Source organism: Microtus pennsylvanicus, chromosome 12 (assembly GCF_037038515.1).
Source record: "Microtus pennsylvanicus isolate mMicPen1 chromosome 12, mMicPen1.hap1, whole genome shotgun sequence".
Lineage (NCBI taxonomy): Eukaryota > Metazoa > Chordata > Mammalia > Rodentia > Cricetidae > Microtus > Microtus pennsylvanicus.
This window is the reverse complement of record NC_134590.1, coordinates 28,799,538-28,942,427: the sequence shown is the minus strand read 5'-3', so window position 1 is coordinate 28,942,427 and position 142,890 is coordinate 28,799,538. Positions and strand designations below refer to the sequence as shown.

Below are 142,890 nucleotides of genomic sequence, written 5' to 3'. Positions count from 1 at the left end.
GCCATGGTAAATAGAGTGGTGGAAGTCAGTGAAGACCTTGGTATGAAAGCAAACATGGAGAAGACTCAGTACAACACATAGAAGGGCGCACAAGGATTTTAACATTGTAATAAAGAATCAGAGCCTCAAGTAAACAGTCAACTTTGTCTCTCCGGGAGGAAACCTCAGTTCAAAGGAGGGATCTATTTCAGACATCAAGAGGTGGATAGGGACAGCGAGGGCTGCATTCCAGGCACTAGGAAAGGTTTGGTCAACAAGAGACATAAAGACAACAAAATTACAAGTACATGAGACACTTGTCTTGAGCTGCCTTCTTTACAACTCCGAAACCTGGACAATGAAACACTCCTCAGAACAGCTGCTGAATGTGTCTGAGGTGGCATGTCTCAGGAGGATTTAGACATCACATGAAGAGACTGTGCAAAGATGACATGAAGAAACATCTCCGTCTACAGAAGGAAGTAAACTACAGGATATGGCAAGGGGGCTCGAGATACTTTGGCCATGGCATGAGAATGAATAACGGCAGATACCCGAAGATAGCATTGCTTTGAGGAGCGCAGGGGATAAGGCGAAGAGGAAGGCCCAAAAAGCGCTGGATAGACAGCATAAAGGAAGACTGTGGAACCTTAGATATGACAATAACACTAGCATCTAGGACTGGCCAGGATAGAAACAACTGGAGAACCTCTATAAATGGGCTGTTCATGTATGCTTAAGCATTGCTGGGGCATAGATGATGATGATGATGATGATAGGTATCTCTTAGTTCTATCTTCTTTAAAGCAAAGACTGAACCAGACATAACACTTATCAAATGCAGACTGCTGGGTGCCAGGGCATGCTTGCCGGCTCATTTCTCCTTTCTCCTTTCTCTGTTTGTAGGCAGCATAGCCTCCTTTGAGGCTCCGAATGCCCAGCTTCGATTGGTGGTCCTTGCTCTTGGCGTGTCTTCTTCGCTGATAGTGCAAGCTGTGAGCTGGTGGACAGGAAGTGGATTGCAAAGGTATGACTCACGTCTTAGGTACCCGTAGATAAGCAGGTATGACCAGTTCCCGGAGCGAAGTTCTGACCATTAGTTTCAGGGCAGTTTTCCCTTCCACAGGGCCTTGTAAAAGTCCGCCTTTCTTTACAGAAAGTAAAGTGCAAATACTTGCTATTAATCTTATTTTGTTAAGATTATTCTTGGTACTAGAGACCGAGTGTGTGTGTGTGTATGTGTGTGTACACATGCATGTGTGGAATCCAGAGGACAGCTTTCAGTAGTTGGTTCTCCCCTTTCGCCATGTAGGTCCCAGAGAATTGAACTCAGGTAGCCAGGTTTGGCAGCAAGTGCCTTAATTTGCTAAGGCATCTCACTGGTCTCCTGGGCAACAGAAATTGGACGTGGTGGTTTTTTTGGGAAGAGAGAGAGAGCGAGTGTAAGTGGAGTTTTTTTTTAATTGGGACTGATAGCTCCTCAATAAACTTAAATATTAATTATAAATGCTCAACCAATAGCTTAGACTTGTTACTAACTAGCTCTTACAACTTAAATTAACCCATATTTCTTATCTATGCTCTACTACATGGTGGTGCCTTCCTCCAGCATGGCAGGCTCATCTTGCTTCTCTCCACGTCTCCTAGTGACTCCCCATGACTCCACTCTTCTTCTTCCCAGCATCCTCTCACTTTAGGTCTCCTGCCTCACCTCTTCCTGCCTAGCTATTGGCCAGTCCGCTCTTAATTATCAATGAGAGTATCACATCTTCACAGTGTACAAAAGGATTATTCCACAATGGGGGAGGAGGGCACAAGGAAGAGAGAGTGAACCTGGGAGGAATGGGAAGCCAGTGTGACCAGCGTGCATGAAATTCCAAAATAATTAATAAAAATATTTTGTTAGAAAAATTAGTGTAAGTTGCTTAGGTACCAGACTCTACAAAGGCTAAGTAAGTCAAAGACATCCCTGAAGATGATCAGAAACAGAATTGCAGAGCCATATTCTGTGAAATAAATCCACAGTGGGCGTAATACACTGAATCCACACTTAAAGTCTTCAGTAAACTACTTTCACTTCCAGGTACCTCAAACTCTGGGGATTCATTCTGGGACACATGCTTCTCGTTGCCCTCCGGATATGGTACACATCACTGAACCCGATTTGGAGTTATCCAATGTCCAACAGAGTGATCCTGACATTGAGCGTCATAGCTATGTTTGACTGCATTGGCACAGGTAAGGGTATAGTCAGTTTATCTGGGGATCTTCTCTTGGGTGGCATCTGGCTCCTCCCTGTAGCACATCTGAAAAGGAATGTTCTCTTCAGTGGTGCTGGGAATCAAACCCAGAACCTCATTCAGGCAAGCACTCTACCGACGGAGCTAAACCCCAGCTCTAAGACAACTTATAAAAATAGCTTTCTGCAGTGTGGCTCCGTGTCGGTTGCCCCTCTTGTTGCGCAGCAATGGACACAGACGATGGGCTGTTATGGCTGTTATGTGGGCAGATTGCCCTGGCTCCTTGGCAATGCATACACGAGTGGCAGTAAGTAATGAGAGAACCATGGGCGGGATGTGCCCGCGTGTCCATCGGAGACTCGAGTGGATCCTGCACTTCAGCTCAGTTTTCTCCTGTCTTCTCCATTTCTCTGCCTGGTCTGGGATGGGAGTCTCCTTTCTCAGCACCCATCCGCTCTGTGCCATTATTTCCAAACCTCAGACCCTTCCGGGATCTGAACACAGCAGGCGTTCTTTGCCTTTCTATTGAAGATGCGTTGGGTCCTAGGGGCTGGAGACACCCCAGCTGACTCCTATAGCCTCAATTTAGTGTGTGAAGCCGGGGCTTTGATGAGCGTCTCGAGTCACACAGCACGCAGGACCAGGCCAGCGTGACACTTCATTAAGGAGGCACACTGCCTTAGCCACTGTCAGTTTCTCTACTGGCTGTGTGATCTTGGACCAGTTAGTTGATCTCTCTGGGCTTGGATTCTAACCTGTGAAATGGGATTTGTAACACTGCAGACCTCAGACACTGGCAAAGATGAACTGAATCATGTAAAGGGCTCATACAGCCGAGGCTCATGGAAACGCAGTCAGGATACTGGGTTCTTAGAGTGTTTGATGAGATACTATTTTTTTTAATTTATTTTTTAAAACAATCTTCTCTCATTTTACATACCAATCCCAGTTCCCACTTTCTCTCTTCCTGCTCTCCCCACCTTCCACCCACCCACCCCCAATCCACTCCTCAGAAAGGGTGAGGCTTTCCATGGGGCGTCAATAAAGTCTGGCACATCACTCTGAGGCAGGATCAAGACCCTCCCCCCCATATCTAGATTGAGCAAGGTATCCCTCCAAAGAGAATGGGCTCCAAAAAGCCAGTTCAAGTACTAGGGATAAATCCTGGTCCCACTGCCAGTGGCCCCACAGACTGCCCCAGCCACACAACTGTCCCCCACATTCAGAAGGCCTAGTTTGGTCCTATGCTGGTTCCCCTGCTGTGAGTTCAGAGTCAGTAAGCTCCCATTAGCTCAGGTCAGCTGTTTCTGTGGGTATCCCCATCATGGTCTTGACCCCTTTGCTCATATCATCACTCCTCCCTCTCTTTGACTGGATCCTGGGAACTCAACCCAGTGCTCAGCTGTGGATCTCTGCATCTGCTTTCATCAGTTGCTGGATAAAGGTTTTATGATGACAGTTAAAGTAGTCATCAATCTGATTACAAGGGAAAGCCAGTTCCCCTGTAATCAGAGAGGCACCCTCTCCACTGTTGCTTAGGGTCTTAACTGGGGCCATCCTTGTGGATTCCTGGGAATTTTCCTAGTGCCAGTTTCTCACTAGCCCCATAATGGTCCATCAGTCAAGATATCTCTTTCTGCCAGCACTCGGGAGGCAGAGGCAGAAGGATCTCTGTGAGTTCGAGGCCAGCCTGGTCTACAAGAGCTAGTTCCAGGACAGGCTCCAAAGCTACTTTCCTTGCTCTCCCTCTCAGCCCTTCCCCCATCTCGGCCATCCCCATTCTGTTCCCTCATGTTTTCCTCCTCCTCCCCTTCTCTCCTCCCTTTCCCCTTCCACCCCCTCTCTGCATGCTCCCAATTTTATCAGAAGATTTTGTTTATTTCCCCTTCCCAGGGGAATCTATATATGTCTCTCTCTGGGGTCATGGGAGACCCTGCTTGATCATGAGGGAGCAGCCTTTGGTGCTAGCATGTTGCGTTCGTGTTGGATAATGCCTATTCTCTTGAGACAACATTCTCTTTTTCCTGCCCATATTTCTCTCACTCCGTTACCTTTGCATGAATTTAGCAGCTTTCTACAAGAAAGTTTTACCTGTGAGTTCTACTTGTTTTCCTCCTGACACCCCATAGCTAGCCAGAAATGGTCCCTCCCATCAGATAGCTCTCGCGCATTCAACTTCTCAGAGATATAATATCCCCTCTAGCAAGAACTCTAGCAAGTTCTTGAAGCCATGAACTATTTCCAGCCACAGAGAGTCTGGTAGAAACAGAAGCTACACACTCTTTACCTTTATTATTTCCCTATTTCCTTTTTTTCCCTTTAAATTCTAGATGGTTACTACAATACCTCTGAGGGGAAGAAGCCCAGCGAAGTCACCAAGGGCGTGGCTTCTCGACATAGCTGGCTGTTGCCAGGTGCTGCCTTTGGGAGCCTCATGTTCCTCACTCACTGGATCTTTGGAGAGGTCTCTATTGTTTCCAGATGGGCAGTGAGTGGTCACCCTCATCCAGGGCCCGATCCTAACCCATTTGGGTGAGTTCAGCTCTGTTAGCTCTGGGGAGGAGCCAGAAGGGTGTCTGCTCTGCACTAGAGAATCATGGGGAAGTTGAGGGGAATTGAGGGCTATATTGAAGTGGCCCCAAATTCCTGTATGGGAAGCATGGGGAATCCCTTGTCTGTGGGCATGGCATCTGCTAGTCATTCTTCTCAGCCCCTGTGATGACAGCATTGCGTGTGTGTTGGTATAGATTTCAGCGTCACTGGGAGAGCCAAGACTCTTCCCTGTGTTCTCCTTTGCAGATGGACAGAATGGTCTAAACTTAAGAGGACTGAGTAAACAATACAGGTGACAGTCTTAAAACAGTGCCTGGTGTGTCGCCAGTGCCAGGTTTGAAGTTAGATTTCCGCTATTTAAGCAATACTATATTGTAGCTCCCATTGCTAATGGATTTCCCACTGATGTTTACTTCAGTTTTTATTACTTTTAAATGTATATGGGTGCTTTACCTACCTGTTCATCTGTGCCATGTGTGGGTGCCCGATGCTGGTAGAGGCCAGAAGAGGATGTCACATCTGCAACGGCCCTTACAGATGTCCGTGAGCCACCATGTGGGTGACAGGAACCAAACCCAGGTCCTCTGCAAGTGTTCTTAACTGCCCAGACATCTTTCCAACCCACTTTAAATTCTTCTCCTGTAAAATTTTTTTTATTTTAATTTTTATGATTTATTTAACTTATTTTATGTGCATTGGTGTGAGGTTGTCAGATCCCCTGGAACAGGAGTTACAGACAGTTGTGAGCTGCCATGTGGGTGCTGGGCATGGAACCTGGGTCCTCTGGAAGAGCAGTCAGTGCTCTTAACCGCTGGAGCCATCTCTCCAGCCCCTAAACTTTTTATAAAAATAACAAAACAACGAAATAGCTTGTGGTAGTTAAAAATAAGTGAGACTGTTAAGCTGTCACTCACTTTAGGAAGACACTAGATAAAAGCAATACTGAGAGAGAATAAAGACAATTCCACAACAAACATTGCCAGTGACTCGTCCTTTGGTCCTTGGCAGACTCATGTGAGATCTCTAGTGGCTGCTATGAGCTGTAACTTAAGAGATGGGAATTCACTGTGTCTACACTGACCATGAGAGACTTCTGGTGTTAGACTGTTTGCTACTTCAATGCTCTATTTTGTTCATTTTATTTTCGGCACTGCACATTAACCCCTCCCGTACGCTAGGCACCGACCCTTCACTGAGCCACCCCATCCGTTCTCCTTGAGTGTTCTGTGCACTGGTTCCCAGCGGCTCTCATTCTCGCCATTGCTTCGTATCCACTGTGTGATATGAATGGATGTAGCTAGGGGTGGAAGATAGCTTTCTGATCTATGCTTGATCGATGTATTGATTTTACCTTTTATTTTCATTTATTTACAGAGGTGTGGTTCTGCTGGGCTTGGCCAGTGGATTGATGCTTTCAGGTTCATCAAGGCTTTGTGACGCTGGGCTAGCCTGGTGGGCAACAGGTATGTAGAACTGGCCTGAAGTCTCATTGTCATTGCCCCTAACAGTGAAGGGTCTGCTGTAGATATCTTGAAGAATGCTTTTGTTCCTTTATTGTCTGTTTTGTTTAATGTCTTTTGGCCTGAATGGCCAGGGGTTCTGGTGATTGGCTGGTTGTCAGGTTGAGTAGGGTTGTCTCAACTGAAGTTTGAGGGGATTTGGGTGCCTTGATCTAGTGTATTGTCCAGTTCTTCTGGCTAGTGTGGTTATTACTTGTGCCTATGGGTCTGCTCTTCCAACTGGTATGGGTCATGCATATGCCTATAGGGTCTGTTGATGTTGCTGGAGAGGGTTGTTCACAGGGAATCTCTTCCTCCAATTGATGCAGATGGTGCCTGTGCCTCGGGGGCCACTGATGCCACAGGGGATCCCCCCTTCCCAAAGAACAAGCATTGACCTGAGATTTGCTGCACTGTCTACCTCTAGGAGTGCTAGTGCCAGGCTGTGGCTGGGAACAAGCCATGTTCAGCTGCTGCACTTTGGTTTGCTTGGGAGTTGAGCACCAACCAGTGGTCTCCTGAGGTTTCCAGCACTCACCCGCTAAGAACTGGTCATGCCATAAGCTTTGCTGTTCTCTTGCCTCTCTCATCCTATTTTTTTCTTTTTTCCTGTCTCTTACAAACAGGAGCAGCTTCAGCCATGGGTCTCCTTTACCTGCATACGTGGGCAGCAGCTGTTTCTGGATGTGTACTGGCCGTCTTCACGGGCTCTGTGTGGCCTCAAGTACTTGGACACCTTGTGAACTCTGGGACAAACCCTGGGGAAACCATGACCACAGGCATGATCACTTATCTTTTAGAAATATTTTTCTGTGCCTGGTGCACAGCTTTCAAGTTTGTTCCTGGAGGTGTCTACGCTAGAGAAAGATCGGATGTGCTTTTGGGTGAGTCCATGTCAACAGATCCTGTTAAAGAAACTGACCCAAGTTCCTGAAGACATTCACTTTCCTATCCCCTGAGCTCTACCTCTGTCAGGACAGGCTGTTCTGGAAGACTCACTGTGAAGTGAAGCAGGATCTCTGAGAATTCCCTATTTCCCGTCTTGGCTGGGACTTTCACCCCCTTAGAGGAACATGGAACCATGACCCCAACTCCTCCCAAATCCTTCTCCACCTCTCTACCCACCCAACTTCACCTTCTTTTTCTTTATTAAGACAAACCAAGTAACAAACAACCCATAAAAAAAATATAGAGTCTGATTCATGTTGGCCCTTACTGTAGCACTGATATACCCGGTGCCACTCTATTGAGGAAAACCGATTTCCCCCTCTTCCAGCAGATATCAATTACAAATAGTTTCTTGATTATGGGTGGAATTTGTGCCCAGTTACCTACATTTTCTCTGCAGGTGCTGGGCTTTGCAAACTTTGTAATTCTTGTGGTTTCTTTCAGGTGGGTCTACTCTCTCGGGCTCTGCTCTGTCCGGTGTCTTTTTCTTACTCCAGCTTGCTCGGGGTGCTGCCTGGTGGAGGACGGGAGAGAAAGTAAGAGCCGTGCTGTCCCTGGCTTTGTTTCTTTGGAGCACTGTGAATGATGGGCTTTGCTAGTTTATTCTCCTTGCTCACAGACCTGTGAAACTGGGCTTTGTCTCAGCTTCGCATGAATGAGAACCTTCTTTAATAAGAAGAGTGACATAGTAACCAGGCAAGGAAAGTTGGCAATGTTGGGCAGCTTTCTACAAAATGTCTTTATTGGTTTTTTGAGAATATCACAATAGATTTTGATCATATTTTTTCCCTTCCCCAACTCTTCCAAGATCTTCCCCTACCTCCCTACCTGATACGTATTTTGAAATCTCTGGTAGTGGTTTTCTCTGCTGATGCAATAAGCTAAATCAAGCTGAACTAAAAGTCTAGGTTTAATGAGTAAAGCTCTCCTGGGTGATCTTGGGATGGAGGGGATAACACAGCTGCTTCCAAGGAGGGGGCTTTAAATATCCTGTAGGTGCAGTCTTTGAGCAAACTCCAGGGGAGAAGCCACCGTCTGACTGTGGGAATTTTGTCTGGCTTGAACCTGTGCCAGGTCTTATGCATGCTCTCATAGTCTTTGTGAGTTCATACATCCAGCAGTCCTGTTGAGTCTAAAAATGAGGTTTCCTTGGAGCCATCCTCACACACTATTTCTGCCCCCTCTTCTGCATAGTCCTGGGCCTTGAGGAAAAGCTGTGTTAACGACATCCCTTACTGAGCACTGTGTAGTCTCTCACGCTCTGTACTTTGTCAAATTGTGGGTCTCTATGTTAATGAACATCTTCTGCAAGAAGATGAGTCTGTGATGAGGGTTGAGTGAGCTACTGCTCTATGGATACATCAGTATGTCACGAGGAGTCATTTTATTGCGATGACCATTTAGCAGAATAATAGCAGTGAGTTTCCCCTAGGGCCCATGATCAGTCTAGTTCCAGGTTCTTGGCCTCAGTAACAGTGTAACACATGAGTTTCATTTCATTGAGTGGGCCTAAATCAGGTTTTTTTTTTTAAAAAAAAAAACAGGACTTGGTTACTCCCATAACATCCATGCCACTATTGAACCAGTGGGCATAGCTTGTAGGCAGGTTGTTGTTGCAGTTCTAAGCTTCTAGTTGAGTACCAGCTAGATTCCTCCATGTTATTCTCTGCAAAAGTAGTAGGTGCTCTTAACCACTGAGCCCTCTTTCCAGCCTCCATCTCACCATTGTTGATAGAAGGCATTATCTTTTACGATACTGGGTATTGAATCCAATGCCTCATGAGTGCTAGGTACGCCTTTGCCACGGAGTTATGCCCCATCCCTCTTTTTTTCTCTTTCTTTTTTTTTCTTTTTCTTATTTATTTATTAAAGATTTCTGCCTCCTCCCCGCCACCGCCTCCTATTTCCCTCCCCCTCCCCCAATCGACTCTCCCCCTCTCATCAGCCCAAAGAGCAACCAGGGTTCCCTGCCCTGTGGGGAGTTCAAGGACCACCCACCTCCATCCAGGTCTAGTAAGATGAGCATCCAAACTGCCTAGGCTCCCACAAAGCCAGTACGTGTAATAGGATCAAAACCCAGTGCCATTGTTCTTGACTTCTCAGCAGTCCTCATTGTCTGCTATGTTCAGTGAGTCCGGTTTTGTCCCATGCTTTTTCAGACCCAGTCCAGCTGGCCTTGGTGAGTTCCCGATAGAACATCCCCATTGTCTCAGTGTGTGGGTGCACCCCTAGTGGTCCTGAGTTCCTTGCTCATGCTCTCTCTCCTTCTGCTCCTGATTTGGACCTTGGGGTTTTTTTTCTCTTTCAACAGGGACCATAATGGTAATTATTGGATTAAATATGCTGTTTGGACCTAAGAAAAACCTTGACTTTCTTCTTCAAACAAAAAATAGTTCTAAAGTACTTTTGAGAAGGAGTGAAAAATACATGAAACTTAGTAAGTATAGTTTTACTTGCCTTTAAAAAAGTTTGATGAATAAAATTTTTTCTTTACTTTTGTTTTCTTTCTTTCTTCTTTTCTTTTTGAGACAGAGGGTCTTCTGTTTATTTGTTTTTTTTTTCATGTCAGGGTTTCTCTCTGTAGCCCTGGCGGTCCTGGAACTCCCTCTGTAGACCAGGTTGACCTCAGATTCACAGAGAACCCGCCTTTGCCTCCCGAGTGCTGGGTTTAAAGGTGTGGGCCACCACTGCCCAGCTTGAGACAGGGTCTTTTTTTTTTTTAAATATTTATTTATTTATTAAGTATACAGTATTCTTTCTGCGTGTATGCCTGCAGGCCAGAAGAGGGCAACAGATCTCATTACAGATGGTTGTGAGCCACCATGTGGTTGCTGGGAATTGAACTCAGGACCTTTGGAAGAGCAGGCAGTGCTCTTAACCTCTGAGCCATCTCTCAGCCCCGAGACAGGGTCTTTTTATGTAGCTCTGGCTATCCTGAAACTCACTCTGCAGACCAGGCTGGCCATGAATTCACAGAGATAATCCTATCTCTGCCTCCCCAGGGTTGGGATTAAAGGCATGTGCCTCCATGCCTGCCTCATGTTGGATCTATTTTCCAACCTGAGATTCAAGAGTACCAAGAAGCCTGCTGAGCCCTTCACTTGGCTACAACAACTCTGTATTTTGCTGCCAGTTGTCTTTGTTTCCTTCCTGCCTTTTGGGTTTGTTGAAACATGTTGAAGAATATTTGTTTAATTATGCAGATATGTGCTGCGTTTAATTTAACTATGTAAAGCTGTATGGCATTTGTTTGTGTTGTGGAATATTTGTTTAATTATGTAAAGGTTTGTTGCTGTTTTACAGGTGTGTGCTTGTCCAAGGCACATATTTGGTTTAGTGAAAATCTGATTGACCAATAGCGAGGGAGGAGGTGGAACTTCCATGCAGGGAGAGTGAGTAGGGGGAGGAATTTAGGCTCAGCGGATAAAGGAGGAGGAGATGGCAGGGAGATGCCATTGACCAGCGAGCCAGACAAGGAGGAAACAGGAAAGTAGGACATACAGAATGAAAAACAGAAAAAGTCTCAAGGCAAAATGTAGAAGAATAGAAACAGGTTAATGTGAGCAGACTTTTCTTTCTTCCTACCAGTTCCCAAATAACTGACAAAGAGACTTACTATTACTTATAAATGCTTAGCCAATAGCTTAGGCTTGTTACAAGCTAGCTCTTACAACTTAAATTGATCCATATTTCTTATCTGTGCTTTGCCATGTGACTTGGTGTCTTTACTCCGTATAGCATGCCCATCTTGCTTCTCTCTGTGTCTGCTCGTGACTCCTGATGCTGCCATTCTTCTTCCCAACTTTCTCAGTTTGGCTCTTCCTAATCTTATCCTGTCAACTATTGGCCAGTCAGCTTCTTTATTAAACCAATCACAGCGGCATATATTCACCCAGTGTAAAGGAATATCCCACAGGTTAAAATTAAGTTAAAAGAACTAGTGGGACAGACCTAAGCTAAGGTTGAGCATTCATAATTAATAAGATGTCTCCGTGTCGTTATTTGGGAGCTGGTTGGCAGCCCAAAGAAAAATTGCAACTACAGAAACACATTTAAGCAAATCCCTGATATTGTGGCATTTCAATCATAAATATCCTATATGGTTTTATTTTACTTCTAATATAGAAAATTTATCAGGTAGAATTTCCAAGATGTTTTTTTTTTCCTGATAGTTGAGACCATGTATTCATTCCATCCTTCTTCTCTTGCTTTGGAAGATTAAACATGTTAACATGAGTGTGTTGGTAAGCTATATCTCACACATGAAATAAGCTTGTCACCTAATGTCTGACTCATTTACAATGAACTGGATCACATATAAATGTTTAGTGAATGTATAATGTGCTGATTAGGTGACAGTTATGTAGGCTATAAAGACACATAAACACTGGTTTGTACTCTTAAGCTTTTAAACATTACCAGAGGAGAAAATATTATTGTAAAAAGAGACAACAATTGAAACTATATATTAAAATATTCCCTCAAAATATTTCTGAATTCTGTGTCCCAAAGAGTCACACGGTTATGTAAAATCTGTCATGTATGTCTCATCATAGTCTGGGAGGATCGTATTAAACTGAGATTTTTCTCAATGTGTTTGGCAGTCACGGCTTCACTGTGCTGCCCCTAGAGCTGGAGTTTGTCCTCCCCCTGCTCGGGAGTCTTTGGTCTTCCACTCTGAAGACTCTGACTTTCTCGGTACCGGGACGTCCTCAACATTGTTTTGCTCAGCTGCTTTCTCACTCTCTTTCCTCCATCTTTTTAGATGTCAATTTGGTTATATTGGCCCTACCATGATTTTTGTTCTTAAGTGCTTTTATTTTTTCCTGCCTCTATCTTATTTTCTTAAAAATTAAAAATGTTTGTTTGTTTGTTTATTCAGTGTGTATGTGGGGGGCAAGGCATGTGTAGGAGGTCAGAGTCTGTTCTCTTGTTCTGTCAGGTCCGCACCAGGGATCAAGCTCTCAGCAGCATTTGCCTCTCCCTGCTGAGCCATCTTGCTGGCCCCGCCTCTGTGTCGCCCTTTGCATTAGTTCTGCTTTAAGCTCTGTCTGCTCTAGTCTGTATCTTGCCCATTGAACTCTTTCTCACTCATTAAATTATATATTTTTATTTCTAGTTTAAACATTATTTTATTTTATGAGTCTGAGTGTTCGTCAGCATGTATGTCTGTGTACCATCTCATGCCTGGGGCACCAGAGGCCAGAAGAGGCTGTCAGCTCCCCTGGAACCAGAATAAAAGTCAGTTGTAAGCTGCTGTGTGCTGTGGATCAAACCTGGGCCCAGTGCTCTTAGCCACCTGTCCGTCACTCCGCCCCTCTATTTTTATATCTAACAATCGGATTTATTTCTTTACAACTTCCCTGATTATTTTGTTGTTAGCCTTCCATTCCCCAGTCAGACTTTTGCTTTCTCTCTTGTTTCTGAACACACTAGGCATGCTCACTCTGTATTTTGATTCTTAAATTTCTGACATCTAAAAGATCTGAAATCTTCATATGTTGGTTCTTCAGGACATCTGTTCCTGATGTTTGTGCCTGCAAAAATGTCTTTTCATGTATATTTTGTAGTTTATTTCTCTTTGTGTTTTTTTCTCTTGTTATGTTCCCAGGGAATAATCTTCAAATGCCTGGTTTTAAAGTATGGATGATGTATACATGTCCCACACATACTCCTTGTCAATAGATACAATTTTGAAAAAACTATTTAAATGTTTTAGTTTCTTTTTAATGATTCTTTTTTCTTTTTGTTTAGTTTTGTGGCTGCTTGTTGGTGTGGGGTTGTTAGGATTAGGACTACGGCACAAAACCTATGAGAGAAAATTAGGCCAAGGGGTAAGTAATTAACATTTGTTAGATAAAGTTTTACTTTATGTGTGTGTATACATATACACAAACAGACATACATACACAGACACACACACATACAGGTGTGCACACACACACAGACACGCACACACATATAATATTGCACAACACTATCTTGTTTTGAACCTTTGTTTGACAGTGTTTTGGTGCCTGGCCTCCCTTTTCTACTCTTTTTTCCTTTTTGTTAAATTTGTCCCCTAGTATATGAAGTGAAATTATTTATCATGTACATATCCACTCCCATTACTTATTTTCGTCTTCTTTTCTTTTAGACACCTTCTGCGTCTATGTTATATAGATATATTTAAATTATGGATGTGAGAGACAGCATTGACATTTGTTGTTCTGAGCCTAGCTTAGTTGGCTTAACAGCATGATCTCTGCTTGCATCCATTTCCATGCAAATGACACCATTGCACTCTTCCCTGTGGCTCAGTAAAACTCCGCTGCTGCGTATTTGTGCGTTTGCACTGTTTTCTCTACTCGCCAATCTATTGACTGGCATCTTGGTTGATTTCAAATGCTGGCTATTGGGAGTACTATAGCAAAGTAATCTCTGTGGTGTGGTACCTTAGACTCCTTAACTTCGGGTAGCTGTCCAGGAGTGGGATAGTCTGATTATATGGTGCTTTTGGTTTAGTTGTTGCTGTGGATGTATTTAATTTTGTGTGTGTATTTTGCTTTCATATATGTATGTGCACCATGTGTGTGCTTGGCGCCCACAGAGGTCAGAAGACGACTTCAGATCCCCTGGAATTGGAGTTGTAGATAGTTGTGAGCCTACATGTGGGGACTGGGAATCAAACCCAGGTCCTCTGTTAGAACAATAAGTGTTCTTAGCTGCTGAGCAGTCCCATGGTTTTGGTGTTTGAGGAGCCTCTACACCGACTTCCAGAGTGGGTGTGAACTACCCAAAGGCTTTGCCATTCTCCACATTTGTTGTCTGTTTTCTGGACACTTGTCATCCTCACAACGTAGCTTTAATTTGTATTTTCCTGCTGGCTAAAGATGTTTAGTGTTTTTTTAAAAAATCATATTTATTAGCCATTTATATTTATTCCTTTGAAGAGAATGATTTAGTTGCTTATTCACCCTGTTACGAATTTCTCTACTGGAGAAATTGGATTTTGGTTGTTTAAATAGTTTTGAGTTCTTTGTGTATTATAGATACTAATTCTCTGTCAGGATGTGTAGCTGACAAAGACCTTTCCCACTGTGTAGGCTGGGCCTTCACTCCACTGTTTCTGTTGCTGTCTGTTTATCACTATTTTGACTTAATGGTAGGCCTGAGTGTGATGACTTTAAGACCCTGGGTCCTGTCCCTTTTAAGCTGATCACATAATGGAATGATTTAGGAAGTTGAATTCTGAGTCAATGCAGACCCAGGTAATAATGGCAACTTACTCATGCGTTTGATATGTAGAGTTACTTTTCCATTCATGATTTAATACTAAATTTTAAAAGAAGAGAGTGTTTTGTGTTTAATGGAGATTGCGGAAGATGTGGATATGAGAGTCTTTGATTCAAGGAAAATCTGAGCAACAAATCTTGATTTCGTAAATTATGTATGTCTTGTATAGTGGCATTCTGTGGATGTTTTATTGTCCTTTGATTTTGTAGTTTTACATGTTTAGATGTTCTCTACTCTTCCAGAAAAAGACAGAAGCAAGGATAAGTCATTGCAATGCTGTGTTTTCCATCTGTTCTGGTAAAAAGAAATTGTATTTCATAGTGCAGCCGGAGTTACAGTTTGAGATAAACTAGAATTCGAGGGCTATTGCTGAATTCTAGTAATCTGTACTACCAGGAAAAACATTTTTATATTAAATATAAAGCTATTTTGAGGAAGGAGACTGTGGTCCATGTTTCTCTGGTTCTCCCTCACCTTTCTTCTCCTCTCCCTTCCCCCCTCCTCTCCCCTCCCCTCCTTCTTCTCTGCCCTCTTCTCCTCTCCCTTCCCCCCTCCTTCTTCCCTTACCTCCTCCTCTCCTCTGCTTTCCTCTCCTCCCTTCCCCTCCCCTCTCCTCTCCTCCCCTCCCCTCCCCTCTTCTCTCCTCTCCTCTCCTCCCCTCTCCTCCCCTCCCTTCTCCTTCCCTCTCCTCCCCTCCCCTCTCCTCCCCTCCCCTCTCCTCCCCTCTCCTCCCCTCTCCTCCCCTCCCCTCTCCTCCCCTCTCCTTTCCCTCACCCTTTCCCTCTCCCCTCCCCTCCTTCTCTCCTCTCCCTTTTTCTCATCTCTAAGCAGTGCTAGAAACCAAACCCAGGCCACACTGGGTAACCATTTCTTATTCAGTAGATAATAATAAACCACCAATACAGGCACCTTCAGATGCTTTTTTTCTTGTTAGTTATTATTATTACAATGTATTCTCCATATGAAGAGGATGCCTGATATCAGCCACAAATTCATTTCAAAGCAGTTATTTGGATTTGATTTACTGCTTGTTCATTCATTCACTTACTCATTTGGCAAGCTTTCATGGACTGCCTCTTGCTGTGCTTGGTGCCAGAGGTACATGGGGAAGCTGGACAAGATCTCAGCTCCTCCCCACTTTGCGTTCTAAATAAGGATGGTGTTCAGGCAAACAAATGAAGAAAGACTCGGGCTGGAGGCCAGGTGGCATTTTAAGAAGCAAGACTGTGTGGTATGGAGAGCTAGAGTCTGGGTGGCTATGGAAACTTCTCTGGCATTTGAGATGAGACTTGAAAGTTGATAAAAAGCCAGTTAGATGTGATTCAGCTATGACTCAGCTGAAGGGAAGGTGTATAAAGGACTGAGGGAAAGCCAGCGTAGCGTGTCTGAGATGTATCAGAGGGGCCTGCAGGCTGAGGTGTTGTGGAGCGGAGGATGACAGTTGGAGAGGCTGGGGACGGCCTCATCACACAGGGTTTCACCAACCACAGTGAGATATCTGTGAAGGATCAAGAAATATAAGATGTGAACATGGTTGTTGTACCAAAAAAAAAATTATAGGCAGCTTTTTCAGCACTCCAAGAAAGAGAATTGTTGAGTGGAGAATTACAGAGAAGGGGAAAGATTGAGAGTGTGTGTGTGCATGCACACGCACACGCACACGCACACACACTCACATTTGATGGCTCTATCTATGTAGCTTGGCCATCCTGGAACTCACAGAGACACTCCTGCCTCTGCCAAGTGCTGGGATTGCAGGTTCTTATCCTGAGGGTGTTGATTACTCTTCTCGTTGCTGGGAGAAAGGATTCGTTTCAGCTCACAGGTTCAGGGCATGTGACTAGGGTTCTCTATGTGGTGGGGGGAGCTTGCCTGGTGACCTGCTACATCTGGGCTCCTCAGGGGACGTAAGGCTGCATGCCCAAAATGTCCCACAACTTGCCCGAACAGCACCACTGGCTGGGGTTCAAGTGTCTAAGCACCTGAGTCTCGTGGGGACACTTGGCATTTAAGCCAAAACATTAAGATGGTTTTTAGTTGTTTGTTTAAAGATTTATCTTATTTTTAATTATGTGATGTGTGTGTCCCTGCATGCAAATATGTGCAGTTGGGTACCAGTGCCTTTTCAGACCAGAGAGAGAATCCCCGGGCAGTTGTGAGCCAAAGGATGTGGGTGGTAGGACTTGAAGTCAGGTCCTCTGCAAAAGCAGTACACATTTTTAACTGCTGAGCCATCTCTCCATCCTAAAGGGTTTTTAAAAAATCAATTTTCTTGCATTTCTTCACATTGTTACTCCATCCTATGATAGAATCCTAGACAATATCATGTGTCTGTGTTTTTAATTCCAGCTAAATCGCTTACAGCTTACTTCAACATTTTTGAAACATAAAGTCATATTTTTGAGATTCATTCACACGGAACTGTGTAGGCCAATTTCTATATGGTTCTCTTGTATGCATATAACTTCATTTGTTTATGATTTTTCCTATGGGGGATTAATTTATCCGGAGTAGGTAGTGTTCTATTTTATGTAACAACACATTTATTCTTTTTCTTGTATAGATAGCTAGATGGCTTCTTTTCTGAACTGCCAAGTTTAAGCTAGAAATTCACAGATTTACTTTGGAAGAACCATAGGATAAATGTTTTATTTTTATGAATTAGATTTGGGGGAAATGCCTGTGGGATTTTCTTTGCTGCAATGTGAACTTTGATCAGGGAGAGGTAGAGAGGGCTGGGACCCCCAAACTTCTGTTGTCCATAGTTATTCAAAGTTATCACTTCCACAATTCCTAAGGCACCAGCAAATGTGGTCTCCGCTGCCATCTGGCCTTTTCGGTTTGGCTATGACAACGAGGGATGGTCGAATCTAGAGAGGTCCGCTCAGCTGCTCACGCAGACGGGTGAGTCTTTCTGGAATTGGCTCCAGGTTTTGAGAAACCACTGTTGATCCTTTTACTTTTGCCAGGTTGCCAAGTCTTAGGATTGCTGTGTGTGCTCTAAGTTCCTGGAGAGGCTTGGCTTTGTGGCCAGCTCAGGTCTGCACTTCTGCGCCACGCCTGTCTCGTGGAGCAATTAACTTGTTGATCCGGAACAGCCTGTCCTACTGAGTACCTGCAGGAGACTCAGCTCACACTCTTGTTGTTAGAGATGTTTCTGCTGGTGTCTCTCACCCCCCCACCTCCCCCCCCCCACCTCCCCCCCAAGGACCGGGAAACGGTTTGAGATCACAGGCAGAAAGAGTTTAATGTAAAGCCGTGAAAATTGTTTCCAGGGTCTGGAGAGGCAGCTCAGTGGTTAGAAGCACTGACTGCTCTTCTGGAGGACCCAGCTTTAATTTCCAGCACCCACATGGCCATCTCATAACTGTTTGCAACTCAGCTGCAGGAGATCCGACGTCCTCAGACAGGTGTGCATGCAGGCAAAATGCCGGAGCACACAAAAGAAATTTTAAAAAATGTTTTCAAAAAGCCCCAAGGTCAATCTTATTTGCCTCTGTGCCCTTGAGGAATTTTCTTGTTGTGAAGCACTCCAAAGTGCGTGGGGATTTGGGTCTTAGGTCAGCGATGTGGAGTGTGTAGTATGACAAAGAGCTGAATGGGTCTGGCTATCTCTCATGCTAAGCCCAGCTCCCGAGAAGTGTGTGAGTGCCTTCATGAGCACAAGGCTGTTAGTCTTGTTTAGAAGGCTCAGGCACTCCATGTCAAAATGAGCAAGCAAACTCATTTTTATACCAATACTGTGGAGCTGTTAGCCTTGAACTAAAATACCATCCTGGGGTTGAAGATGTAGCCCAGTGGGTAGAGTGCTCGCTTACTGTACACAAAGCCCTGGGTTCAATTCCCCCACTGCCTAAACTAGACATGGTGGTTCATACCTGTAACGGGAGGACAGAAATTCAAGGTCATCCTCAGTTACATTAAGAGGCTAGCCTGACCTATGGAGACTCGTTCTCAAAAATCATAAACGGCTCATGTGCACTAGTCTGTTGTTTCTGAACATACGCTTGGAATTTATGAAAGTCATGAAGATTACTTGTGCTTCTGGAAAAAGTGTCAAGAATATTTTTTTAAATATGGAAAAGTCATACTCCCTTCTTTTTTAAGATGCCCCATGCTTTAATTAAATTCTAAGAATCCAGCACGGGTTAGAGTCATACTCCTCTAATGACTCAGAAGGAATTATGTGCTTGGGGCTTTATGGTTGCAGGCGAGGGTCAAGACTAACGTTCTGTCGGGTGTGGTGGTCTGCATCCATAATCCCGGCGCTTGAAAGGTAGGAGGATCAAGAGTTCAAAACCAGCCCCAACTGCCAAATGAGCCCTTGCCTTCACACAACAAAACAACAGCAAAGCCCTTGCAGTTTTTTTTTGCTTTTTCGTGTTGACGCTGTCTCACTGTCTGCCTCACTGTCTGCTTCCGCCCCCTCCCCCAAACAGGTGCGGACTTTATTACCATTTTGGAGAGCGATGCTTCTAAGCCCTTTATGGGGAACAACGACCTAACCATGTGGCTGGGGGAGAAGCTGGGCTTCTATACGGACTTTGGGCCAAGCACCAGAGATCACACTTGGGGGTGAGTGGACCTTGGGGATTAATGCTGAGCAGACTCCTGAAGGGTAGGGAGCAGTGGCTTGGGATGGGAAGCTGAGACTGTCCTGTGGCTGCCGCACTGTGATGCATCTGGGAGGGCGACGCTGACACTACACATTGTCGTGAATGTTCATAGTGGCTTCCTGGGGCTGGGGGTCACTGGGTCTTCACCTAGGCCAGCCCGCCAAGGCTGGAGGGGAGTCCCAGTGACAGGCCTGTCTGATATTCTCAGGTAGCTTAGACTCCAGTGCAGACAGCCAGAACACATTGGCCTTCCACATCAGCTTCTTCACGCCTGGATTCCAACAACAGGAAATTGAAAATATTTGAGAAATTCTAGAATGTTCCAAAGAGTGGGGCTAGAGAGATGGCTCCCAGTTTAAGAGCACTCGCTGCACAATCGTCGGGACCTCAGTTCAGATCCCAGCACACATGTAGCTAACTGGGCATCTCTGCAAGTACCAGGACTCCAGGCCAGAGGGATCTGCCTCCCTCTTTTGGCCTGTGAGCACAGACAGGGGCACCCACACACATATATGTGCATGAGCGCACACACACACACACTGAAAAGATAATAAAGTCTTCAAAAAGCAGAGAGTTCCCCCAAAAAATATGCCTTGAATTTGCCACTCATTAAATATTACATTTACTATGTGGGAATGAATGGATGTGTAGGCATTAAATTACATGCTATAAATAATCTAGAGATGGTTGGACACACTCAGGAAGGCATGAAGAGATTGTATGTAAGTGAGACATGATTTTACGTAAGACAATCATTTGACATTTCTGTGTTTGTGGACATCATGGAGCCAGTCCTCTGCGGACACTGAGGGACAGCTATAAACAGTTTCACAAAGAAATCAACAACCATCTGAGATCGTGCTATGTACTACATAGGAAGGAAACCAGCTCCTGAGAGAGAGTGGGTGGGCGGGTAGGGGTGGTGGGATGTTACAGTAACAACAAGTAACAGTAACAACCGCAAGACAGGCTAACTCCGAAGAGGCAAAGAACTATCAAGCCAGCTTCCACAGATGTCTGCCACTTTCCTGCTCCGAGTGCCCCTCAGTGGATGCCAGTCACGTGACATGACTTTTTAGTGCATTTCCTTCATCCCATCTCATGATAGGCTGCTCTGTTTTCATTCTCCTACAGGATTATGGCCCTGTCCCGGTACCCAATTGTGAGATCGGAGCATCACCTTCTTCCGTCGCCAGAGGGCGAGATTGCACCAGCCATAACTCTGACTGTTAACGTCTCCAACAAACTGGTGGACTTCGTGGTGACGCATTTTGGGAATCACGAGTGAGTTTATTTGGTTTACTTAATATTGTAGAAATGATAGGCATTATTAAAATATTACCTTGAATTTTTTATGTAACATTCTGACTTTCTACTCCTTTAAAGAAACATGTTAGATTATTTTCTCCGTGTTGCTGGTTGTACATGCACTTGAGATGCAGACAGTCTGAAAGGGTTGGCCGTGCAAGACACAACTCCCGCTGTGTAGTAGCTCTCCATACATGTGTGACTGTGTTTAGTCCTCGAGCTGTGTAGGTGAAGGGCCATAGTAGCCTCATTTTACACATGAAGACGTGAGGTGGACGGAGGTTAGGTGATGTGACAGTCAGGGTCACAGAACAGGAAGATGTCAGAACCAAGTCAGAGGTCACAAGTGCTTGGAAGTGCACGTTAAATCAGAGTGCAGGAAAAAAAGACACCCCTGTCCTTACAGGGTTATCAGCACAAACAGCCGCGCTGTTGGGAGCTGAGGGCTCTAAGTGACATTCCTTTCTTTTCTAGTGTTTTCAGAAACAGCTGACAGGCAACGCTGCTATCCACACACACTCACTCCGCTAGGTCCTGTCTTCCAGCCTCCTTCAGTAGGATTGCTCCTCACTCTCAGCTCCTGGTGATCGCCCCACATCTTGCTCGGCCCCTCTAACACACATCAGCTATCTTTCTGTGGAAATGCCGCTGCGTGGTAATGGCAGCAGCACAGGCCTGTAGTCCTAGCACTCATGAGGCAAAGACAGGTAGATTTCTGAGTTTGAGGCCAGCCTAGTCTACAGAGTGAGCTCCAGGACAACCAGGGCTACACAGAGAAACCCTGTCTTAGTTGGGGATTGGGGGGGGGGAGGAAGGAAGGAAGGAACAAAGGAATGGATGGATGGACTTGTTTACTTACAGATTTGTTCCTTGCTCCTATCTGTGACTATACATGGAATATATATATATATATATATATATATATATATATATTTCATTTCATATACATATTTCCCAATGTCCTTTGCCTTCTATTTTCTGGGCAGATTTAGCCAATGAGAGGTACAAGTTAGGAAGACAAGAAAGGGAAGAAGCCAGGATATTTCTCACCATTCTCTGTGCTTTTTCTTTTTTTTTTTTTTTTAGAAAAAAAAAGTTTACTGTATACCCGATGTGGTGGCACAGACCTTTAACCTCAATACTACTAAGGCAGTGGCAGATGGAGTTCTCTGAGTTTGAGACCAACCTGGTCTACATAGTGTGTCCCAGGCTACACACTTCTCTGTGCTTTTTCTGGTGTCTCTGGTGGCAGCCGAGTCGCCTCTGTGACTGCAGTTCCTTCCTGGGTGGCCCCATCTCCATCATGGAAGACCCTTTCTGACTGACTCTGTGTGTCACCTCTGCCTGTCCCTCCTCTGCTGCAGAGCTAGTGATAGGGTCTCATTGCTGCTGGCCTCTGATTGCATCACTGGCTTCTCGTCACTTGAGGAACCAGTTTCCTATATTAAATTTACATTGTTTGAAATTCCTGGGGTGCCTCTATTTTCCTGGTAGGTCAAACAAATATTGCTTTTCTCTGAGACAGTAGATCCCTCAAAAGCTTAGTGTACTTGCCTCCTTATCTGTTTCGTGCCTTCAGTAATTGGTATATTAATAGCAAGATGCTCAGCCAGTTATTTGGGCAAGAGAGCAGAGGAGACATTCAGAAAGTCAAAGTAACAGTGTCAGGGGTCTGGAGAGGTGGCCCTGAGTTTAAGAGCACTGGCCCTTCTTCCAGAGGTCCTGAGTTCAATTTCCAGCAACCACATGGTGGCTCATAACCATCTATAATGAGATCTGGTGTCCTCTTCTGGCCTGCAGGCAGTCATACAGGTAGAATGCTATATACATAATAAATAAATAAAGAAATCTTTTTTTTAAAAAGTAACAGTGTGAGTTACACAAACCTGGGCTGTTCTGTGAAGGTTACAACTCTCCCTGAGTTCAAGGTCAGCCTGGTCTAAGGAGCAAGTTCCAGGAAGGTCAGAGTTACAGACAGAAGCCCTGTCTCAAAACCAACAAAACAAAACAACCAAAAAGAACAAATAACCAAAAAAAAAAAAAAAATCCACAGTGCCAACTCCTGGCGGTTATTAGTTTTTTAGCAGTGATCCTGTCGACCAGGTCTCACTCACCACCACCCTTTCCTCTTCCGCTTGTGTATTGACTCGTACTTGCAGTGCTGGAGAGTAAGCTCAGAGCCTGCGTGCATGCGAGGAAAATGCTCTTCCTCGATGAGCTGCATCTTCACCCTGCTGTGACTTATCAATAGTGAAGAAAACCTGAACCCATTCTGTATTTGGCCTAGCTTAAGGATTTGTTTTATCTGTGTGCCAGCTCCTGTGATTGGGGACATACACAAAAGCCTGAGTGCCCGAGGAAGCCAGAAGAGGGTGACACATGTCTTGACTCTGAAGTCAGAGGCAGTTGGGAGCTGGCTGATGTGGATGGTGGGAACCAAATCCCATGCCTCTGCAGGAACAGCAGGTCCTCCTAAGTGCTAGGCCATCTCGTCAGCCCCAGCAGAGATGTTTAAATCCACTTGACTCAGTGGTTTCTGAAGAAAGGTTTTTCCTTAGTCAATAGTGTGTCAAGCCTAGTTTGAAGTGCTGATCTATCTACGTCCTGTTCATTGTAAAAATTCAGACCTTTTCCCAACACAAAGTTCTCTGCTGTTGTAACGTGTTTGAGGATACTGGAGGGGGGGGGTGGATTTGGCTACCCGCTCTTTTAAAAAATTGTTTTACACATATAATGAAGAGGCTCATTTTTTCATGTTTTCTTTCCTTTCTTTCTTTCTTTCTTTCTTTCTTTCTTTCTTTCTTTCTTTCTTTCTTTCTTTTCTTTCTTTCTTTTTTTTTAGAGATGACCTTGACAGGAAACTACAAGCTATTGCAGTTTCAAAACTACTGAAAAATTGCTCAAACCAAGTAATATTTCTGGGCTACATCACTTCAGAACCTGGTTCCAGAGATTACCTGCAGCTCACGGAGCATGGCAACGTGAAGGTAACACAGTTTTAATATGGTTTCTGCTCTGCTAATTTAAATGCTTGAAAAATCCAACCCCCCAAATTTCAAGTGTGTGTGTGTGCCATTGGAGGTCACAGTATTCTGAGAATACCACAGGCCCAGTGAGATGTTATTGCTGTCCTTAGAAAATAAAATCTAGCACACTCCAGGGTCACTCACTGAACCTGGAGCTCATGGAATAGACCCTGGAATCTGCTTGTATGTGTTTTCCTGGGCTAGAATGACAAGCATGCACCAACTGCGTGCAGATTTTTATATGTGTGCTGGGGATCTGTGATGGAGGAAGGTCATTGGTTAAAAAATAAAGAAACTGCTGGGCCCTCATAGGTTAAAACATAGGTGGGAGGAGTAAACAGAACAGAATGCTGGGAGGAAGAGGAAGTGAGCTCAGAGGCCATGCTCCCCTCTCCCGGGCACATGCGATGAAGCTCCGACCCAGGATGGACGTAGGCTAGAATCTTCCCGGTAAGCACACCTTGGGGTGCTACACACATTATTAAAAATGGGCTAGTCCAGGTGCGAGAGTTAGCCGAGAAGAGGCTAGATATAATGGGCCAAGCAGTGTTTAAAAGAATTCAATTTGTGTGTTGTTATTTCTGGTGTAAAGCTAGCCGTGCGGGAGCCGGGCGGGATGAAAAGCAGGCCCACAGCTCCCACAACAGATATGAAGCCTGGTTTGTGTGGCAGGCTCTTTTCCAACTGAGTCGCCTTCCCAGCACCCTAACGACTTAATAAATGTTTATTATTATTATTTATTTATTTGTGCGCTTATTGCACACAAAAAAGCACTGCACAGCCTACTGCTTTGCTCACTGGTCTGCACTGTGGAAGGGCTCAGTGAGGACAGCTCGCTTGTGCTTCACACAGGGCCAGTGAGCTGCTTCCTGGGTACTGCAGAATTTCCTGTGTGGAGGGTTGATAAGCAATGCTTTGGCTCTAACTGGACTTCCTCCCTTCATGATGGCTCGGCTCCAGAGTGTTGCCCTCTAGGTCTTGAACTCCCACATGGTGCAGTGTCACTCCTTGGCCTGAATTGATGTCAAAGACATCAGTAAGATTACCACAGGCCCAGAGATGATATTGTGCATGTGCTTAGAGAATAAAATCCAGCACACTGTGAAAGTTAGTTCCAAGGCTGTGCGTAAAAGGCGGAATAGGATATCAGAAAGAGTGACTTCCAAGTCACACAGAGCCTTACAGTGTATTTCCAGGTCTAGAACACTTCAGTTCTTCACTGTACCCTGACAGAATCAAGTGCTCAGAAAACAAGGCACAAACCAAACACGCAAGAGACTGTTCCACGCGCCAGACGATGACACACATTAGTTTATAGTAAGGACACAATTGCTGTGCTTGATTAGGCTCAGTAGAGATCTCTGACCTTTTTGTTTGGTTTTGCACCTCATGTCTGGAGATGTCTGTAGAGAAGCGGCTAATTTTACTACTCTAACTCTCCTTAGGATGTAGCATTGGAGAGGCAGTAGAGACATGGTGTAACAGGGTTTTGGCAGGTGGTAAAAACTCAAATGCTAGTGGTAAGAACAAGAAAGAAGCATGTTTCTTGGTGGAGTATCAGCACTGGGGGAACACTCACTTTGTATTGTCTGGAGTTATAATCCCGATAATGTGATTTCACTCAATCAGGCTTGTGCTGCCATAGCCTTTGTTGCTGGGTACCACCTCTCTACCCCATACTATGGTCTCCACTATCATGGTCTCCACTCCTGTGGTCCGATCATGTAAAACAGCATCCATGTTCTATTTGGGACTATAGAAAAAGAGCTAAAGAAAAGGCTATGAGTGTATGTACATTGTCTCTAAATTTAAACTCCAGGAAGTTGACTCTTAACGTTTTTTATATGGTCATGCTTCACTGTATAGAACACCGATGTAGAGCAATCCATCTTTATAGACAGAAGTCTCTGTCCTGCCTGGTCCTGCAGTCATTCAGTCCCAACAAAACACACAGAGGCTTATATTAATTATAAACTTTTGGCCTATTAGCTCAGGTTTATTTTAACTAGCTCTTACAACTTAAATTAGCCCATAATTCTTTTCTGTTAGCCATGTGGCTTGGTACCTTTTATCAGTTAGGTATTCTCATCTTGATTCCTCTGCATCTGGCTGGCAACTGACTCTCCTTTTTCTCTTCCCAGAATGAGGTGCAAAACCAAACAAAAATGGTTACCCTGCCTATACTTCCTGCCTGGCTACTGGCCAATCAATGTTTTATTAAACTAGTATGAGTGACAAATCTTTACCGTTTACAAGAGCATTTCCCACAAGACATCTTAATGAATGAGAGAGAGAGAGAAGAGAGAGAGAGAGAGAGAGAGAGAGAGAGAGAGAGAGAGAGAGAGAGCGCTACACAGAGACCTAGCTCTTTGGAAGAAAGGTAACATTGGGAGATATGTCAGTCTCTGTATTCATGAAGTAGGCAGAAGTAGAGTCAATGTATTCTTTACTTTGGCTGTGATGGTGATATTTATTGTAGAGAAGACATGAAGAAAAACAGGATTGCAAAGGGGATGAACTCAGCTTTGGGCTGAGTTTGAGGCAAGCACATGGCCTAGTGGCAATGTTAAAGGACAAGAGGATATATAGACCTTGGGTCCCCGAGTTTAACCAGGAGTAGAGATAAGGATCAAGTGTACTGGCAATCCTTCAGGCCACAGGCATGAGTGACTTTCCTTGAGGAATTCAAGAGGTGCGGAAGGAGGCCACAGAAAGCTGCCGCTATTGCTTTGGTTTGTGGCACTACAGAATGCCTGGTTCTGGGTAGTTTATGAAAAAAACATTCGCTTACCTTGTAGTTTGGAGGCTGACATTAAACAGTTACGAAGCTCTGTCTGTTCAGCCTCCGGTGAAGGCAATCCCTCTGCATCATAACACAATGGAAAACAGGTAGAGGAAATGGCCCCAGGAAGAGAGGACAAGTGCAGCTCATTCTGTGACAACTGGCTCTAGCCTCTGTGAGACCAGCCTTAACCCCTCTGAGGGAGGCGTCCATGACGTGCCCACTTTCTTCCAGGCCCCGACCTACTAAGTTCCCATACCTCAACATGGCCATAATGGAGTCCAGGCTCCCATCCCAGGACAGATATTATGGGGTGGTGAGGGAGAGAAGAGAAGCCACCAATCTCAGGTGTAGTGGCATTTCAGACGGCCTGAAGATCTGAGAGTAAAACAGCCCCACTGCTCAGCCTTACAGACCAGGTTATGGGAACACACACCTTTACTCCCAGTAGCCACACTAGTTGCCATAGAACTCAGGTAGTGAATGCCTTTAATCCCAGCCCTAGAGAAGATTATAAAATGGGAGGAAACAGCTCTCAACACACAGTCTCATTCTGAGATTCTTGGAGGTTGAGGTAGGAGCCAGTGGCTGGCTGCTTTGCCTTTTGGATCTTCATGTTGAACCCCAGTTTCTGACCCTGAGTTTTTATTAATCGTGTTTCACTCAGGAAAGAGCCCAGAGAGCTCAGAGGAATCAAAGGAAACCCTATGGGTTGGAACCACAGGGTTTTCAGTTCTCTGTGTGAGAGAGACATGGGTGCAAACATTAGCTCTTCTGTTGGCTTTCCATATACGGTTAAAAGCTTCTTTGATTGGCAATGGATGTTGATATTACTTTCTACAAGTTAGTTGGTGTATAGAGGAATTAAAATCATATATGCTTGGGTGAACAGATTTTTTCTCTTTAAGAAATAAGTAATTAAATTCTCTAGTCTTAAAATTTTACAGCATCATATAACGTAATGAAGTAAAATAACAGCTAAACAGTTTCATAGCTGGTTAGTTCTGTTAGCTAAATGGCTAAATTATTAATCTCTTTCCCAAGGCAAACAGAACACTACTTCTTGTATTTATTTGCTTTTTATAGTTATTAAAAATTTTAAACCCAATTCCTGGTATTTATTTACACCTTTTGTGTACAAATGATGTGTATAATATGAACAGTAATTAAGATTAACATCCAGGTGCCCATCATGTAGCAAATAAAAATCATAAATTGTGCCACATTTTTTAGTAATATAAAATGTATTTTAAGTTAAATTTAGAGGTGGTAAGAAATCAAGAATTTTTTTTATTTATAGGCTTTTGAAAAGAAGGAAGTGGAGATTTCTTCTTTCAGCCACAAATCTCCATATTTATAGGTTTTTTCCCCCAATACATTATAGAAAAAAATTCCCATCTCCTTCTCTGATGAAAAATGAACCTGATTTCAAGCCTTCAACATCAAAGGACTCTCAATTGCTCCTGAATATGTTTTTTTCCATGATTCGATTTAGTAAACACAGACCAAGCACTGGTCCAACCCGAGGCTTCGTGCTGAGTACCAGGCAACTGAAGATCCACAGATGAGAGCCCCTCTGCACAGGGAGATGAGGGAGGGGACAACCAAGCCACTGTGGCATTTGGCTGCAGCTGGTGTGCAGAGCCTGGCTAGGAGGACTGGGCACTGGTGTAGAGCTCCCAGTTCTGCTGAGGTGGATGAAAGCTGCCGGAGGTGAGACCACAGTGCAACGCCGCTGTGTTTCCAGCATCTGGTACAGAAGTAAAGGGCACAGTAACTATTCAAAAACCATCTCTAGAGGGAATGAGTAGTTCATGCAGGAAGGATCAGTAGGAGGAGGATGAGAAAAAGATTTGCACACTACTTCACTTTCCTGCTTTCTTTCCTTCCTCCTTCCTCCCTCCCTTCCTCCTTTCTTCTTCTTCCTTCCTCCTTCCTTTCTTCTTCCTCCCTCCTTCCTCCCTCCCTTCCTCCTTTTTTATCTTCCTTCCTTCCTCTCTCCCTCTCCCTCCTTTCTTCCTTCCTTCCTTCCCTCCCTCCCTCCCTTCTTTCCTTTTTCCTCCTTCCTTCCTTCCCACCCATCTTTCTCCCTTCTTTCCTCTTTTTTCCTTCTTCCTCCCTCCCTCCCTTCTTCCCTCCTTTCCTCCTTCCTGCCTTCTTTTTTCCTCCTTCCTTCCTCCCTTTTCCTTCCTTTCTTTCTTCCTCCTTCCCTTCCTCTCTTTTTCCTTCTTCCTTCCTCCATTTTCCACTCTCCCTCCTTCCCTTCCTTCTTTCTTTTTCTTTTCATCTTTTTGGGCATTCCAAAGAGAGCATTGCTTTCTGTTTTAAGCATTCTCCTCTCTGCTCTCGAACAGGATATTGACAGCTCAGATCAAGACAGATGGTGTGAATACATCATGTATCGTGGCCTGATCAGGTGAGCAAGGGCATTTTTTTTAAATCTATGAATTCTAGGGTGCAAAGTGTGATGGAAGCAACTAATTTTTGCTGTTTTTATAAATGTTGATTGTGTTGGTTACATTATTAACAGTTTGGACATTTAATAGTTTAAAAGGGCAGAAATAAACTGGCAATGGTGGCACATGCCTTTAACCAGGGCACTTGGGAGGCAGAGGCTGGCAGATCTGTGAGTTCAAGGCCAACCTGCCTGATCTTCAAAGCAAGTTCCAGGATGGCCTGGGCTGTAACACAGAGAAACCCTGTCTTGAAAAAACAACAATAAAAACAAAACAAACAAACAAAAAGAAGGCAGAAATAGTTAATCAAACTTAGTGATATCATAAGGGCACGTAAACGTAAACACACAGTATATAGTTAATGCACAGTAAGAATGGTGTCCTTGGGAGGTGCCCCTTCTGATAGAGGACCCAGAGAGTGCAGCAGTCCTGACACGGGGAGGGAAGTCACACTAGGGAAGGCGCCCTGTGTATGGGGGTTGGAAGGGGATGAGGTAGTGGGTGACTCTTGTCGTGGTGGGGAGGGGAGCAGATCTTGTAAGGTTCCATGGACCTTATTAAGGACTTTGGATATAAGCATAATGGTGACGTTATTGGCCCTTGGACAACTCACCTGGGCAGTTCACGTACTTACTGAAGGGAGTTCAGGAAGCCATTCAGGGGCTATCAGGGTCATTCTGGTTACTGTGTTGATGCAAAGATGCTCCAGCCATTGCCCAGAGAGCTGCTAGAGGGCTGGCCTGACTACTATTTCTGTTTCCAAAGGGCTGTGTAGAAGAACACGCTGTGTCATAAAACATTTCATATCTAAGACCGACAGCACGGCTGCTGTTTTGTTCTTCATTCAAGCATTTCTCATAGGGATATCAGAATTCTAGAAAACCAGCTCCGATGTGGACTGAATAGGTATAACAGTGTGCGCACATGCGCGTGTGTTATAGTTTATGCGCTGATCTACTCTGTTGCCCCAGCAAAATACCATAGAGTGAGTGGTTGGTTGAAATAAAAGCCACTCATATTCCCAAAGGTCTAGAACCTGCACAACCAAGGCAGCAGCTTGGTATCTGGTAAGGGTTCTCCCTTTGGGTGGGCACGTGGCTGCCTTCTTGCCCAGGGCTCACGCAGCCTTTCCCTGGCACTCAGTCAAAAGCGTTGTCTCGCCATCACCCAGTTCACTGCCCTGCACTGCATAGGCGTAAATAATAATCGCACAGCAATGGGAGATTCCATGCCTCAGGGGGTTATTCATATGGTCACATCCGTATCTTCAAGGACTTCAGGAATGTCTTTGAAGGTCACATCTATGAAACAGGCTAGAATTTTAATCTTAGAGATTTGGAGAATAAATAGCTCCGATTTATCTGAGACAGTGCTTCAGGATTACCAGGAGCTACAGTTCTGAGCTTAGCCCGAAGCCTTAGCCCCTGTGACAGCTCAGATCTCCCACCTGACAGGGCTGCAACTCTTGTCCCTGTCTGTCGTGGAAAGGCAGGCTGTCTCCACCCACCCTGGCTCTTTGTTTCTGTTTTGTAGGTATGGACAGCTTTAAGCCTTCCCCTCAGCCCACTCTGGCCGGAGCCCCCTTTCTTTAACTTTCCGCTACTCTCTCCGCTTCAGCCTTCCCATGGCACGTACTCCACACAGCAGCCACCACAGATCTCTGTCTCGATCCGTCTAATGGATTCCCCTTTCTCTCATCTCCTCTTGGAGAGGAATAGCAGTCCTCATAAGTGTGTGCAAGGAAGGATTTTTGTCATCCGCTTCCCTTCTCTCCGCCGTTCATCGCCTTTCGCATCCTCTCTTCAGTCCAGTGCTGTAGATTCCCCAAATACCACATACAGTTCTGCCTCTAAGCATTTGCCTTTCTTATCCCTTCCCCTACAACATCCTCACTCTCCCGTCGTTCTTCCTTGCCCCTGAAGGTTCAGTATCTTGTTCCAGTGTTAGTCAAAGAGGTACTTTCGGCGCATGCTCTGTGTGAGGCGGCTATCTCTATCAATTGGCCCTCCTTACTCTCCGCACCTCTCTGTACTTTCCCGTGGGACTTATCTGCCGCCACATGATAGATTTTATACGTACGCACTTGTTTAATTTGTCCTCCAACTAGAGCAAAGGGTCAGTGAAAGCAAGGGCTTCCTTCCTTTTACCTCTTGTTTGCCACCCCAAAACCTAAAACGCTTCTGTGTAAATTTGCTTCATCAAACCTGCAAACGAGTGAAAAATGATGCAGATATCCTTTTTGGAAGAGGTACAGGAACTCTAAATGAAGGAAAGCGAACTCGTTGGTGCTGTGGTTTCTCCGTCCTCCCGTCTGAGAACTTCGCTACGAACTGTTTGGATAATCCCTATAAACTGTATTGACTTTTCCAGAGAACTGAAAGCCCTAAGCCAAACAGGATGTGAAAAGTTTTTCAGACACATAAAATCCTTGATTTTAGACTAGTAACTGTGCCTAGACATCTGCATGCGGTGTTTGCATTTTGAACGGTGATGAACAGGATGTGAAAAGTTTTTCAGACACATTAAATCCTTGTTTTTAGACTAGTAACTGTGCCTAGACAGCTGCATGCGGTGTTTGCATTTTGAACAGTAAGAAAATTTAAGCATGTATACCTGTCATTCTGAAAAAGATCCTGTTATTAACTCAAAGCGTAATTATATGGGGAGCACTCTGTGTAGAGAGAACATCCACGCGTGTACAAACTAAAGCGGGATTGCTAAGTGGAGTTAATTAAAACTGTACATATTCCTTACTCATTTACCATGCTATGAAAACAATATTTATGTTAATATTTAGGGTAATACATCAAGTTAATTCTAATCATGATACAGGAAGCCAAGGTAGAAATGAGAAACTAGCTTGCTACAGAAGGTGCTAGGCATAGAGTTCACTAATTTTGGTTGAGCCTTTGCTCTACACATTAGAGGGGTTTTTTTTTGTTTGTTTGTTTTTCAAGATAAGGTTTCTCAATGTAGCTGGAACTTCATCTGTAGACCAGGCTGACCTAGAACTCACAGAGATCCGCCTGCCTCTGTCTCCTGGGTACTGGGATTAAGGGTGTGCGCCACCACTGCTCTGCAAAGAATTGGTGTGTTTTTTGTTCTTTTCTGTTTTGTTTTTCAAGACAGGGTTTCTCCGTGTAGCCCTGGCTGTGCTAGAACTCTCTCTATAGACCAGACTGGCCTTGAACTCAGCTCCATTTGCCTCTGCCCGCCAAGTGCTGGAACTAAAGGCACGTGACACTCCTTCCCAGCTTCGTCAGAGTATTTGTATAATGAGACCTTTTACAAACTGTTTCCATTTCTGCTCCAGGTTGGGTTATGCAAGAATCTCTCATGCAGGACTAAGTGACTCTGAGATTCAGATGGCCAAGTTCAGGATCCCGGATGATCCTGCCAATTACAGAGACAACCAGAGAGTGGTCATAGACCACAGAGGACTTCCCAAGAGCATTCATTTCAACCCCAGGTGAGTGGGTGAGCACCTTTCTCGCTGGAGACCGCAGATACAAGCTGCCACATGCCCCTGCGGAGTCCAGATATCAACTCACATAAGCTAAAAATTGTGGTAGATTCTAGAGGCTCGTTTCAAGTGAGGGACTCATGATAAGATTATAATCTTTGCCTTCTGGGATGAAGAAATGTGTTGTAGCTCTAGCCTCAGGGGAAATGTCCCATTCTTGTCGTTATTACCACAGCTCCTACTACTGTGATCGTTGTCAGCATCACCACCCACTGCTACCATCCTCAACATCACCATTCTCACCGCCACCATCATCATCATCATCACCACCAGTAGCATGACTGTGATGGTGAATATTTGAGTGTTCCCATATTCCAGCTCTGTTCCAGACTCTTGAAGAGTTCCCTCAATTTAACTCGTTTGGTTGTTAACTGCTGTTACCAACATTTTATTGAGGAGGAAGCTCAGGCTGAGGAATGCACTGCATTAGGCTTAAATGACTAGCCGGTGGCAGAGCTGTGGAGGAAGGATGCCCGTTAGCACTGCAGGGTTACAGCGTTTCTAGCCGGCTGCACCTTCCCTTCAGTCCGAGAGCCTTTGAAAACTGCACTGTGTAGTCTTGCCCCAGATCGTCTCATTAGGACTCCCTGGGATGATGCTTGCGTTGGGGTCATAAATAGCTCTTCCTGGGTTATTCTAATGGTCGGTTCACACTGGGACTCTGCAGTGTGGGTGATTCCCTTACCTCGCAGGCATTATCCCATGAAAGAGATATTGAATTTCATTTTGCTTAGTTTTTCATAGTGGTTATCTAAGAGATCTGTTTGTAGCCAAGCATATGATCTGAAGGGTGGGCTCCAATCAGTGCCACTGGTGGATGGTGAGACGGCGCCTCCCTGCTGATCAGCCCACAGAGAATGCCCTTGACATTGTATTGTTGTAGATTTCTACCTCACTCGCTCACAGCTGCGACAATTTCTCAGACTTTGCCAGGGACTACACTACACTTCATTTGATTTGTTTACTTCCTTGTACTTCCTGAGAGGACTGACCCAGAGTGTACTGATTATGGCAAGGAGGAGGAAAGTCAGCTTGGCTTTGTTACTGTGTTTCTCTCCTGCTGGGGACGTAAGGGGAAAGTGATGGTGCAGCCCGCCTCTCTGTTCTGTGGAGCAGCTGTAGAAAATACCCAGCTGCATATTGTTAGCCCAGCACCGGTTTCAACTTCCAAGTATAATTCCCAGGATGGAGAGATGGCTCAGAGGTTAAGAGCAGTGGCCGCTCTTTTAGAGGTCCTGTTCAATTCCCAGCAACCACATGGTGGCGCACAGCCATCTGTAATGAGATCTGGTGCCCTCTTCTGGTGTGCAGGTGTACATGCAGGCAAAAACACTACATATTAAATAAATAAATTTTTTGTTTAAATAGTGTAATTCCCACTGAATATGTGTCACTTTCAGAACATGTGTCTTAGTTAGGGTTTCTAGTGCTGTGATGAAACACACCACCAAAAGCAAGTTAGGGAGGAAAGGGTTTATTTGGTTTATGTTTCCACATGACAGTTCATCACCAAAGGAAGTAAGGACAGGAACTCAAGCATGGCAGGAGCCTGGAGGCAGGAGCCGATGCAGAGCATGGTGGGGTGCTGCTTACTGGCTTGCTCCCCATGACTTGTTCAGCCTGCTTTCTTATAGCACCCAGGACCACCAAGTCAGGAATGGCTCCCACTGCAATGAACTGGGTTCTCCCACTTGAGTCATTAATTAAGAAAAATGCCCTACATACTTGCAGTCCTATCTAATGGAGGCATTTTCTCAAATAAGGCTCCCATCTCTTCAATGATTCTAGTTCCTATCAAGTTGACATAAAACTAGCTAGTGCGGGGGTCCATTTTTTTTTCCACTGAATGAGATGACTTCTTAAATGGAAAATAAAAATTTTAGCCAGAAAAGATTTTCTTGTTTCTCTATTCTTCGTATACCAGGAGTGTGGCAAGAGACCAATAAACTATTTTTGGCAAACCACAACTGCAGATTGAGCCAAGACAGTCGTGGCTGAGCGAGGTCTATTTTCTTTCTCAGTTACAAAAATAATGAAGGTGTTGGGGGAAGCTCGCCTTCATTACAAAATCGTGCTCAAGACACTTAATATATATTCTCTCAGGAGTCTTAGATATTCACTGTGACATTATTAACTCTGGTCACGATGCCTTTGAGTAGCAGAACTGAAATCCTGCCCTTTGACCTGTGTCTTCTCCCAGGCAGCCCCAGGCAGCCAATGTTACTGTTCTCGCTGCTTCTGCAAGTATAACTTTTAAAAAGGTCTACATGTAATGCCAAAAACAAAACGAAAAAACAAGGCAGGCCGTGGTGGCACAGGCCTTTAATCCCGTACTCAGAGGCAGAGGCAGAGGCAGGAGGATCTCTTGAAGTTTGAGTACAGCCTGGTCTACAGAACAAGTTCCAGGACAGCCAGGGTCACACAGATAAACCCTGTCCTTGAAGAAGCAAAACTAAAACTAAAACAAAACAAAACACCAAAAGTTCTCCACATAATCGAGACCACGGTTTTCATGCTCCCACTCTCTCTCTCCCCCAACCCCTTTCTCCTGAGGCTCAAACTGGGATTGACACGGTCCAGACAAGCACTCGGCCAACAAGCCTCACCTCAAATCCCTGGTTTGTTTTTCTCATTTCTTTCTGAAACAGGGTCTCACTACGTAGCTCAGGCTGACCTTGAACTTGCTGTATAACCCAGGCTGGTTTTAAACAGACAATTCACCTGCTTCTGTTTTCCAAGGCCTGAGATGACAGCTGAGTCCCGGATGTCCAGTTAGTCCCCTGGTCATACGGCCTCTAAATTCACCCATGGTGCTGCAGACACAGCCGTTCCTTCTTTTCTTTTCTTTTCCCTTTGGATTTTCAAGATTGGGTTTCTCTGTAGCTTTGGAGTCTTTCCTGGAACTAGCTCTTGTAGTCCAGGCTGGCCCCAAACTCACAGAGATCCGCCTGCCTCTGCCTCCCGAGTGCTGGGATTAAAGGCGTGCGCCACCATCGCCCGGCTAGTTCCTTCTTTTCAAAAGCTGAATAATATCCCAGTGTGTGTGGACACACTCAGCCTCGTGTGTATCGTTCCTGATTCCCCAGGAGTTGTTCTTAGTCTTTGAAATAGTTCCTCACTAGCCTGTAGTTCACCAATTAGGCTAAACTGACTGGCCGGCCTGCCCTGCCATCTGCCTGTCCCCTTCTCTGCAAGCACATGCCACCACACCTGACTTTTTAAATGTGGGTCCTAGGACTCAAACTCAGGTCTCCATGCTAACCCAGCAAGCATTTCGCTGACTGAGGTATCTCCACAGAACCCTTTAAGTTCAACTTTGAAGTTAGCATATGAAATGATGGGTTCCATTATGGCATTTTCAAATATATATGTCATTACACTTAGTTCCTATTTATCATTTCCCCCTTTTTAACTCATCCTGACACCTTTTAGCTCTCCTTCCCCCAGCCAGTGGGATAGCCTGTCACACGCATTTATTATCATCTCTTCCTCACCTCCTCACCCTCCTCAACATCTCACCTCTCCTCTCATGCTCCCCTTTATAACTGTAGTCACACACACGCACGCACACGCACGCACACATGCACACGCACGCACACATGCACACACGTGAAAGCACATTTCCATCTCTAGTCCACACATTAAGCATGTGGCATCGGTCTTCCTGAGTCTGCTATTTTGTTTAACATAATGATTTCCAGTTACATCTGCTTCTCTGCAGGTGACGTCAGTTTTTCCTCTGTGACTGAATGAGATTCCTCTGTGTGTGCACCACCTTTTTTCTTTCTTTAGCCACTCCTAGGTTGAAGGCCATCGAGGTAGGCTCCATTTCCTAGCAACTGTGAATAGAGAGGAAAGAAACTTGGCTGTGCAGGGGTCTCTGTGGAGTGTCCATGTATAGCCTTTTGGGTAGATACTCAGGAATGGTATGGAGGGGTCATAGGGTTGTTCCAGCTTTAGCATTTTGGAAAGGCTGCACCCTGATTTTTTCCATAATGACTATACATGTTTGCACTCCCTCCAGGAGAACAGAAGTACCCTTCTTTCCCCACATCCTTACCAGCGTTTGTTTCCATGGTAACAGACATTCTGATTGGGATAAGATGGAATCTCTAGTTTTAATTTTCATTTCCCATGTGATTAAGGGTATTGAATACTTTTTCAAATATTTATTGACCTTCTGTGTTTATTGTCCTTCTCTTGAGGACTGTCTATTTATTTGATTAGCCCACTTATTGATTAGATGATTTTCAATGTTTAAATTCTGCAGTTCTTCGGGTGCTCTGAATATTAATTACCTGACTGATGTGTAGTGGGAAAAGAATTTTTTTTTCAAATTCTGAATTTTTTTTTTCGAATTCTCTGTACTCTGGGGATAGTTTCAATTGGGCACAATCTCTGAGTTTCATGTACCTCCACTCTGGTTGATTTTTGACTGTGGAGCCCTTGTCAGAAAGCGCCTGTATCTTCACATGTTTACCCGTGTTCTCCTCCAGCAGTTTCAAAGTTTCCAACTTTCATTCAGGCCTCCGGTTGATTCTGAATCGATCCTAGGGCAAAATGAGGCTCCAGTTCCCTTCTTGTACACAGGGAAATCCACTTTTTCCGGACCCACTTGTTGAACAGACTGGTCCCCCCCTCCCTCGTGTGTGTGTATGTGTTTGAAACCTTGTTGTTGAGGATGATGCAGCTGTAGCTGTGTGGGTTGATTTCTGCATCTTATATTCTATTTCACTGATTTACATGTTTGTTTCTGTTCAAGTACTAAACAGTTTCTGGGGGGAAAAGAAAAAGTTAAAAATGAGAGAGTGGGAGGGGAAGACAAACAAAGAATAAATGGACACAAAAAGAGAAAGGTTCAAGATTGCCCAGTAATGAGAAATGTGCAAACAAAATCAAATGAACGAATGGAAGGAACTAAAATACAAAATCATTAAAGTTTTTTGAAAAGGTTTCTTTTTATTTTATGTGCAAGTGTTTTCCTACATATACGTGTGTGAACCATGTATGTGCTGTTGCCTATGGAGGTCCTATGAGCACAGGGCCCCCAGAGCTGGAGTTAAGGATGCCTGTGAACTCTTGCTCTCTGGGGGACCAGCCTCCAACAGTACAGGGCTCAGGATGAGTTCATGGCATTGGCAGATACTCGGCTTTTCTTTCTGAGGGGGTTAAGGGAAAAAAACACTCACATACTCTCTTCATGGTTTGCTCCAAACCTTTTCTTTATTCTTTGTTTGTATTCTCTGTTCCTTTTCTCTTTCCTGTTTTCCTAACTCTATCTAACTCTCTCATTCCTGATGTTTTCCTTTTAGCCCATTCTCTCACTAACTCTCTCTCTATTCTTTCCCTTACAGCTTACACACCCCAGCAAAATCTTCCAGGCAATAGAAATATTACAATGTGGTTACATTCTGTTTTTCAAGTGAATGATTACAACGACTACAAAACAAACAGTAAAGAACAGCATGTTTTTATATCCCTTACATGATTAAACATTTTACACATTACAGGTGAAAAACAAGTCATCCCAAGAACCCATGTACATTCATACCTAAGCAACTTGTTATAGATTAACTGTGTGGACAAGCGAGGTATTCAGCTAATGATATTTTAGGCTGCTTTGTTCTTGTTTCCTTAAAGAGTTCCCCACACAGCTGTGTGCCTTTTTTAAAACTTTAGATTGTCTTCTTGGGTTTTTCACCTCAAAGCCATCCTTAAGTTATTTTCAAAGCTTTGTTTCAGCTGTGATGCACTCCAAAACCTGTGACTACATCTCCCAACATTAAGGTTAAAAGAATTTAAGCTAGTTGAGCTACTGGTACTCAATTGTTTTTCTTAGTTTTAACCTAAGCCACGGTCTATATGGCTCCTCAATAGAAACTTATGTGTTGTAGCTGGGTGACACTTCCTTGTTTATATTTTTAATCTTCAAAACTCTATTTAAACTAACATTATTATTATCAGCTAGACAGTACAGTTTAGGAAGAAATCACCTTCATAATAATCCACAGGTAAAATGCCCTGCAGAATGGGATGTCTCCATGAGGTAAACACACTACATTATATGTTGTATTTCCATTTTAACTCACATTAATATTTTAATTTTTTCTTTTTTTATTACTTCTTTGAATCATTGGTTATTTGTGAGTAGATTGTTTTAATAATTTCTCCACATTTATGAATTCTGAAATTTTACCTATGGATATTGTCTTCCAGTTTCATATTACTGTGTTCAGAAAGGATGGTTGATATGGTTCAAGTGTTCTTAAGCTTACTAAGATTTGTGTGTGTGTGTGTGTGTGTATGCCCGACCAAAAAGCCATCTAGAGAATGTTCCATGTGTGAGTTTGAAAAGAATATTTAATCTGTTACCTTAATTGAATATATATATCTGTTGAGTTCATTTTGCTTTAGTACAGTGTTGAATCTGCTTTGTCCAGCATCTGTTGCTGAAAATAGCTATTGAATTCCTCTTTTATTAATGCCTTCTTTTATAGCATCCCTTTTTATGCTTAGGCACCCTGAGTAGCCATACACTCACAATCGTTACCTTCCACTGATGAAGTGAATCCCTTATCGTTACATAGTAACTTTGTCTCTTGCGACAGTTTTTGATTTAAAGTCTATTGTATCGTCTATAACTGGTTACTCTGGTCACTCTTAGTTGTCATTTGAATGGAGCATCTTTGCAGCCCTTCACTTATAGACCGCATATGCTATTAAAGCTAAACTGAGTCGTACAGGCAGCTTATAGCTGGATCTAAAAGAACAAAACAAAACAAAAAACAACCTCACTTGATTGCAAACTGCTTAATGGACAGAAAATGTGATCCATTTACATTTAGAGTAATTGATAGATAAGAACTCACAGTTGCCATTAAACAATAGTTTTTTCGGTTGCTTTGTGGTTCTTTTATTGTTTTCTTCTTCTGGTGTCTTCCTTTTTTACTAGATTTATCTACTGAAGATTTTTCTTTGTAGTTACATGAGGCTTACACAAAACATCTTATAACTCTGCTAAGACCATATCTACCCTTTCCCCCTCCCTTCCAATACTTCTCTCTTCCCATCACTTTTCTCTCCCCTCCCCATTTCTTTTTTTTCTTTTCTATCTTTCTTTCTTTCTTATTTATTTATTTATTTATTTATTTATTTATTGGTTTTCTGAGACAGTGTTTCGCTGTAGCTTTGGAGCCTATCTCGGAACTCACTTTGTAGACTGAGCTGGCCTCGAACACACAGAGATCCGCCTGCCTCTGCCTCCTGAGTTCTGGGATTAAAGGCGCACGCCACCACCACCTGGCTCTTTCTAGTACTAGAGTTCTTTAACATTTGCAAAGGTATTTTTGCATGTGGATAGTCGTTTAAACTGATATTTCTATGAGGGAATGAGCACTGGAAAGTCTCACTTTGTCATCTTGCTGACTTCATATTTGTATATATTTATATACCATGCAATAATGTAGATCATTAATTCTTAATAAATGTAGGAAAATATATAATAATCTGTCTATACTTACACACATGCATACATGTATGCATGTGTGTTTCCTCTTTGTGAATCTGCTGATACTCATCCAAGTCGTATGTTATGGACTTTCTTCCACAGTATTCTCCCTGAAATATTTTCATGATTGCATAATTTTCATTGTATGGATTGCTGAATTTTAGTTAATCAGTTTAGTTGATTTTGCACATTGATTCTCTCATTATTGCCAAAAGTCTTCCAAAAGCTCTTTCTTATGTCCTTGGACACATTTTTTTCTTATTTTCTGAGGATTTAGTTGGAGGTGAAGAACCACAGAATCAAAGATTCTGCAAAATTTTACCATCTTCACTCTCACTTTAAGGTGGTGAAGTGAACAGACTCCTGCCGTCTGCAGCACAGAGATTAACTGGTTAGCATGCCTGCCAAGGTAGTGAAGATAGTCCATGGCCTCACTGTCGTGGTCTTTGCTCTCCGTGCCCTGAGTGTTACGTCCCTCCGACCAAGGCTGTGTAGTTAGTGATCCTTCGGGGAAGCAAAGGGAATCTGCAACACTTGTGGGCAATTTAGAAGCTCTGAGCCAAGACAGATTCTGTATAGGCATAAACGCATAAAGATAAAACCTCTGGTGCCTATCAGGCAAATGGTATTCAAGCCCAGGACAAGAGAGAAAACTCCCATGTTTCCCCAGCATTATCAACTGATGGTCCCTGAACGTTTGTGCTTTGGAAATGTTCTGTTATCGGGGAGAGTGGGTTGGAGTTAAGATGTCAACCCGCCTTTCCCACAAATCCTTTGTAATTTCTCTTTCATCTGATTCATTCCTTGCTGTTTTATGGATTGATCTTATCAATACTCATGCTGTGATAAGTGGATCAAAGTACTGTGCTTATGGTTGAAATTCTCCGTAAGAACACCCTGCTTTCTGCACCCTTTTCCCATGTTGGTTATTTCTCTTTTAGATTTGGCTCCTACAAAGAAGGACACAATCATGAAAACAACCATCGTTTTCACATGAACACTCCCAAATACTTCGTCTGAACCCTTTTAGACAAGGAGTCGTCGTTGGCTGGGGCAAGTTTGTAACAGCTCAAAGAAGAGTTGAATGAGAACGGCAGAATACACGTGATGAACCTCAGGAGTTAGAAAGGGTGACATCATGCAGCAGGAATCCCATCAATTTATAAGCCATGCTGCTTAATAAAGGCATCTCTCTGAGTTACTTTTATTAAAAAGAGCTGTGTGATAATATAAGAAAATGAAGCTCAGGGCTGGAACTGGAGCTCAGTGGTAGAGTGCTTGCTTGCCTGGTGTGCATGGGTCTCCAGGTTCAATTCCCAGCATGGCCAGAGATAAAGGCAGCAGGGTGAGGGAAAAAAGAAATCACTAATTTGTGATTGTTTTAATGACACTTGGCCGAGGGAAGATGGATCAGTGGGTAAAGTGCTTGGTGTGTAAGCGTGAGGACCTGATTGGATCCCAGGGCAGTGTAAAATACGAGGTGTGGGACCATGACTACATATTCCCAGTGCTGGGGAGTGAGAGAGAGACAGGTCCTGGGGGGAGCACTCCCCCATAATTTCAGTGCTGGGGAGTGACAGAGAGACAGGTCCTGGGGGGAGCACTCCCCCATAATCCCAGTGCTGGGGAGTGAGAAAGAAACTGGTCCTGGGGGGGGGAGCACTCCTCCATATTCCCAGTACTGGGAAATGACAGTCAGACAGGTCCTGGGGGAGCACTTCCCCATAATCCCAGTCCCGGGAAGTGACAGAGCGAGACAGGACTGGTCACTAACCAGCCAATCTAGCCAGTCAGAGAGAACTAGCCTCAGTGACAGACCTTGTCTCAAGAAAGTGGAGGGCCTGAGAGATGGCTCAGTGGTTGAGAGCTGTGGCTACTCTTTCAAAGGACCCAAGTTCTCAGCACCTACATGGTAACGCACATTCTTCTGTAATTCTCATTCTCAAGGGGATCTGACACTCTCACACAGACATACGTGCAGGCAAAACACCAATCTACATAAAATAAAAAACATTCTAAAAACCCAAAGTGTTAGAATAAATAAAGTGGAGAGTGATAGAGGAAGACACTTAAGGTCAGCTTCTGGTGTCAACACACACACACACACATCTACAAAATACACACACATATGCACACACATACATACAAGCATGCACATACCTACATATATATACACACACATACACACATATACACACATATATACACATGCACACACACATGCATACACATGTCCTACTGGTATAGATAAAATAATTTTATTTCTACCAATAATCTTAGGGGAAACACAATATGTATCAAGTTATTTCTCCAGTGTTTTCAGATACACTCTACAGCATACAAGGAGTGAGCATAAACCACTGTCAACAGAAACAACAGACAGGAGAAACAGACCTGCTGACGCTTCCAATGTGGGATTTATCAGTCCAGACTAAAGCAACTACAATTCCCAGGAACAAAACATGCTTGGAGGTTTTGGCAAGAGACTAAAAGTGTAAAGACTGACCTACCAGATTAGAGAAGAGAGAAAAATAAATCCCAGAACTCAAAAAAAGGATGCAAATTGAAATGATTTAACATCAGAATAAACAAATAGTTGAAGGAAATTTGTGAGCTGGAAGATAGGTCAGAAAACAAAAACAAAACAAAACAAAACCCCACTGATCCAGAGGTGGAGAGCCAAACTCAATACAAACTCAAATGCACTGTTTAATATCTACAAAGACAATGCCCTTCTTGTCTCTACCAGGACACATATTAACTGCTCCACTGATGCTCTTATGTAACAGGTGTGCTCTGTTCTAGTCAAGCCCACAGCTCTAGCCACACAGAGTGTGTAACACTAGTGTTAAACAATCTTCCTCAACTCATGCCCAGTATTCCAGTGCCTCTACCCAGCATTGTTCACTGCTGCTGGCTGCTGCTGGATTCCAGGGTAAGATTCCTGGGGGTGGGGGAGAGGTATGGCTGGCCTGTTTCTCTGCTTGCAGACCCTTTGTAGCACTGGAATCGTACTGCTGTGGAGATGGAGGTACCGGTTTTGTGGTGAATTGTGTAGCTAACATCATGGGAACTGCCAATGGCTGCTGTGGAGCCAATGGGACAGTGAGTGAGATCACTGACTACTGTAATCTTTGAGCTCAGCACAATGCCATATGGTCTCAGCGGTCATTTTATGATTTAGGAGGAAACCTATAGCGGTTAAATAATTTCTATAAAAATCAGAGTTTCTTGCTAATGATAGCACCAGAGCCAATGTTCTACAGTTGAATCCAGGACCAGGAGTTGTCCTGGGGCCTAGTTTCTTCCCTTTGTAGACAAGACAGTATGCAGATCATTCCTGTTTGCTCTGCTCATTAACAGAGTGAAATGCTACATAAATATTTTTCCAGTATTTTTTTCATAACTGAAACTTCCTAATAATATCTCTGTAAACAGTTTTTAATATTTTTGGCACTTATCCACTTTCTTCTTGTAAAGTGCAGCCGGATGACAAGATGTTGCCATTGGTTTCAGATTTTTTTCTGTTGAAAATGAGAATAACATTTGTTTTCTATTCCCACTTATTTTTGATGTGCTACTTTTAAACTTCTATTTCCCCCATTCTTCTATTGAACTATGATTTTGGTATATCTTTATGAAGTGTGTTCTCTTAACTTATTACAGGAGTACAATGTATGACAAGCTAGCCAGAGTGAAAAACACGTCGATTGCCTTGGAACTCAATCATTTTTATGTACCAGTCATTTGGAAATGATCATAGCCACGGTGCTGTGCTATGGGAACCCAGACTTGCACCTCAGGCCCTTTCTTTAGCTACTTCCTGCTCCCCTCACACTTGGCCATCTCTAGTGACCATGGCTCTGCTGCATCCTTCTGCATGGGTGACCTTACAGTTTTTATCTAGTGAGTTCTTTGACAATTCCTACATGCACATAATGCTTTCTGGTTATTCTCCTGCCCTCACTCTCTCTACTTCCCATGCCTACCCTGACCTCCACACTGTCCCTTTCTAAGATCCACAACCATTGGTTTTGTTTTTATGACACATTTAGCTTAACCAGCGCCATCTCTATGACCTTGGGAGATGATGTGAAATCATATCAGTGATTTTTAAATTTCAGTTGGAATTATTTTTAGCCGTCTAGACTTTGTCATCCCCCTTCCAATTTTTTTCATTTATCTTTAAATGCTAGATGCCTTTTAGATGATCACATAGAATCTCGGGACAAAGAAAGAGACAATTAAAAAATAGAAGGTACTTTTCAGTATATTGATGTATTGGGATATTGAATTTACCTTATTTGAATCATTTGGGACAATACAGTAGCCTTCCTTGTCCATAGGTTGTTTTGTTTTGTTTTTTCCTTTCTGTGCCTTCAGTTATTAAGTTTTACTGTGTCTGGAAATATTCAGTGGAAAACCCCAGAGCTAGACATAGGTTTAAAATTCGACAGTGTTCTGAGTAGTTTGGTGAAGCCCTGCGAACACATCTCTGTCCAGCAATATCTCTCCTGTGTGTGCTGCCCGCCTGGTAGTTGGTAGCTGTCTTGATTATCAGATCAACTTTTATAGAAACACCTCAACCTGAAATCTCAACCTGAAAAAAAAGTAATGAAATATAATAATAAATATACAAATAAATAAAATAATAAAAATAAAAAATGCATTTATTTGTGTTGGGGGGGTACACACACATGCCATGACTCACATGTGGTGGTCAAGGGCAATTTGTGGGAGTTAGTTCTCATCTTCTACTATGTAGATCAAGGTCAGGTCATCAGATTTGATGACAAGTGCGTCTACCCACTGTTGTCACCTACCCACTGAACCGTCTCACTGACCTACGTAATCTCTATTCTGTTCTCCTAATGTTACCAAGGTACAAGAGTGGTGTTTCTGGCAATTTGGAGATGCTACAGAGAAGCCATGAGGTGCTTCCCTTAAGGGAAAGGGGGAAAGAAAGTGCCATAAGATATTTTCAAAGAGACTGTATATGCTTAATTTGTTAGTCTGTACTGTGTACAATAATTACTCAGTTTTAGTTTTGGTTATTTTTACAAAATTACTATGCCTGACTTAGAAATTAATCTTTATAATAGGTATGTAGGTAGAGAATAAGACCTATGTATAGAATATAGATAAGATTGATAGATGATAGTTGGATAGATGATAGATAACAGAGATAGACATGCAGAATTTGGTACAAGTTGGGGTTCCAGCATTTGTTGAAGGCCTTGGGGTATATCCCGTACAGTAAGAGATAAGGGTGGGGCCCTGATACCCATTTTGATTCTTGTGGGTTAGAAAAGCATTTGATTACCATGACTCCAGCTTCCTATGCTCAAACATCAATACAATATCATGTGCTCATTCTTTCCCTTACAAAACTAATCTGTATTAAGGAGCTTTTGAAGAGTGAATGCCTTGAGCTCCCTTCAGTATATGAGCTTCCAAATAATTAAGTAATGGCGAAATCAAGACACTGAAGGAGATGTGGAGCCATCTGTGGGGTCTACACCTGAAAACTAGCACCACAGAGTCCGCGGCAGGAGAATTTTGAATTTGGGGGTTAACACGCATTACAGAGTTAGTTCCAGATTAGCCTCTGTTTTGGGCTAGATAGTGAAATGTAGTCTCAAAATAACCATCAAATAAAAAATGAAATAATTAAGTCGGGCGATGGTGGTGTATGCCTTTAATTCCAGCACGTGGGAGGCAGAGACAGGGTGATCTCTGTGAGTTTAAGGCCATCCTGGTCTACAGAGCGAGTTCCAGGACAGAAAGTTCTCAGTTACACAGAGAAACCCTGTATCAAACAAACAAACAAACAAACAAATAATAATAAAGAATGGGAGGCTTTGAGAGCTTGTTTGGAGGTTCTAGCAGGGGAGCGCAGCTACTCGTCTACCCTTGACGAAGACGGGTCCTCCTCTATTCATGGAAGGTTGTCTTCTTCACCCAGCAATACCACGTTTGGGTATATACCCAAAGGATGCTCAATCATACCACAAGGACATGTGCTCAACTATGTTCATAGCAGCATTATTTGTCATAGCCAGAACCTGGAAACAACCTTGACTTAAGAATGGATAAGGGAAATGTGGTACATTTACACAATGGAGTACTACACAGTGGAAAAAAATGATGACATCTTGAAATTTGCCAGCAAATGAATGGCTCTAGAAAACATCATATTGAGTGAGGTAACCCAGACCCAGAAAGACAAATATCATATGTACTTATTCATAAGTGGCTTTTAGACATAAAGCAAATAAAAAGCAGCCTACAATTCACAATCCCAGAGAACCTAGACAACAAAGAGGACCCTAAGAGAGACATACATGGATCTAATCTACATGAGACACAGAAAAATACAAGATTTCCTGAGTAAATTGGGAGCATAGGGATCATAGGAGAGGGTAAAAGAGGAAGGGGAGAAGGGAGGGGAGCAGAGAAAAATATATAGCAGTACAAGGAGCCACCACACTGGATATGATGGCTTTTTGTGCTTGACCTTTGCTGGTAGGCTCAGCTGTAGGAAGTCCTGCAGTTAATCTGACGGAAGACCCTTTGTCTTTACTGATAAGCCTTTTCCACCCTCCTTTATCTCAGACTATCAGAAGAAACTTCCTATCTTCAGCTGAAGCAGAGTCAAGCACCAGCCCTTCCCTGGGTTCTTGTTAAAGCGGAATCTCTTTCACCCCATCCTGGAGGTTTAAATCTTTGCAAACACTTCCTTCAAAGCTCTGGGATTTGCCTTCTTGACTGCCTAGAGACAGTCCTCATTTTCTGCCAAATGACAAAGATGCTGAAGAGGTTCTGAGAAAGCTGGACCATACAAAGAGGGGGTGGGAGGTCCCCTCCAGGCACTGCTGGCTGTAGCTACGCTGCACAGCACATCACTCACGCAGAGCCCGGACTTCAAAGGAACAACACATTCAAGTTCAAATCAAAGCACTATTCATTGAGAACATTTTGCATTGTGGCTATCGAGTACCGTGTGTACTTGCAGAAGCTAGAATTTCCATGAAAGGAACAGCGGGCTGCAGACTGCGTCACTTAAAAGTGTCGAGCTGTTCTCAGAGAGGGAGGAACGACAAGGAGAGACGACAGGAGCAGTAAGGTGAAAAAGAAAAGCAAGTGCCCGAGCACCGCGGGGGAGGATGGGTGGGAATCAGAGCTCTGCCTGGCTGCAGCCTCCTCTTCTCCTTTCTCAGCAGTGAGGGAGGCCTGGCCGACTCCTGTGGGTTTACTTCTAGCCGGCCTGTCGGCTCAGGAAAGCCATTTACCTCAGGTTAGTGCAATGGGTCCTCCAACAGTCTTCCTTCTGATCTGCCTGAGACGATTCCCTGCAGTGCAGAAAAGCCATGCATTATATTAAGATCTGATTTCATTGAGAGAGAGAACACGTTTATATGCATATGTGCATACATGGTCAGGAGTTGAGTCAGGTATCTTCCTGTCTTTCTCTCCACTTCAGTTTTTGAGACACGGACTCTCCTTGAACCTCGAGCTCACTAATTCAGCTAAACTTGACTGGCCAGCAAATCCCAAAGACCCTGCCCTCCACTTTCCAGAACTCACTCGGATGATAGGCTTGTGTGCAGCTTTTTTTTAAAAAAAATATTTATTTATTATGTATACAATATTGTGTCTGTATATGCCTGCAGGCCAGAAGAGGGCACCAGACCTCATTACAGTTGGTTGTGAGCCATCATGTGGTTGCTGGGAATTGAACTCAGGACCTTTGGAAGAACAGGCAATGCTCTCAACCACTGAGCCATCTCTCCAGCCCCCTTGTGTGCAGCTTTTTACATGGGTGCTGGGGATCAAACCCAACTTCTGAGCAAACATTGAACCAATTGAACCATCTCCTCATTATATCTCTTTGTCTTCTAATATTCTGGATTTTTTTTTTTACTTTTAGGTAATGTTTATAGTAGTGCCTCAGAGGAGATCTGTTGCAGGATATTTGATTAGACTATGAAACTCTGAGACCATGTTCATACAATTAGACTTGAAACAGTCAGCAACTAGTTGACAAGAATTAGCCACAGAGAGAACAGAGGAGCCAGGAATATGGATAAAGAGGTGCCCCGGAAGGAGGAGTGAGGGACTGAGAGATTCGTAGTCATTTTTTTTTTCGTAGTCATTTTTGATTGGGATGAGTGGAGAGCTGCTTCTCTGGTTGGGTCTCCAACCAAAAAGGAAGGTCAGCTCTTTACTTCTCGGCTTCTCTGATCTAGCAGTTTTTCATCCCAACATTTGACCTCTAAGTCTTTATTGGTAAATAGAATGATAGAGACTTAATTAAAACCTCTATTTGGCAGCCTTGGCCATAGCCGGTGCCGTGGGATTGGAAATCCCACCAGGTGTCTGAGCAGTTGGGTTCTGACTGAGGGCCCTTGAGACGCAGATGATAGTTGAAATATCAGTAGATTCGGGTGTGACCCATAAGCAGATGTAAAAACAACAGCCATCACTGCAGAGTTAGTATTTCCTGGAGATCTGTTAAAAATGCAAATTCTTGGGTCCCATCTCAGTGATCCTTACTCCAGGTTGGGAATTTGGGAGACCTGTGTTTCACTAGCTTCACCTGACTCTGGTATCCCTGACTGTTTGCAGAGTGAATGGGTTTCCAATGTATAGAATAGACATATCAATAAGTGAACATATATGAGGTGTCCTGGAGAGTCTACTGCTGTGGGAATTCATTCAACCAATAGCTTTTGGGCGTACTGGACTAGAGGATGTGGTCTTCTGCCTGCCGACAGAAGCTTTTAAGAGAGGGGAGGGGGCTCTCTCGCTTGGCTCTCTTGGGGTGGTGGTCAGAGTTCTGTTTGCAGCTCCCAGAGCCCGCAGAGCAGAGGACCGCACCAGCTCCTTGTTGTTCGTGAGTGTTTCCCCAATAAATATTTGATACTTCCCTTTATTTTGGGCTCTTGTGGACTCACTTATTCACACTGATAGTCTATTAACAGGAGACTCCCCAAAATAATCGTGTCTGAAGATAACACTATAGTGGAAGCCACAGAGAGAGGTGGTATTAAATTAAAAAGCAGAGTAAACCACACTGACAAACCTTATCTATGCTTCATTCTTCATAAACAATTGAATGATTATTTTACAGCTCTTTCTGACTCTCGTAGATTTTTTTGCCAAATCCTCTTATTTCCTTATCTTGACAGATCACCCTGGGATGGGGGTGAGTGTCATCCGGACTCTTTTACTTCATGGGTGAACGTAGGTGAATTATTTAATTCCTCTGGAGAAGAATATGGGATGCCACACCTTTGAGGCGATCCGGGAGGACACGACCTGACTGGGGCAGTGAGAGAATGAAGGAAAACAATACATACAGAAGAGCTGGGTGTGAACTGGGCCATCTGATGGAGAAGCTGCAGAATCCTGGAAGCCCAGTGTTGTTTATTATATACAACTGAGCAGAAAGGAAGAGCTACTGTATACGGCTGGACAAGGAGTCAGTGTTTATCTGTTATTACAGATAAACAAGGTGGCGGGGTTATTACATTCAGATAAATAAGGAGGCGGGGTTATTACATACAGAAAAACAAGGAGGCAGGGTTATTACATAGAAATAGACAAGGAGGAGGGGTTATTACATACAGAAAAACAAGGAGGCAGGGTTATTACATAAAAATAGACAAGGAGGCGGGGTTATTACATACAGATAAACAAGGAGGCAGGCTCACCGCATATAGCTGCCCCCAGGGGATAGGTTTAATCTCAGCAGTTGGCTCTATAGAGGAACAGTCTTTAGGTCATAAATATAACGAGAGGGAGAACGCTATGGACATTTTCTACACATTCATCAACAGCTGCACTAGGAAGACTTTACCATCCCCCGAGTCTCACCTTAGGGCAAGTGCTTTGCTCTTTTTTTCATGGGTCTGGTGCTAGGGTCCTTGAGATGACTGCGCCCACAGAGAAAGCACACATTCACCCAGGACTTAATTCTCTCGGGGTTTCCTCCCCGTTCTCCAGGGAGATGTCCCCAAACCACTTCCATTGTGAGAACTAAGTGAGCTGGTGTACCCTTGGAGCACGAGTGAGCTTGAGTACAAAGTAGATGCTCAGCTCCTCTTTTCCTGTGTAGCTGGGGACCCCACAGTAGCAGTAGTTTCTGTCCTCCAGCCTGCTGGGGTAGATAATTAGTCCCCGAGCTCATCAGAATGTGTGCAATACAGAAGCCAAAAAGTAACCTGATGTATTTATTATCTGTTCGGAAGCCTTGACAATGAAAGGCAGATGGGAAGGGCCGTGAGCAAGGTTGCTCAGTGTTTATTTGAAAGTCACATGTGATTTCCCATTGAAATTTCAAGCTGCAAGAAATATCAGTAAACCCAGCTGCTGCCGACGGCGGCAGTCTGACATCATATCATTGCAAGGAACAGGCAGTGAAGCTCCAGGGATAAGGTTACCCTGAAGAACAAGTACCACGAGTTCTGATTCCTGCTGGGAACGCTTCAACCTCACAGCTGGACAAGGCTGGGTCAGCGCATGTGTGATGAGGACCAGTTGGACCGAAGCTTTCCACTAAAGACCTCCAGGAAAGCGCTCTTAACCTTCGCTGCGCAGAAGAATCACCTGGGGAGCTCCTGCATCACCCCCAGAGATCTTTATTCTCTCGGTAGAAAATGGACCTCTAGTTCTTTATTGTTATCAGATTTTCCAAGTGAGTGGCGCACACTGCAAGTGGTCACACACACAAAAGAATTTCTCTGCCCTGAATTGTGGACATTTTAGAATTGATAGCCCCTTTGGAGCTTATGTCGTGTAAGATATCTTAACATTTTTTTTTTTTCTCTTCTTAAGAGGGAAGATGATTGCCTTTAAGATAAACCCATGGCACTTTCTTTCTCACGAACATATTCAGGTTTGGCAAAACTACAAGACTCAGAAAAAATCGGAAGATAATCACACACAATGTGAACAGCAGTTCACTGCTTACTGAATCATAGATAAGATTTTTTGAGTGTATTTTATTCCATTCTCTACTGTTTAATGCCACCTCTCATGGAAAATTTAACCGGAATGCAAGGGAAGAGAGTCGAAGTGTGAACACAGGGATGGCCTTGGATTTATGTGTGTCTCTAAAACAATTTGTTAGTATGCCTCCACACTCAATCAGTAATCAATTTCCAGACAATACAATACTCAATTAAGGCCCTGATTAGAGTACAAATTGATACTTGTCCCAAGATCAGGCTGGCCTCAAACACAAAGATTTTTTATACACATAAAATAAAAATATATTTTAAAAAAATCGTAGGGGGTAGGTCTTGGCATACACATTACAAGGTTGGAATAGTCAAGGGATTTATGATGTTGTGATGGGGTGAAGAAGGCATAAGCAGAGAATTTGTCCATCTATGTGCTTTCTGATTCTGTTGCTTTTGATGTCGTGAACATAGTTGATGGTCTGGAGAGCCACCTCAAGGTGATGCTGGAGGAAGGGTTAGGTCCAGGCCTAGTTAACTTGACCTGCACTATGTACTGAGGCAGACTCCAGAGGGATACAGTAATTAAGGCATCTTTAACGCCCATGTTATAGCAGGGAATTACAAACTGAATGGTTTAAACCACAGATTTTTATTTCTATAGTTCTGCACCAAGTTCAGGATCAAGACATTGGCCTATCTCTGGCTTCTGGGAAAGACCTTCTAGTTCTGACTTGCAAGTGGTCACCTTCTCATTATGTCCATGTAGTCTCGGTGTGGGACAATTGTCTATATTCTGTCAAATATGTTTTAAATAAATGCTGATTGGCCAGTAGCCAGGCAGGAAGTATAGGCGGGACAACCAGACAGGAAGTAGAGGCTGGTCAATGAGAACAGGAGAATTCTGGGAAGGAGGAAGCCCATTCCTCCCCAGTCTTGTCCCAACCACAGAAGAAGGAAGATGTGATTACCCCACTGAAAAAGGTACCAAGCCATGTGGCTAACATAGATAACAATAATGGGTTAATATGTTATAAGATTTAATAAGAAGTCTGAGCTAATGGGCCAATCAGTTTATCATTAATATAGACCTCTGTGTGATTTTTTTTTGGGCTAAACGGCTGTGGGACCTGGTGGGAGGACAGAAACCAGCCTGGACAGAAACCCAGACAACATTGTCTCTCTTCCTGCAGGGACAGTAATTCCATGTGGAGGCCAACCTTATCACTTCATATAAATTTAATTCCTGTTCAAAGGCTCTATTACCAAATACATGGAATGAGTTTTTGTGTTAATTTGATTGACTGTTATAGCAAAATACCATAGATAGGGGGCTTATGAGCAACTGAAATAGATGTCTCACTGTTCTGAGACCAGAAATCCAAGATCCAGGCATCAGATACTTAGAATCTGATGAGGGCTGACTTCCTGGATCACAGGTGTCACCTATGGCTGTCTCCTCATGTGGTAGAAGAAACAAAGTTCCTTACAGAGATCTCTTTTACAAAGACATTAATTCCACTCAGGAGGAAGAGGCTGACCACAATCACCTGTCAGAGAACCCATTTTTTTATGCCATCCTCTTGAGAGTTAGGAATTCAGTACATGAATGGAGGGGGGCATCAGTAGTTGGGGTGGGGAGTGTTATAAACATCACGGGTGTAGGGCTGGAGAGATGGCTCAGAGGTTAAGAGCACTGATTGCTCTTCCAGAGGTCCTGAGTTCAATTCCCAGCAACCACATGGTGGCTCACAACCATCTATAATGAGATCTGGTGCCCTCTTCTGGCATACAAACATACATGGAAGGAATGTTGTATACATAATAAATAAATAAATCTTTTAAAAAAAAACATCATGGGTGTAATAAGTCATCAGGGTACACCGACCCTGATTCAGGGACTCTGAGGACAGATCCATTAAACGAATGGGAACTGCCGCAAAGTGTGTTGTTTTAAATATCTTACCACTGATGATTTCATAAATGCGTTGGAAGAGCAAACCAGAAAGTCTGCCTAGAAGTTAGCAGAAGTGAAACAAAACCAGGGAAGGAGAAATACAGGTGTTTATCTCACAGTGGAGATTCAGGAGTTTCCATGTTTGGGCAGAAGCAGACAATGAAAGTGGAGAAGAAGCAGAGCAGGGGTCAAGAAGGTTGGAGAGGCGGCTCAGGTAAGAGCTCTGGCTACGCTTCCCGAAGACGTGATGTGGGTTCCAAGCACCCACATCAGTTGACTCACAACTGCCTGGAGCTCTAGTCTTGGAAGATCTGATGCTCACCTCTGGCTTTCATGGGCACTCATTCATACACAATGTGCCGGTCACTCACTCAGACACAGACACATTAAAAATACTATCATTAGGGCAAAGACACTTTCCAATCCTAGACAGGATGAAGGAGACACAAACACCCTGGCGGCATCTTAGAAATGACAGTTCTTCTTGTTGCAGGATCCAGAGAGAGAGAGAGTTCGGGAATATGGATTTGTGAGGTATTGCTTCAGACCTTCCTGCTTGAAAGACCGATTCCTATACTCAACTAGCCGATGATAGCAGCCTGATTGATGTGCCTCAAGAGGGAAATACTCACAAAAATAACCCATTTAGATTCGAGGCATAGCACCAGACGTAACAGCGTACAAAATAATCGCAAGTGGGGCAAATAATAATTCATGGAGGAAATGGCTCTTTTCTATGTGTCCCACGGAAAGGAGACCGGGGAAGCCTGCCGCCTAGGCTCGGTGGAAGTCCTTACTAAGGAGAACTCTGACCTTGTCAGGATCTAGTAGCATCTCCAAAGAGGAAGTTAGGGAAGGGCAGTCATGGGGTCTCGAGTGTGAGAGACAGTCAGAGGGTAGTTTGAGGGCATGACTGACAGAATTTGTAAAGCTCATAAGTGACTGGCCTGGAACGTTCCCTTGTAGCGCCCCTGTGACCTTGAATTTCTGTTCCTTCTAAATGTGTGCTGCCCTGCCTGGTTTATGGGGCTCCGTGAATCAAAACCAGAGCCTCATGCAAGTCAGGCAAGCACTTTTGTTCACCCTACCAACGGAGCTACACCCCCCGATTCAAGGAGGTTTTATCCTAGAATAGATGGGTTTGAATGAGCTGTTATTAAAATCATGCAAGTTTAGGCAGTTTGTGTTGCATAACGTGGCCTGATGGGATTTGTCTGTTCTGCAAAGCTTGTTTACAAATTACGGCTTCCACTTATGTTCCCATTGCAGCATGTAGCGCAGTGTTTGTGTATGTACTCCATAGACGCTGGACTGAACTAGTAAGCCAGCTATTAGAGAGAAACAAGGAGTTTCACATGCCTGCACTTGTAAGTTTAGGGCTGTGGATTGCTGAAAATGTGAATTCTTAAGTTGGATTTGATGGTCTAGATTTGGGGCAGGTGGTCCAGGGACTTCCCTGTTGAGGAATACTCGCACAGCTGTCTGGTGAGAAGAATGTACTTTAGTGTTGTTGGGTGGTAGTGGCACACGCCTCTAATCCCAGCACTTGGGAGGGCGGCGGACGCAGGTAGATCTCTGAGTTTGAGGCCAGCCTGGTCTACAGAATGAGTTCCAAACAGGGATACACAAAGAAACCCTGTCTTGAAACCCTACTGCCCCTCACACACACAAAGACTTTCAGTGTTAATATGAGGGAAAAGACAAGACCTCAGAACTGTCTTTTAACACTTGGAGAGAAAGGCTTGACAAATGATTTCAGGTGATCTAAGAGTGCCATTTCCTTTACATCGAGCTGACTGACGGGAAGAAGCAGAGTGAACTGTGTCTCTCAGAGTGCATGACCACTCGGCGAACCACGCATCTGCACACAGAGCACGGTTGTGAGTGCCTGCGGGTGAAGGGGAGAATGGAGGGAAAGAAACTGAAGCAATATTGTCACAGGAAGACACTCTTGATTGCATCTGGTCACAGCAAATGCTGTCAGTATATTCTAAATTGTCTGCTTTATCAAGTATTTTTATTGAGGTGAAATTCACATAATACCAAACTGGCTGTTTGAAAGCAAACATTAGGTGTTCCCTAAGGTTGTGCCATTACCACCAACTTCTAGCTCAGAAATATTTCAACACCGTGATGAAAACCTTCTCTTGAAACAGCTCCTTCGGGGGCTGGAGAGATGGCTCAGCGGTTAAGAGCGTTGCCTGCTCTTCCAAAGGTCCTGAGTTCAATTCCCAGCAACCACATGGTGGCTTACAACCATCTGTAATGAGGTCTGGTACCCACTTCTGGCCTTCAGGCATACATGCCAACAGAGTATTGTATACATAATAAATAAATAAATATTTAAAAAAAAAAAAAGAAAAAGAAACAGCTCCTTCCAGTACTTTGTCTCTGTAGATCCTTCCAGCTACCACAGCCTCTACCTTGGTGGGTTTCCCGTTCTGAATATCTCCCCAGAGGTCCATCATACCATGTGTGACCTTGTCTGCCTGGCTTCTTTCACTTAGCCGGTGTTTCTGAGGTTTTCCCCAGTCCAGCATGGACCCATGTACAATTCATTCCCTTTTATGCTAGTGATGTCCTACTTAAGGGCAGACCCTCCCCCCCTTTTTAATTAATTGATTGATTTGTTTATTTGTTTGTTTTTATTTACTCATCTGAAAACATTTGGGACTTTTTGGCTATTTTGAACTGTGCATTGTTTGTGTGCAGGTACCTGTTGAGAGTTTTTTCTTTTTCTTTCTTTCTTTTTCTTCTTTCTTTCTTTCTTTCTTTCTTTCTTTCTTTCTTTCTTTTTTTTTTGAGTATACCTCAGACTAGAGTTGCTGGGTCAGATGGTAAGTCTGTGTATAATTTTTTTTAAAGAAATGTCAAATTATTTCCCAGAGTGGCTGAAACATTTTATGCTGAATCGGAAGTAGAGAAAGGTTTAAAGTTCCCCACACCCGACAGCTGTTATTTATTAGCTTTTAGCTGCAGCCATTCTCTGAGGAGTGTGCCGCTCCTTGTGGTTTTGATTTACCTTTCCCTGAAAGCTAATGGCCAGTATTTGATTTGCTTGTTGATAATTTGTAGTTATTATTTGGAGAAATGTTTATTTGAGACTTTTGTCCATTTTAAAATTTGTGGGTTTTTTTTTTATGTAGTTACATTGTAAAAGGTGTGTGTGTGTGTGTGTGTGTGTGTGGTGTTGCTGTGGATTGAAGCATTGAGTACATTCTTTCTCTCTCCTTTTAATTTTGAAGTAGGAGCGCACTAAGTTGTCCAGGCTGTCCTTGAATTTGTGTTCCTTCTGTCTCAGTCTCCCCAGTAGCCTGATTACAGGCCAGCTATTGCACCAGGCCTGGTATGAGAGTTCTTTAAATAGTCTGGATGCCAGGCCTTTGACAGATATGATTTGTATATATTTTCTTTCAATCTGTGAGTCATTCTAATTATTTTAGATAGATTTAAAATCATCCTTATTCTATCAACAAACTCACTCTATTGCATTCTGATATCCTTTGTTCTTTGTTTAATTTAACTGTATCTGTCTATTGTTTGAAAATTTCATACATGTGTACAATGCATTCCCATCATAGCTGCACATTCTGGTGGACAAACTGGCTAGGGCCAGCCACAAATGCATGAAAACTAAAGTTATAATTTCCTCCTTTTAAAATTTTTTTTATGTGTGCTGGTGTTTTGCCTGCATGTGTCTCTGTGAAGGTGCCAAATCCCCTGGAACTGGAGTTATAGACAGTTGTGAGCTGCCATGTGGGTGCTCGGAATTGAACCCAGGCCCTCCAGAAGAGCAGGCAGCACTCTTACCCACCAACGCCCCTCTCCAGCCCCTGTAATTCCTTCCTTCTTAATCCTAGTAAATGCAGGAAACAAGTTGCTCACTGGAACCTGTTTTGGAATGCATAAGTGGAAAAAGAAAAAAAAGGAGATTCGTAATTGCTTTACTAGAACAAATGTCCAGATTTTTTTTTATAAAAGGGGGGGGGATTTGCGAGAGGTGGTGGTTCATACCTTCAATCCCAGCACTCAGAGAGTGGTGGTCATTCCCTAAAGCTGGAGTTCTAGTAGTTGGTTGCTAGGAGCCCACAGAAGGAATCGACGCTTCGCCTATTTTTAAAATTCCAGGAAAGGAAATTGATTGGCCCAGCTGAGGTTACATGCTCTCTGGAGTTGGGGCAGGGCTTCTTGGTTTGATCCCCTTCTCCGTGGCTTTGTTTAGAGTGCTGCAATTCCTGCAAAGAAGAGTCCTTCCGAGTAAAAAATGGGGTGTTCTAAACAGCAACTATTGGTGTCCCCCATCTACGCCTCTGCAGGCGGCACTGGAAGCTTCTGGGTCCTTGTTTCCACCCGCACACGTGGTGGGGAGAGAGCTCTCTGAGCTCAAGTCCAACGTGGCTCAGGCCCCTCGTTCCATCCCCTTTGTTCTGGTTCTGTTCTGAGGCAAAATTCTGTTCCAGTGTTTATAGGCGATCCGTGGATAAAATCATGACTGTGGGCAGAGGTAGTCAAGCAAGGCTTAATGGAGGTGAGGGCAGGGAGAAGAACAAGGGGTGTGCGTGTGGAGGGGGCGGTGCTGGAGGAAGTACAGATTTCTTACCTGATCCCTGCTTTCCCCACAACCCAGTTTACCCAAGAACAGGAAGCCTGTCATCCACAAGGGGCTGAGGAAATGCGACATTGGAAAGGTAAGGTCTGACAGGCACTAGTCGGTCGAAACATCCATCCATTGTCCCTTTAGTGCTCAATCTAACTGGCGCCCTGTAGGTCTGTACTCTGCTGGGAGTGGATGGTGCTAAAGTAGCTAGAACCCAGGTTCTGTGTGAGGAAGCCTTCTAATCGGAAGTGAAATAGCAGAGAAAATGAAGAGTCAAGGTTTATTTGGTGCCTGGCCCCTCGGTTCTGGTCCGTGATTGGTTGGCTTGTTGTTTTGGGCCTGTGGTAAGGCTGCACACCACGGTAGGAGCTCCTAGCCAGCTGCAAAGGCTCACATTGCAGGAAACACACAAGGTAGAGGAGGAATTGGAGTCCCACCGCCCTTTTCAAGGCCACACCAGTCCCTCCAGGACCCAAGCTTTGTGTCTAACTGAGGACTTATCCTTTACATCATGAGCTTTTGGGGGTAGAGAGGCATCCCAGATTCAGAGGAAAACAGAGGAGGAGGGCAGCGGAAAGGAAGTGTCTCCACCTTGCAATGTTAAGCTGCAAGAGACTCTCTGCTCCTGTAATCAGCCCCAGCATCTTCCTAGAATCATTAAAGTTGGACCGCCTTGGATCTTGTCTGTTCACGCTCCAATTCTCCACCCTCCCCCTCCCCTCACCCACCCACGGCTCTCCTCCACGATGTTGTTCAAGCTCATTGTATCCTTTTCAAGACAGATGGGGAGCCCTGAAGCTTGCCTTCACTCACTGAGGGCGGGTCAGCAATACGGGTCAAGCTGGGAAAGCCATTCGCCAGGTACCCTGGCACCTGAAAAGGGAACTGGGAAGGGCAGAAGCTCACAGGTAGGAGGATGGGGGCACAGATCTGCCCATGCCCCTCCTGAGACAACAGTACTGCTTTGAGTCCCACTTTAGATCTGCCCAGCTGCTTGACAAGGTCGGTAGGAAAGGCTTCTGTGCTGGACCAGAGATGTATCTGTGATTCTTGTCAACACTTGATTGGGGGCAGAGAATGGGTTTTCCCCCCAAGGACTGTGCTCAGTGTGTCTGTCTACCAGGGCTAGAAGAACAGACTCAGACCTATCCATTTTGTAGACAGAGACTACTCTTTGTTTCCCAACTGCTCAGCCCTGAATAATCACACAGAAACTATATTAATTACAACACTACTTGACCTATTAGCTCAGGCTTCTTATTAACGAACTCTTATATCTTAAATTAACCCATTTCGATTCCTCTTTGTATTGCCACAAGGCTGTGGCTTACTGGAAAGTTTCCAGGCCCTTCTCCTGGAAACTCTCGGCAGCTACATTGTATCTCTGATTCCACATACTCTCTCTCTCTTTCAGCCTGGCTATATTCTGCCCTGCTACAGGCCGACACAGCTTCTTTATTAAGCAATGGTAAAAAAACAAAACAACAAAAAACAACAACAACAAAAAAAAAAACGTATTCACAGCATACAGAGGGGAATCTCACAACACATCCATGTTCCAGGGCACCGAGTAGGTTTTAAGGGTGAACAAGCATTCCCTACCTAAAATATTGTGGAGAGAAATGATACAGTAATGGTGGTGGAAAAAGATATCACCAGAGGCAAGCCTGTTGGGTTTGCTTCTCTCAGCACAACACTGCGTTGCTGTGTGCCTTTGGAAAAGTTACTTTACCTCTCTGTGCTTCAGTCTCCTCCTTTGTGAAATGGCTTGTACAAAAGGACTTACTTCTCAGGACTGTTTGTGGGAGTCATTGAGTTAACATGGGGGTTCAGAACAGTACCTGGCACTAAGTAAGCAGTGAGCTATTTAGTAATATTGCTATCCCCAAAGCTGTTATCTGTGGTACCTTGGGAAGCTCTGCAAAGCTGAAGTTACAGAATGTAGAGTTTGTGGTATTAGAGCTTTGGAGCCAGAACAAGTGACGAGGTAGAAGGATACAGATGACAACATGGGCCAGTGTGGGCTCAAGGCTGGGTTCAGGGCAAATGGCTATAACTGCCTGGCAGGGACAGGCCAGCGAGGCGTCCTTGTGCTACTGGCTTTGGGGGAGGGGCCAGGAGTTGACCTGGGGTCCTGGAGCCAGCAGCCATTGGAGGTCGCAGAAGGCAAGAGAACTGTGCATGGAAAACACAGAGCCTGGATAAGGTGGCCTCAGAAAAAGTAACACTGGCTGGGGCCCCAAAGCAGTTCCTTTATTAACCAATGATAGTCACAGCAGACAGAGGGGAATCCCACATCAAGAAAAAGCTGGAATGAGATGAAGTCTACTCTTGGCATTTCTGTCTCAAAGATCAAGTCCCCTCTTACCTGGTGCCCAGGCTCTTCCCACTGAAGGTGCTGGCAAGGACCCTTCACCCTTGCCTTCAGCCTTGTCTCCCAGCCTTGCCCCCCAGCATTGCCCTCAGCCTTGCCCTTCTTGCTCCCCAGTCTTGCCGCTTTGCCTCGCCCACTAGTTTTGCCCCTCAGTCTGTTCCCCCAGCCTTGCTCCCTAGTCTTGCCCTCTCTAGCCTTGTTCCTTAGCCTTGCTCCCCAGCCTGCAAGCTGCTGCCTTTACCTACCAACTCTCCAGCAAAATTCTTGTTACTCGAGCACAGGAATCAGTGTCCGCAGTGCTCAGGAGGAAAGCTAACAGAAAGGAATTAACCCCACCCTGACAAAATTACAGATAGCCACCAATTGTTGCCTGAAGCTTCTGGACTTCAAGAAGGTAACAAATGTCTATTCTAATCTAGGCATTCTTTTCTTCTTCTTTGTCTTCCTGAGACTTGGTCTCACTCTGGTTGTCCTGGAATCCCTTCTGCAGACCAAGCTGGCCTTGAACTCAAAGAGATCCACCCACCTCTGCCTCCCAGGTGCTAGAATTGAAAGTGTGCACCACTATGCCTTGCTTGATAAAGTTATTCTTTTTTTAATTTTTTATTGATATTTATTGAGTTCTACAGTTTCCTCTGCTCCCCTCCCTGACTCTCCCCTCCCCACTTCAAACCTACCCCAAGGTCCCCATGCTCCCAATTTACTCAGGAGATCTTGTCTTTTTATACTTTCTACTTCCCATGTAGATTATATGTATGTAAGTCTCTTTTAGTGTCTGCATTGTTGTCTAAGTTCTCTGGGATTGTGGTTTGTAGGCTGGCTTTCTTTGCTTTATGTTTAAAAACCACCTATGAGTGAGTACATGTGATAATTGTCTTTCTGTGTCTGGGTTACCTCACTCAAAATAATGTTTTCTAGTGATGTAGGTATGCTTAACGGAAGAAGGTGATGGGGTGATTATGGCTGAGTTTTATACCTTTGATAGAGAGTTATCAATGACTCTGAAAAGGGCCTGAGAATCCCCAAATGCTAAGGACATTGCCCCAACCTATTTTGGCTAAGGCAAGAAACTAAAGTAGCAGGTAAATATCTGGGCTCGTCGAAGGAAAGAGCCTTCAGGGAGATCAGTGAGTTTGTTGTAGGTGAGCAGGCCTGCATTTGGACTACACAGGCATGTTTGCGTGTTCTGCTCCAAATATGGAACCACTGATTTTTCTGGAGTGTAGAGGAAACTTGGCTTTCCTCCCAGCAACATGGCCCGAGTGGTGGTTTGTGGGTAGCAGCATCCATTGTAGGGGCGTGTGTAACGGTTGGAGGCACGAAGAGACTAAGGCAGCTTCATCCTGGTTGTAGGTGAGATTGGAATCTGCTGAGTCAGGGGTTTGGGCATCCTGCCTGCCAGAGCTTTCTAGAACAGGAAGTTCTTACCCCGTAGTGTAGTATCACCAAGAGAGTGAGCATCTATTTTCAAAGCTCCTGCCCTCCTCTCCACCTCCCCCCTTTCCTACTGCAGTCTGCCTCCTCCATCCAATCTCCCAGAATGCTTTACTCTGCCATAATGAGATGCTCGGCTGCCGCGCAGCCACTGAGATCTGGAGATGGATGGGGTCTCCTGTACTGCCCTGAGAAGGATGTTAAAAAGACATTGTATTCATGAAAGCCGGCTAGAGGAGGCAGAGGGATGGAGAGCCTGACAACACACAGAAGCCATTGTCCAAGGAAAATAGTTATTCTTTCTGCCCATCTCCTGCTAGCTGCAGTAATTGAAGACATGCTATATTCATGGAAGTCACCACAAGGGTCAGGCATTGTTTAGACTGAATTGGAAAATTATTCCTTCTGAGATTGAATTAAATGCAACATCATTAGGACTTGATTAGCTCAATGTGGAGTAAGGAGAGAAAATCCAATTCAGAGACTACGTGGTAAGGAATGAATTCGTTTTTTTTATTCAAACCTTGTTAATTCCCTAGGCAGGTGTAATCTCCTCAAAGTAAAAGGCCCTGGGTGGAAAGGATGCAGCCAGCTTAAGCACCTCATATCTGCTTTAGAAAAAAAAAAAAACAGTTAAAAAGGTCTATGTGAATGCAGCCTGATAGCTGTGTGACAAGAAATCTTGGAAGTTAGAAATATTAAAAAAAAATAAATGAAAATTCCTTTATTGCTACTAGAGGCAAAACAAATTCATTGCTGAATGCAGCCTAACGGAACCTGGATGTTCAGTCTAATCGGAAGATTCTCAGTGCTGTTAAAGGATCCTTGAGATGCCTGCTTCATCTAGAAAGATTTTAGTTGAAATTATCCTTGAGCTGGGAAGTAGCTGACTGTACCCCAGCCATGCTTCGGGTCACCACAGAAAGAGGTCCCAAGCAGTGGGAGCTCAGATCCTTCTTCTTGCTTCACTCCCCTAGTGCTAGAGGTTATTTTATAGTCGTGACCCTGTCACCCTTAACTACTCCTTGATGAAATTATTCCTGCTTTTATAGAAGGAACAGAAACCCAGCCAATCTGGTGTATTGATTTTCCTTTTAGACAAGCCCTTGCTATGTAGCCCATGCCAGCCTTATTATCCTCCTGCCTCAGTGTTCTGACTGCCATCGTGCTTGGCTCTCAGCTAAGCTGAGTGTGCTCATTTGATGCTTGTCAATGGAGGGTCTGCCTAAATCCAACTTGGCTCGTGGGCATTTGCTTTCCCTTCCAGTTTACCGATTATGGGGTCTAAAGCAGGACTGGGAAGGATGCCCAAGGCCAGTGAAAAGCTAGGTGCTTTAGTGTGTGTTTGTAATCTCAACACTGGGAGGGTGGAGTCAGGTGGAATCTCTGTGACTTAGTCTTTCTAGGTGACCAACAGGTTCAGTATGACATACTATTTAAAAAAAATATTGTGGGGGCTGGAGAGATGGCTCAGAGGTTAAGAGCACTGACTGTTCTTCCAAAGGTCCTGAGTTCAATTCCCAGCAACCACATGGTGGCTCACAACCATCTGTAATGAGGTCTGGTGTCCTCTTCTGGCCTTCAGACAGAATATTGTATACATAATAAATAAATAAAAAAATATTGTGGAGAACAATTAAGGGAGGCACTTGATAGCACCCTCTGGTCTCTACACATGTGCACTCAAGTGCATGCTTTTACACACATACACACACACGTGCACACACAGAGTGATGTTAGCAACTGTGGCTCTCAAGGAAGAGAAATTACTTCAAAGCACAAAGAAGAGAAATTATTCATTATAGGAACACAATATGAGTCTCTAGTCATAGAAAATCTTCTAGAATGTATTACAATTGGCTTTTTTTTGGATGCCTACTTTCTATACTTCCGTGTGAATTCCCAATATGAGCACAACTTTTTCTTGATTAGGCAAACGTTTGCATCTTCTGTCACAGTAGGCTATGTTGGTTGTGTTGGTGGCTTGTCTCAGTGAGCATGCTCTTGCATCCCTGTCTCTCCCTTCATGTGCATTTTAGAGGCTAGAGAAGAAAGAATGCAGGTATTCCTGTTAAGTTTTTGTATAAAGAACAAACCAAAAGCGACTTGGGAAGAAAAAGGTTTATTTGGTGTTCGTATTTCAGCTATCATCTAGGAAATCCAAGGCAGGAACTTTGAGGTAGGCTCTGAACCCAGATATTTTAGAGTCATGATGATTACTGGCTTCCTCCCCATGGGGCAAGCTTGCTTTCTTATACAACCCAAGAACATGGTTCCAGTGAGCTGGGTTCGGCTTCATCAATCATTAATCAAGAAGATGCCCCATAGACAAGACCACAGGCCAATCTGATGGAGGCAAGCCCTCAAAGACATTCCCCCTTTCTCAAGTAACTTTAGTGTGTGTCGTGTTGCCAAAAACCAACCACTACAGCAAGTAATTAAATATAGTGACTATCCAGCAAGGGACTACCTAGCTAAGGGGAAAAGAAAAAGATGGTGAGAGAATCAGCCTGTGACGGAATGTGACGGGTGCTGTAGCCATATCAAAAACCTCACCATTAGGGGACGTTCACTGGGCTTGTGTTCTAGGACCCAGAGTCTAAGTGTCAACCATTATTATAAGATTGAACCATGCTATGCCAAGTATTATAAATAACTACAGAGTCAATTGTTTTGTTTTTCTCTGTGTATCTTTGGAGCCTGTCCTGGAACTCACCCTGCAGGCCAGGCTGGCCTTGAATTCACAGACATCTGCCTGTCTCTGCTTCCCAAGTGTTGGGATTAAAGGCCTGCACTACCACCATCCAGCTTGTTTTCACTATTTGGAGAAAATGACAAAAGTGATCCCCAGGCAAAAATATCTAGTGAGGAGCAGATTCAAGAGGGGTCTTAACAATTCTGTGTGTTAATTGAAAAAAAAAGTCTTTAGGAGATATGTTATAAATACTTACCTCTTATTTTTATTCTGTGTCTGTGTGTGACTGTGTGTATGCATGACCTCCTCCCTCGGGAGAGGCAGAGGATCCCCAGATCTGAGTTAAGAGGCTATTACGAGCCGCCTGACATGGGTGCTAGGAACTGAACTTAGTTCTTTGCAAAAATAATACTCTTTCTTAACCACCGAGGCACCTCTCCAGCTTCTCATTTTGAGGATGTATTATAGATACAATGGTGGCTCATGAGGAGAAGGAAGCATCAATTAAAGTGTATTTTAAGCTGGCGTCCCGCTAACATCAGTTCTATGAGTTACCTGCTTGTGACTCTGAGGAAATCAAGTATCCTGCCCTCTATGAATACATTTAAATTTTTATTCGGTTTCATTTCCATATCCTTAATCCTCACTTAGCCTATTTTTGATAACTTGCGGAGTTCACGTACTTTCTCTGGAATCAAAGGTTACATTAATTCCTCCATGCTATTTTTTCTTTCTTCCTCCAAACCTTACCAGGGACACATTTGTCTATCAACTAAACTAGGCAGGCCCAATTCTATTCCCGTCTCCAGGGCTAAGCTGTTTTCCATTCCATAGCCCAAACCTAGCACACATGGGACACACATATCTATTGGGATTTGTAATATGGAGAGCAAAGTTTAAAGCCAAAAACGTGTGCTCTTCTTGCTCTCACTGGACTTCCATGTCAAATTCTCATCTGGTCTTCAGTTCCAAATGGATGTTATGGAAATCGATACAATATAACTAACAAAATAGGAAGTTGCTGATTAAACACTCAGTGATTTGTTCATATTGTTTCAAATCTGTAACCAAGCGCAATGAAGTGTCACGTGGCACTCCCAAGCCTTTCTAGCCCAGTCCCCAAGACACTCAATTATTCTCCCCTGGGATTTGAATTTAAAAGATATTATTTCATGAAACATCTCTACAGGGACCTTGTTATTTGGGAATGTTACTGAATGAGAAAAAATTAAAATAACATAATATATTGAAAGATTCCTCACTGGATATCATGAGACGGTCATATTCCAAATATGAAGAATAGAGTTTGGATTAGCCTGGTAGAAGTTTCAAGTAGGAGGGGACAGTAACCTCTTGGAAATCTGAGGTGTTCTCTCACTGGAGCAGGAGGTAAACAAGGAGCTGGAAGCTGAGTTTTTTTGTTTTGTTTTGTTTTGTTTTTCGAGACAGCATTTCTCTGTAGCTTTGGAGCCTGTCCTGGAACTAGCTCTTGTAGACCAGGCTGGCCTCGAACTCACAGAGATCCGCCTGCCTCTGCCTCCCGAGTGCTGGGATTAAAGGCTCGTGCATCACCACCCAGCCAGGAAACTTTTAAATACTGCTTTGTTCTTGTCCAGCTTGATGACTAAGATTAGATACTTAACCCTTTTCAAGTTCCAGTCTCATATTCTTATAAAGAGGAAGTTGGACCTGGTAATCTCCACGGTTCTGATATCAATTTCCGCATTCGTCGTCATCTAGTTAACTCGTAGGGACAGCGCGTCAGTGTCCAATCTTGAAAGCCACTGAACTAAGTGTTGGAGAACTGCAGGTGTAGCTCTAACAAGCTCCCCGACTGTGGAGAGTTATCACCTTGTGGGTGGTTGAATTGTCTGGGGCCTATGTCACAGAGCATCATGTAGTTGTATTATTCGTGAGACTTACAGAACAGCAAGGCCCAGCTGACTAAGAATGCTGCCTCTCAGTTCCCAGGCTCTAGCTGACTCACTACCGTCATCTGAGTACATTAAATCTGCATTATACTTGAAAATAATTAGATTAACCCTACTGGTATGTAAGCTGAAAAACAGCAAAGGTTGTGAGTTGTACAGATTTTTTTCCTCCCTGAGATCGTATGGATGAGTCAAGGAAGGGTTGAGAGCTAGGGAGAAAGCAAACTGGTAGGCCTTTTAGAGCTGATCACACAACAATAAAGTTGGCTGCAGATAAATCAAGTTGGAAAATTAATAGCTAAAATAAGTCAAGGGCTTATTTTAATTTAGAAGTACCAAGAAGCAAGCCCTTTTCTGTGTGAAACAATATGAGAAACAAAATTCAAGCGCATACAAATATACACACAAACTTTCAGAAGCATGAGTAAACTAATTCTCGATTCTTTAGATTAGGCTGAAGTCAGAAATGGAATAACAACACAGGAACATTGCTGAGAGTCAGCACTTCTTTATTACAGGGGTCCCCTACACAGGGCTCCATAGATAATTTCCTTTGTCTATAAGGCTGTCTTGTTAACGGGACCCAAAAGGATGCTCTATGAAGGATTCATGTCTTCAGGTGTAATTCTGAGATTCTGCAATTTGATGAAGTGGCTTTTATGCATTTGAGTGATAAATATGAGAGATAAAATTATAGGGATGCCATCTATTACAAAGAAGTTGGGGATAATGATGGAGCTTGTCACAACTAGAGTGATGAGGAGGACAAGGACTCTCAGCTGACTTGCCCTTGTAAGGTCTGTCCTGATTTCAGAACCCTGCAGCTCAAAAGTCTAGGCTGTAGAATTCCGAATCCTAACGCCCTACCCCTTTGTTATCTTTGGTCATGTCAACCAGTCTCCGTGGCTGGATCTACAGAATGTCTAGGCTGTGGTGGGGTAAGGGTTATGGGACGTGTGGAAGTGGAGTGTTTGGGGTGTGTCGGGGGGGGGGTAGCCTTCCACGGACATCTCTAAACATTATTACATTACCATAGTGATTGTGAAGAACTGATTTTCAAGTACTGAAAAACGCAGAACGGAACTTTAAAAAAATATACAGAATTTTGCTTTAGGACTCCTAAGGACTAGAACCCCATTAACGCTTCCCTCTACCAAACAACAGCGGTCCACTTTCCGGCCACGCTAGACTTAGGTTTCTTAGACTAACAATCTGGGGACTTGGCTTGCCCGGGTGCCAGGCTGACCCCAGAGCCTAAAGTGGCACTGGGTTTTTCTCTCTGTTTGGACCGCAGAGGTGTCTGACGGACAATGCCTGCAGCACCAAACCTTTGGCGCAAGCAACACGTGACTCTAAAAAAAAGAAGCGTTATTTCCAAAGTTGGGGATAGAAAGCTTGTTGAATAAAAGGGAGGGTTTAGTTCGAAATGAAGAAGCGGAGATTTTTCTTTTTTCTAATTTCCTACAATGGGAAATGATTGATGAGAACCGGTGATAGCCGGACGCTGGCAGTAGCAGGATCGGGCCGGTCTCTTAGGGAGAACAGGTCCCGGTGGTCCCAAGCCACCAGGTCACTCCGCCTGCTTTGTTTCGGACTCTTTACCGGGCTCTCGGTTGGTCTCCCTCTCCAAGGATCCGCCCGCTATAGGGCGGGGCTTCAGGGTCAAGGTGGACCAATTCCCCAGCCTCGCCCCTCCACGCGCTTTCGGATCCCGGGATGACTGACAGCAGCTGGGTCCAACCTGCGGCTCCAAAGCGTGGCCTCCGCCAGGGGCGGTCGGAGGCGAGGCGCCGGGGCCAATCGCGTTGCAGACTAGGGGGCGGGGCCTTCTTGCCAGCTCCAGGCGGGCGCAACCAGCACTCCCTCGGTCAAATGAGACCCGGAGAGGGGCGGTCCCCCGGTTGGGGTCCAGCCAATGAGGAAGGCGGGATGGGCGGGCCGGAGTGGCAGCCGCCGGTCCTCTGCTGCGAGCTAAGGTTTGGAGAGTCGGTGGGGGGACCGCGAGTGGAGCGCGGGAGCCCGGGCGGTGAGCGGGTGTGAGCTGCCCGAAAATGCACTCGGATGCTGCAGCTGTCAGTGAGTAGCGCAGCGCCAGCGGGCCGGATGCGGGCTCGCATACCCCGTCCGCTCCCGTCCTCCCCTCTCCGCCTCTCGGGTCCCGATTGCACTGGAGTCACTGGTCCAGGAGTGGGCTGATTCCCTCCTGGAGCCCGAGGGCCGTGACGCCGCGGGCGGCTGGGGTGGGGGCAGGGGCGGCGGGGAGGGGGTGGGGATTGGCTGGCTTTCCGCGGTGGGGGAAGGGGGGGACATGCTCTGAAGGCCGGGGGCCGAGAGTCTGTGGTGCATGGAGGTGGAGACGGTGGCGGGCGCTGGCAGCTGGGGCCGGGGGTGGCACGGGCGGGCAGGGAGCGGGCCTATGGTCTGGGTGCAGGGTGAGGCTTGCGGGGCCCGAGCGGTGCGGTCGGCCGGGGAAGGCGGGGGAGAGCGAGGGGAGCGGGGGCGGGGACAATGGGAAGGAGGGCTGGGGGCGGGGGCGGGAACAATGGGTGGGGAGCGGGGGCCGCGGCCAGGCCGGTGAGGGGCTGCAAGCTGATGTAACGGGGGGGCACGGAGTGGCGGCACCGCGGTGGGATGGGATAGTTGAGGAGTCCCGTACACCGGACGGCGGCCGGGGGTGGCGAGAGGGCTTGGGGGCAGGTGTTGGGACGTTGGGATCCCTAGAGAAGAGGATGGCGGATAGCGCTGCCATGCAGTTTAGGGACTGGAACAGGGGGCTGGGAGGTGTGTGGAGTGAGTTAGGAGGAAGAGGAGGTGGGGTGGTGGTGGGGGGGGGAGCGGGGACTAGGAGGGCTGTCATTCCGGGTTCGGTGCTCACGGGGCGGAGTGGGGGGCGTTGGACTGTGCACTGGGGGAGGTGCTTCCTCCCGGGAGGGGCCAGGTCCTGCTTAGGAGGTGACCGCCCTGAGCCTGGGGGTGCGCGGAGGGGAGGGGGCGGGGCCGGGTACCCGGGAGGTGTCCCGAGGCTGGCAGTGGCCACCGCGTTTGAGGAGCGGCGGCGAGCGAGGTCAGCTTGGGCTGGGGTTGTGGGACCGGGAGGCGGGGCAGGGACGCCGTCTGCAGCTGACCCAGCCCGGTGGGGTCCTGGAGGTGTGGTGAGGGGGCCAAGCATAAAGGGGTGTTGGGGTCCTCGGCGGTCCGTAGGTTTGGCAGTATGTGACGCAGTTGTCTTAATTTCTGGCCGTCAGGTGTGGAGGCTGATGAGTCAGGACCCGCTACCCTATATGAAGGGCGGCTTCGGAGGCTCAGCACCATGCCTGCAGGAAGCCACCTCGGTCCGAAGCACCTGGAGGGCGCTTTTGGGGTTTCCTTTAGGGTCTGGCTTCTGGAGCCGGTGTGAAGGGAAAGGCAGGCTCGCGGAATTCTGGGACTTGTAGTCCCAGCCGCGCCGGGCCGCGGTTGGGTTGGGTGCACGTGGGTAACTGTGGAAACGAGTCCCAGAATGCAGCGCGTCCCTTGGAGCCTCCCTGCTTGGCTAACTCGTGCTTTAAGCCGCGGAGATCCTATGCGTTCTCTCCGGGGTTCCTTGGGACAGTGTCCGTCGCAGAGGGAGAGCCCAGGCCAAACCCTGGCCCTTTTCTGAGTTAATTATTTTTCCCTGCATCTGGTAGCCTTGCGGAGCGAATGCTTAGTTTTGAACCATCCTGCACACACTTCGTTCTAACGCAACGTTTAGCGTGGAGCATTTAGAGTGGATTCAGCGTATGGAAGCCTAGGGTGAAGTGTACAGCCTTACATAAGTATGGGAACTAAGTAGAGACATGTATATCCTTTGAGAAGAAAATACAGAGAACTGTACAGGTATTTCGTGGGCTGTTCGGTTTGCCCAAGAATTAGGTTTTTTTTTTTTTTTTAATGAATTGAGAAGAACAGTTTAATGAAATTAGGGGTTGAAATAGTCCCATGCCCGAACCTGAAATGAACCCCCAAAGGTGAACAAAGGGAAAGTATGGTGTCTTCCGCTTTTAAGTAAGTGCAAAGCAAATGAGGCTATTGTTTGCTCCTTAGCTGCCCAGATTGTAAAGATTTTACCTCTTGGCTGTTACAGGTCTCTGAGTTTGTGGACTTAAAGCCACCACATCCTTGTAAAAGGAGACTGCTCATTCCTGACTGCCCAGACCCAAGTAATCACACCGAGACTATAATAATCACAACATTGTTTGACCAATGACTCAGGCGTATTTCTAGCTAGCTCTTACATCTCAAATTAACCCATTTCCACTAATCTGTCTATCACCATGAAGCTGTGGCTTACTGGGTAAGGCTCTTTTCTGGCGCCTGTCTCCTTTGACAGCTATATGGCACCTCTCTGACTCCTCCTACTTTCTTTCTATATCTCTTCCAGCCTGGCTATATTCTGCCCTGTCATAGACCAAAGCAGCTTTATTCATTAACCAATAAAAGCAACACAAGTATGGAAGGACATCCCACATCACATTATTTGCCGGTTCTTTTTAGTGATCACTCCCAAATCTAATGTAGGGGCTATAAGATTGGCTCAAAGGTGACCAATTATTTTTGTATGGTGAATTAGATATTATGAAACTATTGATAATAGTTAACAGAGGGGGCTTTTAATGACCGAATGATATGTATCTTGCAGACAAGTTTTAAGATTTAGAAATCACTTAACATGGTTACTTAACATGGTTAAGACAGTCCTAAACTTGCATAGATATTTCACAATGTTTGTAAAATTTTGTTGTTATTATTTTAAATTATGTGTGTGTGTATGTGTGCATGTGTGCAGATGCCATGGTGATCAGAAGAGGGCATGGGATTCTTTAGAACTGGAGTTCCAGGCGGTTGTGAGCTGCCCCACATGAGTGCTGGGAATGGAACTCAGGTCCTCCGCAAGAGCAGTAAGCACTCTTTACCCCCGAGCTGTCTCTTCAGCCCTTCCAGGATGGCTTTTAAAATAATCTGAGAGACTGCTTAGTGTGTAATGCTTTGAGGAAACAATTTATGCCTCTCCAGTTTTGATTATATTGGCAAAATCTCTCAGAAAATTCTTGTAATATGTGTGTGTGTGGAAATTTTTTCCAAAAAGTATTTAATCTTGGGATTTGCTCTTTCCAAATCATAAGGCCAAAAAAAAATGCATGAGATCTGTAACTGTATTCAAAGTTTAAAGAAGTATTAGTCTGCATTTCTTTTATTTTCATTTGTTCCATCGTATCCTGAAGGACAAATGCTCTTTCCACACATTTTCTTCATTCAGTCCACAAGCCCAAAGCTCTAGGCGGTATCGAGCCTGCACTGTCCACTCTAGTTTTGGGGGACCTGTGCTTTTTGGCCCTTGGCTGGGTCCTAATTTTTCTTTTGGATTTTGCTATGCATTAAAACAGTTAAAAATATTTTATCAATTTTTTTTTGTCTTTTGTATCAGAAAGGATATTTTGGGGGGCGGGGAGGGGGAGGCAGTTGTTTTAATCAGGGTTCTAGAATAACAGAACTTACAGAATGAATCTCAAGGGAATTTATTAGAGTGACTTACAGGTTGTGTGGTCCAGCTAATCCAACAATGGCTGTCTATGTGCAGAAGGTCCCAGAATCTAGTAACTGCTCAGTCGCTGAGGCTGGAAGTCTCAGCTGGTCTTCAGTACCTACCGAAGAAGTAGGCGCTAATGATGGTGAAGGAATGGATGTTCTAGTGGGGCAAGAACAAGCAGGTGAAGGCCAAAAAGTTTCTTCCTTCTATGTCCTTATATAGGCTTCCAGCAGAAGGCATGCCCAGATTAAATCTCCAGCCCAGCAGTGTCTTCCCACTTCAAAGATCCAGATTAGATATGGATCTTCCCACTTCAAAGTAAGCAAAATCCCTCACAAATTAAGCCAAAATCCCTCATAGACGTGCCCCTCCAGTTTAGATTTTAGTGAATTCCAGATGCAGTCAAGTTGACAACCAAAAGTAGCCATCCCAGTAGTCTTTCTACCACCGTGCCAAAGAGCAAAGCTCTCCCGTCCTTCTGTGGACATTGACGCTTCTTTCCCCATTCCTGGCTTGCAAAGGGGCCCTACTTGGTGCTTGATAGCAGCTGATTTTTCTTCAAACTTACCATATCTCCTTTGTTGTTATCTTGAGCTACTGTAACTTACTTCCTTCTTCTTGTTTTTTTATTCTCATCTTAATCACCGTCATGGGCATCCTTATAATTGTAGCTAATAATTCATAGCCAGTAATCCTGCTGACACAGCAGCAAACCTGGTTCTTCCTGGCCTGTCAGTGTGCCTTCGATAAGCACTGACTCCAGGGACATACAGACTTCGGGTTGTGCCAAGGTGCGTCCATACATCAGATGGAGGCTGTTTATTTGGCCTAGTTCTGTAGTTCGGCCAGGCAAGAGGAAAGCAGCACTGGTTGATTTTGTGCATTTAGTTCATGAAGCCACAGTAATTTTAGTCACCCTCCTTGGAGCCTTAGATACTTCTCATCTTTTTTCCTGTTTGGTAGTAGAAGGGAGAGTCTGTGTTTTCAATACTTATTTTGTTACTGTGACTACATTTTTGAGAAAAGCAACTTGAGGAAGGAAGTTTTTTTTTTTCTTCTGGCTCACAGGTTTGATTGTATCTATAGTGAGGAGAGATGACTCGCCATTTTATCTATAGTGAGGAGAGAGGATAGCCATTGTAGTGGTCACTTTTCTTCTCCTTTTTTTTTTTTTTTGCAGTTCATTCATGGACCCAGCCTAAGGGAAGGTGCTGCCCGCAATCGTAGTGGGTCTTCCTTCTTCTTTTAAAACCTCTGAAAAATGCCCTCATAGAGATTCCACAGTGTGTCCCTTAGGTGATGTCAAATCCAGGGAAGCTAGCGAGAAGATAAATGACCATGGGCAGTATCTCTTTCTATGCTCCACAGTTATCCTCTCTTCCCAACTCTTTGCTAATGTCTTGGGTCTGACCCAGTCTTTTATTCTGGTAACCAGTGGTCCTGTGTGAGGCTTAGCCTATGCTACATTGGTCTCTCACCAGTTGAATCATCTTGGCCTTTAGTAGATGTGCTGGAGAAGCAAACACGAATCATCTTGGCTTTTAATATTTGCTTTTCTGCTCAAAAACTTCGAGGGCTTCCAGGTGCTCAGTTAAGTATGGCCTCCTCAGAACAAGAACTCAGGAGAGTTCAGGAAAGGCAGATGAATCTCTCTGAGTTCAAGGCTAGCCCAGTCTATAGAGTGAGTGTCAGGACAGCTGGGGCTACACAGGGAAACCCTGTCTCGAAAACAAAACAAAGTAATTGAAAGGTGCCTAGTGGTATAGCATGGCTTTTGTAGTTGAAGTCTGGTTTTTCTCCTCCCTGCCTGCCCTCAGAGCACATGACAATAAGGGGCTGGGACACAATTATAGTCCCTGAGACCCATTGCCAATGGCCTACTTCCTCCAGAGGTTCCATAGGTTTTACAACCTACCAAATAGTACCACTACCTGGGCACCAAACATTTGCAATATGAACCTTTTGGGGCATTTCATATTCAAACCATAATACAGCTATATGTAACAGTTAATTTTGATTGAAGAGTGTCTAGTCTGGAGAGATTGACATGTTGGTATGTGTAAGGGACTAGGGAAAGTCTGTTTGGGACAGAAGGTTGGAGCTGTCACCAGGTTTGTTTGGGAGATAGGTTGGTGTTATTTTGATTTTCTTTTTTTCTGTCTTATGACCATACCCTGGTATTAAGGCTTTATTTCTTTATGAAATAAAGCGAAATAGTGAGCCAGGGGTTGGAGGGCTCAGTGGTTAAGAGCACTGGCTGCTCTTACAAAGGACCTGGGTTTGGTTCCCAGCACCCACATAGTGTCTAATCACAGTCTGTAATTCCAGTTCCAGAGGATCTAACGCCCTCTTTGGCTTCCAAGGACATCAGGCACACACATGCACAGATATACATGCAGGTAAAACATGCATGCACATAAAAACAGAGAACAGTGCAGTGAGATTATTAGTTACATCCTCCCTTCCTGTGGTCCAGTGTGTAAGCTAAAGCTAAAGGTGACAGGCAAGGACTCGGCTTGAGAGCCTGAGTTGGTATTAATCGCTTCCTGCAGTTTGTTCTTACTGTGAAATTCAGGTTACAAGTACTCTTGAGAATTATTATTTTAAGAACGCATTTTAAAAAAAATGTGTCTTAGGAAGAAAAACACTGAAATGAATTTTAAATGGGATTGTGTGCTTTAGTGTCTGTCACAGGACAGTTTTATCGCCAAGGACTTTTTATTTATTTATTTATTCTTTTTGGAGTGTCCATGATTCTGCAGAGTGCCTGTTACCTGAGGTTTGGATTTCTTTTAATTAGAAACGAGTTATTGTCACTTAGAAAGTTGTTTTTGAAACTAGTGACTATTTAGAATAAAACACAAGATGATAAGAAAAAGACCCCTCCTCCTGGGTGGCACTACTTTTTGGTGTGTTTGTGTGTGTTTTTAGGGGGGTAGGTTGTTCTTTGTGGATTCTTTTTTTCAGGAATGTCTAGCAAAGCTTTCTCTACCTGCTGCTTATATCTGCAAGGCTTGCAGAGCAGGGAGCCATGCTCTGTCTTTCCTAGAGGGCTCTGCCTCTTCCCTGGGGAGGGAGCCTTACCTTAGCTGTGAACTGATGGGAGGTACCCCAACCCTCCCTCCTCTCTACAACCTGAAGGCGGAGGTCAGCAAGGAAAGAAAGCTGTAGCCTGGGGAGAGCCATTGTGGTGGGTCCTCGGCCCAGGGCTCTGTTGGTTTCAGAGGCTGGGCCTGCCTGAGGAATCTCGCCATGTGCCTGTGGGGGTTCTTTTGGTTGTGTGGTTGGTTGGCAAGCCCGGCTTTCTAGTTTTCCAAATGAGTCTAGTGCTATATTTAAAGCCTGAACCCAAACAAAATGAACACTTTTCTGTTTAAACTCGCCACAGTTGGTTTCCAGTGCTGGCAACTGAGAACTCAGACATAGCCCTGTTGCCGGTCAGTTAACCTGGAAGAGGCTCTGAAGAAGAGTGGTTGTCTCCTTTCAGTGGGTCTGCCCGCAGGCTCCACTTAGAGATGACCAAAGACTTGCCCAAAGGGTTCATGTAATGTCACTTGGAAGTGGGAGCCAGCATTGCGGTGTTCAGGACTCTGGATGTCACCTGGAGCCGTGTACTTCTGGTCCCCAGTGACGGCCAGCCACTTTTGTCTCTGAGAGAACCAGTTCAGAAGGTGGGACATGTAGAAGCTGGCCCTTAATTCCTTGTGCATGTTCTGATTCGAGAATTCTAACTGGAAATATTTGCGGGTTTTTCTTGGGTTGGGTATTTTGTTTAGCCAGAAATAATCTTGATCGTTCTAAAGTGTTCCTGGTCAACTTTATTGAGGTTATAATTTGCATATTATGAAATTATAGCCATGTAAGTATATAGTTGGGTAGACTGGTAAACAAAGACCCTGACAGAGCCCCTAGTAAACCAAGATACCGAACATATTTATCACTCCAAGAGCCTCTCTATGTCGCGCCCACCAGTCAGCGCTTCACCTAGACCCCACCCCAGATACTTGGCTCTTCAGATGTGTCTCTGGTCTCCTTCATGCTGATGCTTAGTTATTTTCTTTTCATGGACATATTACAGCATCACACACACCGAGTTAAAGGAAAGTGTCCATGTTGTGTGAACCACGCGTGTCAAGAGTGCTGCTTTCACCGCAGGGATGACTCCTCCAAAGGCTTTTCTGCAACCCAGTGACACGCCTCACCACTGTTCGCTCTCGGATGTCTTGGTGTCTTCCCATTGCTTTGTGGAAGGCTGTCTGGGAAGTGGGAAAGGGCTTGGCAGGCGCCAGCCCTTGAGTGAGACTGTCTGGACTCAACACTCTTGCTGTGCCGCTTACTGTTTGTAAGATTGTGGGCGAGTTACCCCGCTCTTTGTGCTCGGAGATTTTATGTTTAGAAACTGCCTTCCCATTTAGGCGGAGGGCGGTGGCGCACGCCTTTAAGCCCAGTAGTCTGGAGGCAGAGGCAGGTGGATCTCTGTGAGTGCAAGACTAGCCTTGTGTACAGAGTGAGTTCTAGAACCGAGTTCAAGACTAGCCTTGTGTACAGAGTGAGTTCCAGAACAGCCATAGCTACAGAGAGAAACCCTGTCTTAAAAACCTAAAAAAAAAACCATGCCATCTCCGGGGGCATGGCGCTGTTGTCACCAGGTGTGTTCACCAGGTGTGAATATCGAGGACCTACTGTGCACAAGGCCCAGGTCTTCATTTGTCAGGAATTTTCATTCTGGTGTGGGTGAGGGGCAGATTTGTGGCGCTAAGTTCTGTAGAGAACAATAAAGCAGAGGAAGCTTGTGTGTGGGGTGAGGGCAGTGGGAAGAGAGGGACACAGCACACAGGCTCTCCGTGTGTGGCAGGCCTGATCTGAGGAACAGCAAGGAGACTGGGATGCAGGGAGAAGAGATGAGAGAAACCTTCCCGAGGAACCTGTGAGCTGCACCCCCTGAGGTGCTTCTGTGGCTGTTGATTAGTGATTCTGGCCTCCTCGGTAGGCGTGGCATCAGAGAAACCAAGGAGGAAAAGAGACAATCTGTTATTTGGGCGACTGATATGTCAGTCAACTGTCTCCAGACCCTGTTGTAACTAACAGACAAGGTCCCCTGGAGCCTGCTTCTCCAGAGAATGTGCAGGGGACAGAAGGAGTGGGCAGGTGAGGGATGAATGGCAGCTGCTGGGTTAGTGGCTGTCCAGGGCGTTTGGGACCAGGAGGAGGCTCACAGCTAGACTTCCTAGCAGGGGAGGAAGGGGAGGAGTTGCCCTGTCAGCTTAGCCTTTGGGGTTTTATTGGGAAAACAGTTCATGAGTGGGTGCGCTTGGGAGGACAGAGGGAGCGGGCAGACCTGTGGCAGCCAGGTGGGGGTGTGGGGAGCCGAGTGCAGGAAGAGGTGAGGTTGCAGAGTGGGACCTGTGGATTGCCCGAGTGGACAGGAAGCAAGAGAGGGGAGGGGAGACAGGACACTGGGAAAGATACAAAGGGACTGGGGCGGGGGTAACGTCTCTTACCCCTGTGTTCTCCACTCCCACTCAGAGTAGATCTGCTGCACCCACATTTCACAGGTGAGGAAGCTAGAGTACAGGAAAGGTAACCTCAAGGTCGTGAAGCTTATATACAGTGGCTTGAGACTTGCTGGGCGTTCTGGTTCCAGGGTAGGGGTGCTCCACACTGCAGGTGGACAGGCCCCAGCATTGCATGCTTGTTTTAGCTGGGCCTTCCGGCTCCAGGGTCGGGGTGCTCCACACTGCAGGTGGACGGGCCCCAACATCACCTGTTTGCTTTTCAGTTCCGCCTCCGAGGGAGCATGCTGTGTCCTGGCCGTTGACTGGCCAGGTCAGTGCCCATTGGCACCTCGGATTCTTCCTCTTGGAGTGACTTAGTGGGTAGGGTGCCTGAGGTTTTGCAGCTTGCTCCTCTACACCCCTTTCTTGGCAAGGCCACTTGAAGTGGCAACAGGAACTTAGCCCTGCTGGAGAACTGTGGCCCAGAAAAGTACTCTGTACTCTTATTTGCGGTGGAAACAGTCTTAGTTGCTGAGATAGGTGTAGTGGAAATACTCCTGTGAGTTTTAGAATATAGGTGATCCCTAGCAGCAGTACAGAAAAAAGCCAGAAAAATGCGGCTTTCCTTAGGGCCACTCAGTAGCTTTTAGAATTAAGTTAGCCTCACCCCCACTTTTCATTTGAGGTCCTGGTTAAGTGTTTATCTTTAACATCTCTAAGATGCCATTCCCCAAACTATGTCCTGAGCAATTAAATGGGACAGGGTGGTTTTCGGTCAGTCCAGGGGTATTGTAATGATGGCCTTAAGGATCCATCCCCTTGTTATCCCCTCCGACTTGTCTTTCTGGCTGTTCCAGGTCCAGGCCAGGGCTCTTCTGGATCACGATAGGGGGAGGTGGAGCTGGTGTGTGGTGTGGGCAGTGGAACTGGTGTGTGGTGTGGGCAGTGGAGCTGGTGTGGGCAGTGGAGCTGGCGTGGGCAGTGGAGCTGGTGTGGGCAGTGGAGCTGGTGTGTGGTGTGGGCAGTGGAGCTGGCGTGCGGTGTGGGCAGTGGAGCTGGTGTGGGCAGTGGAGCTGGCGTGCGGTGTGGGCAGTGGATCTGGTGTGGGCAGTGGAGCTGGTGTGGGCAGTGGAGCTGGTGTGGGCAGTGGAGCTGGCGTGGGCAGTGGAGCTGGTGTGCGGTGTGGGCAGTGGAGCTGGCGTGGGCAGTGGAGCTGGCGTGCGGTGTGGGCAGTGGAGCTGGCGTGGGCAGTGGAGCTGGTGTGGGCAGTGGAGCTGGCGTGGGCAGTGGAGCTGGCGTGCGGTGTGGGCAGTGGAGCTGGTGTGGGCAGTGGAGCTGGCGTGGGCAGTGGAGCTGGCGTGCGGTGTGGGCAGTGGAGCTGGCGTGGGCAGTGGAGCTGGTGTGGGCAGTGGAGCTGGTGTGCGGTGTGGGCAGTGGAGCTGGTGTGCGGTGTGGGCAGTGGAGCTGGTGTGGGCAGTGCTCTGCCAGTGTGCATTGCACACCAGCTCACTGACGCCTCCAGGAGTCTCTGGAGAGGATCCTGCCAATCTGGCTTAACACATGGGGGCACTGAGGTACCGTGAGTTAGGTTGGTGATACATGAGGTGTCTCAGCTGGGACCCAGCAGTGGAGTTGGGACTCTGGTCTGGAGTGTACCAGACCTGACATTCTTTCCTCTAAACCTGGCTCCTGCAACCTTATCAAGATTGAAGGGTACTTTGTCTCTGAATGACCCCATGGAGCTGTGTTCTCAATGGTAGACAGGGTGAGGAGACAGAATCTGGAGTCTTTTGTACCTTGGCACATTGGGAACACAGCCAGCTAGTATGTCCTGAAGTGACCGGATCCTTTGAGATGGCAGTGGCGTGTGCAGACACTGGGTGCTGGATGGCACGCCTCCTCTTGGGGTGGCTGGTTGCTTCTCTCAGCCTCTTCTCTGGGTTCTGTGAGAGCGAGGGGAAGGCGCCCGCCAACTGGATGCTTGGCTGGATTTAATTTTGGATCTTGTACTCTGCAAATGCAGTGACTGCTTGTCAGTATTCCTTCTGTAGCTCCCTCCTTTGGCTTTTTGTCCAGTATCGAGTGTGTGCCGGACAGACGAATGAAGTTAACACTTTCCTCCCTTGCCTGGCTTGCCTGCTCCGGGTCTCAACCCTTCTCCACAGGGCGCTGGGTTAGTCTCCTCTGCAGAGTCCTGGTCAGTGGAGAGGCGTTGGCTGCTGGCAGGTGATGGCTGAGTTGAGGTGCTGGGTGTTAAAATCCGCTCTCCCATTTTCATTCATTGACTGGGTCAGACCCTGCTCCTCTGGGTGTCAAACCCTGCTTCCCTGAGTGTCAGACCCTGCTTTTCTGGGTATCAGACCCTGCTCCTCTGGGCCTATAGGTTACTTGAGTGTTATGTGGATAGCAAGCTGGGCTTGGTTTGACTCCGATGGGAGGAGGTTTAAAAGGTGCAGCCCCTGTGACTTGTAGCCAGCACCTAGTTGTCACCTACCGTGCCCCAGGCACTGCTCTGTAAGCATTTTAATTGTTGCAGTGTCCTTGTAAGATGGGCACCGCTAGCCATGTAGTAGAAGAAGAAGTGTCCGCTTCTGGCAATGAAGGCCATGCGGTGTGGAACTGACTGTGACCTGGCTTCCTTTGGGGTCTCCTACCTAGCTTTACAGCGTGAGAAAGCCTTTTCACAGCACTGTGTTTTTCCTTTCTTTCCTTTCCTTCCTCCTTCTCTCTCTCTCTCTCTTTTTTTTTTTTGTAGCCCAGCTGTCCTGGAACTTGCTCTGTAGACCAGGCTACCCTTGAATTTACAGAGATCCACCTGCCTCTGCCTCCTGAGTGATGGGATTAAAGGCATGCACCACCACCGCCTGGCCAACACATTACTGTGTTTTAATAATTTTGCCTTAAAAGTAAGAATGTGCAAATACATACATGGGAGACCTGTGCCATCTCATACAGCCAATAACTTAATTTGTGTGTGAAGTTGTAAGTTGGAATTAGATCACTTAAAACATTTTGTGTTTAGTTTTCACAAGAGTATAGGCTTCATTTTTAGAAGATACCGTATCCCAAGCCATTTGGAATGAATTTATTTTACCGTAGTTTTTAAAAAAAGTACATAGTGTACTTTTCAAATCCTGTGTCCTGTGTATCTCTGAGCTCAAGTTCCAGTCAGTAATGACTTTTGATTCGACCTGCCTTCTGCCCAGCTCAGACTTGCCTTGATCTTGGGATCCTCCTGCCTCTGCCTCCTGAGTTCTGAGAGGGAGCAGCATTTTAAACAAGTTCAAGCCTCACCCTCAGCCACATTCAAGTCTGCTTTGCCTTCAGAGCTGTGCATCTTGAACACTCTGCTCACCTCTGCCCTCCTCAGCCTTCTTGGTGCTGGCCTCTGCTCTGTCACTGTTGTCTTCGCTGTTGGCTGTGGTCTAAGATGTTCAGAATAAGCGGATCTGTAGAGGCAGGAAGGAGATTGGTGGTGGCCTCATGTTGAAGGGGGAGGGGACAAGTGAGGACTGGTGGTGAATGTGATAGAAATATGGTGAGGGTCGGATAACTCCCTGAATATGCTAAGCCACTGCATTGGCTACCTCCGATGGTGGATGACGTGGAATGAGAACCGCATGTCAACAGAGCTGTTCAAATACCATCCCAACAGGTGGCGAGGCCTGTGAGGATGCCTGATCCTCCTGGAGGGTGACAATCTGCTCTGGTTGGGGAGGTCAGATACGAGGAGGGCATGCTCCGGTAGATAACTCAGGGAAGACAGCCGCTGGGCCTGTGAATTCCAGGTGTCAGGGAGGCAGAGGGCAGAGTAAATTGCAAGGCCCTGCAGTAGGGCGGTCTGCTCTGGGTGGAGAAGTCAGATATGAGGAGGGCATGCTCTAATAGATAACTCAGGGAAGACAGCTGTTGGGTGTTCAATTACCTCGATTCGAGAAATAACCAGGCTAGCTGAAAGATAAAACAATTGCATTTTTATTTATTATAAGGGGTAAACTCACAAAACAGGAATGAGAAGTCCAAGCTCAGTTGTGTTGCCAGGAACCACAGAGAGAGCGCACCTGGGCCATGTGGCATTTTTCTCCAGTCCCAGAAAGCCACACCCTAACTTGGTCCCACCTCTTAAAGATAATTGGTTGACAAAGATTCCCCATCAGTTGGGCCTGTGAATTCCAGGGGTCAGGGAGCAGAGGGCAGAGTAAATTTCAAGGCCCAGCAGTAGGACATGACTTCAGTACTTGAGGAAGAATGTGGTTGGAGCAATGGAATGAACCAGAAGGAACAAGACAGTCAAATGGGGCCTTGCATGGACTTGTGGGAAGGGAAGGAAGCCAGGTAACCTAACAGTGGCTGTCACTGAGTTTTCTTCTTCCATAACACTTAGAAAAGTGGAGGTCCTTCCATGTGTTGGCGTTGAACCCTGTGGGAGAGGCGCAGCCCTGCAACGCATGGTCCCTATTATGCTGTGATTTTGATACCTTTCCTTCTGTTTTGCTTTTCTGGCAATACTGTGGCTGTTATTCTGCTCTTACCCAAAGCTCCTCCCCCCTGCCTCCTCCCCTGCAGGGTCACCTCATGATTTTCATTGTCACAGAAAAGGCATTTATTGTGAGCACAGTGGCATATTTAAAATGTTTGTACCTGAGAACGCTGCTCGCTGTTTGGCAGGCTGGAATTTAGATAATAATCAGATACTTTTGTGAGTCTTCGACCAAGAGAACACGGCGCATTTGAGATGTCATGTGCCTCTCCTGTGAAATGCCGCAAATAACTGCTAGACAGTCGGACTGGCTTAGCACAGAGTAATAAATGGACCGCGCTCTCAAAGATGGGGAACAGATCAGACATTATTTGTAAGCATTAAGTTTTTAAAAATGTACTTTTAGTTTTAACTGACACAGTAATTGTACATGTTTTGAGGGTACAGCATGACATTGTAGTGCATGTGTGTCACGAGTGTCATGGAGTGATTGGCACATCTGTCACCACAGACATACCATTCCCGTGGGCCTATTCAAAGTCCTCTTGACTGGGTAATTTGAAATATGCATGTATCTGTGGCCGAGCATATCGAGCCTCGTGTCCTACGTAACACAAGAACTGATTCCCCTGGTGCGGCCCTGCCCCAGACTCTTGAACCATCTCCTCTTCATTCTTCCCTCAGACCCTTGGTAGGCTCTGCTGACCAATATTCTGTACTTTTTGGAGCAGGATCTAATTCTGCAGCCCCGGTGGCCTAGTGCTTACAGTGCATACCTCACTAAGCTGGCCTGGAGCGTGCTCTGAGGATAGGCTGGCTCTGGACTCCCAACAATCCTCTCATTGTCTCTTTGTGCCTTACTTCTCTCTAAATGCCCTCCAGTTCCATGTGTGTTGCTGCAGACGCCAGGGCTTCATTCTGTTGTGGCTGTGTAGTGTTCTACTGCATACATGGCTGTGTAGTGTTCCACTGCATACATGGCTGTGCAGTGTTCTACTACATACATGGCTGTGTAGTGTTCCACTGTGTACATGGCTGTGTAGTGTTCCACTGCATACATGGCTGTGTAGTGTTCCACTGCGTACATGGCTGTGTAGTGTTCCACTGCATACATGGCTGTGCAGTGTTCTACTACATACATGGCTGTGTAGTGTTCCACTGTGTACATGGCTGTGTAGTGTTCCACTGCATACATGGCTGTGTAGTGTTCCACTGCGTACATGGCTGTGTAGTGTTCCACTGTGTACATGGCTGTGTAGTGTTCCATTGTGTACATGGCTGTGTAGTGTTCTACTACATACATGGCTGTGTAGTGTTCCACTGTGTACATGGCTGTGTAGTGTTCCACTGTGTACATGGCTGTGTAGTGTTCCACTGTGTACATGGCTGTGTAGTGTTCCACTGTGTACATGGCTGTGTAGTGTTCTACTACATACATGGCTGTGTAGTGTTCCACTGCATACATGGCTGTGTAGTGTTCTACTACATACATGGCTGTGTAGTGTTCCACTGTGTACATGGCTGTGTAGTGTTCTACTACATACATGGCTGTGTAGTGTTCCACTGCATACATGGCTGTGTAGTGTTCCACTGCGTACATGGCTATGTAGTGTTCCACTGCATACATGGCTGTGTAGTGTTCCACTGCATACATGGCTGTGTAATGTTTTACTACATACATGGCTGTGTAGTGTTCCACTGCGTACATGGCTGTGTAGTGTTCCACTGTGTACATGGCTGTGCAGTGTTCTACTACATACATGGCTGTGTAGTGTTCCACTGCATACATGGCTGTGTAGTGTTCCACTGCGTACATGGCTGTGTAGTGTTCCACTGTGTACATGGCTGTGTAGTGTTCCACTGCGTACATGGCTGTGTAGTGTTCCACTGTGTACATGGCTGTGTAGTGTTCCACTGCGTACATGGCTGTGTAGTGTTCCACTGCATACATGGCTGTGTAGTGTTCCACTGTGTACATGGCTGTATAATGTTCTACTGCATATGTGGCTGTGTAGTGTTCCACTGCATACATGGCTGTGTAATGTTTTACTACATACATGGCTGTGTAGTGTTCCACTGCGTACATGGCTGTGTAGTGTTCCACTGTGTACATGGCTGTATAATGTTCTACTGCATATGTGGCTGTGTAGTGTTCCACTGCATACATGGCTGTGTAATGTTTTACTACATACATGGCTGTGTAGTGTTCTACTGCATACATGGCTGTGTAGTGTTCTACTACATACATGGCTGTGTAGTGTTCCACTGCATACATGGCTGTGTAGTGTTCCACCGTGTACATACACCATGTTTTCTGCATTCATCTGTTGCATGCTGAGGCTGACTGCTTGCCTTAGTGAGCAGTGACCCATAAATATGCTGAGGCCCCCTGTGTCCTTCTCCCTTCAGCCCCTCTATGTACACCCAGCAGTGAGGGCGCATCATATGGGGCTCTATTTCCTAGTTTTTGAAGAGCCCCACACTGTTTCTTAATGGCTGTACTAATTTATTTCCACTAGGAACATTTAAGAGTTTTCCACATCCCACGCAGCAATGCTTGCTGTCTTTTGGATAATACTTTTCTTTTTTTAAAGACATGATTTCTCCGTGTAGCTCTGGCTGTCCTGGAACTCACTCTGTAGACCAGGGTCTACCTCTGCCTCCCGAGTGCTGGGATTAAAGGTGTGTGCCACCACTGCCCAGCTGGATAATACTATTTTAACCTGGTGAGATAATGTCCCATTATGACTTTGAAGGGCATTGCTCTGGTTACTGATGTTGAACTTTTTCATTTTTCATGCATTGTTACTCATTTGTCTTATCTCTTAAGAAATCTCTTGAGCCAATATCCATGCAGGTCGTTTGTCCATTTTTAAATCGTATTTTTCTTGTTTGTTCTTTTTTTGCTATTGGCATGTTTAAGATCGTTCATGTCTTAATAAATTCCCAGGCAAGTGAAGAGGCTTGCAGACACTGTATTCTCTTCTGTAGGTTGTCTCTTCCTGCATTGACTGTTTCCTTCCCTTGCAGACACTGTATTCTCTTCTGTAGGTTGTCTCTTCCTGAATTGACTGTTTCCTTCCCTTGCAGACACTGTCTTCTCTTCTGTAGGTTGTCTCTTCCTGCATTGACTGTTTCCTTGCCTTGCAGACACTGTCTTCTCTTCTGTAGGTTGTCTCTTCCTGCATTGACTGTTTCCTTGCCTTGCAGACACTGTCTTCTCTTCTGTAGGTTGTCTCTTCCTGCATTGAGTGCTTCCTTGCCTTGCAGACACTGTCTTCTCTTCTGTAGGTTGTCTCTTCCTGCATTGAGTGCTTCCTTGCCTTGCCTTTTCATTTGCCATTTGTCAACTTCTGCTTTTGCTACCTTTTTTGTTTGTTTTTGGGTCCAAAAACAAAAAATATCCAGATGTGTGCCCTGAAGCACTTTCCCTATTATTTTCATAGTAGTTGTGTAGTTTGGGGTATATGTTTAAGTCTTTGACCTATTTTGAATTGATTTTTAATTAATTAGTTAATCAATTTTTTTGTTTATTTTTGAGGTATTGTCTCACTATATAGCCCTGGGATTCTGAAACTCACTATATAGACCATGTGGGGCTCAAACTCACAGAGATCCACCTGCCTCAGCCTCCAGAGTACTGGGATTGGAGGCATACATAGGCCTTGATTTTTTTTTAATTTCTCTCTCCCCCTCTCTCTCTCTGTCTCTCTCTGTCTCTCTCTGTCTCTGTCTCTCTCTGTCTCTCTCTGTCTCTGTCTCTCTCTCTCTCTCTCTCTCTCTCTCTCTCTCTCTCTCTCTCTCTCACACACACACACACACACACACACACACACAAAGAAGAGAGAGAGAGATTCATTCCTTTAAGTTCTGTGACTCTATAGAATACCAGAACATGCTATTTTGTTTACTGTTACTTTGTAATTTCTTTGGTTTTTTTGTTTTGTTTTTGTGTTTTCAAGACAGGGTTTCTTTGTATAGCTCTGGCTGCCTTGGTCACTTTGTAGACCAGACTGGCCTGGAGCTCAGATACCCACCTGCCTCTGCCTCCCGAGTGCTGTGCTGGGATTAAAGGCGTGTGCCACCACCCAGCTTTGTTCTGAAGTCAGGTATTAGAGCCTCGAGCTTTTTTTTCCCTTTTTGCTCAGGAATTTTTTTGTTGTTCAGTCTTTTGTGAATTCCACACAGATTTTTAAACACTTTTCTATTTTTGTGAAAGGTGTTACTATTTTAATAGGAATTGATTTGTATCTTGAGGCTGCTTTGGGAAGCAGTATATGTTAGCAATATTCTAGTCCATGAACGTGGGGTTTTTCTGTTTCATGTTCTCCCCAGTTTCACCAGGATTTTGCATTTTTCAGTGTAAATGATGGTTGATTTCCTTGCAGGTATTGTGGTCTTTGTTGATGCTTTCTTGGTTCTTCCCAAACAGTGATGTTCTTGCTGTTGAACAAAGGCTCTTTTCATGCTGTTTTATACCCTGGAGCATCCCTGAATTTATGAGATGTAACAACTATGGTATTAGTTATCTTTATGACCTGTCTGTCTCAGTCAGTTGAGCAATCAAATCTCTTGTCTGCAGATGGATAACTTGGATACCTCCCTTGTTTTATGTTATTTTGTTCTCTTACGGCTCTGGTCCATTTTTCCCTTAAAAAGTTGGTGGTGGCGCATGCCTTTAATCCCAGCACTCGGGAGGCAGAGGCAGGCGGATCTCTGTGAGCTCAAGACCAGCCTGGTCTACAGAGCTAGTTCCAGGACAGGCTCCAAAACCACAGAGAAACTCTGTCTTGAAAAACCAAAAAAAACAAAAAACAAAAACAAAAAAGTTGGTGGAGTGTTTTCAGATTTAGCCAGTTTTAATATTTTTTAATATTGAAATGATTTGCGTACTTGATAACTAAGGCAGTGCATTTTATGTGGAATGTGGTCTTATCTTCATAAGGAGGTAGAGTGGAGGAAGTAGCTGTGAGCTAGCAGTGTGTCTTAGTCAGTGGTCTATTGCTGTGAAGAGACACCATGACCGTGGCTACTCTTATAAAGGAAAAACGTTTAATTGGGGCTGGCTTACAGTTCAGAGGTTTAGTCCATTATTATCTTGGTGTGACATGGGGGTGTGTAGGCAGACATGGTGCTGGAGCCTAGAGTCCTACGTCTTGATATGCATGCAACAGGAAGTATCTGAGACTCTGGGCATGGCTGGAGCATATGTGAGACCTCGAAGCCCACCTCCACAGTGACACACTTCCTCCAAAAAGGCCACACCTACTCCAACAAAGCCATACTTCCTAATGGTGTCACTCCCTTTATTTCCTAATCTGTTTATCTCCTTGAGTACAGGCCTTAGCTCCATTCCACTCTGGTGCTCCTTTTCATTATAGATCTTCCTTAGAGTTAACACTGATAACCACACCACAGAGTCTATACTAGGCTGTTCTGAGATTTCCTCTGCTAAGGGAATTAATCCAAAACTCTTAAGACTCAGGCAAACTTTTCGGACAAGGCCACAGCAGCCACTTCCAGCCACAATCTTGAGGCAGCATGCTAAACACTTGAGCCAGCTGCTCACAGTCCAAATCACTCTTAACAACATTATCTTCCATGCTTTTACTGGTGTGACCCATTGAGCAGCGCTTAAAGCTTACAGCTGCTTTTCTCATCCACAGTCCCAAGGTCCTTTATCCTTCAAACAAAAGCATAGTCAAGCCTATTACAGCAATACCTCTGTCCCTGGTTCCAACTTCTTCCTCAGTTAGGGTTTCTGTTGCTGTGAAGAGACACCATGGCCACAGCAACTCTGTTAAAAAAAAACATTTAATTGGTTTACATTTTTAGAGATTTAATCCATTATCATCATGGTGTGATATGGTAGCGTGCAAGCCTTCATGTCTGCTAAAGAAATAGTCAAATGTTGTATATCTTGACTTTTCAGGCAACAGGAAGTGGACTGTCTCACTGGGTGTAGCTTGAGCATATATGAGACCTCAAAGCCCTCTTCTACAGTGGCACATTTCCTCCAGTGAGATCACACCTACTCCAACAAGTGCCATTCCTTTTGGGGGGCATTTTCTTTCAAACCACTACGTGTGACTTATTCCCAGCTTGGCCAGTGCTACCATCTGACCTGTTATCTGAGATAGTTAAAAGAAAAAGCCATCTCAGTGTGATCCCCTTTCCCCCGTGCATTCCAGTAAAGATTTATGTGCAGATCATTTCCTTGCTAAGGCGAATAAAGACTTCATTTTGGCCTCATGAGGCCATGTGTTCTCTGAAGGAGTTAGCTTGCAGCAGTCAGTGCAGTAGATGGTACAGTAGGCATGCATGCCAGGCGCTGGGAGCCCAGTGGCACCATGTGCAGCTTTGTGCCATGCTCATGTTAGCTTTCATGTGAAGGTGTGGCAGATAAGTTGCCACTGGGTAGAGTTATGTCATGTGTACCTGCTCTGTCTGCATGCCCTCTGGCAGGAAAGTTGAGAACACAGAGTCTTGGGATGTTCCTTCTGAACTCTTAAGCAGGATTCACAGGCTCATTACTTACCTTTCTGTTGTAGGGATAAGCGGCGGGCTGCTTCCCGCCACCCGGCTAGCTTTACCCGAAATAATTACACGGAAACTGTATTCTTTTGAATGCTGCTTGGCCCATTAATTCCAGCCTCTTATTGGCTAATTCTCACATCTTGATTAGCCCATTTCTAATAATCTGTGTAGCACCATGAGCTGGTGGCTTACCAGGGAGATTCTTAACCTGCATCTGTGTTGGGTGGGAGAATCATGGCGACTGCCTGACTCCTCGGCTTCTTTTTCCCAGCATTCTGTCTGTCTACTTCGCCTACCTAATTTTCTGTCCCATTAAAGGGCCAAGGCAGTCTCTTTATTTAACCAATGAAATTAACACAAAACAGAAGACTCTCCCCCATCACCTTTCTCATGCCACTTGTCACGTTTGAAGACGACTTGAAGCACCCCGACCGTATCACAGTTTGTTAGCTCTGTACCTGCATTCATTCGCTGTTCTGAATCTTTGTTGAGCACTTTATATGAGCAAGTAGTGTTCTGGGTATTCGGGATACAGCAGAGGACCAGATCCTGGCTCTGTAGAGACGAGACAGTTTATCAGCGTATGGTATGTGCCACACACGTAGCAGGGAAGAGCAGAGTGTCCATGGTGGCAGAGCGCAGATGACATCCTGTCTGTTGGTCTGCAAGATTGGGTTTATTTAAATGACACACTTAAGTGTGACGACACACCATTTTGTTCTTAGTGGGAGGAAGACTCAAGGCCAGGGAAGCATGTGCAAAGACTCTGAGGTATATGCATGTGGTGTGTTCATGTACGCGTGTGGTGTGCTCGTGGACATGTGTGTGCTGTGCTCATAGATGCATATGCTGTGCTCGTGGACACATGGGTGTGTGTGTGGTGTGCTGGTGGGCACATGTGGCGTACTCGTGGACATTTGTGGTGTGCTCGTGGATGCGTGTGCTGTGCTTGTGGGTGCCTGGGTGTGTGTGGTGTGCTGGTGGGCACGTGTGGTATATTAGTGGACACTCGTGGCATGCTGGTGGACGGGTGTGGTGTGCTCGCAGAGCGTCAGGAGATGGATCCATGAGCTGCAGGTAAGGCGAGTGCCTGCTCTGGGCCCAGAAAAACCGCTGTCTTTGGCCTTGAACACCTTCCCCTTCCACTGTGGCTGAGTTTAGTTTGCTCCGCATGCTCCCTGATTATTCTCTGTTCTTCTGAAAGACAACCTCTTTCTATTGATTAGCATGTGCCTTTAGTCCCAGCATTTGGTAGTCAGAGACAGGAGGATCTCTGTGAGTTCCAGGCCATTCTGGTTTATATAGTGAGCTCCAGGCCAGCTAGGATGGTGTGTAGAGAGTTGGTGTTAAAAATCTAAAAGAGCAAAAAGAGGGGCTCTTTTATCATGTTAATTATATGCATGTTTCTACACAGAGACCCGTGTTTATCTCTTCCCTTCCATCCACTGCAGTCCTGCACAGTCTACTGCTGTTGTGCTATTTTACCCCAGGCATTGGCCGGCAGTGACCTAGGGGCCAAGTTCTACCCACCGCCTGCTTTCTACAAATGATATTTTTTTGGAAAACAGCCTCACTTTTTTGCTCATGTACCAGTTATCTGCACTGGAGCTGCAGTGGCCAAGTATGTGCACCACAGACTTATGGGGTCCGCAAAGCCCGGGTACATGCAGTCTGACCCTCAGCAGTTTCGCTGCCTCTGCTCCAGGCTTCATGCTCTTCCCTGTTCATTTCAGCTGTTGCTTGGCAGAGCTAGCGTCTTTGTTTTCAGAATTGCTTCCAAGTCTTCCTTTAGCCTGCTGTACTTTTTTCCAGGGGTAGAAGATGGCTGTAGGGGTGGGGGTAAGGATGGCTGTGGGGTAAGGATGGCTGTGGGGTAAGGATGGCTGTGGGGTAGGGATGGGGGGTAAGGATGGCTGTGGGGTAAGGATGGCTGTGGGGTAGGGATGGGGGGTAAGGATGGCTGTGGGGTAAGGATGGCTGTGGGGTAGGGATGGCTGTGGGGTAGGGATGGCTGTGGGGTAGGGATGGCTGTGGGGTAGGGATGGCTGTGGGGTAGGGATGGCTGTGGGGGTAGGGATGGGGGGTAGGGATGGCTGTGGGGTAAGGATGGCTGTGGGGTAAGGATGGCTGTGGGGATAGGGATGGGGGGTAGGGGATGGCTGTGGGGGTAGGGATGGGGGGTAGGGGATGGCTGTGGGGGTAGGGATGGCTGTGGGGGTAAGAGGGTGGGGTAGGTGAAAAACTGCAGGACAGGCAGAATAGGAATTTGATTGCTTTTAATTTGTAGTTTACTGAAGGGAGAAGCCATTGCTTCATAATGTTGGCATTTTCCCTTCCAGAAATAACCATCTCTACAATTATGTTTTTCACTGAACATGACTGTTTCTGCATTTGTTTCACAGTTTGGAGTTTATTCCTATGTGTATTATTGCTTTTTGATGCTATTATAATTGAGATATCTCAGTTATATTTTACAATTGGCATTATGGTAGGAAGGAAGGGTTGTGTTTACTGTGCATTTAAATTGTTTCTCATCGTTACGGATATATAAAGTATTAGAAATTAAAGTGTTGTTTGATGGTTATGTCTGAACTTAACCCGAAATCACGTGATCCCTGATAGTGATGTGTCGGCAAGTGCTGCAGAGTTCTGATCTACAGTGGTTTAGTGGAGTGGTCTGAGCCCTCCCTTCCCTTTCATCTTGCACAGATCACAGCAAATGGTAATTAAATCAGACGACATTTTCATACCCAGTCAGCGTTTGTTGGTGGGTTTGAAAATACCCAGAAGATAATTTAGGTGAGGTCTTCCTCAGGCAGGCGGGCTGTGCTGTGCAGAGCTGACTGTGGCCTTGCTGTGGACTCTAGAGAGCCGCCGTCACCTGCAGCCAGCCCACCCCGCTCGCTGTGCAGAGCCTTTGGGTCCCGGAGAACAGTTGACTTAACCTTGCATTTATCCTTTGGAACTGAAAGAAGAGCCAGAGATTTTTATGAATCTGTTAGTGCTTTCCTGAATTTATTCTCTGTAAAGCGTTTGATCTTTACCCTGACATCTCTGCCTTAAGGATATGAAATCTATTTTAGATTTCAAGGTCTATTACTTGCCCTGAGCTTGGAACAGATGAACCATAAATCCAGTATCTCTTAACCTCTGTGAATTTATCTTTTATTGCTATTTTTTTTCCTGCTAAATTCATGTCTTCTTAACTTAGGCTATGAAACTAAAAGACTATTGGTGTTATTGGTTTCGTCTGTTTTTCCTTTGCCTTTTTCAGTGCGGTGACAACCTCGCGGTTGTGGTAGGAATTGGGTATGGAAATGGGTACTTGACATGGCATGTGACTTGTGACATGGAACCTTCTCTTGACTTACATAGACTGTAGTTGTAAGCTGTAAGCATTCCTGTGTCTTTTTCTGTGTGGAGATTTCCTGCCACCACACCGCTGTGTCTGTCTGTCTATACTTCTGTGCGTATCAGTGCTGTTATAGGTTGAGGAGAGGTGTCAGGCCCCTTGCTGCAGTCACAGAGTTCTGACTTCGGGATCTTTGATAGGTCTTTGGAGTTACACCTATGTAAATAGAAACTATTTCCTATGGTTGCTTGGTGTGGAGTTGGTAGTTTTAATTGAGTATTCCAGGCATTGTGGTTGGGGCCTGACCCGTCTTGGCATTGTGTGGACAGCCAGTTGCTTGGTTTCATTGTTATAGCACTATATAGGGTAACTTGTTTTAACTAAAACCAGTGGACTGGCGATTTGGACCAACGTCTAGACCCCAGGGTTGGGGTGTGAAGCACAGTGTTGCTTTTGGCTTACACTCCTGGGGACTGGGTTGAGTGTAGAGGGGAGAAGGTGGGTGTGGAGTAGGAAGAGAAGGATTTGTGGGCTGGTGTGAAAGACACTCAGAAGCCGGGGCAGGGTGTATTAGCATGAAAGTGGGGTCTCCCTGTGAGGGTAACCTGCTTCTTCTCTCGTGCAGCTTCCATCTTTAGTACAGGAAAGGGGAAGGTTGAACAACCTCAGTTTGTGTGGGCATGCTAATGCAAAATCTGGCATGGGCTGAACAGCAGGCTAGTGAGGTGACGTATGGTGGCCACAGGGATGTGTGCTACATGCGTGCTGGCCTTTGACATGTCCTTTCTGCCTTCCCTTCTGTTGTCCTCAGTTTCAAGACAGTCCATGGTCTCAGCCTTGGTTTCCGGTTGGGGTCTGGAGCAAAGTGATAAAGGAGTGTATAGGCCTGCTTTCCTGCTCTAAACAGGATGCTGAGATGTTGTGGTGTGGGAGTAGTGTACTTCAGCTCCCCGCTGCCTCTTGTAGGCCTGGTGAACACCATTGTTTCCGGCTTGGAGACTCTGTCCATTTTTATTTAGATAAACATGAGGAGGTATGTGTACTGAGCCCACACATGCACATACGTACGCTCTTCCCGTGTGTGCCTTTCTTAGCCTTTCCCGTGCAGGTGTGTGAAGTGCGCCATCTGGATTGACCCTGTGCCATTTACCTTAAGCATGACTGGATTACTCAGGTTCAAACAGTTAACAGGGGCCTTAGCTTTTGTTTGTTTGTGTTTCTAAGATTGGATCTTGGTCATGGCCCCAGTGCACTGGGATTTCAGGGGATCACCACCGCGCCTGGCCAGGAGTCCATCTTTCAGTTCTATTGTAGATTCTAGACTGCAGTGACTGCTCGAGCAGTGCAAGTGTGCATGTGTGTCATCTGTTCCTGTGTCCCCCTGTGCATGTCAGGGACATCTTGTTGCCTGGCTCCCTGCCCTGCAGGGCTGCCCATGAAAGGATTCCTAGGGCAAGGGAGCCTTTTTGACAGATTGAGAGTAATGGCCCATGGGTCCAACCCAGCAGACAGCTCACAGGGTCGCATCTGACCCTGGGAGTGCTCTGTGCAGCTGGTGCATGTGCCCAGTGCTAGCGGTGAAGTGACTTAGAATGGTGTGACCCCAAGAGGGCCTCTTTTAGGCCACTTTCGATCTAACACGTGTGATTGGAAAGAAATGGAATTAGTGTTAATCCTGCTATTTATAAAATATAAAAATACTTACTGATACTTTTTCAAATATCAAGTTATTATTAACCTTTCAGCTCCTTTCTATAGGCTGCATATGTGGACATACTTTATAAATCTTGTCTGCGTGTGTGTGATGCTAGGGATTGACCTGGGGCTTCATACGTGCTAGGTCAGGTTCTACTGCAAACATTTGACGTGGGAGATTTCAAAGTCTGGTAGTGCGCTGCAGTTTTCTGTGCCGGGTTCTGGCATGGAGCAGCCTCCAGAGTCTCTCATGCCTGCCTTAGCATGTAGTCCCGAAGTGGTTAGAGGTGGCACATGGATGCTCCTTAGCTTGGGGACTGCTTCCTCAGGAGTGTGACTTTTCAATCTGTGGTGTTTTCTCCTGTTGTGGGGCCTGCAGGTCACTGCACACCACCTGTGTTGTGCCCCCCCCGCCCATAAGGCCATTCTTTCTCTGTGTGTTTAAGGGAGGTGGAGGGGTAATGCCTGTGACAGATAGTACTGTATAATCAGCCACAGAAGAAATATGCTGTAAGGTTGCAAAGTGCCAAATATTGGGACACCATTCTGTCATTTTTCTGGCTGCGAGTGTGCTTATCATAACAAAATTCCGGGGGAAGGATGGGAAAGGGAGCCCATTTCCTCGGAGATCTGAGCCATTTTCGATTAGCATGGCTCCTTTGAGTTCCTGACATTATTTATATCTTCCAGGGAAATGCAGGTTGGCTGCTGGCAGGATTTCGCAACTCCTGCAGTATTCTCTTTGTACCTTAGAGTTGACATGAACTCCCATGACCGTTAGCGTTTGGTTGCAGATGGGACTATGTGGTCAGAGCTGGTTCTGGGGACTGAGTCAGTAGTTCATTTGTTGTTTACCTGTAAGTATCCTGCTACTCGAGGCACCGAAACAACTGCTTACGTTTACTTTTGAGCTTTTGAAATTTCTTACTGTCTGAGAACCAGCTAACACTGATTTCTTTTCTCCCTTTTCTTTTAAAGACTTTCAGCTGAACTCTCATCTCTCAACACTGGCAAACATTCATAAGATCTACCATACCCTTAACAAGCTAGTAAGTCAGTCTTTAAAGATACAGTTGCCAGCTTTGATGTGGCCGCTTTGGGCAAACGCTTTTGATAAAAGAATTTACGCTCTGGCTGTCAATCGCTTATGAGAATACTGAGTTTTCGTGCTTGCTGTAGGGTGTGCAGTTTCTTGGTGTTAACGATCATGTTTCTTACAGAATCTGACAGAAGACGTTGGCCAAGACGATCACCAAACAGGTAAATGCAAACACTACTGACTTTTAAGTAAGGATGCTGAGGAATCATGGCGAAAGGGAAGCTGTGGCCACAGAGGCTTTGAGTTATCCACCTGGTGCCCTCTGTTAACACGCCTTCACTGTTGAGGACCCCAGGCGAAAAGGCAGTCATGTGACAGTGCCTTCCCAGCAGGGAATCTGTCTCGAAGCTCTGGGCTGTGCTATTGCTCCCATTTCCTCAGAGGGCCTGAAGATTCTTTGTAGGTTTCAGGAGCAGGCCCTATGCTCACGCTGAAAGGCACTGGTAACGCAGCCCAAAGTTCTTCAGTTGCACAGCAGAGGTGTTTGTGTCCTGTGGAGGTCCTGAGAGAATGACTACTCCTGGGTATGGTGGGTGAGAAGGTTTACTGTAGATGAGAGGGAGAGCGTAGCCAGAGGCATCTGGAAGGGTCCAGAGTGACCACCTGACTGAAGTGGGCCATCACAGCAGAGGAGGGAGGAGAGAGGGACAGAGGGGAGCCAGGAGCAGCGGCCAAGAGGGCAAGAGGCCAACAAAGGGAGGTTATGGAGGAAAGAGCAGCTGAGGGAAGGACAGCCCAGCCCAGGCTCTGGCCTGCAGAAGTTTAGGGTAGGGAGGGTAGGGTAGGGTGTGACAGTGGATTCAGGGCCTGAGGGATGCAGGGAGAACCTGGTGACCACTTTAATAGGCACCTCAGCCTTTTGTCCTGGGTATGAGACCTAACACCGAGGGTTCCTGAATGGAAAAGTGAGTACCTGCTTCTTAAAGTTGTTCTCTAGACCTGTGGTTCTGAAGGAGGAAGTAGTGTTATGCTCTCCTCACTTCAGCCTCTTCTGTAAGTTTGGGGTATGGGCTCAATGTTTGCCCAGCTGACAGGCACCCAGCCCATGATGCAACTGACCAGGGCGCTGCCCCCTGAGAACCACTTCTCTAAGCTAGTCATGATTCTAAAGACCAGGACCATGCATGTGAACTACAGCTACAAAATTTGTGGCAGAAATGATTAAAATGTATTGTGAAATAGAAAAATTACTACAGTTCTAGGTTTATGGATTTGGGCTGCTGTGACAGAATACCCAAGAGTTAGTGACATAGTCACGTATGACTCTCGTTAGAGGCTGGAGAGCTAGTAACTTATAGTCACGTATGACTCTGGGTTCTAGAGGCTAGAGATCTAGTAACTTATAGTCACGTATGACTCTGGGTTCTAGAGGCTGGAGAGCTAGTAACTTATAGTTACGTATGACTCTGGGTTCTAGAGGCTGGAGAGCTAGTAACTTATAGTCACGTATGACTCTGGGTTCTAGAGGCTGGAGAGCTAGTAACTTATAGTCACGTATGACTCTGGGTTCTAGAGGCTGGAGAGCTAGTAACTTATAGTCACGTATGACTCTGGGTTCTAGAGGCTGGAGAGCTAGTAACTTATAGTCACGTATGACTCTGGGTTCTAGAGGCTGGAGAGCTAGTAACTTATAGTCACGTATGACTCTGGGTTCTAGAGGCTGGAGAGCTAGTAACTTATAGTCATGTATGACTCTCGTTAGAGGCTGGAGATCACTGTTCTCCCTGGTGGCCTTTTGCTGTGTTCTATGTTCAGGAGAAGAGGCACCTTGCAGGATCTTTTCATGAGGTGGTTCTCAGTCGTCAGGGTTTCAGCTCTTGATCCAGTCAGCCCCAAAGACCCCAGCTCTCCATCCCAGTACCCTGGGAAGTGGACGTCAGCATTTGAATTTTGGAGGGTCGCCTTCAGGCCAGAGCTTGTTGAAGAAATTTGAATGGCCCCAAAGTGAGTGGTGTGGAACTTGATGGCTTTGGATTTCCGAGTCTCCCTCTTTCCCTAGACCTTTGTTGAATGTTGTTTTTCCCCAGATGTTTTTATGCATGTATACATGTTTGTGTGTTTTGAAACATCCATGGTATTTAATTTTTCATTTAATGGTAGATTGTTGGCATGTAGACCTTACCCACATCATCCTTCCAGATTGATTCAGAGCTGATTGAAATATAAGCATAGGAAGGACCTTGAAGAAATAGTCTGTTGGCGTGCACTGACTTTACAGTACTCCCTGGGTACAGACAGACACACCTGCTGTGTACTGTACACCAGCCCATGATGGAGACAGCTTCCTGCTCTGCTGGGGAGGGAGGCATCTCAGAGTAGCTGGGCTCTCTCTCTGCTCAGGTTCCTCTCTCTGCATCCCCAATTAGACCAGGCAGGGGAGGATGGGATGGGGAACAGACTGTGCCAGGTGTGTTGAGGAGGTCAGGGGCAAACATTTTCAGTAGCACGTTATAAAAGGATATGTTCTCTTTTGAAATTGCTGCTTAATTGTCCAATTCATGGACATATCATATGTTCTCCAGCTTCCTGATGAGCGTTTGTGCTTGGGTTTAACTCTCAGCTATTTTCAGTAATACTGGAATAATATCTCCAGGGTCAAGTTCATAATTAAGGAAAGAAACACAGCTTTCTACTTGAAGCTGTTGGTGGTCATGAAGATTTTTTTGACTTAACAGTTGGTGGTGGTGTTTTAGTTTTTAAAATAAGATTTTGTATTAGTAAGACTCTAAGATTGTCTTAGCTATGGTAACAACACATTTCTGATTTCTGAATATTATATAGTTAATTTTGGAGTTTAGATTTAAATGAGTAATGGTTACTATGGAAATTTCATATCTAAATGTTCAACTTAAAAATGACAATATAATAGCTGTAGGTTTCAATTAAGGAAGGTGACAGAGGAAAGAGTGTTTGTTCTGGTCCCCAGCTGTGTCTGAGGGCCTGGACAGTGTCGGTTGGTGCTCATGGTGTGTGTGTGTACTCTGTGCATATGTGCGTGTGCTCATAGAGTGCATGCACACTCATGATGTGTGTGAGCATGTGTGCTCATGGTGTATGTGTATGCTCATATGTTTTGGTGTGTATGCTATAGTATGTATATATATATGGTATATATGGTATGTATATGTATATGTATGTGTGCAGATGTATACATGGTACACCATGTGGGTGTGCAACGAGGGGCCAGAGGTTGACGTCAAGATGTCATCACTAGCTTCTCTACCCTATTTTTTTTTTTCTGATATCGGGTTTCTTTGTAGCTTTGGAGCCTGTCCTGGAATTAGCTCTTGTAGACCAGGCTGGCCTCGAACTCACAGAGATCCTTCTGCCTCTACCTCCTGAGTGCGGGGATTAAAGGCATGCACCACCACTGCCCAGCTCTGTACCCTATTTTTAAAAATAGGGTGTCTCACTGAATCTTGAGCCCACTGGTTTTGGCTAGCCTTGGTTGGGCAGCAAACACCCAGATCTGACTGTCTCTCTGTTCCCCTGGGGCAAAGGTTGCAGGCACGTGCCACTGCGGTCATCTTTTTATGTGGGTGTTGGCAATCAAACTCGGGTCCTCATATCTGTAGGACAAGCACTGTACCCATCAAACCATATCCCTGGACCAGGGCTTGGGTACAGTCTGTCGCCACAGTTCCACATCTGCCCGTGGCATCTGTTGTGTTTCCTACTCTGCAGCATACACTGTAAAACTTAGAGTGGAAAATGAGAGAGGCTTGGAGACAAGCAAGTGTGTTGTTTCTTTCAATGTCTTGGCCCACCAGGAGTCTGAGCACCTACCATACCATAAGCATTGTGTGCGGGAGAAGCCAAGACCATGCCAGAAGGTGGGGCATCTCATCCCCTGCCTTGTGCTTCTGCTCTTCCACAAGGGAGCTAGGGAGGTGAGGATGAGGAAGAGCAGCTCTGAAATAGAGAATTGAATTAACAAAAGGAAAACACAGAGCGGGGAGCAAGTCAGAAAAGTGATTATGCGTACCAGAGTCAGGGTTCCTTAGAGATAAAAGGAAAGGAATTCCATTTGTCATAAATAGCAGGAAATTTTGTTCTTTTAAAAATTGTCAGTTTTGCCAGGCGGTGGGGGCGCAAGCCCTTAATCCCAGCAGTTGGGAGGCAGTGGCAGTCGGATCTCTGTGAGTTCGAGGCCAGCCTGGTCTACAGCTCGAGTTCCAGGACAGGCTTCAAAGCTACAGAGAAACCCTGTCTCGGAAAACTTAAAAGAAAAAAAAAATACTAGTTTTATTTGAACAGGTAATTCACCCGTATGTTTAAGAAAGTGAAATAAAGTCCTAGGTACTAGTGAGATGTCTATGTATTTGTCAATTGACACTGTGAAGTCTCTGACATTGAGTGAGCAGCGCAGCAAACTTTATGGAAGCACTTGGTGGGGCAGAGTGAGCTGCGTGCAGTGTTGTGACATGAGACAGTGCCGTGGGACAGCAGGCTCACCAGCGTGAACAAGGCAGATTGAGGTGTGCGTTTTGAACGTGTGGTTAAGTTTGGACAAGTCAGAAACAGCCTTTGCCTCCTTTGGGGATGTGTGGGAGGACTAGTAATTGGGTCCATGAGTTGGTGGATTTTATAAGAGATTAACTCTAGCAGGGACTCTTGCTGAGGCCGGTCAAGGAAGATGATTGCACGAAGGGGAAAGGACCTGCTTAGGCATCAGTTCAGAATAGCATGCCAACTTCAACTGTTAGGAAAGCAGCAAGGTGGATAGATGATCCAGGTGACTTAAAGTAGCCTTTAAAACTTGATTTTCTGGGACAATACTAAAATAGACCTATTGAAAAATGTCAATAGTATTTTAAACTGTTTAATATGGGAAGAAAGACTATATTAATTGACTTAAATGAAAAGATAAAAAATAACTTGTTCTCTTAAAATACTAATCCCCCCAAAATAAATCAGAACATTCAGGTAAAAACCTTTATATACGATTGGGTTTTAAAGTTGTGTGTAGTGTGTGTGTGGTATGTGTATGTATGTGTGTGGTGTGTATATGTGGTGTGCAGTGTGTGAATGTGTGTGTGTGTGTGTGTGTGTGTGTGTGTGTATAAGGTGTATGTGTGGAGGCCAGAGAACTTCCTGGAATAGGTTCAAATCTTTTTTCCACCTTTATGTGAATTTGGGGGAATCAGACTCAGGTTGTCGAGTTTTCATGACAAATCCCTTTACTGGATGCACCATCTTGCTGGCCCTGAATTTTATTTTCATTGTCTCTTTAATGATTATCTTAATGTCATACCATTTAGAAGAAACTTGTGTCTGTAGTTTAGCTTTTTGGAGGCTGAGGCAGAAGGATCCAGGGTTCAAAGCCAGCCTGAGCCTGTTTGGAAAGCTCAAGAGCTGGTGTGCTGGTCTGAGCAGAACATCTGCCTGGCTGGTGTGAGGTCAGGAGACCGCGCTGCCAGGCAGAGAGTGCTCTGTGACTGAGAGCTGCAGATCTGTGGCCTTGAGTCCCCTACCTGAAATGTCAGGTGGACTGTAGCAAAGAGGCCATAGGAGTTCTTGACTGTATTATATACTTTTGATTTTATTTCTGTAAAGATATAGTTAAATTAAGGTGAAGTATATATTTAAGCTTCGGAGCCTAAATTTATTGAGATAAATGAATTAAACTTGTAGACCACTCATTTAGACTTAAGGATTTATTTTAAGAAGCACTGTATTGCCAGTAAACGTGAAGTTAGCTTTGCTGACGAATGGGAGATGAGTCAGATGTGATGGTGCGTTATCTATCGTAGGTGTTCCAGGTATCTGGAAAAGTTCTGATTTTAGGCAGCTTGATTTGTGCATATTGTAGGGACTCATTCTGTAAATACTTCATTTCTGGGGAACTCAAAGTATTTCTTTACTATCATAAATTATTATATATAGGAATGAACCCAGAAAGAAACTACAAAGAAAGATGTAGCCGGGTGATGGTGGCATGCACCTTTAATCCCAGAACTCGGGAGGCAGAGGCAGGCGGATCTCTGTGAGTTCGAGGCCAGCCTGGTCTACAGAGCTAGTTCCAGGACAGGCTCCAAAGCCACAGAGATGTCCCTTTTTCCTTTCCTGTGTTGTTGTTGTTTTGACACAGTGTCTTGATCTTCAACTTGAATTGGCCTTGAACTCTCTTAGGTAGCTAGTGTTGGTCTTGCAACCTTTCTGCCTTAGCCTCCTGAGTGTTGTGTGCAGTCCGAGGTGATAGGTATTGACCACTCCTGCCCAAGATGCACGCGTGCCTGTGCGCTTTGCAAAGTCCTCGTAGGTTCTCTTGGCTGTGATCTGCCGGGCAAGAGAAGCAAGAGAAGGAGCAGAGGAGGCCGGAAGCAGGTGTGCAGCAAAACCTGTGTATGTTGTTGACTCAGGTCTTGTTGGGAAATTGTTCTTGTAAGTAAACATGCAAAACACTGCTTTTCTTGTAAGCTGGAAAGCTCTCCCTGGGTCTGTGTCCTCCCCACCTGTGCTGTGAAGCAGCTATGCAGGGGCAGACTTGGAGAGGGTTGACATGGCTTATTTGTGGAAAATGGCCGGTAATGGTTACTACGCCAATACTTAGAACAGAAGATTGGGAAAAAAGTCATGTCTGTCTCTTAACTAGGAGAGAAAAGGGTTGAATAAAGTAAGGTTCCAAACTCGAGAACATGAGTAAGGTCTACACAGGTATGAGATATTGATGCATGAAACTTATAGAAGAAAGCAGTCCTTGGTAAGAAAATTAGTTGATGTAAGGTGTTTGTGTGCTTACCCAAGATGCCCTGTTGGTGAAAGCAGACTTGGTGCTGCTGTTTCTAAAGAAGCCGGTGCTGAAGGAGCTAGTAAATTACCTTTTATTGGAGGAGACATTATTTTCAAGTGCTCATTTCTCATGGACTGAGGAGATAAGTGCCTTTTCCTGTGTTCTGTAAATACTGTGGGAGGGAGAGACTGCTGCCAGCCCAGATGCTCTTGGAAGGAACTGTCTGTCCCTCTGGTGTGTCCGTATCTAGGGTGGCTGAAGCCCGCTTGCAGTGGCAGGCATGTCTCAGTTCTGGACACTGTTTCGGGATCCATGACTAGGTAGTGCCAACGTTTTCCTTCTGCAGGCCTACCCGAGGCATCAGTGAGCAAGGATAGCATCATTATACATGCTGATCGTCTGCAGGAGCTCAGGACACTGCAGTGTTTAAATGCTGGAGTACATTAGTGTGGTTTGTGACCAGGACACTTACCTGTAGGGAAGGTGAATGAGTGTGTGGGGTGGTAGGCACCCCCTCTCCACCTCCACCCTCCCCATCCCCGCTCTTTCCCTCTTCTCTGCTGCCATTGTGAGAGGTAGAAAGAACTCTGTGTCTCTGAGGAACCTTCCACTCTTGGACAGATGTAGTTAGGCTCCAGGCAGGGTTTCTGGGTATGATATGCCTAAGCCTCCTGGATATCACGTTCTAGACTGAGGGAGCAAGTGGACTTTGATGCCCAGGGACTGTGCAGTTCCGGCTCTGGGCTTGAGTCCCTTTGGGACCCTGGAAGCATATCACCAAGGAAGTGCAGCGGGATGCTAGAAACCTAAAAGTGGGGTTTGGTTCCAGCTCACCACTGCTCACAGCAGGTTGTGATTTGGGCTGCTGACCACACTTGCCCTGTCTCTCAAGCCTCCCAGTTGACTGTGATCTGACCTCAGTCCATTTTCCTAGCTCTTTCCCAAATGTAGCTTGAGCCTTTGTTCCTCGCGCCGTGGCCCCCATGTGGCCGTGGAGCCACTCCTGCACCCCAGACTCTCCTCTGGCTTCTGGGACATCATAGAGGCCGTTACCTTTCTTTCTTAGCCCTTTGATGGCTGCACGCCCTAGGGCTAGGAGTTATAGAGCTTGAGGGTGATAGTGACTGATAGTGGCTGTGTCACCGACCACCAGTTCCCTACCCTTCACCTGCACACACCTACACGTAGTGTGTGCCATCGGGTGTTCGTTGAATGGGTGTTCATTCGCAAGAAAATTCTGAGATGGCCAAAGAGAGAGAACACCTTTCACATTCTTCAAATGATAAATGAAGAAGAGGCCTAAACTAGGCCAGAAGTTGCCCAGTCTACAGTTGAGTGTCCATCGAGGGCAGATTGCCAAGCCTAGCGTGCCTCCAGATGGATGTCCACAGCCTTTCAACTCAGGGGTTCTAGAGACTGTGGGAAGTCAGCAAAGCCTGCGCTGTGGTTTCTCCCAGCTGCTATGTAGAGAACTGTCGTTGTCCATTGTGCACAGGGTTCTTGTGAGAACTGATTGGCATGTCTGGGGCACTTATGCCCTAGTGGGGCATTTAATATCATCTAATGATGGTTTAAGACAGTGTGCAGTGAGACTGCCCAGATTTTACCGTTTCCTTCCTTTGCTGAGGCAGTAGTGCCTTCCTTCATAGTCCTTTTCGTTAGGGGTGAGTTATGCAAGGGTTAAAAATAGGACGGGCATCACCGTGTGTGTGTGTGTGTGTGTGTGTGTGTGTGTGTGTGTGTGTGTATTCCCACTATTACTGAATATTGTTAGATTTTCATGTCCTTTTCTAAGTTACAGTTAGACAAGCCCTGTCTGAGGTTGGCAGCCCTTTGCAAGTGACAGAAACAAGGAACAGTTACTATGAAACTTTGTTTTGAAGTCTGATTTCTGTCCACCCTCCCAGTCCCCCCCCCACACCTCAACATCCCTTGAAGCCTGTGTTAGTACTGGTGTGCTGATTAGTCTGCTTGCCGCATGAAGTGTGTGTATGTGTCGGCAAGACAGTTTGTCTTGAAGGAGCGTTGACACGTAAGAAGCAGGGCATCTCGGTGACTTCTGTGTGCGATCTTTTCAGTAAAGCTCCCTTTTACTTCTGTTGCAATGTGGGTTGGTGGGAGTAGTCACTTGTGTAATGGCAAGGTTTGTTTCTTGATAGAACGTTTTCTCAAATAGGGGCTGAAAAGTCATTTTCTCTCTGTAATGGTGTTGACTGATACCATCTAACCACTCACAGGGTAGGCAGGCCCCGGGCTTAGTTATTTAGCAGTGGCATTGTTTGGAAGTCGGTGTGTGCCATGCCTTAATTTTGTGTTGTGTGACTTTGTTCCGTAGGAAGCCTGCGGTCCTGCAGTTCCTCAGACTGCTTTAGTAAAGTGATGCCACCAAGGAAAAAGAGAAGACCTGCCTCTGGAGATGACCTATCTGCCAAGAAAAGCAGGCATGACAGGTAGAGTGCAGAGGCTGTCGATCCAGGTCCAGGGCGTGTGCATGGAGGTCACAGGACTTCATGCAGTGAATGCAAGTGCTGACTGAAGTAGTCTTTGCTTCTGTGGGTGATGCTTCAAAGTGCAGTTATTTAAGGATGCTTATTGGATGTCTTGGTTTGTAGAACTTAAAAAGAAAACAGGCAATTTGAATTTTCAGAAATGAGTTTTATCTTTTTTGGTTTTTCAAGACAGGATTTTTCTGTGTAGCCCTGGCTGTCCTGTAACTGCCTCTGTAGACCAGGCTGGCCTTGAACTCACAGATCAGCCTGCCTCTGCCTCCCGAGTGCTGGAATTAAAGCGTGGCCTTTAATTTTATCTTAATTATCCTCTGTAACCAGCATGGTGTCAGCTTCTTTACATTGACGCCTGGATGGCAGAGCCTGGGAAAGGCAGAGCCTGGGGAGGAAGCTTGTCCTTTGGAGAGGGTCTCACTAGCTACAGCCACAGGACCAGAGCGAGGCAGCTGTTCTGAGTGTCCTCACCCACCCAGCGCACCAACCACTCGAAATTTCTTCTCATATTGCTGAGAATTTAATGAAAATGGAAAAACAAGGCTACTTAAGTCACATTCAGACAAATCACGTGTTACCTATGATGATGCAAAAGACTGTTCAATGTTTTTCTTAGGTATCTTTATTGTTTTGCCTTGATCTTAATAAGTAACTTTTTCTTTAATCACATGACAAATCATGTCTTTTCTCCTTTTTTCAATTGTTCCCCGTTCCCACTCTGGGTCATTTCATCATTTCACGAGTGGGCTGCATTCCATCTTTAAACAGAGGGACTGGGATGATTTTTGTTTCTTTTCTTGCTGTGCTGGTTCATTTGTTACAGCTCCGTTGGGGGAGCAGAGACAGAGTGAAAAGGAAAGCAATGCCACCGTTGCTATCTCAGCAGAGATGTAACTAACTGTTGTCAGGAGGGTTCCTAAGGCCCCCACCAGCTCTCTTCTGACCAGTACTTTTCAGGTTTATGAGGCTAAGCACCGTGCATCAGGGAACCGATAAATTCTCACACTCTCGTAGCATTCTGTGCTATAATTTTTTTCAGTATAACTTGGTATGACACTAATGGACTATGAAGAAGCCAGTTTAAAAGCTGGCAGCAGTTCACGTGAAACTTTTGAGTTTGATTCTTGGCCTTTTATGAACTCTGTTTATATACCGTGAAGTTGCTACATTTTAAGTAGATAATTCAGTTTGTTTCTAGTGTTCACCAAGTTGGATAAGCTGTCACTGCGATCCAGTGATGGACATTCCACCGTTCCAGCCAGTCACTCCCAGCCCCAGGCAACCATCTTTCTACCTTATGGGATCGCCTTGATGGCGTCTTGTCTAAGTGGCCTGGGTTTCACTCCTTACAGTTAGCGTGATGTTTCGGAGGCTCGTCTGTATGATAATGGGCACCAGTGTTTTGTTTCTTTTAGCTGCTGTATTATTTTTCCATTGTATGGTCTTAGGTAAGTTTTATTTCTAGGGAATTCTTACCTGGTGCTGCTATTCGGGAGAACTACAGTTTTTTGATGAATTACTAGCTTGGAGCTAAATAGGAATGCTCAGTCCCTTTCTCTTTGAACCCCTGGTTGGTATCCACTGCATTTACATAGGAGAGGGAAGACTTGGGGTTTGTAGTTTCAATAACTTAATAACTTAATACCATCCAGCATGGTATCCTAGCATGATAGCTGCTGGAATTTCTGTCAGAGATCTGCTCCGGCAATCAGTCACTGTCTAGGCCACGGATCAGTGTTCATGAATAGATTTACTAAAATGGAAAGTTGTCTATGCTCTTTATGTTATTGTATAAATAAAAATTATTATCCACGAATGTTAATAAGTCTGTATATATGTGATTTGTTAAAATATATACATGTTTTGTAGCCAAGTCACACTTGAAGCTCCTGCCCCTGCCTGCTCCATGTGGGACGCTCCCCTCAGGCCTGTCACGAGATGCGGGGCTCCTGAGTTGCAGAAGGCTGCTCTGCTTTGAAAGCCAGGCCTCCAGCGCAGGCTGCCCAGCAGGCTTAGGATGGGGCCCCAGGAGCCGGGGAGCTGTCCTCCCTCTCCCAAGAGACTTTTTAAAGCCGTGCACCGGGATCAGTTTTGTTCTGGAAGCTTGGACATGAGTTGATGTTTACCTTTATTTGCTTAATGTTTTCTGGAATAACTGACTACTGACAAGTTCCTCCTCAGTCTGTGCCTGGGCTTAACCCCATTTTCATGACACAGAAATCAGGAGAATTTAATGGAGAGATAGGAGTAATTAGTGTTTTTTAAGGGTCCTTATGAATGCTTTATTTGACATATTTTACTTAGAATTATCTCTAGTAACTTCTAGTGAGGCAAGTTTATCAAGTAACTAATATATTTTATTCTTACTGGTTGTTGATAAGTTAGTTGTATTCCTTACTGTTAAATTCTTTATTAAGATATTAAGATAGTTATGAAACTGCTTATGCTTGAAAAAGCAAAACCTTTAAAATGTGTTTAAAATCCTGGGTGAGTAGACGTCTGGCTTATACCAAAACCTGCTATGGAAAGTACCTGCTACCCGAACTCAGTGTCTTCAATAACGTAAAACTGCTTTTTCAATTTGTAGCATGTATAGGAAATATGAGTCCACGAGAATAAAGACTGAGGAAGAAGCCTTCTCTAGTAAGCGGTGTCTGGAGTGGTTTTATGAGTATGCAGGTAGGTAATGACCTGTGACGTGTAAAGCCGATTCTTAGGAAAACGGGAAGCGTTTTAGAAGAGATTGCAGAACTCTAGAAATGGACTTTTCCAATTGTGTGTGTGTGAGAGAGAGACTTTGTGTGGGGGAGGGGCATAGAGGCAGAACAGAAGCAAGGGATATAGTTGGAGCCAATCACCAAATATCCTATTTATAGCCAGCAGCTAAACTCAAGAATTCAGAACCCTAGGTAGGAACTGAAAAGATGAAGTATACTCGGGAGCAACCCTTCAGATTGCTACGAAATCTAGTCAGAATACTGATAATGGGTAACTACTTGGTTTAAGCATTGAAGTAAGCTTTGCTGTTTTGAACTTGGGATTTCCTTATATCCAGTTCCTCTATTCTGAAAAGATCACCTGACAGAAACTGTTTGCGCTCTTGTGTAAAATGTCTTCAAATCGCGCTGCCTCTTTGCAGTTTAAGTCACCAGTTGGACAGCTCGGTGGCAGCCTTGGCCTTGTGGTCACTGCCTGGTGTTGACGGAGGGGAGGAAGGTCAGACAAAGTTCCGGCTGTATGGTTTTCGGCCTTTCAACTTTCTCCCCGTGTTTTAGTCCTTTCCAACGTGACTGGTGAACTTCAGCACGATCCCCTCGACTGTCTCTGTAGCCCTTAGCCGTTTTCCCATCACGGGTCTTGGTTCCAGACATGTGTCTCTGGTTGTCTTACTTAGAAGTAAGCAGAGCAGCTCATGTGTGCCATGCTCTGACATTATCCCCTCCTGCCCGCCGCTTAAAACATCCCAGTTGTCTCCAGGATGCAAGGCCTGGCTCCGCTGTCCTCTGATAGTAACTGTTCTTTTCACTTCTTACCGTATTTGCTGACTATGAAATCTGGGCTGGGGGCTCCTGAATTATGTTAACAACCTTATGGTCTTCCACAGGACTTTGGTATACAATTTAGGATCTGTGTTTTCCCTTGCTTGAGCTCTACCCTTTGCTCTCATGAGTCTTGCTCTTCTCACCACAGAGACTGATCCGGGGCACCAGACTCTCCTGGGCTTCGCAGGCATACCCTGAGAGAAGAGCATGTTTCTTTCGGGTATGAACCCGCACAGGGCAGGTTGAAAGGATACAGCCCCTGTTCTTAGTGTTCACTCGTGTAGAGCCTTTGTGAAGTTGAAGTACCTCTGTACTTGTAGTGAGTTCCTCTTTTCTAGGTCCAGCTAGATTTTGTGTGCACGGCATGGACACTGGGGCAGACACATCATGGTATTAGAGTGTATCTATTTTCTACCTTCCTTAGAACATGAATCTTTGAAGACAAGTTTAATTTAATGTAAAAGTGGTTGACAGTTTCCATGGGCTCAGAAAAGGTCTGAGTAGATGAAGACATATTCTATATTTTCTTTTTGTTTTGTTTTGTTTTTTGGGTTTTTTGTTTTGTTTTTTGTTTTTTTGAGACAGGGTTTCTATGTGTAACAGCCCTGGCTGTCCTGGTACTTGCTCTGTAGATCTGACTGGTCTTGCCTGCCTCCACCTCCCGACTGCTGGCATTAGAGGTGTGCACCACCATGGCCCGGCTGGTGTTCTGCATTCTTAATACATTAGGAAGATCTTTTGATTACCTATATTGATTCACATTTATTCCTTTGAAAATATGTTATAAAATTATGGAAATTTAAACAAGACCTAGCAGAGTAGCATAGCAGTTTTGATGTATGTGCATGTGTGTGTGGTTTTTGTTTTGTTTTTTAAGAGGGCAAGATGGAATTGCCTTTTTGCTTGCTTTTCTTTGACTGTAGAAGGTGACATTTTGGAAATAAAAATAAAGACACCTTATTTAGGTTCCTTAGGGTCACTCATCCTTGTAGAATTTGTGTGGATGAGTTTATGTGTGTATTTAAGTCCCTTAGCCCTCTCTCCCCATTGTTAGCCTTCTCTTCTTGTGTGCCTTATCAGTTGAAAAAATGGCTTCAGACTGGGAATGACCGCAAGTCCCAGTTGGCACCCTGTTCACTTTGACTGTCTCAGACACTGAACTGGAAGTGCAGGTTGGGCCCAGGCTCTGAGGCACCTGGTGGCCTTTGGTATGCGCTGTGGGATGTCTGTAGGAGAAGCCAGGAGGCTCCATGAGGATGACCTAAGAACAGATGTGCTGGTTTGAGCTGAGGACAAATGCTGACTCCCTGCCTTTGAGGCATGGTAGGCCCTCAGGTAGAGCGGTTCACAGGGGTGACCTTTGGTCCTTTCCAGAGCCCCCATTCCACCTACGGCCCAAAGCCAGCGTGGTTAAACACACGCTGATGTGGAGTTTCTCACCTTTCCACGCCAGTGTAAACCCAGTTACTGATTCCAGAAGCTGGATGAATAAGCCCTGTCCTCTGGGACTTCACTGTGTCTGGTTGTAGGCTTATTTCCCCATTCTAATTCGGAACCGTTCTCTTTGTCAAAATAGGATTGGCCAGGGCAGATTTAGTGTTTAGTTTCAATTCCATCTGAAAATGGAAATGTTTACCTTTTCATTAGAATGAGAATAGCCAATTTTACATCAACAATCTATCAGGTGTCCTCTAAATTACAGTCAATGTGAAAGTAAGAAATCAGAGTGACATAGGTGTTTGTTTTTGTTTTAAACAGGACTCCAGTATAGCTCACATGTAGGTCATGTGATTTCGGTAGGCCATGATTGTAAGCTCTTAGATTATTTTGAGTTAAGTTCTGTAGTATTTGTCCTTTGATCTGTGAAAGCAGGATTAGGGACCAGAAGAGATGGTCACATAAGACATGGGCATTTATAAAAATGCTAACGTCTGGTTTTGGAAGATAGGTTAAAAGCTACCAAAGAGACCCAAGGAGAGCTTCTTTTGCTACAGTGGTATGTCCTGTATGGTCATGAGAATGTCAGTGTGATGGTCTTGGGGTATCAGAAATAGTTAGGTATGTTTAGTTAGAGGCCCTGTTTAAAGGGGCAAGGGTCGGGGCATCACTTAGCTTTTTGACTCTTCTCCAAATCTGTCATTCCCAGTGTGTCTCCACCTTCTAGTGAGCCAGGATATGCATAGCTTCTTATTGGAGATACAGATGCATATGTTGTCCTGTCTCCCTCAGACTCTACTTTCAGAGTGCCCTGCCCGATCCAATGGTGTATTCTTGGCATAACCTTGCTTGACAAAAGTTATTTATTACCTTACTCTAGAGATGAATTGATAGATTTATTCTAAAATTTCATCAAAATCCCTCTGTTAGGGTTTCTTTTGCGTTGATACACATCATGACTGAAAGCAGCTTGGGGAGGAGCTTAAAACTTCCAGGTTACAATCCATCGCTGAGGGAAGTCAGGATAGGCACTCAAGGCGAGACTGGAGGCAGGAACTGATGCAGAGGCTATGGAGTACTGCTTGCTCAGCCTGCTTTCTTAGCGCACACAGGAACACCTGCCCAGGAGTGCCACCACCCATAGTGAGCTAGAAGGAAATACAGAGAGACAACTAAAACTCAGGGCCATTTGAGGGGTAATGTGCAAACTAACACAGTAGAAGCTTCCTAAAATATATACGTACATGAAGGCGCTCTAGATGAAGTAGCCAAACAACAGGGGAGTCAAAGCCCACTGGCTGTCTCATGTCACCAGATGAAGCTCCCAGTCCAGTAATTAGATTGCATCTGATTGAGTTGTTGGCCACAGGGGTCTCATGGAAATCCCCAAACAACCCAGGCTGTTGCAAAACCGTAAGTTGTTCTCCACAAACTGATAGCAAGGCCCCATTGCTCAAAACAACACCTAACATTGAACCTGGAAAAGTCAAGCTGGTACCTACATAGAGCCTTCACTCCTACATTCTAGCATTTTTGGTACAGGAAGGTACTCTGCGTGCTACCAAGAACACCATCCAGCCACAAACCCTTTGTCAATGATGTCCTGCCTGAAAGACACACTAGGGCAAAGATACACAAGGCCTGTGGGATTAACCAGTTAGTATCTGATTTGATTTAAGGCCCACTCCATGAGGTGGAATGCACTTAACACTGCTTAGTGTGACAGAGAACTTGAGACTAAACACCTAGGGTACAAGTACTACTGTTCTTAAAAAGAAAATAAAAAAGGAACATGCTATACTCATAGCTTCCTCCTGAAGCAGATGGGATCAAATGCAGAGACCACAGCCAGACAATGTGCAGAGAGTAAGAAGCCTAGGACATCCAGTCTAAACAGGAAGTCTATCAAATCTCTGGCCTCGGGTCTCAGGGAACCCTGAGGAAGAGGAGACAGACAGAGGGGTTGGAGACCATCAGAAAAACCAGATCCTCTTAAACCAGCATGAAGAAAGCCCCTGTGAGCTCACAGAGACTGAAGTAGCTCACGCACCACATCCTTTGTGAGTATGCTACGGCTTCCAGTTAGTGTTTTAATGGGATTCCTGACTGCCAATGAGTAGGTCTCTGTTTCCTGTGCCTTTTCTTGGGCTCTTCTGTTTGTTTTGTACAATTCCAATATGTTAGTGTTTGTTTAATCATATATTTTATTATATTGCTTTATTACAGTTTTATTATTTAAGACAGTTTTTAAATTTAAATAGATTTTGACCATAATTCTTCCCCTTCCCTAAGTCCTTCTAGATCCTTCTGCAACTTTTATGTTCTTTCTCAAAAATAAAAAACCCCATACAACAATAAAATCTTTCAAAACCAAGAAAAAAATACCCCAAAAGAAACAAAGCCCCAAACTGTAACCAAATAAAAGCATCTAAAAAAAAAAAAAAGAAAGAAAGAAAGGAAAAGAAAAACCATAAAAACTTGTAGAGTCCATTATATATTGGTCAGTTAGTTACTTCTGAGCATGAGGCCTCTCGTGGAGTGACTCAAATACCCAGTGTCACTCTGGAGAAAATGGATTCCCCCTCTCCTATCAGGTTTAAGTGACAGTTCAGTTGTTAACCTTTACCCTAGTGGATAGGTTTTCACACATTCAGTCATTAAAGAAGATGTTCTATAGACTTGCCTCTAGGCCAGTCCTATGGGGACATTTCTCATTTAGGATTCCTTTTTCCCAAATGACCCTGGCTGTGTCAAGTTGACATAAAAATTAGCCAGCACACTCCCAGTGAGCAGTCTGCTCACAACTAGATTGAGAGTAGTGTTAAATGGCAGAGTGATGAGTATATTTTAAGTAATATGTATTAAGAAGCTATGTTTTACAATATTCAGAATATATTCTTGAGCATTATAATCTATATGGTGAAATTATAGTTTATAATACACAGAAATGTGCTTGTAGCTAATACAATGATTGTGTGTGCACTTAGTTTGTAGAGTTGGGGTCATTTACGTCATCACTGCAAACTTTTTTTGTAGGAGGTTCTTTTTTTGTTGGCCCTGGCTGTCCTAGAACTTGCTATCTAGACCAGGGTGGCCTTTAACTCAGCATAGAGCCACCTGCCTTTGTCTCTCGAGTGCCCCAGCTTGTGCTACCACACCCAGCTACAAGCGCCTGCTCAAGTATTTCTGTACAGTGTTCATTTTGAGTGTGGCTAGCAGGTTAGTAAGTTGAAAACCATCATTTTTGTAAGACTGTGGATGGTAGTGTCCGATTGGAGGTCCCAGAGGACCAGAGCAAGCAAGACACATACAGGGCAGGAGCGTACGTTTAGTGGTTGGCATCAGTGGAAGCTTTTTAAAGTCAGGTAGAATAGGAACTAGAGGAGAATGAAGCAACAGATCCCAAGAGTATCTGTGGATAGCAGAAAGGCAGCTGTTCCTCAGAGCAAACCTTGTAGCAAAATGTAAAATAATGGGTGTTTCCTTAAGTCATCTTCAGTCTTCCAGCCCTTGTCTCTGTTGGCAAGAATAAAGTCAGGGTCACAAGGACAAAAACTGAGTTACAGGTAAAGGGAGAAAAAGCTTTAGAATCGTCTGTATTGTACATTTGCACGCACGCAGTGAGAAATCTAGGGGGATGGCCTACATGGTAAGGAGAGGGAAACACAGCTTCCAGTTTTTATACTGTGTATCTTTTATACCCGAGCATTTTGTCATGTAAATGCATTAATGTGTAATTCCTGTGGGTGTGCACACATGTAGACATGTGCGCTCGAGCCTGAGCTGCATGTCTATCAGCATGGACTGATCATGCTCATTCTCACTGCTCTTATTTATATTACTTGGAAGGGATAGGCAATTGATTATCCGCAAAGGTGATAGTAAATTATGATATTGCTGGATGCCTAAAGAGAATTTTCTGGACCAAGGTAGAGTGTGATGCCAGTATGTATATATTCCATACATGCACATTTTTGTGAAGGGCTTATTTGGGAAGGATACTTAGAGAAATGCTTTAATAAATGATAATGTCTAAGGAGTTGAGAGGGCAGAGAGTAAATCTGCTTTTTAAACTTTGTCTTCATGGTTAGATGATATTTGCACTATATATTAATGTATAACCCCATCTCCTCCCCAGATTGGCTAAACTTTTGATTTCTCTCATGGTCAAGGTAAAATTAAGGAATGCAGAAAAAAAATAACATAAAAAAGATGACCCCAGGAGTCTTAACTGGGGACATCCTTGCTGATTCATGGGAGTTTTCCTTGCACCAGGTTTCTGCCTGACTCCGAAATGCACCTCCATCAAGACATCTCTTTCATTACTCTTCCCTCTGTCCCGCCCAGCCCCATCCTTCATGTTCACATCCCCACCTGCCCCCAGTCTCCTCAGGAGATCTCTTCGATTTCCTTTTCCCAGAGAAATCCATGCATCCCCTGTGGGCCTTCCTTGTTACCTAGCCTCTCTACAATCTTGTGGATTGTAGCATACTTATTTATTTTACATCTAATATCCACTTACGAGTGAGTACAAACCATGTTTGTCTTTCTGCATCTGGGATACCTTAATTAGGATTATTTTTTCTAGTTACATCTATTTGCCTTTAAATTTCCTGATATCATTGTTTTTAACAACTGAGTCATACTCAGTAAATGTACCATATGTAAATACTGAGTAAATAAACCATATTTTCTTTGTCCATTCTTTGGCTGAGGGCCATTTAGGTTGTTTCCAGGTTCTGGATATTACAAATAAAGCTGCTATGAACATAAATGAGCAAGTGTCCTTGTGGTATGATTGAGCATCTTTTGGGTATATGCCCCAAATTGGTATAGCTGGGTCTATAAGAGGTCTCATAGGAGCTCACAGACCCCGGACCAGCAGCTAAGAAGCCCACATGGGACTAACCTAGGCTCTCTCTATATATGTGAGACAATTGTTTAGCTTGGTCTGCTTATAGGACTCCAACTGTGGAAGTGGGGTCTGTCCCTGAAGCTTTGGCAGGCTTTTGGGAACCTATTCCTCATACTGGGTTTTCTTAATATGAGGAAAGAGCTTAGTCCTACCTCAACTTTTTATGCCACGCTCTATTGACACCATGGGAGGTCTGCCCCTTTCTGAACAGAAACAGAGGAGGAGTGGGTTCAGGGATGGGAGGGCAGGGAGGTGGTGTGAGGGGAGGGGAACTGCAGTCAGGCTGTAAAATGAATGAGAAAGTTTAATTACAAAAATGAAAACAAAATCCCAGGAAAAGATGGCAGTTGACTATGGAGAGCAGAGCATCTGTTTTTCCTCAAACACAGAACATCTATGAATACAGAGAAGATGGCAGCACCAAGAACATGCTTTCCTTTGTTGAGATTGAGAGGAAGAGGCTGAGCTTGGGCAGGAAGTGACGTAGGACTTTGCGGCAGGTGCTTCCTTGGATGCTCAGGTTCATCCTTTGGAGAGCAGCACTGTGTGCTTTTCCTGTGGCTTAGTCATTGCTCTGATGTTCTGCCTTGGCAGATGCAGGGCTGAGGCACCACTGCCCCCTTTGAGTCCCAAGCATCGCCACAGTGCATGTCCTGTGACTTGTCTGATAAACATCGCTTGATACAGACATAGGAAGATTATAGATTCTGCTGGACTCAGCGGCTCCCTGGATCCAGGCGCAAAAGGAGATTCTGTGTACTAAGAGTACTACTTCACTCATTGAGTAAACTCTCTAAGGTTGTAGGAAGAATGAATAAGTCTCGTTCTTGAGCTTTTGGGGAAGGAAATCTGGCTGGCACTTTTGAATGCAGCGTCCCAAGTGGAGAAAACCAGCGTTGCATGGAGTCACGGTGGGCATGGTTAATGTGGCCTGCAGGTGGAGTTGGGGGAGATTGTTTGGTTTCACTCTCAATGGTTGAGTGAGTTATCTGGGGAAGAAAGAGAAGGACTGAGAGGGAGGGCAGGCTGAGACACAAAGTGTATTATGACTTCTAGCATATGTGCTACTCCTAACCACCTGTGACTCCAAGTGGATCCTTTGCCCTCGCCTAGAATGCATGTGCACATGTGCATACACACACAAAATCATAAAAGAGAACAGAATGATACATGCGGGACATGTATCATGGCTCTAGGACTGGAGGGGATCAAATTCCACAGTACTCGGGTCTCTAATATCAATGAGCTAGTAGCTGAATCATATGACCAATGAAAATCTCCTGTTACTTTAAATCATTTCCAGATTTTATTTATAAAACTAAATATACAGTATTCTGTATATACTGTGTCAGTAGATAATATGTCCTATTTAATGGCAAGAAGAAATCAGTATGGATTTAATTAGACAAATTTAGAGATGTGGGACTTTATTTGGTTGTTTTTTTTTCTATGAAAGAAACATATTTTATAGAGACCAGTATGTGATTCTTTGTGATGATCCTAAAATTTTTTACATGTGTTTATTATTGGTATCGTTGCCAAATAAGAATGTAGAGTTTTTAGATGCTTTAAAAAGTTGTTGAAATGGCCTTGTCCTTAGATAGCACTGACTGCCTTATCCAAAGGTTGGAGGATACAGTGGTGATTCAATTCAAAGTACAAAATAGAATCCCTAAAGACTCAATCCTTATGGGTTTAATTGAGTATTTTCCAATTTGTACTTGATTTCTTCCCAAAGGAGTTAGTAACGGCCTTGGATTATATTTGATACAGTGCCAAATCTAACTCATGTGACACTGCATTCTACAGGAACTGATGATGTGGTGGGTCCCGAAGGCATGGAGAAATTCTGTGAAGACATCGGTGTTGAACCAGAAAACGTAAGTCTGCCTTTCAGGACAGCAGTGTGCTCATTCTTGTCTTTATTTGTCTTTTCCCAAGTAAGGCAATAATAAAAGAAGCTTGTATTGAAGTTTGTGTGAAGACGCTTGTGTTGGCTTGTTATTCTGGTTCTAGTTCAATCCATAAGTGAATTTTTTTCTTTCTGTTTATTTTATGTATGTATGTATATATATTGTTATATGTATATATTTAAGGCAGAGTTTCTCTGTGTTGTCCTAGATATCCTGGAATTCACTCACTGTCTAGACCAGGCTGGCCTCAAACTCAAGAGATCCACCTGCCTCTGCATCATGAGTTCTGGGATCAAAGGTGTGCATTATGGTTAGATTGGGGGGGGGCTGCTAGCTCCCAAATAATGACATGGAAACTTCCTATTAGTTATGAAAGTTTGGCCTTCAGATTGTCTCCAACTAGCTCTTATAACTTGAATTAATCCGTTTATATTAGTCTACATTCTGCCACGTGGCGTTATCTCTCTTCCATCTTGCACATCCTCCATGTCTTTCCTCCTCTCAGAGTCCTCTCTGTCCCTGGAAGCCCTGCCTTACCTCTTCCTGCCTAGCTGTTGGCCATTCAGCTCTTTATTAGTCAATCACAGTGACATGTCTTCACACTGTGTACAAATATTCCACCACAGTTCACCAGCGCTGTCTACCCTGAATTTTTCCCTTTTAAGTCTTGTGGTGTAATTGTGGTCATTTGCTGGTTTGGTTTCTTGTATCTAAGAGGTACATTAAGTGATTAATCTCGGTGTGTAAGAAGGGTGTGGGCACACACACCCACAGTGGCAGATGAACAGTGGGTACCAGTCACTGTGTGCTGTGTACCTTTACCCCCCTCAGTAGCTTTTCAACTTAATACAGTTCCGGATTTTAAATAATTACCCATCAAGGGTTGAGTAGGTAGTAATTACCATAAATTTCCCACAGGTCTTTCATTTCTAATTGAACTTAGCTCAGAAAGTGACTGATTTTTAGTGTAAAAGCACTAAATATTTCCCTTAGAATTTGGAGGTTTTTAAATGTTTAATTATTTTTGCATCGTTCTTTGTCTAGTTTATGATAGTGTTAAATATTCTTTCTTGTTCTCACATAACATATTACACTAAAATGAAAAGTTATGTTCACGCATGTGCCCTGGTTCATAAATGATGCAGCTTAGTTTTACAGTAGCTGCCAGTATAACAAGCATGGCAGATCCTAAAAGGAGTCTGTGGTCTGGACGAGGCCTCAAGGGACCATCTCCTTTGTTGAGACGTTTAAAGACTTCTGCTGCCCACGGTGAATGCTGTGCTTTTAATAAGAACTAGGGATTGAGGTTTTGCCCCTTTTGGTCTTCCTTTCCCATCTCACCCTTGCTGTTTCTGTGGCCCTCTGGCTGCTCTCTCCCCACAGCGCCACCAAGACAACAGTTAAATGCTCTAAGGTACCTTTGGATGTGTCCGTTATGTGGGGATTTGTCTTGTAATTTTTCAAAATTAAGGTTTTTTTAGTTCCATTAATTTGATAAATTATTCACGTGGGTGTAGAAGTTTAGAGACGAACAGGTTATTAGTATTTCACCTGCTGGCATCCATGGGTACAGGGAAAATGGTGGCGCTGGCATTCAGGAGGTAGTTTCTCCAGGTGTTAGCTGAAGGGTGGAAGGGAGAGACAGAAGAGGGACAGGCTGCAGGTCAGAGGAGCGTGGGAGGCCAGGGTTAAGCTGCAGGACTCTGAGGGATGGGCTGAACATTTAGCCTGAGGCGGAAAGCCTGTCTCTGTGTGGGCTGTCCTGGCATTGATTCTGACTGGAAAAGGAAAAGTGCTCAAAGCTCCTCGCCCGTAGCAGTTCTCAAGAAAAGGCCGCTATTCTTGCCATCCTTGTTGGCGGTTAGGAACCTTAGAGAACTCTGTTTCTGTAGGAATAGAGACAGTCTTGATATGTGACTAAAAGACTAAATTCAGCACTGGGTTGTTTCCAAGCATGTGTTAGCGTGCTTCTGTTCCGACGGCAGAGTAGAAGAGGTGCTGTTTCACATCCCAAAGAGAAGATGTGTTCAGTGAGCCCGATAGCCGTCATCGCCCCTTTGCCTCCACTAGCAAGCACTTTAAAGGTATTTTAACTCTCCACCTCCTGGTAGTCAGAGCTAGGAAATTTTATCATGCCCGCAAAATTCAAGTCTCCTTTCTTTTACTACATGTTTTACCTTAAAAACATGTAGCTTTCTTACTGGTTTAAACCAAGGACATCTGCCAGGTTATTTCCCCAGGGTGACTGTCCCCTGTGGCTGTTTTCGCCAAACCTGATGTGTGCATGTGTGTGAGTGTTCATGTTTGCAAGTTCACGTTCCTTCACCCTCTCCTTCTTATTAAACACATTTTGATGTAGAATGTTAAAAACATGATTACATCACTTCCTCCTTCTCTTTCCTTCCTCTAAACCCATCCATATAGCTCCTCTTTGCACTTTCAGATTCATGGGCTTTTCCCCATTAGTTGTTACGTGCACGCACACGTGTGTGTGTGTGTGTGTGTGTGTGTGTGTGTGTGTGTGTGTGTGTGTGTGTGTGTGACACTCTTCCACAGGGAAGACTATTTCTCGCACTCTCCTTACTGGCTTTCCTTAGTTGCTTGAAGTTCTTTGAATAGGGTTAAGGTCTGCACATTCCCTATCCACATGAGCATGTCCATTGGTGCCGTCCATGATCTGCTCATTCCCGATCCGTGTTAGCATGTCCTCATGTTCTGCTCATGTTTGTTTTACTTTGTGCCTGAGTTTTGGGCTAAATAGAGGCCTAGCTTGATAATACGTGTGGTTTACATAAGCATGTGGGTTGGTTCACCTGAGGAAGTAGAAGTTAACTTGTCAGAATTGCAGGACATCTGAGCTGTGGAGAAAATCTGCTACGTGTAGTCTGAAAAACATCCCTTAGCAATCATGTTTTGACCTCTTTAAATAAAAAAAAAACTCTACTGACTTCTTAAATTTAAGGTTTTAAAATAAAGATACTTTTATCACTAGTTTTTTTTTTATTATATTATCTGACATTTTGTAGGTGTTTGTCAAACCCAGACTAACTCAGTTTTAAAGCCACCGTTCATATGTTGGTGACTGGACCGCGGTGAGCAGAAGCTCTTGTAGGATGCTGGAGTGGTTAGTGGCTGAGGTCTGCTTTGTCACTGTGTCTCTGTATTTTAACAGGTGGTCATGCTTGTCCTCGCTTGGAAGTTGGATGCACAGAACATGGGCTATTTTACTCTGCAGGAGTGGCTGAAAGGAATGACTGCTCTCCAGTAAGTCCCGGGGCTGCAAGGGTCACGGTGGTTAGCAGTTAGAAGATGGCTGGGATAAAGGAAGGGGTTCTCCTGGTCTCCTCTGGTGCTTACCTCACCCCTGGGAACTCAGGATGTGGTAGTCTGAGAGAAGAGAAGCCTGCTAGTGTGGCAAGCCTCCCTTCAGCCAGAGATGGAATACACCCATCCTGAGGACAACGATGGGTGCCTTTTAGTAACTGAAGTGTTTGTATATTGGTTGTGTGGCAAAGAGAGCATTAGTATTTTCCTGGAATATCTCTGGGAAGGGATTGGTCTTCCTTCCCCATGCGTGTGAGCCATGTATGTAATATAAAATTTTATAATAGCCAAATTTAAAAAATTGACAGTTTTCACAGAGAAACCCTGCCCCTAAAAATAAATATTGACAGTTTCAAACCTTTTTATTTCATCAAAGATACCCAAAACATTATTATTCTAATATATATCACTCTTTAAAAATTAAGCTATTTTCTTTCTCTTTAAATTTTCAAAATTTAGTGGGTATTTTATATTTTCAGTCCATCCAGTCAGTCTTATTAACTATGTTGGACCCCTTAGTCCAGATTAAGAAAAAACAGTCAGTAGCCTTATGTATTTACTTGTGTGTGTGTGTGTGTGTGTGTGTGTGTGTGTGTGTGTGTGTGTGTGTGTGTGGTGTGTAGGTGCACACTTGCTTAGAGTTTCATTCAGAAAGACACATCCTTCTATTAACTAGGAGGGAGAGAATTCAGATGGTGTTGAAGAAGAAGCTCTGGCTTTGGCCTAAGAACCAGAAATGTTTATCGTTTTCTTTCCCCCTAACTAGGAGTAATGGACTTGACTGTTGCTGGATTAAACTTGTAACTGAAATGGTTTCCTGATTTTATTTAAATCATGGTGGGGTTGTCGGCTTTGCTATCGCTGCCCTGTTGATACCAGCGTCCACTGTGTATTCCGCCTTCATAGCTCATGCCCTCTCTGCTGTTTGCCCATCTGAACCTCACGATGTAAGACGTGCCTGGCTTTATTTTGACTGTGGCACAGATGAGGAGACCGAGGACTTAAGGACAGCTGTGTGTAACTCGTGAAGGTAGAGCTGGGAAGAAAAGCTAAGACGTTTGGTTCCTAACACACAACCGTGCTCTCGAGCGTGGCCAGTGGCAGAGGACTGTTAGGTGGAAGTTACCATCCTTGTACAGATTCACAGTCCTTGCCTGTGTGCGCTACGGTTTTGGGGTGCTGGCCTCTGGATCCCCTGGGTAGTGCTGTCTGTCACGGTGGAGAAGGCTGCCGCAGGACTTTGAAGCCTGCTGGCTCATCATTTTCCTTGCTGCCTTCTGAGAAGATTATCTCCCAGCTGTCCTTTTTAAGTGTCCTTGTGACGCAAACGCATGGCCGTGCCACGATTCGGCTTCAAGGCTTCAGAGGCAGCCAAGGCATCTTTCAGGTCCAGTTTCATTTGTACTTAGGGGATAAGATGCCCATATATATGATTCTCTCAGATGTTTATCTTTATAAAAATTCTTATCCATGCCAGGCCTTGCCTGTGTGTTTGAGTGCTGTACTTCCTGGAAGAGGCCTGTGTCTCCATCCTAAGGGGACAAGGGAGCCCACAAAACTCTTAGCTGTGAGTTCTGGTCTGTGGTGCAGTGCACTTGGTGTCGACAAGTGGATTCTCGAAGGTGGCAATGACCTAATCGTAGAAATTCAGGGTTCAGTAGTATGACTCACTGTGAAAGTGGAGGAATCTGCTCTCTCTCTTTTGTGGTTTAAAATTTGGAGACTGGTTTCCTTATCCAAGATGGAGGTAATCATTTAGGATAGAATTACTACAATCTCAAGTGTTTAAGAACCCTCTATGCAGGAAACATTTGAATGGCACTGAAATGCTAAGTGTCACATCCTGGACAAGATCGAGATTCTCTCTCAGTGGCTCTCAGCCTGTGGGTCACAGTGTTTTTGGAGGGCAGGTCGAATGACCCCATCACAAGGGTCACCTAAGGCTATCAGAAAACACAGACATTTATACTACGGTTCCTAACAGTAGCAAAATTACAGTTATGAAGAAGTAATGAGAATAATTTTATGGTTGGGGTCACCACAATATGAGGAACTGTATTGAAGGGTCGCAGCTCTAGGAAGGTTGAGGACCACCGCTCTATTGTATTGCCGTGATCTGACAGGTGTGTTGGTTTAAATGAATACTTGGTCCCCAAACTGGTGGCACTGTTTAAGGACGTTTAGGAGGTATGGCCTTGCTGGAGGAAATCTGTCACTGGGTTAAGCTTCGAGATTTTATAACCCTGCCTTGCTTCTAGTTAACCTCAGTGTTAACAGAGTTTAAGCCCCTTTCTGGCCAGACTGGCTTGGTTCTGTCTTCTGCTCTAGCCATATCCCCACTCCTTTCTTCCTGCTCCCCTGACTGTGAATGTGGGCAGATGCAGTGAACAGTAACTGTGCCACAGCTTGAACATCATACTGCCGTTAAGTTTCCTCTGTTAGACAGTATAGACTGATACTTTCGATTCAACCCCACTCAGGTTTTTAGGACGTTTCCTTGGCAAATATAGATGATTGTCTCCAGTCCAGTTTCCAGAGCTGTCTGTGTCCATCCCGCTCCCACCTCCCACCCCCAAGAGCTGGCAAGTACAGACTTTCCTGTATGCAGCTCTCTTGGCACTCTAGTCTTCTATGCTTGGGGTCAGGATCACCCACTAAGGTCCGTCTATGGCATCTAGGACTTTTCCTAACCCCTGGCTTTAAACCCTTCTACATTCCTCTAGTAAACCCATCCAGAGACATCTGAACCACAGTCGGGTTGACAGCCTTGTCCATCTTCCTTTTGGTTCAGTTCAGGACTCCAGTGCATGGGGCGGGGTGGGGGTTCGTCCCTGAGTCAGTGAGCTTTGGAAATACCTTCCCAGGCACTGAAAGTTATGCTTCCTGGGTGATCCGAAGTGCAGCCAAGGTGACAGCGAAGGAAACTGTCCCCAAGACAAAGTCCATCGGGGGCAGGGCCTGGAAATAACACTTAGAGGTTCAGAAGTAATAGTCACTCTGCTAGGTGAATCAGCTAAGTCCTGTTTATAAGATAGCTTTACCGAGGCCACAGGAAACACAGGGGAACACACTTGCATTACCCGATGGAAGGCGGTCTGTCTGTCTTTCATCTGTTAATGCTTTTGTCATATCTTAGATTCTGTTTGGAGATCTGTTTTTTAAGAAATCTGTCTTAGATTTCTTCTCCTGGTTTTAGTCATTTTCTTTGTTTGTTTGTTTGTTTGTTTGTTTTTCTAGTCAGGGTTTCTTTGTGTGGCCATGGCTGTCATAGAACTAGCTCTATAGACCAGGCTGGTCTCTAACTCAGAGATCTGCTTGCCTCGGCCTCCTGAGTACTGGGATTAAAGGTGTGCGCCACCACTGCCTGGCTGGTCATTTTCATTTTGTTAAATCTGTGCTATGAAATGCTTTAGACTGAAGTTGCAGCTCATGTACATTGATACAAACCTGTACTTATACGCAGTGACACACATTTTGAGTCACTTAAATCCCTAAAGCACAGCACCAGACACAGAGCTGCTTATAAACAATGGGAGTTTATTTCTTACAGTTCTCAAAGGAAGCCCGGGCCAAGGCTCCAGCGGCCCTGGCACCTAGCCGCAGCTTGGATTTGGCTAGTTGTGTTGTGTGTGTTGTGGGGTGCCTTACCGCTACTCTGTGCTCACAGGTGGTTAGGGCAAACAAGCTGCCTTAGGCTGCTTTGTTAAGGACGCTAATCCCCTTCATAAAGGTTTGCCTTCATGACTCAGTCACCTCCAAAATTTTAAAAATAATGGTTTTATTTACTTGTTCAAAATCCCATTAACCATTTTTATAGCATATTCTGATCACTGCCATCCACTGCTGTTCCCACCGTCCCTTGGTGCCCTCACCCTGTCTCCCTCCTAGCTTCACATCCTCCCTTCTGTAGCATTATTTTTTGGTTATTAATTCTTACCTTTGTGCCTGGATGTGGGCCCCCCATTGAGCAGGATGCCCACATTTTCATACGATTGCCTTGGGGGTTAAGATTCAGCATATAGCTGTGTGAGTGGGAGAGGAGGGGCGACCAGGGCTATTGCCCCACGGTGAGACTGCGTTAGAACTAGACGTGCCTTGAGCTTGGAGAAGGGTTAGATCAGTGGCCAGTCTTGTGTAAACTAAAAAGGTGGCCTAGAAAAATATCTTGGACTAAGTGAAGGGGCTGTAGAGAGGGCAGTCTGTACTTAGAAGTGTGTTTCACTCACTGGGTTTTGTGACTTTATCCTGTATATACAGTTAAGGTGGAAACATGGCCACTTCTAGAAAGCTCTCTCTGGTTCTTCACTCTCCCTTTCCTATATATAATCTTATCCTGGGAAAGGGTCCTTGTTGAATGGCCACTAGATGGCAACCTATTGTTCCAAGCAGGGTGAGCTCATCTCCTTGTGGCATGTGTTGTGTTTTTAGGGAAGCGCCTGTGTGGCGGAATGTACCTACTGGATACATGAGGTGGACTTCTGTATGTGCATTTGATATTTATCTCATTTAAATAAGAGATTTGTTCATTTCTCACAATTGGATGTAAGTTCCAGGTGTCTGTTAAACATCTTTCTTTAGGGATGCAAAGGTCACGCCCAGGCGGGTCACAGTTCCTGTGTTTGGTTCCACTGCTGCTCTGCCCAGCACCCAGGGCTACTTTGTCTTCTGGTTCTTGTGCTTGAGTCTGTGAAAACACTGTTGCCTGGGATTAAACAAAACACTACATTTCAGTCTGGCCCTTGGGTTTCCTTTCCAGTGAAGAGTAAACTTGTTTAGATATACTGGCTTCCTCCTCCGTAAGCTATTGCTGTTTATAATAATGCTATTAATTCTTTCTTTAATAAGATCTTGGTTCTGCAGTAGTACATTCAATGCCAACTAAGCCAGCTGCCGCTCCTGCATCTCAGACATACCTGCCCGTATGCTGCCCTGGGTGTTTTTCTCATCTCTGCCATCCTCGTTTGGGTCCTGACGCTAGTGCTAAGACTAGCGTTAGACTCTCAGCATCTCGACTCTTCCTGCCCCCACACTCTTGAGAGATTCCCAGAGCTGTGAAGAGTGCAAGCCTGACCTCTCCTGTGGTGGGAGGACTCTCCATGGTGGGAGGACTCTCTATGGTGGGAGTACTCTCCATGGTGGGAGGACTCTCCGTGGTGGGAGGACTCTCCGTGGTGGGAGGACTCTCCGTGGTGGGAGGACTCTCCGTGGTGGGAGGACTCTCCGTGGTGGGAGGACTCTCCGTGGTGGGAGGACTCTCCGTGGTGGGAGGACTCTCCGTGGTGGGAGGACTCTCCGTGGTGGGAGGACTCTCCGTGGTGGGAGGACTCTCCGTGATGGGAGGACTCTCCATTGTGGGCTCTGTTTGTAGGACCCAGTATGAAGCCTCGCACAGGGGAGCAGCACAGGGGAGCACGGGAGACTTGAAGGTCTGACCCTACCTCCTCCTCTCTTCTCTAGCGCGATGCATTGTTTTTAAGCTTTAGGACTTGCCATGCTCCGTTTGCCACTGGTGCTTTGCACCTGCCGTCCCTGACATCTGGAGAACCCCACTTCTCCAGAAACATGCATCTCGTTCTTGGGTATTTCTCAGCTTTCATGTTAGTCCCTTGAAGAAACTTTTTTCTTACTTCTAATTTTAATATTTTATTTTTTGACACTGGAAGAAATATGGGAATTCTAGATTGTTCAGTTCTTGAGAAGTAAATCCTCTAGTTTTGGGATTCTAGACAGTATATTTTAGGAGAGAGATGCAAGACTCACTTATATTTGTACTTTGCCACCAAAAAAGAGCTTTTGCAGATTTTACTAAAAACAAAAGTAGTGTACTATATTTTGAACTATATTATAGTTTTTAAAGTAAGCACTCATTTGATAATAATAGATTATATAGTATCTATTCTAGCAAATAAATAAAGGCTCTGCAGAGAAACACAAGAAGCCACCCTCCACATCGGGCATCTTTAGTGTTGCTGGGGAAAGGGAGTTGGTGTGTGCAGGCACACGGGTCACTGTGCATGTGGAGGTCTAATCTAGACGGTCAAGAGAATGAGCCGTGGTAGCCATCCTTTTGGTTTCGAATGAGTGAGTTTATTAAGTATGTCATAGCAGATGTAAGTAAAAAAATAAGTCTGTAGTAACAAACATCAGCAAATTGGGTGCACAAACCATCCGGCGGGATTGACTGGGAAAGCCATTCCGTAGCCCGTGGAATTCCTGATAGACAGAGACCCAGGCAGAGAAGACCCCTTGGATGACACTTCCATAAACAAAAACAGCAGGAAAGTTAAGTCCGGGGCTTGCGGCAACCCAGCAGCATTGCTAGAGTTCCTGATTGGGTGGTCCAGGCGGAGCAGTGTCCCTCCGGTGGACTTCCAAGTAAAAGAGCAAACAGAGACCTCATCAGATCTTCTGGAAACAGACTGGATTGGAGAACTGAGGCGGTCAGCTGGAGTCACCCACCCACCTTGAGTTGTGTCCTGTCCTGAACTTTCAGCCTCTCCCTGGCCACCTCCTCTCCCTCACTTCAGGCCCTTTTATATTATAGGGTAACCCGTGGTAACCCTGGTGGAAGGAAGTGATTTTTGCCTTCCAGCACTTTTTATACTTGGCCTGTTCTGCTCTCCTCTTTAGTCCCTGTCACAGTTGGGGGTGGGCAGGCGCATCCATGCCCTGGCAAGCATGACATAAAGTCTGTTTGAGTGAGGGCTGGGACCGGAGGAGAGTCAATCCCTCCTCCAGAGCCAGCTTCTCAGTGAGTTCAAACAGTACAGGACAGCTCACCAGTAGAACACAAGGTCAGAGGAGGACTTTGTTGTCGATTCTTGGTGATGCTAAGTGAGTTCTAGGGGTAGGACCTGGGTCACCAGACCTTGTGCCACAAGTGCTCCACCCCCACACCCCCCGCCAGCCATCCTATTGGCCTGGTTCTCATCTTTAAGGCTTATGTGTTGCAAAGAGAAAGTTAATTTGTAAAAATAACTAATTAGCGTGCTTCCTTATCAAAAGTATAAACACTGTCCCTCACTGGTAAAAACACATTGTCATCGTCAGGGCTCCCTGGAGAAACAGCTGTTTTCAAGTCTGGGGCTGGAACATTCTGTGCCAGAGAGCAAGGAAATGCTCGGAGATTGGTAGAGGCATGTCAGGAGGATGCAGACAGGGTCAGTGACCCCCTGTCCAAACTGAGACTGCTTGTGCATTGCAGAGAATAGAGAGAGCAGCAGATGGAACCTGCTCAGTGAAAAGAAATGGCACACTAAGTCCACAGAGAGACAGAGAGGACGGTGTAGCCCAGAGCTCCTCAGGGTTGCAGGTCAGGAGCTGTTGCTCTGCACCTTTGGGGGTGGCCCTAGCAAGGCTATAAAACAGCTGTGTGTGGATGGGTTGGGGTGTGGAGTGGCCATCCAGCCCCGCTGCCCTTGCTGCTCTGGGAGAGGCCTGGGAGATGACAGAGGCTGGGGTGGGGCACAGGGGTGGCACTTGGAGTGACTACCAGGTGCATTCACTAGGGGCTTTGGAGAGCACCAGCTGAAGGCATGAGGGGCCTTCGCTGATGTACCCGAATGTCACTGATTTGCAGGCTAGGTCAGTGTCACCACGCTAGTCCGTCTGTCTCATCTGGAAGTGGATTTACAGCCTACTTCCGGGAATGTTGAGGCATCAGAGAAGCAGCAAGTCAGAAAAAAACCTGATGAACTGGGTAATCAACAGTCTTGAGATGTCATCACACAGACCATTTTGTATTTCAAAGACCTTGAGATGGACACTCTGGGGCTGGGAGAAGGCTCAGTTCATTTGCTGCACATTGCAGTAGGGTTGAGTTGCTCCTCAGACCCCATATAAAAAGTCAAGCACAGTGGCATGTACTTGGAAATCCAGCACAGGGAGATGAAGACAAGTGGGTTTCCTGGGGGTCATGGGGCTCTCCGACAAGCCAGTCTAGCTTACTCAGTAGATTTCTGGCTAGTCAGAGACCCTGTCTCCACAAGCAAGGTGGACACCTGAGAAATGACGACTGAAGCCACCCTCTGGCTCCTGCATGCATATACATGTGAACACACAAATAAATGCTAAGTGGGGAATCCGGTGCTTACTCCTCCCCCCAGCCATACAAATTGATTTCAGCAACAGGGGACAGCTTGATGTGACAAGCTTCCTCACAGTATGCCCTGGAAGGACATGGGGACACAGTGCCATGTTCCCATCAGCAGCACGCATAACCACGGGGAAACTACCTGACAGAGTGAGAGGCTACAGAGACAGCTAGAATGGCCTCTAAAGCAGCGACAAGGGCACTTTGTCAAGCAGCTGGCGATGATCCAGCTTGTGTGCTTGCTAGCTGAGAAACGTTGGCAGGACACCGAGATGGCATGAGGGTTGATGGGAAGTGGCATCGAGGCTTTCAGGTGGCACAGCACAGGCGCACACATGTGAGAGGAGCGTAAATGTGAAGGGTGTGTGCATGTGTGCTTGGTTGCTGTGTATCCTGTTCCTGTGCCTTTATCACTCACTAAAGAGCGCAGAAAGCAACTGGTCATGACGGACACAGTCCAGCTTCTGGTGTTTTTATTCTCTTGGTTTTATATTACTCCAATTTAAAAAAAAGCAAGCAAACACCCACTCAGGTTGTAATTTGCCTTTATTCTGTTTCCTAGATGTGACACAACAGAAAAACTCAGAGCTACTTTGGATTACTTAAGATCATTATTAAACGATACAACAAACTTTAAGCTCATTTACAGATACGCGTTTGACTTTGCACGGGTGAGTTCTCTGGAACCTGTCCAGATGTCCCCCCTCCCCACCCCTCTTTTATTGCCTTTGGAGATTTGCTTTTTTACAAACACCTTGAAAAGTTACTCCTAGGGCATGAATAGGTTTCTAATGCTTTGAAAAACTGATTCTGGGCCAAGGTGTGTGTTAGCTAAAAACTTGAGTGGCAGCCATTCCAAAATTCAGCTCCTGTGCCTGGCTGAGGCACAGCTGTATAGGTTTGAAAGGCTGTCCCTTCTCATACCACAGACCTTTGTCCCTTGAGGGAATAGAGTACTGATCAACCTAATCCAGTCTCGCTTGGAAACTGTTACTGTATTTGGAAAGAATGTGAATTCAAACCAAGGCTGATTTCCTGTTTGTTTCTTTAGTGATTCAAGTCCAAGTTTGTGGCGGTTCCCTGGGTGGGGGTGGGGGGTGGGGGTGGGGGTGGGGGATGGGAAGTCTGCTGTATGTTCCCAGAGACCCGGCCACAGCCCTTGCAATTGTGCTTTATTCCAGATTAGTGTTTTCTGAGTGTTTGTATGTTTGTTGGGTTCAAATGGCTAGACTTCACTCGGCTGCTTTCTTAATAGTTCTGTTTGTTTTTTAGTTGTGAGGAGGGCTTCTCCCTTCCCTGTGCTCTTTTTATTCTTCACTCTTTAGTTCTACCAGTTTAGCACCAAAAATGTATTCCATGGTGAATTATAGTTTGTCTGCAGTGGTACATTAGTACTGCTCTGTGGAGCCCTAGTTCTTGTCATACTGGTACTGCCATCTAAGTCACATGTGCATGGAATTAACCGACGCTAGAAATAGAGAGATGAGATTACATGTAATGTTTGCCGGAACGGCATTTGTGTAATTATATGTAAGAGGTAGAGGTCAGGTACCTTGATTGTCCTTGAACTAGCGTTGTAGACCGTGCTGGTTTTAAACTCACAGAAATCTGCCTGCCTCTGCCTCCTGAGGGCTGGGAATAAAGATGCATGCCACCACCGCCCGGTTCCCCTGGTTCCCCTGGATTTTTATAATACGTGTTGAGGTCTCTTCAGGAATATCCTAACTTTCTGCACACAGGTCAACTCTTTGTGACTTCCTGCTTAGGTGTTAGAATTTTCTTAGCTGCCCTCTGTGCTTTAGATTCATATCTCACTGCTTCTTTCTAGCTTCATTCATTCTGGATCAGTCCCTGCAGTCCACCTGGCAGGAGCTCCTTGGGTCTCCTCTTTCTTGGTGCCTCCAGACCACCTCTCATGGTCTATGTAATGGTCTATATACATGGTGTATGTTAGTATGTGCATCCTGTTGCCCCATGACAACAAGGTGTTTTATTTTTATTTATTTTTTTATTTTGGTTTTTCAAGACAGGGTTTCTCTGTGGCTTTGGAGCCTGTCCTGGAACTAGCTCTGTAGACCAGGCTGGTCTCGAACTCACAGAGATCCGCCTGCCTCTGCTGGGATTAAAGGCGTGCGCCACCACTGCCCGGCCAACAAGGTGTTTTATCCACATTAGACAGGAGGTGGTCAGAGGCAAATGGAGAAATTGACCTCTGTCATGCTGTTAATAGACAGTAGATCGCACTGAAACAGAAGACTTAACAGAGAACTTGAATCTGTGGCTTCCTCCAGCCCCAAATAACCATGTCCCAAGCTGCTCGCCTTGTGATGTCGTGATGTTGCCTGACTGTCCAGCCTGTCTGCTTTCTGCTTCTGCTCACGGTGGGCCGTTCTGTGCACTGTGGGCTGTTCTCCTCACGGTGGGCTGGTCTGCTCACTGTGGGCCGTTCTCCTCACGGTGGGCCATTCTGTTCGCAGTGGGCCGTTCTCCTCACTGTGGGCCATTCTGTTCACGGTGGGCTGTTCTCCTCATGATGGGCCGTTCTGTTCACTGTGGGCTGTTCTCACGATGGGCTGTTCTCCTCACTGTGGGCTGTTCTCCTCACTGTGGGCTGTTCTCCTCACGGTGGACTGGTCTGCTCACTGTGGGCCGTTCTGTTCGCAGTGGGCCGTTCTCCTCACTGTGGGCTGTTCTCCTCACTGTGGGCTGTTCTCCTCACGGTGGGCTGTTCTCCTCACTGTGGGCTGTTCTCCTCACGGTGGGCCATTCTCCTCACAATGGGCTGGTCTCCTCACGGTGGGCTGTTCTCCTCACGGTGGGCTGTTCTCCTCACAATGGGCTGTTCTCCTCACTGTGGGCTGTTCTCCTCACGGTGGGCCATTCTCCTCACAATGGGCCGTTCTCCTCACGGTGGGCTGTTCTCCTCACAATGGGCTGTTCTCCTCACTGTGGGCTGTTCTCCTCACGGTGGGCCATTCTCCTCACAATGGGCCGTTCTCCTCACGGTGGGCTGTTCTCCTCACGGTGGGCTGTTCTCCTCACAATGGGCTGTTCTCCTCACTGTGGGCTGTTCTCCTCACGGTGGGCCATTCTCCTCACAATGGGCCGTTCTCCTCACGATGGGCCGTTCTCCTCACGGTGGGCTGTTCTCCTCACGGTGGGCTGTTCTCCTCACAATGGGCCGTTCTCCTCACGGTGGGCCGTTCTCACGGTCCTGCTTGTGCTCTTACATTTCTGCACATCTCCAGAGCATCGGCCCAGCCACTTGCAGCCTCCTGGGCCAGTGTGTCCTGCAGGATTCGTGTCGCAGTCACTTACACAGCCCCAGTGATTGCTTGATGTGACATAGGGGTTTGGGTTCAGACTGTTCATGCTCCTGGTAGACTGAGGACCATGAATTTTATGTGTGCTCAGTAGAGTTCTTTGCTTTTAAGGAACATCTTAGTAGATACTGGTGAACTTTCCTTTTTATATGATGATGAACACCAACTACTCATATTTTATCATTTAACAACCAAACAATTCAGTCCAGCCTGAATATACGCTAAGGCGAACTTATTAATAAGCCTTTATTTTGTTTAGCTATATCCTACGAGTCTGTTGTAGGTACCCAGGTTGATGCTACTTCTGAGCTCTTTCCTCTTATGCAGACCAGTCTCTAATACCGAACCAGACTTCCTTAGCAGTGCTTTCAGGACAGAGCTGCTGTGGAGGAAGAGGAGGAGGAGGATTCCACTAAGATTTGGGCTTTGCTTCTCTGGGTACAGACTCGGAGACCGACACTTTGCCGTTCCTGTCTTTCTGTCATCTTCAGCACTGTAGCTTCTGGTGTCATTCCCATCTTTATTTTTTGAGCATATTGTCTGTTTACTGAGATAGTTTTTCTCTTTTCTCTGCTTTCCAGCAAGTAGTCGATGATGCTCCTGGCACGGTCCTCCTGGTTATTGTTCTGATTGGGATTTGTTGGGTTTTTTGAATCTGTGGGTTCATAGTTTATACTAACATGGAAAATCTTTTACGTGTTACCCTTTAAATGTATTTTTATGTTCTGTATCTTTCTTCAGTTACAAGATGTTTGTTATGTTTCTTGATACTGTTCCGCAGGCACTGATAGCACATTCTGCTCATTTTAAAGTTTTATTGCTGTGTCTTCCATTATTTATCTTTTCTTTTACATTGTCCAATCTCCTGTTAAACGTCTTTCATTGCAGAGACTATTTTTCATTTCAGAAGTTCCATTTTTTTTAACGCCTTCCATTTTTCTTTTCCTCAGGACAGTATCCTTGTGCCTCCTCAAGCATCTCGAGTTTGTTTACTAGAAACACTTGACAACTTTATCTGCTTTTTCCAGTGTCTTCTGGGTGCTGTGTTGGGCACGGTTCTCTTAATGGCGACTCTTGCCGTAGGGTGTGGTCACTGCCCTGGTAGTTGCCTTGGAGTGTGATGTGAGTTCTGTGTTGGCTGAGGGTTTGCCTTTCCTTGCCTCTGCTTGGAGTCGGTGTGGCTTTGAAGGGGTGGTGCAGAGCAGCCTTTGTCCTTTTTAAAGCTTGACTCTGAAGAGGTAGTTCATTAGACTGCTTGTTCTTGCCCAGGACCTGGGTTTGGTTTCCAGAACCCACATGGCAGCTCACAGCTACCTATGACTCCAGTTCTGTGGGTTCTGATGTCCTCTTCTGTCCTCTGAGGCCACTTGCACATGTGGTACACATATATGCATATGCAAACACTAATAAACATAAAATGTTTAAAAATAAAATTAAAAATTTGCAGCCAACTAGAAATGAATCCAGCTGCAAGTTTGTATTTTTTCCTCTGAGTCTCACTTCCCTGTAGTTTTGTCGATATCATACAATTACAATACTTCAGAGGTCGCCTGGCCAGTCTTGTCCGTACTTGGCGATGAAGTAGTGTCAGACTAGAGGGGCAGCTGAGAGCCTTTTCCCTGCCAGTCCTTTCCACGGTGATGCTGCCTTTCCTGACTCGCTGTGCTTGGACCGAGTTTGCCTGCTTGTGTGCCTCTATGACCTGGAGTTAGAGACAGTTGTGAGCCGCTGAAAGGGTGCTGGGAATTGAACCTGGGTTCTCTGGAAGATCAGTCAGTGCTCTTAACGGCTGAGCCATATTTCCAGCCCTCCTCTGGGGTCTTATAAAGGGAAAAATAAAGGAATAAAAAACACAAAGTCTGCAACAGTTCTCTTCCGTAACTGGAATTTTCTCTTAGTATTTCCTGCGTAGGATTTCCTCCTTGGTGTAAGTTGTGTTTCTTATATAACTGGCACCATGTGGCCTCCTCCGAGTTTTCCCTCAGTTCCCTTGGGCTTTTTAAGATGGCATCTTACAGACTGATCCCAAACAACCGGTCCTCCTGCCTTAGCCTCCCAAAGAGCTGCAACTGCCTCTGCCACTGCAGATGGCTTTGGCTCCTTTGAAAAGGACCTGGTGAAAACAACTTGCTATTGGATGAAGAAAATGAGATAGAAAGCTAAGTAGAGTAATTTTTCATTTTGGTGTGAGACTGACAAGTGTATTTGGCTCTTTTATGTTCTCCCTAAGTGGAGGCAGGCTGCTGTGATCAAAGTCGGGAGGGCTGGCATTGTGAGTACTGAGTAGAATCTGGCTGCTGTTAGCAGCAGTGGCAAAGGCCAGATAAGAGCAGAGGCCATGAGTTTGCAATGTGGCCGGGGTCCAGCGTCCCCCAAGAGAGAGCTTCCTCCAGCAGAGCCTTCCTTTCCTGACACAAAACAGCCACGGCCTCAAGAGAGAAGTGTGTCCGACTTGGAGCCCAGGAGTTAGGGGGGCCTGGTGGGGGATGCACTGAGGGACACTTGGAGGGAGTAGGCTTGGGGCAGAGCTGGTCTGTGGAGAGAAGTAGGCCTTCAAGATGAGGAAGGCCGAGAGCAGGCCAGCCGGCAGAAGAATGAGTGATGGGCCTGTGGGGAGGTGTCTGTTTTCCTTCTTGACATAGGCTGTAGCATTTGAATGGAGGATTTTTTAAAAAATATTTATTTATTTACTATACAATGTATACAATAGTCTGTCTACATGTATGCCTTCAGGCCAGAAGAGGGCACCAGACCTCATTACAGATGGTTGTGAGCCACCATGTGGTTGCTGGGAATTGAACTCAGGACCTTTGGAAGAGCAGGCAATGCTCTTAACCACTGAGCCATCTCTCCAGCCCTGAATGGAGGATTTTTATGGGCAGAAGATGCATACATGTTTGATGGGAAAGGATCCTGTGGCAGGTTAGCTGGATACCGGATCGTACTGGTCAGGGCCTTGGTGTCCTCTCCCTGTTTGCAGTCGCTGTCAGTCACTGCTGCTTAGCAGCGCTGCTTAAGTGATTTGGGAAGTTGAAGAGTTTACACACAACCAGCAGTACCTTCTCTCTCCCAGGACTACACACTGCACCTGATTATGGATGCCACAGGCTACGCTAGATCTTCTGCACAACCCCCAACATAGACTGTGACAGCTGCCCCCACCCCCATAGTTTTCCCTCGTACTTCACTATAAATTGCAGGGAAAACAAGCTAGGCCTGGCCTGGTGAGAGACAGGATGGGGATAATATGACCCTGTTGTCTACTCTCAGGCTCGTAAACCCCCAGAAGCAGGTTAGTTTCAGCTTTGGACTCTTCTGTGGGTACCCAGTTTGATTAGCAGTTGCTTGTCCAACCATTTGGCTTGTGAGTATCTTCGTACTCCAAGCTCTCCTCGTGTGCCCAGGGAAGTAGTGCAGGCACCCAAGAGTGACCGCTTAGGCCCGGAACCAGAACACACCTTGAGTGTGGATCTCCAGGTTCTACTACCTCCAGCTGCCACTCCCCGTCCTGATCGCTGTCGTGAGTTGAATGAGTTTGATTGTAAAGGTTGGAGATACATTCACAGAAGTGGAAGTAGCTGTGGGTCCTTCTCTGACACAGGCCTCAGGAAAGCGCCACTGTTTGCTGAGGGCAGTGCTCACAGTAGTAGGGTCTGTTTGACCAGACCCAGTGGTAAGGGAGGGAGGCAGTGCCTGCTGGAGGCGAAAGTTGAGCTTACTTAAAGCCTTGCAAATGTTGTGATCTCTCTGTGTGCTAATGTTGTTGGCTCAGTTCTAAGCATAGTTCTTTTTAGTTTTTTTTTTTCAGTGAGAGGGTATTTCTCAGGTTTTATGACTTGTGTGTGTGTGTGTGTGTGTGTGTGCCTTTTAAAAAATATTCTACTCAAAACCAAACCAAACCAAAACTGAGTTGTCATATCTTCAAGTTTCATGAACTGAGTCACAGTAGTGATGATGTCTTTGAGGTCTGCCGAGACCTCTGTTTTCACCTTACATTTATTTCTTGGCTGTATAAGTTGGGCTGTCTCCCCTACCCCCACCCCCGCCCTCAGGCCAGGATATATCAGATTGGTCTTTACTTTCGGCCTTTGATTTCATATGCCAATTTGTAGCCTGGTTTCCGCCATTCATCTTAGGAGTCATGGCTGCTTCTGTGGTTTCTTGAGTCCAGAAAGCCTCTTAAAAAACTTTGGACTTTTTTTTTCATTGATGATTTTATCTTTTCATTGTAAGTTTAATAACCCAGGACTTTTTTTCCCCATCTAAATCTCAAGCCATTAAAACGTGAAACCTGATCAAAGGCAGCCAGGAGCCTTAGAGACCTCTGATAAAGCAGTACAGAACGCATGGAGCTTTAAAGGGATTTTTGTAACACTGTAACATTGGAGTTACTTTTACTTCCTTAAGATTCTTTGTTTCAGTTTGTGGTAAGGCCTTTGTGCCACTTGAGAAAAAAATAATTACCACACCTAACAAGAGGGTCTGCCCAGAGGTGCTCGACACAATCAAAGGCACTTAACAGACCCACCTCAACAAAGCCTGATTATTCCTGGCGTCTGCAATCTGGAGTGCGTTCCTTCCAGGCAGCATAGCGTCTTGGACTAAGGCTCTGAGGTTGAGGGCTGCTGGAGAGCTTGGCGCTGTGCAGCCGCTGTGTTTATTCTCTGAGGAAGATGGGATCCTGTTAGAGTATGAGCGTGGGGAGAGGCGTTCAGACCTGCTGTGTTTCTGTTACTTAAAAATTTACTCTCTTGTATTAGAAAGTTAGCATTCCCAAAGCATTTACTCAAAGAGGAGAGTGTGCTTCCTTCTCCTTCAGCCCTTTTGTGCCTCCTGGGTTATGACCGAGGGCCATCTCGGAGCTGTTACCTTCTGTTCTGACCTGTCTGCCTCTGCTTCTCTGTGTCCAGGAGCAGTCACTCTCAGACCCATGGCGACTGTGCTACTTTATTTCCCTTACCAAGAGCTCTTGGATGACCCTGCTGTGTCCCTTGAATTTGAAAGGTGATTTAAAAAAGAAATAGAAAAAAAAAGGCCCGTTCATGCCGATGACTACCTGGTGGCATCCTGGCAGAACCGTTTCATTTGAATCAGGAGCTCCCTTGCAGGGTGTGACTTCAGGGATCATTGCTGTCGCAGGACCCCCAGGAGTGTCTCTGTTTCAGTGCATGAGAAGGCTTTTGCTGTGGCCCTTCACCGTGGCGTTTCCCTGGTCTTTGTGATGTTTACCACTTTGGTTACTGCATTTGGCCACAAGGCCAGCATGCGCACTGCTGGTTGTCAGGGAGAACTGTTCAGGTGGTGAGTGCATCCATAATATCTCTCTCTTGTTTGCTAGGCAGAAGATGGTGTTAGTGATTGGGAGCTGCTGGCTGCACCCTGCACAGCAGGAGTGAGCAAGTGCTGTTCCACTGTCCTCGTGTGAGTCCCCTGCCCTCCTGCCTCCCTTCCCTCCGTGTTCCGGCATGGCCACCCAACGCGTGCAGTGCAATCTTCCCTGAGTAAAGTTTGTCAGGCAGTCGCAATGTTGCAGAGTCTGTCCAAGTCTTCTGTACCTTTTTTTTATTTCCGTGCGTCTCCTGTATGACAAGGCTATTGATGATGAGAGAAGTCACAAGGTCGTTCAAGACCAGATGAGACACCGGGAACAAACAAATGGTTATAAACTCCAGTGAAAGGGAACTTTGTACAGTGCCAATGTGGTCAGTCGGTGCCGAACACGATTTTGCTAAATGGGCTTTGGCTAGATTTTGTGGTCCCACGTGTGTTTCTCAGTTACTTATTAGTTTTCTTGTGGCTTGCTTCACGGCACAGTGCACTGTTGCTGTCTGCCACACCCACTTCTCAGGCTAAGCGATGTTTTGTGTTCACTTCTGCAGTGCTTCATAGAAGCAGAAATACAGCCCACCTGCTGGGGTCGGTGGAAGACCGCCAGTCTTTAGATCACCCCTGCTCTCCTCTTCCCCTGACAGAGCTAGTGCTGCCAAGACATGATGGACCGTCTGCTTCGCCAAAGGATAGGCGGAGGACATTGTAGAAAGGAGCATGTCACCCCCATGCACAAAGAGCTGCCACCGGGATGTCTTCCCCCGTCACCAGGCTTAAGTTGTGTAGTCATTAACAGGGAAGGGTGGTGCAGTGCTGTTTGACCTGGCTTGTTCGTGAACAGCTTTGTACTTAGCGACTATGACCAGAAGCCTCTTTGAATGTCTTTCCAAAGTGGCACGTTTCCCCTTGTTGGCTTGTTGAACGAACCTCACATAGCTGTATTGCTTTAATTCTGCTGGAGATCAGTGGCATAGATGGGAAACTGACCATGTGCCAACAGCACTGGTGTCTGAAGGCGCATGTGGCCAAGGGTGGTTGTAGCGCGGTTCCCTGACGTGGTGAGGTGAGCACGGACCTGCTGCAGTGGATAGCCAAGCACCTCTCCCTGTCGTAGACACGGACCCTCCAGGTGATGGGCCGCAAGAAGGAGCGCCGTAGATGTGTGAGATTGCCTCCTGGGTTTGAGAACACATTTTTCCCCTGTAGGAATTGATCGCTTAAGTTTTAGAATGGAAACGTGGAAGAAGAATATAATGAGAAGTAGAGTCTTTAGAAGTAAAAGTGGAGTGAGCTTACTTTGTGTGTGCATGAGGTCTGTCTCCAGCTTCCCATAGTCACTAGCTGCTGTCCTAGGAGTCACATGCGACCCTGCTAGGTAAGTTCCGTGGAACTGGAGACCCTGTTGTCCTAGAGCAGGTGCGTGAGCATGGCTTCCGATTGGGAGAGATGCTCCGGGGCTCCAACCCTTTCGAGGAGCTGCATAGAGTTTCAATATATTTAGGAGGAAGAAGAGTATTTACCACATGAAGTAAAGCTGTAGGAAAACTGAGTCTCTGAGGAAAGTCACTTCTAAGCTCTTAAAAGCAACCCACTTGCACGCCCCTGAGTCCACCTGAGGGCTTTTGGATCAGCAGTTATAACTCTGGTAATTATCATAGTGAAGAGCAAGCAGGCTATGGGTTTTATTTGCCGAGGAAATGATTGTACCTATTACTACATAATGGATTTGGCATTAGGGTAAAGTTATTCACATCAGTCTTTCTCAAAATAAACTTCTATGTGACATTCAAATGTCAGGCCTTCCATTGTGTTTGGCTACCATTTCCTTAGTCCCCTTCAAGGTTTTACGCTGTGTAATAAACGAACTATTTGTTTGCCAATTTCTTGCTGAAGTGAAATGCATGTTTGAGTTATCAGAGTTTGTGATTTAGAAGCATCTGGCTTACTCTTGTTTTTGTTTGTTAAACAGGAAAAGGACCAGCGCAGCCTAGACATAAACACTGCCAAGTGCATGTTGGGACTGTTACTAGGGAAAATCTGGCCCCTTTTTCCAGTTTTTCACCAGTTCTTAGAGGTACCAAATTTATTACTTTATGAAATGTGTGTTTGCTTGCTTAGGACTACCACGTTTTACCTGACCATTTTCTGTGATTTTTCTTGTCCTAACTTTCTGCTCATAGGAGTTATGGTTGCTGATTGCTCAGTCAGCAGCTGCATGTCTTGGAGTGTGTGCGTGCGTGTGTGTGTGTGTGTGTGTGTGTGTGTGCGTGCGTGTGTGTGTGTGTGTGTGTGTGTGTGTGTGTGTGCATGTGTGTTGTGGGAGCTGTGGGCCTGCTCTTCGTCCCACCCGGCTCCCGCACGGCTAGCTTTACACCAGAAATAACAACACACAAACTGTATTCTTTTAAACACTGCTTGGCCCATTAACTCTAGCCCTTACAGGCTAATTCTCATATCCCCATCAACCCATCTCTAATAATCTGTGTAGCATCAGTCTTACCGGGAAAGATTCAGCATGTCTGACCTGGCAGCTTGCTTCATGGCGTCTGCCCGGGAGAGGGGAGCATGGCCTCCGAGCTCACTTCCTCTTCCTCCCAGCATTCTGTTCTGTTTACTCCTCCCACCTATGTTTTAACCTATGAGGGCCAAGCAGTTTCTTTATTACTTAACCAATGACCTCCCTCCATCACATGTGTCTGTGTGTGCGTGCATGCATGCATCCATGTGTGTGTGTGTGTGTAAAGTTGTGTGTATCTGAACAGTCAAGCATTCTTCTCTTAGCCCCATGTAGAGACCCCACTAGTGTTAGAATCCCGGCTCTTTGTAACAACAGAAATTGAGATTTACTTTCTTTCAGATGAATTTCCAGTTTTAAGCCAGCAGTAAATACCAGCCACCAGCCTCTCACTAAAATGAGTTTGTAATTTGTTCTTAACTACTTTCATCTACAAGTGCCTGGTGGAGTTCTTGGATAGCTGTGAACACTGGATTAGGCGTGGCATCTGCTATGCCCCCCTCCCCACGCGAGCCCCTTAAACATGATCTTTGCTTTCAAGAATGATGTAGGATCTTTGAGGAAAAACGTGTCTTGCCCAGTTCTAACTCCTGCTTGAAATAATCTCCCTTTACGACTTGCTTTAGTAGTGGTCCAGAAAGCTGAGCAACCGATGTGATTTTTGAAGACTGTCACTAGAAACCACTTGTAGTAGAAAGCCCAGTTGTCTACTAACTGGGACTCCGTAAGGCAGGAAAAGCTGCTCGCTAGTATAAGTACCGCTGCTGCGAGGGTGCTCTCCCTGGTCCTCCCCAGCCTCTCTGTCCATCGCTGAGACTAAGCCCTCCCTGTCAGAACAGGAGTAGGACTGTTCTTGTCCGCAGTGAGTCTGTAGGATTTGAACCTTCAGGTGAAGGGTCTTTGGTTAAAAGACGTGGCTCTGAGTCAGTTTGACATTGCTCAGTCCCGGACACCTAACTGGCTGTTCTGAGACTGATTTTCACTTTCGTGCTTCAGAAGTTAAAGCCTGTGCATTGCTCTGACATTAGATTGTGTTTTCCTTTTAGAGGGTGAAAGCAGCCCTTCCATCCCAGTCCACCTCTTGCCTGCACCCTCAAAACCATCAGCTTGACTCTTTGCCCTTTTAAGATTTATATTATTTTGCTATTTTTGATTGTATTTATTTTTTCACAAGGATTTTTAAAATGTTAGCTCTGGATTTTGCATTTAAGCCTTTAGGATACTGTATTATTCCCCCTGTGGCAGGTTTCTTGTTTAGGAGTGATAGAGCTCCCACTTCATGGCTATCCCAGTTTCGTCCATGATGAGACTGGCGGCCGGCATGTGCATAGCTCTCAGCAGTGACTGCCTGACGCGTGCCCTTGAAGTAAGCAGCTTGGCAGTGGGCAGGACTGTCGCGCCGGGTTGCCAGTGGGACCAACGCCTTGATTAGCACTTACTTTGTGCTTTATTTAAACTATGTGGTCCTCTCATTCAGTCTTCACAGCGTTGCTGTGTAGTGCACGCTACCACTAGCTTAGGTGTGTCCTTATAATGATATTGCCATGAAAAATTCTACTCTTGCTCTGTGTCACTGTTTCCTAGACTGCTGCTTCAGTTGAGTTAACCCTGCATGAATGTTCTTATGCATTCCCACTTGTTCATTTTGTGTCAGTAACCATATTGCTTTCCCCCGTCAGCAATCAAAATATAAAGTGATAAACAAAGACCAGTGGTGCAACGTGCTGGAGTTCAGCAGAACCATTAGCCTGGACCTCAGCAACTATGATGAAGATGGAGCGTGTGAGTACTGGCTGCTGGGTGATCCCTCTTTCCTCCTCTCCCTCCCGCTCTCCCCTTTCCCTTCTTCCCTCCCCCCTTCCAGTTGAGCCCAGTGCCCCATGCGTGTTAGGTAAGTGCTGTGCCTCCACAACACCTCCAGCCCTCACACTTCTGCTTCTCTCTCTCCAGGGCCAGTTTTGTTGGACGAATTTGTGGAATGGTATAAAGACAAACAGATGTCCTAGGACTGTATGCATAGCAGCGAGAGAGTCACTGTTACCACGGTTACGTCACCCATTAGCCATAAACTGCTGTTTGTAACGAAGCGCATGCTGCTTTTCTTGCACAGTCTCCCTCCTGCAGGGTGTTTTGGTGTTTGCTATTGAATGGGCCTCTCTGCTTGCTGTGTAGCACTGTTCTCTTGGAGGCTGCTCTGCAGCCCATTTCACACTACAGATTGGTGAACTGGCCAACGTCCTCACTGTGATTATGTGTACATTGCTGTTTCAATTTTGTATATGTGTATAAAATGAAAAGCTTCACCGAGAGATTATTTCTGCAAAAATGTATTGTAAAAATAATTTTGTGGCATATTTCTAGTTCCCCTTTTCCCCCCCCCAAATGAGCCAATTATACTTTATTTGGTCTCAAATGTAGCATTTCAGAAAGTGTTGTAACTGTCCCCGTGAGCAGATATTGCCAGAATTAACCTCATTGCTTCTGGAAGAAGTGGGAGTCATGACTTACAGTGGCACATGCCAAATCTGACTTGGTTTCCATGACAACTTGGGTATTTTAAAGTGATAAAAAGTTATAACTATTTGAGCACACAGACATATAACATGCTACAAAGCATTTCTAACACAAAGCTATAGGCTTATGGGTTTCTTAAATTATTATTTTCTTCATTTTTTAAATGTTAACACTGTTGGTAGCTTGACCATAGGTACAAGTGAACAAATTAAAATTGCTCCTTTTAAATTTTACATTGAAGCTTAGGTTTCCCTAAACCTTTTGCTGTTTCTCCCTTTGCGTTCCTCTAGCAGTGTTTGGTCTGCTGAAGCTCTCTGTGCCACTGTAAGTAAAACGTCTTTGCCACCCCCGTGAGCCTACTGGCTTGCTGGCAGTTCATAGCTGCAAAGCACTTTTAACTGTGTCTTGAGTTTCCAGTTACTCTTTTACAGTGTCTGTAACCTCCCAGGGTTTTGTTTTTGTTTTTTGTTTTTTGTTTTTGTTTGTTTTTTTTTAAAGACCACAAGTGAGAGATGTTTTGTTTTCTATCTTTGTTCTTCTGTGCTAGGCATTTCCTGGCAGCATGTCCATTGCAGGCAGTGGACCCAAAACCACCAGCATTGAGCTAACCCTGTTCACACTGGGACCTTTCCCAGAGGGGCCACTTGTCATTCCCTGAGTCACGTGTTCAGAAGGGTGATAGCCATTATGTGGATAAGAAAACCAGAGCAAACACAACGGTGTTTCTGGGTTTGTATTTTATGTCTTTCTTTTATTTGTTTGCCTTGCCCCTCTTGAGGAAGTGTGTAGTTAACAGGCTTTCCCCCAATCATTTGGTGCTATGACTCACTCAGTCCCCGAAGTTTGTGAAAACCCATCTGAAGACTTAGCCCAGTAAAGAGCTAATGTCTTGTTTGCCGGGTGAATGGTGTAGCGGGGTAAGATCTGTGCCTGCTCTGGCGAGCGATGACCAGAAGATGTTGGGCCAAAAAAAAAAGTCGTCTCCATTAAATGTGAACCTTAAATGGCATTAATGAGCGAAGCACACAGACAATGCTACCCTCGATCACTGTTTCAGTTCCTTCCCAAAGTGTGGCGATTTTCATCTTATTTCGTCCCCCGATTGAACCACCAAAGACAGAGATGTTGTATGTATATATCGTGTGCGTGCATATACACAATTGGGATGTGGTAGAATGCAACTACTTGCCTTTTTCTACCAAATAATGAGGTTTAGTTTGCTGTGAAATAAACCAGAAGTTTTTTTTTTTAAAAAAAAAAAAACAGAAAAACAACAGCTCAATATTGCTTTAGCTTCCTCCATCATCCCTTGTCTGTAGTCTCACAAATTATTATTGGAACACAATGTAAGCTTACTGGGAAACCACAGCTGTTGAGACTGCAGTGTGACAGGGTTCCAGTGCACGCAGGTACGTGACAGTGGGGGCCGGCTCAAGGCAGGCGCGGCCCCGTGGAGGGTGATTCCTCTTCAGGTGCACCCGAGGTGAAAGAATCACCCTTGAGCTGGATCAGCTGTCGATTGCCTCAGTGCAAAGACAGATCGTAGATGGAATTGTTTTAAATGTTGCGTGAGAATCTGGAGAATGTTTTAAACACTAAGCACAGCGATTCTGGGGATAAAGGGTTGTTACCAGGGTGAAACATTGTATTTCATCCACAGTGAACATTTTGATGATAGAGACTCAAGTAACAACCCTCAGGATAGATAGTATGGAAGCCCGCATTCCGGAGGGGATAATCAATATTTGGAACTCCAAATACTCTCTAAACTGCCGCGAGAACTGAACCTCTGTGACTGCTGCTTGCCCTTGGTTTTCTCGATTTTGCGGAGCTGTTTTTAAGGGAGGCAGACCAAGTCATAAGACACCTTTTCTTGAAGAATTGCCAAGTCATGCAAGTTGAAGGATCACCAAGAGCACTTAGGGCCGGCATTGGAAGAAGTCGGGGGCCTTGGGGTCACCAGTCCCTGAGCTCCACCCGCCTTTCCTCTCTTCGCTTGTGTTCCAGTGCGCTGCAGTGCCCTCTGCTAGGGAATACGGCTTGTAGATGTTTACACAGCACTAGATAGAAGTCAGCTGGCTAGATTTCCCAGGTACCCTGATAGCCTTAGGCGCGCCCCTTTTGAAGTATGAACTCTGAGTTCAGTATTTATAAGTCTAACTAGACAAACCTCTAGGTTCTGGTTTAACAAATTTCTGTTGCCTCTGAGTCTCCACCTAACCATACGTTTGAAGTCTATACAGAAAGCTTTAAGAGTTTAGTTTGTGCCCTTGGTTTTTATTTTTTACAACTGCTAAAATACCTCTGTAAGCCTTATCGTTTCTCCTTTCATATGTTGTATAAAATTGTATAGAATTCATTGACCAACTGGTAACGTTGGGTATCTGTAAATGAGACCAAAATGTGGGTTGCTTTTTTTCATCAGATGATTTCTCTTGGGCGTTGCTGTGAAATGAGCAGTAGCCAGCCTAGAACTGTGAATAATGCCTTGTGTCGTCAGTATTTGCGTTACCTTCAGGAAAGTGCAAGTCCTGTGACTCCAGCCTAACCAATACACTGTTATGCCACCCAACGAGCACAGCAAACTGGGTTAGGTTCTAATGGAATTGATGTAAAATGATATCCATAAATAAACCGATATTTGTGTTTGGTTTCAGAACTGATTTTTGGGTTCTTTGTCCTCTTGGTTTCTCCACCCAGAACATTTTAGGGTAGCTTAAAGTATTTTTTTTTTCTTACAACCATTTGCTTTCTACCAGCCTTTTCTATTAAAAAATGTTTACAGTACAGGGGAAAAAATGCAAGAATAATACAATGAACATGTATATTCCTGTTACTTAGACATATTTCATGGCATTTACCTGTGTGTGTGTGTGTGTG

At 45.3% G+C, this 142,890-nt stretch overlaps 2 protein-coding genes across 6 annotated transcripts in view; both read left to right on the top strand.

Moving 5' to 3' along the window:
- Cwh43 (cell wall biogenesis 43 C-terminal homolog) overlaps positions 1-41,006 on the top strand; it is a 46,060-nt gene extending 5,054 nt beyond the window's left edge. Inside the window, exons 3-16 of the mRNA XM_075942875.1 lie at positions 886-1,006; positions 2,063-2,217; positions 4,550-4,751; positions 6,147-6,235; positions 6,898-7,155; positions 9,531-9,656; positions 12,974-13,053; positions 17,296-17,401; positions 18,937-19,072; positions 20,248-20,397; positions 23,264-23,408; positions 28,584-28,645; positions 31,999-32,154; positions 40,657-41,006. Of these exons, the coding sequence (XP_075798990.1) occupies positions 886-1,006; positions 2,063-2,217; positions 4,550-4,751; positions 6,147-6,235; positions 6,898-7,155; positions 9,531-9,656; positions 12,974-13,053; positions 17,296-17,401; positions 18,937-19,072; positions 20,248-20,397; positions 23,264-23,408; positions 28,584-28,645; positions 31,999-32,154; positions 40,657-40,735 (1,865 nt within the window). The 3' untranslated portion in view covers positions 40,736-41,006. The remainder of the gene's footprint in view (positions 1-885; positions 1,007-2,062; positions 2,218-4,549; positions 4,752-6,146; positions 6,236-6,897; positions 7,156-9,530; positions 9,657-12,973; positions 13,054-17,295; positions 17,402-18,936; positions 19,073-20,247; positions 20,398-23,263; positions 23,409-28,583; positions 28,646-31,998; positions 32,155-40,656) is intronic.
- Positions 41,007-67,533: 26,527 nt separating this feature from the next.
- Positions 67,534-142,673, top strand: Dcun1d4 (defective in cullin neddylation 1 domain containing 4). 5 transcript variants are annotated; one of them, XM_075943084.1, is made up of 11 exons: positions 67,534-67,743; positions 93,753-93,823; positions 93,995-94,034; positions 102,942-103,056; positions 105,695-105,786; positions 114,811-114,881; positions 118,087-118,178; positions 126,893-127,001; positions 136,951-137,055; positions 139,176-139,278; positions 139,447-142,673. In XM_075943084.1, exons 1-11 carry the CDS (start codon positions 67,719-67,721, stop codon positions 139,500-139,502), a joined length of 879 nt encoding a protein of 292 aa, XP_075799199.1. In that variant the 5' UTR covers positions 67,534-67,718; the 3' UTR covers positions 139,503-142,673. The 5 variants fall into 5 exon arrangements, with proteins under 5 accessions (XP_075799199.1, XP_075799201.1, XP_075799202.1 ...); XM_075943087.1 differs by lacking the exon at positions 67,534-67,743 and adding an exon at positions 68,537-68,731; XM_075943083.1 differs by lacking the exon at positions 67,534-67,743 and adding an exon at positions 93,465-93,631.
- Positions 142,674-142,890: the final 217 nt, after the last annotated feature.

Coding starts and splice junctions, on each gene's coding strand:
- Dcun1d4 (XM_075943083.1), top strand. CDS start 93,577: ATGTGGTCAGAGCTGGTTCTGGGGACTGAGTCAGTAGTTCATTTGTTG. Junction 105,787..114,810: donor GTGGTTTTATGAGTATGCAG/GTAGGTAATGAC, acceptor TGCATTCTACAG/GAACTGATGATGTGGTGGGT. Junction 114,882..118,086: donor TCGGTGTTGAACCAGAAAAC/GTAAGTCTGCCT, acceptor GTATTTTAACAG/GTGGTCATGCTTGTCCTCGC.